The sequence below is a fragment of the Channa argus genome, chromosome 16 (genome assembly GCF_033026475.1).
Source record: "Channa argus isolate prfri chromosome 16, Channa argus male v1.0, whole genome shotgun sequence".
In the NCBI taxonomy this organism is placed as follows: Eukaryota; Metazoa; Chordata; class Actinopteri; order Anabantiformes; family Channidae; genus Channa; species Channa argus.
The window spans coordinates 6,294,444-6,438,622 of record NC_090212.1 but is presented as its reverse complement, the minus strand read 5'-3'; the positions used below and the strand labels follow the sequence as shown (position 1 = coordinate 6,438,622).

The following is a 144,179-nucleotide window of genomic DNA, read 5'->3' as shown; positions in this document are numbered from 1 at the left end:
ATAGTAAAGAAACAATTCAAGGGGGCTTCCTGAAAGGGGGTGGGGTGGGGGTGGGGGTCTTGTTTCAAATGAGAAACAAACATAATGCGTTACGGACTGATGTAAGATTTTTCTATGATATAACCGGGAGTAAAAGGGGCAAGCGTATGAGCAGTGCTGGCACAATTTAACAGGTTTTTCCATTAAAATGTTGAGGCACAGTCAAAGATGTTGACTAGCTATCTCAGATTGAAGAGTCTCTGGGTACTTTGCATTCACATGAAGGAGAAAATTTGTTTTGTCACATTGGAAATGGCTGTCTGAAAATTGCCTTTGTGTGGACATATTCTTATAGTGAGCCAAGTATTTTAAGAAATCTTGGTACCTGTCACTGATGTGTCACTTCAGGCCACCTCCTACACACACTATTTCCCTCATGAACACCCTTAAACTGATCAAACTGCCTCTCACAGCTTCACCCAACTGTGAAGCTATCACATTCCACATTTTATGCTGCCACCACAACACTGCCAGCCTAAAGAAAAGGAAAATATTCTTAAATGAAACCCTCAGCCTTGTATCCCTTTAACCACCAGGGCCTCACCTCCCTGACCACTCCACACTCCAGAGTCAAGAGTGAGCGCTGGAGCTCCAAAGCAGAAAATCACAATAAACCTCCTCACTCCAAACTTTGGTCCCTGGCCAAGCCTCAGATATTTCATTTTTGTCGACAAGAGACTTTTCATTCCAGCACTTCGCTTTTTTAACTCACCCCTCGCTTTCTGTCTCCTCACTTACAAACTATCCATCCCCATGTGTACAGAACTGTGTGCATAATGAAGACCTGGATTAAGAATCATCACAGATGTTTTGTTGGACATCCAGGCTTTAGAGAATTGTGGTTATGCTTATAAGGTCCACTCCTTAACATACTTTACACACATATGGAAGTGTTTGCATTCAGCCAAAAAACTGTTTTTGGCTTCTGAGCCACTCAAGGCCACAGGCTCAAATGTGGGATAGTGGAAAAAGCTGAATTTTTTTTCACACTTGCACCAAAAATGATGGGATGCCGCATTCCTTGACTTGAACGTGTTCTTCATTTACGACCCCCCTTAATTCTGTCTTCCCCTGTTTTCACTTGCACGGCTCGCCACCTGGTTTGTGCTCATCCATGACGACAAACCTAAGAAATGTATCAACAACTGCCTTTTCCATCAGTTTTTCCACATCAACCTTTCCATTCTTTGTCTCTCCAACAGTCACCTCCTGCACAGTTTGCAGGGTAAAAAGGTGGAGGAAGCAGGCTTATCTTCATGTGGGTCCTGGTCTTTGTCCCTGAATAAAAAGCTCTGTCATCATTGTGATCTTTTTGGTGTGGGGAGAGATTCTGGTCTTATCTGGGATTCCCACCAGCACATCTAAGACTATTAAGCTGGCTGAAAAGAGTCCTGCTTGCATCAGCTGCAGTTACATTAGCCATGTTCACATGTATTGTTGAACCTGGGCTTCCCCTTTATTATGGCTGTCTCATCTCAGCCTTGACTGATCTTGACATCGTTCACTGGAAGCCTTCATGAGTTTGTTACTAAACTAAGGTCGCTTGAATGGTTCAACTGGTTAGCTTTGAGAGACCTTCTGTTAGGGGAACTTGAACAAAACTATCTCATACTGTTTAGGATACTGTACTCTCCAAAGCCCCACCACACCCCTGTCTTTTTTTGACTTGTGGGCAGATGAATGCAGCTGAGATGAGTGGGTGGAACAGTCTATTGAGATAGCAGAAGGTAATTTGGAAGGCTTTAAAAACTGTAACAAATAGGTTCTCCCCAATGTGCACAGCAAGAATCCCTCATACCAACTCCAACCCCGTGTCGCCAACTCCCCAAGTTCTTGATCTCTCAAAACTGGCTCATCACCAATTATTTCCCAAAACCTCAGAAGATCTAATTTCAGCAGTGAAGCACTCAAGTAGCCCAACACCCATTTTCTATCTATCTATCTATCTATCTATCTATCTATTAGATATCTCTCCTTCCATTCACAGCTGCCTTGGACCTAGCAATCTTTAGGGAGTGGGGAAGCAATTACACGATCCAATGAAAAACAAATAACCTTGGTTATAGCCATCCATTGGGTTGGATTATACTGATTGGCTGGTGGGTGTGCTTTGAGGGCCAACTCTTTTAGACTTTCTTATTAGTTTTCTGGCCCTTTCAGTCTCCCAGGGGAAAAGAAATACCATCTGCATCCTCTGCAAAGCTCCCTCTGTGATCTGGCTCTGATATAGGGCACAAGCTGCAAATCATTGTCTAAGTGGGAAACAATGGACTCACATGAGCCGTGTTATGTTTTTTAAGCCCTAAACAGCTGCAAGGTGGTTGTTCAGAGCTGCCCCGTTTTTGTTCTGCAATCAAATTACACAATCTGGAGCCGTTTGGGCCTGAATGGATTGTAAAATGTTGGCATCCTTTGAGCATGGCCTCAATGGAGCGATCGAGAGACAGCTGAATACCCCTAGGAACTGCATCCATACTGGACGTTTCCACCTCAGGATTTACAATTTTCAGAAGGAGCAGGGAGAAAGTATGTGCCAAAAGAAGCAAGGTTGTCTTTGCAGGAAACACAGAAAATTCTTTGACTTTCATATGTAGAATTAATGTGTAGTTCATTAGTTGAGCTCATGGTGGGAATTTAGTCCTATATTTTTGATGCCATCATATTTTTGTTGCAGGCTGTTTTTGGTCACGGATGCTAGAAATAAATAAATAAATACGACCAAAAACATACATTTACTAAAGATGTTATCCACATCTAAAGAAGACTGGCAAACTACGAGCACTGCCAGACACATTATAACTGAGAATGTTGGTGTAATATAACCTCCATGACCTTCAGAAGAATGATTGATAAGCCTAAAGTCAGGCCTCTTATTGGTTACTCCTGTCTTACTCCTGTTTACAGACACCTCTGGTTTCACTCAGCCTGAGGATAAAATTGTTCAGATGACGTTCTGTAGGTCATGTTACCTCTAGGGTGCGCTACTTGAGTTTTGTCATGTCTCCTCCTGGACATGTAACCAAAAACTGTCAGACATGCACTCCATTTTTGTTTGGCATGTAAATGATTGGCCATACTTCCTTTCAACAACATTAAAATCATCGAGGATGATCAATCAGCCTGACATGACAGACACTGCAACCTCATTTGTTGTTTGCAGTCCGGCTCTAATTGTATTTCATGATGAACAGAAGCTGAGCAAATGTCCAAGAATAAAACAAATATATGATACTAATTCAGAACACATTTCCTCAGTGGAGTATTCACAATTTTGCACAGGATGTAACAAGTTGCACATTTAATGATCTTTAAATGTCCAGTATTTTTTACCACATTTTGTGCCTGGAGCATGTACTGTATTTGATTACAACACATGCAGTATTGTGTGTGTTCGTGCAAAAACAGCTGTTGGTATGTTATGTTCAGGTTTAGCCCTGTTTTGTGGTGGTATGATGGGGAAAGTGTAATAAGGCGACACATTTTTCACTGGCTTTAGTTTGACAGAAGCCGGTTTAATCCTTTAGTGCATAGAATTAATTTGGTTTTCCTTGACTCGATGGCTCAGAGTGTAGGGCCATATGGCATGGTTTGCCTCTGTGGCCAAATGGAAATCATAGCTTCAATCCAGAGGTGAAACAGAATGGAGAAAACAATTACTATCTTAACGCCTGGGATCAGTTTAGTGGTCCTGCTATACTGAATGGTTTGAAAATATGAGCTATAAAAGCAGGAGTGACACTTTATATGTTTCTGAGGAAGGTCAAGTCACCTTCACCTGACACAATGTGACATTTTTGATTGATGCTTATCAATGCTTCCACTTCTTTTGTGTCAATGTCATTGTGATTGTCACCACTTTTATATTGCCGATTGCTTGACTATCCAGAGATTTAAGGCTTTACATAGCTGCAGTTGTTTGCGTGGGTGTTCTGTCATAACAGTAAGGCCTCTCTTTAACACAATATACCTCACATGTAGTGATTAGGCATTGACAGCTGACCCCAGGACTAAAGGAAATGGTGGTGACATGCTGGTTTCTTTTCCTGCACCCAGGATTCAATACTGTATGTGAAAGCACTTTGAATGGCACTGTTAGACTTTTCTTAGCAGCAATGTGAGTTCTGTTTTTGGATTCTATCAATACATTTTTTTATTACTATAAGGATTCACTGACTTGTTGCTGATGTTATCACCCCTCTCAAATACAAGAGAGCTGACTGAAGAGTACTCCTGCCAGAGTGTGTATCACAACCACAGACGGGTTTCATTCTGGGGCAACAACTCGAGATGCTACAGAGACAAGTCAGAGGATCTTTATGACACAACCCTCCCTCCATCCTCCTGTGGTTGCTCCTAGCAACAGAATTTTCCTGAATGTCAGGCGAGTGAGAGATGGTGCCGGGTTTCTGATTGTAACAGAGTGATCAGGCTGCATGCCTAGAAACAATGCAATTATTGTCTGCGTCATCTCACCCCACAAGATCGAGCAAGGTGGGGAAGTGGAGTGTGTTAGTTGTATGTTATGCATCAGTCAGTTTGATAATGGTGGCTTCTTTGAGGGCTGTCAGATTTACATGTGAATGAACAGTTGAAATAAGATACGTCAAGCCATCTAATTTATCAATCTCTCCACTTCCTTTACTCTGTGCAGTATATTTCCTTTAGACCATTTAATAATTTGGTGCAGTTTTACCCTACCTTGAAGATCAATAAATCATCTCATCAAGACATCTTTTGTTGCAAACAGCATCTCCTCTCTCTATTGAACCTCATTTTCTCAATTTCTTTCCACTTATCCCATTCTCCTGAGCAAGCAATCTAAAGCGCTCCTCTGGGACACTAGCTTTGCTGTAATTCAGGAGTAGATAGAGAAGATACAGTATCTAAAGGCAGCAGGCCTGAGAGAGAGAGAAAGGAAGAGGATAATAGAGAAAAGGAGAGAAACAGAGACAGGGAGAGATTGATGGCTGCAGAACTCCTGGTTTGCTAAGCAAAAGTGGATCAGATAAAGAACAAAGAGACAGACACCAACATCAATAGATTTAGACAGACAGTGTTTGTTATTGGCCCACAGGGACAAAGTTAGACCAGAGCCACTCAGTTATTCTCAGTCTCAAAGACTCTGTTAATCAGACATCATAGGACTTCTCCTGCAGGGGATTCCAGATGCTCGTTCCAAAGCACACGCATCACAAGTTACCTTATTGTCACAGGATTTACGAGCATAAAAACCACCAAACATTATATGATACTAATAAAGGATATCACAACAACTATTAACACATTCTACAATAATTTAATATTCAATTTTCCTCATTTAAGGGTTTACTTCCAGGGCCACTTCGCTGTGCTCAATTTTATACAAATGTTTTTAAATTGCAGTCCCAAAAGCAATATGAAATAATTTTGACACTACAGCTCCCATGAGCTTTACCTGCAAACAGTGTGTGTTCACTGTAAACAAGTGTCAGAGTTTTGTATAAGGACCCATAAGCAATGCAGCAAGAGGGATGTGACACGCAAGTATTTTTATTGGTAAAGAAACAAGGGATGAATAACAAATCTAAACAGACGCTAGGCCGAATAACAGTGAAAGCAAAAACACAAATTCAGCACATAAACCAGGGAATTTAACGAGAAATTAAAATACCAAAAAATCTGAACATATGAACTTGAACAAAACATATACCAGGGAACCAGGGCTAATGAAACTGAGACAGATCACCTGTACCTATACAGAAACTTAGATGGGGTAGACAAGGGGAACAAACCAAAGGAAAAGGGGGCATGAGAAATAAACTACATTAGAAAAATCACTCCAAAAACATGGAGGGCAAATGCAGACTTGGGCTAAGAACAAAATACAAATTGTTACAGAAACATAAACCAGGGGGGAACTGAGTACCAGACGGGGAAAGGATAACTGGGGCGAGTAAGAGAAAACAGGACAGGGACAACTACGTAATTTACTAGAAAATGAATGTGTGCACAACAAAGCAGGGTGGGAATAGCTATGAGAAACAAAACGGTGACACTTAGGAACAAGAACAAGGCTACCATAAGAAAGAAAAAAAAAACACAACCAAACCTCAGACCAAAATACAGATAACAGAAGTCCATACAAACAAGAATCAGGAGTCCAAAAACCATGAGACAGGGAAAACTTAAACACAGAGTGTGGCATCTCTGTGGAGAACATGGTGGAGCTGAGAACTGAAGAAATATATGGTGGCATATAAGGTGTAACAAAACCTGGAGCTAGGCCTGTCACAATAATGAGACCTGTAGACCTATTGTACAAAATATGGACATGGTGTGACATGCTTTTTGCTAACATTGATATGGTTTTTGGAAAGCGCTTAAAGCTAAATATTCTGTCTCATGCTAATGAAACAACTCACTGAATATTTACCTGTATGTTAAAATCAGGATGGTCATTAGAGTAGACACTTCCTTTCTTTTTGTTGTAACTGGATCATTTCCATTTGTTTGTGAAGATACATTAAAGAGACACCAATGTAGCATCTGCTTCTGTCAAAGGCTCGTCGCTATAATATCATACTGCGATGATTGTAGGTAGTAAACAAATGAAGGGGGACTTCTTTCTTATTGTTCTATTTAACCCAGTAATCTCTATCCAATTTCAAAGTATCTCATAATTGTGGTTTGCACAAATGCTGAGTGGCCATTAACTATAGAGTACTACTAGTCACAGTGGCCGGTGGGCAAAACAATGGCCTGGTTTCTTCCATTTCATATTTGCACATCCTGTTGGTGTGTCCTGAAAGATGTGCTTGAATACTTGAAAAGTTTAAAATAGTTAGAGGTCTGGACCTGGATCTATCAAAGCAAGATGGAATTACAATGGCAGCCAACAACTCTTTTACTGCGAATCAAATCCTAGAAGCAAGAAGAGCTCGTTTGTTTGCTGTATTTGGCTGAAAAACATATAAAATTAACCAGTTTATCCACAGTATGGACACAGTCAACACAGGGTCCCAGGAGACCCTTGCAGACTTGGGCAGATGATGACATTCATCTCCCGCAGACTTTTATGGACATGAGGTGGAAAACAGTGAACAGTGACGTCATTATGCTTTTTCAAAGCTAGAAAAATGGGGACAAAAATGGAGGGCATTGATAAAGCCTTACATGTACCTACAACATGAAATATTCTTCTTATATCCTCAGTTGTCACATGCTACTGATGGTTACCACAACACAAAACAGGGCTAAACCTGAACATAATGTCAGTTGAACACAAGAAATTTAGTCTCATGTTCAGGCCACAGTTATAAATGACATTATGGTTAAAGCAGCATGGTGTACTCATTAGGTTCGTTCAGGTGCATTATTTTTTCCAGCAGGCTCCCACCATTCCACCTGCAACCTGCACAGCTTGTAGCAGCTCTCCTCCTGTTGGCCCCTCACTCTTTTGTGTGTTTCTGATAGCTTGGATATATGAACAGTTCATTTGACAACAGGCCATTTGGTGACTTCAAGTGCAGGGAACACAAGCACATCCACCTATTTGGATGATATCTGTATATTAATAATCTGTTAATCTTTAGATGGTATTATTTACCTTTAATAAAATGCAGTAAATTGGTCCCGTATTGATATGGACTATACAACTAGACAGTACCTGAACTGGATCAATACTGCATGTATATATTCTCCAATAATATTTTCTAATATATTTAACCAAGATGCACTTGCACTGTGAAAGCATAGAAGTATAAATAAGTCCTGTATGGCTCATTTGCCCTTTTGCTGTCCAAACATAATCATAACATGATAACACAGTCTGCCCCAACAGGCGGCACCCTCTCTCCTCCACTCTCTCTTTCACGCTGTCCCTGTTTTCATGGAGGGGGGCTACACACACCCCAGTAACAGGTTTGATTGGAAAGCATCTAGCCCCCAGCAACCAATCCCCCAGCAGCACACACACACACGCCCGCACACACACAAACACACACACACACACACACACACACACACACACCCCAGGGTTTCCGTGGCAACTGTAGTGCTGGGGGTAGACAGAATGATTTGGTCGGCAGAGCGAGCCAGACTATGGTGATGAGGGGATGAGGCCTCCATCAAAGAGCGACAGGGGTGGGTGTTTAAGGGGGGCATCACTGGTCAGTGGTGGAGGGAAAACAGACAAGCAGAGACATAGGGAAGACAGTTGTTGGTGTAAGAATACTTTTTGTTTTTTGCCCTGACTTTACAAACATGACAAAGGAGTAAATAAATCCACAGAGCAACTCACTTGATGAACATTATTCTTTAGCATCTACTGAATTTGTTCGAGATTCTGCTAGTTTGACAGAGCTTTGTCTGTCCTAAACCATGTTGCTGTATGTTTAAAACACTGATCTCAGTTTGTATTTTGAGCAGGCGATTTAAAAATAAGGCTGTGTTTGCCAAAGAGCTGGCTGTGTGGCTTGTTCTACTTGGAGCTGGATGTCACACAACGTCCAAAAACTGGGCTTTTTGCAGATTACTGACTCTGAACCAGTTCTCTCTGGTTACTGGAATGGGATTAGCTGTGCATGTGTGTGTGTGTGTGTGTATGTGTGTATGTGTGTGTGTGTGTGTGTGTCTGAGACAAAGTCAGAGAATGACTTAAAGTGAGAGAGAAATCATGTGTGTGTTTGTGACTGTGTGCATTTGTGCTTTCCCAGCATCCTTTGTTGTCTGGCCTGATAAATGTGGCTTAGCCCAGAATCGTCTGTTTAATCTTGCCGCCATTTTGTTGTCTGGTGGTGTCTATGGATCTTCTCTATCTTTCTCATGGCAGTCATAGAGGCAGACGTAACTTCCCAGAATGGTTACCATAGCAACACTGACAGAGGTTTATCAGTAGCCATGGCGACGGCTGATGCGGTGGGATGTGGCTTGTACTGGTTTTGGGATGCAGAGGACGAAGTTGGGGGGTGTGGAGGTGGGGGGCAGTTAGGGGAGATGGCTGCCACACCTCAATGAGGACAATTATTCGGACAGTGATTCAGGATTCAAGTATTACATTTCAAACCATTTTCTCAGTTTACCACAAATTCACCAGCATGTCAGTCTATGTCTGGTTTATTTCCAACAGCAGTGGCCATATGCATGCTTGAGTGGAGGTGAATGTTTGTCTTTTTCTGGCTGGGGCTCAGACAGTGTGTGTGTGTTTGTGTGTGTTTGTGGGTGAGACACAGCCTGACTGTGGACCAATAACTGCTGTCTGGTCTTAAGAGACTCAAACCTTGCCTCTCCACAGAGGTGAGAATTCTCAAATCAATCTCTCTGCCATTGGATTTTTTTTCCCTCTCTCCTCCGCTGCAGCTGAATTGTAATTTAAAAAGCATTTGGTGTAAATACTGCTATTGTTGTAGGTGTAATCAAACATTCATGAGGGAAAGGGATCTAGGGAGAAGCAGAGAATCTAGGTCACGGATGTGCTGGCAAGTCTATGAGACGGCTGCTTTGCTGAGTACGCCAGTCTCTCTTTCTAAACCTCTCTTTCACTAGATATTCTCCTGTTTGTCTTCTCAACTCTCTCATCTTTTCCTCCACGCCCTCAAAACTCACTTCTCCCCTCTATTTCTGTCATCTCGTCCTTGCTGTATACCTCTCTCATCTCTCCATAGCTCGTCTCACTTTGCTTCATACACTTACTTCTATAACTTCCCTTTGTTATACCTGCTATTATATATATATATATATATATATTTTTTATAACATTTTATTTATTTATTTATTTTTGCCTTTTGCAACCTTTATAATTTGGGTTTTTGAAAAGATATTCGACAACATACTTGCATCCACATATAACCACAGAATACACCTGCAGACAGCTGAGCCAGTAGCTCATAGTAATAGCATGCTCGACCATCATCAGTCAAAGAGAAGGTCAGCTGTCAGCGCTTTTACAACCATCTCCAAGCCAACTGTGGAGCTCTGAGCAATACATTCCGGTAGGCTGACCTTGGTGGTGTGTCCACAGTGTCAGTGAGGACGAGGGAGAAACATGTCAGTATTTATTCCAACTTGGGTCCTGTTTTCACAAAGGTTGCTATCATTGCTTTTTGCTGCAATACTGTACTTGCCAAAGTAGTTGTTGAAAGGAGAAAAAAAGAGCACCATCACTCCAATGTAACACAAACAAGCTGAAGTGAAAGAACTGATGCTGACAAAGGCCAACTGCTGAATTAGCTCACATCAGCTTTGTCTGGGCAGTCAAGTGGCACTAGGTCACACCACACCACACCACTCTCACAAACCACAGCCAGTCTTTAACTGCTTCTAATCGAAGAAGTTACAACAACAGTACATGTTGTTTTGGCATTGTTAATGCTATGGTCTCTTCTCGTGCAATGATTTGCTAACTGAAAAGCTAATTACAGTGCTCTCACTTACTGATGAGCCAAAGCTCATTCAAAATGGTGAATCCGCCGAAAGCCAGAATGAAGGTCTGACTGGCGAAGACCTGGCCAGCCTTATACTGGTTAATGACCAAAGGTTAGCTTGGAGTGTCCCAATTCGAATACAGAATAGGCTAACATAACCTTGCTCAAGAGTGAGCCATGGCACTTAATTAAATTTGTTAATTTGTTAATTAAAACTTTAGTTAGTTCAGTCAGTTGTTTTTCTAAAATAAAATGTGTTTTTTTAATAACTTACATACAAACTATTACTACTATACTATGAATTGTGTCTACTTATGGTTGGTACTTATGGTCTGTCAGTGTGCAACCTGGATTACATTGTTTATCTGTGCTCCATTCCCTCCATTATTTTCCAAAAACTATGAGCCAGACACCACTCCACTGGGTCACAAAACAAAATGGAAAAAGAAAAAAAAAAAAGCCTCTAAATGCTTTTAGTTGCCATTTGGAGCACAGCTAATCCAGGCTCCAGAATAAAAGATATCAACCTTGAGCAGAGGCAATTTATTGTTGGCTTTAGTGTCTGAATGGGTGTTGTTGAAAATATTAATTTTAAAAAATGCCTGAAGTTATCCTTTGAGAGAGGGCTGGTATATTATAAACAAATCATCAAGTCTGATGAGCGCTGCAGTGCTGGTTAGATTCATTGCAAGATGTTTTTGAAATGATAACACAATTGTACTTTGAAAAGCTACAGAATGTTTATCTTCTAATAATAGGATAGTCTTTTTTTAATGAACTGCATTCATTCTTGTAAAGATGGTCACAAATGTGAAACAATCAAAATTAACAAGGTTACTTCAAGGTTATGAAAGTAGTGCATGGTTTTGGCCTCTGTCTGTTTCTCTTTGATTTGTGTTTTTGTGTTAACTTTCATGGTGCCACTAGCAGTATATTTCATATACTGAATGCAGTACCAGAGAAGTATATGTATGTGTGTGTGTATCGTTTCCCTCTGTGTGTTAGCATGTTTCCCTCTGAATGCAAGTTGATTTTAATTCTGGTCTTGCCATGTCCTAGCTGATCAAGAACCTAAATCCCTGAATCTGTTCATCATCCATCCTCCTCCCCTACCTCTCTCTCTCTCTCTTCCTACCCAGTATTACAGGGTCTGAATCCACTGGCCTCTGCAATCCTGACAGACTCACTGGCATTGAACCCTCTCCAGCTAATCCATTTGTATGTTTTCAATTACATATCAGGGGCTGGGGAGCAAGTGGACAGTAAGCCCTCGGCCTTTCCTCCTGGAAAACGCCATCCCCGCGTGACCTAAATATCAAGCTGAAGATGAGGGAGAGAAGGGGGTATATGTATGCGTGTGAGTGTGTTTGTGTGTGTGTGTAGAGGGGTGTAAAACAAAACACACGCACACATAAAAAATAGGTCACATATTTCCCAGTTCCACGCCACAAAATTGGATTGCGCTCAGGAGAAATAATCACGGTCATGTTTGAATCTGACAGGCAGATTGCCGGGCTGCTGTTCCTCTTGGTCATCTAGGATGAGCCAACTGGCTGAAGGGATGACTCAGTTTTTTGTGGTGAGCGTTAGTGCAGTCACACACACCGTCTTGGCTTAAACAGAACCTCACACAGCAAAAAATCAGAAGGATGTAGCCCACGTTTTTCATGTGGAGTTCATGTGGAAATCCATTACACACTGCGTTTACATGGTCGGGATATCCAGGGCATTAAAACTGGCTGCACCACATTAAAGAATATGACCAGTAGCTGCCACATCACTTTTCATCTTAGTTATTTTCAAAAATAACTGAGCTTTTCAGCTCCATTATTATATTCTCATTTTAATCTTTGTCCTCATCCTCTTCTTCCATCTTTTAGTCTGGTTTTCTGTCTGGCTTCCACTCCTCTTTCCCTTTTCCTCTTCTCTTCTGTCTCGGCTCATTATTCACCACTGTCAGGGAAAGCACTTTTAGGCTCAGCAGACCTCGAGCTGAACTAGTCCTCTCACCGCAACCCTCCCCCCTTTTTTCTTTTTCACAAATCTTTATCGAATTTTAACAACCCACGATGCCTCCCTTTTTCGGTTTCCCTCCTTTTCTCAATCTCTCCTTTCTCTAGCTACCACAACCTGATGAAGAGTGGCTTTGACAGGCTCATCAATAACACAAGGAAGCTTAAACACACCTCCAGCTCCAGCCCTTTTCATATTTAAGAATTAAATGCTGGTGTCCTGCTCTCCAACATTAAATCTTTCTGATGATCTTTTAGCTTTCACTCCTCTTTTTATTTCCATATCTGACATATCTTTATCATCCATATCTGACATCAGGCTTTTCCTTTTTTTTTTTTTTTGCTTTCCTCTTTCCTACTCTTTCTGCAAGAAACACTAAAGGGATGACCACCTTCCTACTTTATGCTCTGTCTCCTCCTCTGCTTCTTCTTATCGTGTTTCCTTCCATCATCCAGTCCTGAAGGCTGGACTTTAATAAATGTCACATCACATCAACTAGAGCGGCATCTATGGAGCCCACAGACGCAAAGGAAAGGGAGAGCAGAGGGGGCAGACAGAGTGTCACCTGCCTCCCCTAGCCTTCATATGAAGGAACATCAGAGGGATGGAAAGCAGTGCAGTGTGACAGTGAAATTAAGTTCCCTTCTTCTTTAGCTTTTCCCATGTCTAATTCATTCTGTCTGTAGTATCCCTGTTTGGCACCGGTGACCTTTCAACCTCTGTCTACTTTTAAAATGCTCTGTTCATGTGTAAACCCCAAACAACCTGACATGTTTCTTTGTGTCTGCCTCCTCTTATTTGAAGAGGCGAGTGATGATGCAAAGCAAAGGACTGTGGAGGAGGTGAGACCTATAGCGTCTAGTTTTTTTCTTTCAAAATTATAGAAGGGTGCTGAATGAAGGCGTAACAAAACAAGAGCATCAGACAATATATGCAGAGAGTTTATGCACATTAGGTTCACACATGAACGCTTCATGTGCACCAGGATAATAAGTATGTTTTCATGTTTGCATTCCTTTTTGAGGCAGGAATGTATTTGTTGACTGCTGGCATGTAAGCGCATGTCGCAGTGTTTACACAGAGCTGACAGAGTCAGCTCCCACTTCCTGTGTCTCATCCAGCCAGCCCCAAATAACAGAGATGAGTTTACCTCCACATGCATCAGCGCTTCTGTATCGAGTGCGCTTCACTAGGCACGGTAAAGTTTTTCATGTTTGGCATTATTTCAAAGTGCTCCTTTAGAAGTGACTCATGCATCAGTAATTGGCTGTCCTCTGAGTGCGGCTCTATGGCAGCAGTTAGTTTGACCGTCCGTGCCCCATATAATGAAGTGTCTGCCGACAGGGAATCAAAGTTTGATGCTGTGCAGGCTTTGAAAAAACAACGTGGTGATGGTAAACAGAGGTAGACACTGCTTCGCTGGTGTGTCTCACTGGAGAGTTCGTGTTCAGACAGGGACTTTATTTATTACAGAGGTTAAACATATATGCCCTCATGTCCATTTCCAAATTAACATTTTACACCAAACTTCAGTATGTATTTTAGAGATGCTGCTTTCTAATAAGATATGCCCTATAAATGAACAAGTTGTACCTGTTTGCAGTACTGAACAGTGATTGTATTCCACTACTGAAGCACCAGCATGACATAATGCAGACATTAACTTCAGATCTGATTTATTATTTCAGTGTCAATATTGATTATTTATGATTTACCAACACTTAAACTAATGGTTCCTGAAATAACACCACAGCCTTTAATTAATACAATTCTCCTTTTATATAACATTAATGATTAATTTCTGCAGTTACAAATAGCAGTTAGTAAGAGTCTTGGCTTTCACTTTTCTTAAAGGCTCTAAACAGGCCATTAAGATGGCAACTTGAAATTATTACTATTTAATCTATAAAACAACAAAGCTAATGTATTAACATTAATAAAGTGAATATAACGTATAAGGGCTAAGAAATTAAGTATCTTTTATTAAGAGCAGGTTCAAAATATGTCAGTACTGCATCAGTAAGAACCCGCCAACCTGACAATACTGGCCGACTGTGAGAGACAGATGTTCTAAATAAGGACTGTTACATCTCAGTGAGGCTTCCACAGGCTACAGGTGAGTCTGGGTTCTGCCTCTCAGGTTGTGTCAGTGGGGTCAGGTGCTGGAAGGCAGGTACTCACATTCATACAAATTTGTGTGTGTGGTTTTACAACGCCAATTACAAAAAAGTTGCAAAGATGTGAAAACGTAAATGAAAATAATGATTTGCACATCTCATTAAACCATATTTTATTCACAATAGAACATAAACAACATATCATATGTTGAAACATTTCATGAAAAATATTAGGTCACTTGGAATTTTAAGGCAGCAATCTCAAAAAAGTTGAAGCAAAAAAAGTGCAGTCCACAAATGTAAGTTAAAGCCGTGTCATGCAAAGAAGTCATATGTGAACACAATCCAGAAATGCTGCCGTGTTCTCTGGGCCAAAGCTAATTTAAAATGGTCTGAGGCAAAATGGAAAACTGTTCTGTTGTCAGATGAATCAAAATTTTAAATTCTAGGAAAGAGAAGAGGGACTATCCAGCTTTTTATCAGCAGACAGTTCAAAAGCCCACGTCTCTGATGGTATGGGGGTATATTAGTGCCTATGGTGTGGGCAGCTTACACATCTAGAAAGACACTATCAATGTTGAAAAATACATAAAGGTTTTAGAGCAATATATGCAGACAATGTCTCTTTCAGGGAAGACCTTGCGTATTTCAGCAAGACAATGCAAAACCACATACTGCATCCATCACAACAGCATGGCTTCACAGGAGAAGAATCTGGGTACTGAACTAGCCTGCCTGCAGTCCAGACCTTTCACTAATAGGAACATTTAGCTCATCATAAAACAACAAATCCAGCAACAAAGGCCCATGAATGTTGAGCAGCTAGAATCCTGCATCAGACAAGAGGGGATTCTGCACAATGGTACACATCACCCTCTTCCAACTTTTTTGAGATGTTTTACTGCCCTCAAATTCAAAATGAGCTCATATTTTCCATGAAATGTTAATATTTCTCAGTTTCAACATCTGATATGTTGTTTATGTTCTGTTGTGAATAAAATACGGGTTTATGAAATTTACAAGTAATTGCATTTTGTTTTTATTTATAGCTACACATCTTCTTTGGAATTCAGGTTTTATGTGTGAATTCACCCTGATGGAGGCCAAGCCCTCGCCACCTGCTCTGGAAACCTTTTTAGGGCAGCATGTGTCAAATGATGACATTAGCACTTCTGCTAGAGCACTGGCACTCTATGGCAGATACACAGCCATAGCCTTAGTCCTGCTATTGGAGTGAGTGAGCCAGCTTTGTCAGCTAAATCGAATTAGTCACGCTCCATGGATTTTCTATTACAACAGGCTATTTCAATAAAACCTGAACGCCTCCCACTTTAACCATTTTGAAAATGTCAGTCTTTAAGTTTATTGCACATAAATCACAAATATACATGGGTTTGCTTGTGGGTTGGAGTCCAGGGACCCCATACACATTTGCACATACGCGTGCACACACAAATGCATCCCTCGGCAGCTAAGTACCTAAGCAGGGTGCTTAGCAGAACCAACAGCAGTGAAAGGAAAAACAAACACAGGGGCCACCAATAAAGCACCTCCATCCGCAGCAGCTCAGTAGGGATTGGATGGCACCGGGAGGCCCTGTGTGAGACAGCAACCAGGCAGGAGGACTCGCTCTACCAAAAAGGTGGCCGAGGGGGATCCACAGTCTGAGCACTCAAGCCAAGGGAAACTTGATTGATGCTGCTGGGAGATCAAGATGAAGCAGAAGGTAGAAAGAGGATACTCACAAAACCCATAAGCTCGCCCTGGCTAATATTTCCAAGCAGGAGCAAAGAAAATGTGAAGACCAGGATGGGTGGAGAAGAGGGCTGGTCACAGCTGCAACAAATCTACCAATGTCCGCCCCTTTCAAACTCCTGCAATCCCATCGGCCCAAGTGGCAGGAAGTGGGGCATTTGGCCCTTTGACCTGTCAGGAATGTTCCCCTCCTTTGTCCCAACAGCACAACCAGAGCTCCCTGCCCCTGATGGTCAGGCCTGTCATGAGCTGACAGAGTGGATCCTGTGAAACAACACATCCACATGCACAGAAGGCCTCGTTTTCATCCTCACTGTTGTCCATCTATGAGATAATGACACAAATCACACTGTTTGCCATTCCACAAGGTGTGAATAAATGTCAGAAGGATGATGCTTCTGATGTGATGAGTTAGTCTGGCAGCCTCAGAGAGGAGCCTATCTGTCCCTGTGGCATGCTGCCAGCCAGTGAGTGAGGTATTGCAGCATGGTCTTGGGCAAGCTGCATTTAGTAACGCCAGCGAAAGGGCTCTATCTATGGGCCATTGCTCTGTGGACTCAGCTGAGGCAGCAGGGTAATGCTGACTAATGGAGATGAAATTTTCAACTGATAAATAGTTTTCCCCACTGATGAGGCTGTGCAATGGCCACTGTCCCCATTTCCTCATGCTTATTTGTTCATTTCCAAAGCCATGACCATTAAAAAAGGAGAATTACTTGGCAGAGTTGTAGATAACTTGTTGTTGAATAGAAGAGGAACGTGTTTATTCTAGCGAGCTATTAGACTGTGAATCTATTACACTGTATAAACCAGACAGCAAATTAATTTGAGGATATTTTAACTCTGTTCTAGCAGCGATATTGTTTTTCCTGCTGTAAGCTCTTTGTTAATTTAAGGAGTGGAGAACAATATTGCACATTCAAACAGAAGTCTTCCAGAAGCTGGCAATGCACTTGATTGCCTATCATTTACACATTCTAATAATAAAAAATCATTCCCTTTTGAATATCTCAAACAGTAATAGTCAGATACAAAAGTGACCCCTCATTTTCCCCCTGCCTTCCTTTATTGACCATCTCTGGGATGAGCCCTTCAGGCTTTTTTCAAGATGGCTCAGTTTTCTCTTATCGACCATTAGATCCAGATGAGGCCTTAGCCCCCTCCTCCTCCTCCTGGCCACAGCCATGTCTCAAATTTTCACAATTCAAAGCAGATGGTGGCTAACACAAGCTGCTGCGGTGTGCATCTGCCAGGACAAGACAGGGCCGAGTTATAGCTAGCTCACAAATTCTCTTCCATTAAAGGTAGTGTGATAGAATGTAATCAGCTGTTAAGCTGAGCTGAAGCTCATATACTGGAATAATAGTTTGATTTAAAAACACGGGCCTTAATGCTGTTTTCCTTTTGCGCAACAAAAACTGTCAGTCATGACTTCAGAAAGGTCTAAGGGTAATATGAAACAGAAGATTGAGGAGACCCCTCCAAAACACACACATCATTGCACACACACAGACAAGCCAGAGATATAAAGCACATCAATATGTTGCAGCTGGTAGTGTGTAATGTTTACTCTGAAGCTGCCCTTAAGCCTTTCTCTTATATCCTGAATTGTATCTGACACTCTTATACTGTCAAACAATGACAATATACACACACTTAGGCATTTATTCTACACACAGTGGAGAAACCCCAGTGTTAAGGGCCACTGTGGGACACTATCCAGTGGAAATTGCACTATAAAATGATTATGTTTGGTTAAGAGCTTCTTCAGGCAGGGTGGCGTGCATCAGGGTTTGACAGAATGAAAACTAAAAACCCTAAAGATGTTGAGTGAAATTTTCCAGCATCTTAATTCTATTGGCGTGGGATACTGTTAATCTTGGTGCATGCTTGACAATTAGTCAAGGGGTTTCTTTCCATTGTTCTTTCCAGTTTGTCCTTCAGCAATTTTACAGTCTAAGAATTGAGGATGCCATATGTTGTTCATATTGTGAAGCCCCATGAGGCAAATTTGTTATTTGTGATATTGGGCTGTGTAAATAAAAGCAGATTAGACTGATTAATTTGAGTATTGGTAGTTTCAGCCAACAAAAAAGAAGAAATGTATTCTCCCATGTGTTGCACATTCCTACATTTCTTGCTTCTGAGCAGTCTGAAGTTGTCCTGATTTTCAATGTCTTTCAGTTTATTTTTTGGTGTCGTATCACAGCTTTATTGTTTTCATTCACCAGTGTCTTAGTTATTGTAGTTAAAAAACTATAGTGCTGCTTACCTGACCAGCACATATGATTCAAACTAAGATAATAGTGGGTTTAATAGCTAACCAGCCAGATGTTATGCCTCAAGATGCCAACTTCGGTGAAGTAACCAAAACATTAGTTATTATGGTTCAGACACTTGACAGTTATTCTGCACTAACTTACTATTACAAACCTACCACTGAAGAAAACTGCTGGAAGGGATGGTCACAAAAATGTTAACATTAAGTTACCTTCAGTGATGGTGAAATTGTAAATGAATGCATGAATTTCCAGACCTGGTAACATGAGCTAACTTTACTAATGAAATGCATGATGCTTCTACTGAGTGCAACAGGTTAGGCAACTAAAATAAGTTTTAAAGAAGATTATTTTGAGTGGTGGTGGACGCTGTTTTAGGAGTAAGGAGTGTTCACTTAGATTTCACACAATTTAACTTAAATCAGCAATGCAGATTAACATACTGCTCATATTTTGTTCAGGAAATGAGGCCGTCAATAAATACTTTACCAGTTTCCATTGGTGAATGCAACTGAAGACAGAAGATATGAGCAGACATTCGGCTGACTTCAATAAAAAAGGATTATTACAATATCAACCAAAACCAAACCCTAATGTCCATCCTGTTTTTTCTGTTGCTTGGTCTGGATGCTGACATGCTGGGGGTCTCTCTCCCCTCACTTATCTCTGTTTGTGTTGCTGTCTGTCCTAAGCATTCAGTACCTAATCAGATTTGTCCTGGTTCCAACCCTGATCATATCATAAAGGGGTCTCCTACTCTGACCTTTGACCTTGCCCTTGCATAAACAATGTATGTAATCACACAAATACTGCCAGCCCTCCATTTAAAGAATGTCTTACGCAGTCCAGGATGCAGCTGCACTCGTGCTTGTTTGATATGTTACATTGTCATCCCTCGGTCTCACTATTTCTTTTCTTTCACTCTATCCTTTTCGAACATTTTATTTCTCTCATACCCCAATCTCCCCCGCAGCCGTTACCAATTAAGATTAGGCCCCAAAATGGAGGGCAGCCAAAGATTTAATTTGGTAGGGAGGGACATGTTATTTGATAAATGGTGCAACATTAATAGGATATAAAAAATAAATATTAATGAGGCCAGTAAAAGCCTGTCACATGTTTTTATAGAGAGCTGCTGAATTCCTCTATTAGAACCCACAAGTCCCTTCTTGATTAAATGCAGTTTTTCTCCATTTAACCAATAATCTTTATATAAGGCAATTAATATAAACTGATAATGACTTTTGTATAACTCAGTTTGGAAGTCTGTGTCTCTTTTTTAAATATTATGTAATATAATGTAATAATGTATGTATATAATGTATGTATATTTTTGCACCAATTTCTAGGCAATTTTCTATAAACTTACTTTTGGAGTTTTTTGTTATGCCTAGTGAGCTGCCAATTGAGTCACACTTTCAAACCTTCTAGATAAGATTTTAGAGTCTCTAATTTATATTGCCACATGTTGAAGGGTGGAGGGTTGTGTAATCATTTGCTGTCTGGATGTTCCACATTTTATTTTCTGTTGAGTTTTGTCTTTTATAATTAGACCCTTAAAAAGGAACATGAATTTTGTTGTTTTTTTTCTTTCTTTAAGTGCTATTAATCTCAGTCTATTCTGATGCTACCAAATTTCAGCTTTAATATACGTTTGTGCTTTTACCTCCAGACAGTTTTCCGGGCAGTGGATAGAGTTAGTTAGCATTTTCTACTGCTGCTGCTTATTCTATTTAAGTGAAACCCCACTTACAGGGAATGACAACAAATATTCAAGTTTAAAACCGTAAAACTACACTCAAATATTAGCCACATGTTTTCTATATTCCATACATTTGTTTCCCAGTTAATTGTGTCATACCTGAAAAAAAAAAATCCAATTTTTATTAGCCTATAATTTGCCAGAGGTAGAAAAACGATTCACATCATAATTAGTAGAGAAACGAATCCCTGTGTGTTTACAGCCTTAGATGCTTAAGTAACAAATACGGTTCTCATTATGCTGCCCCAGGCTAGAGGAAAAACACCTGCCCATTGTGAGGTATACATTGTGTATCCCTTTAATACTTGCCACACCACAGCTTCACTGTTGCGAAGGAATCCTGGCATAGACCTTTATTCATCACACCAGACTCCCTCAGTCTCTCTGCAAGGGGACAGCACTATTTATTGGAGCACTGACAGACCTATTCATTCCATTACACACAGACAGATTCTAGTCAATCTCTTCTGTACGATGACCAGAAGCTTTAAGTGGCATTGCCAGCAGGAGGTCAGATGGATCTTTCCTACTTATTTGTATGTATGAATGGTTTGATGCATTTTTGTGTTTTATTAGGTTTCGAGGTTTTTAGTTTCTGTGTGCATGTGTGAACAGTGACATAACAGGCGATGCTGCTGAGCATCTGAACCCTCTGACCTCTGTTGGCTTCATTAACAGAGGGAGCAAAGGAGACACAGAATCAGTGTGCAGATAGAGAGTGTCAGAGACATACCACACATCGCAAAGACAGCAAACAGCATCGCAGAGCTTTAATGGTATATTCCTTTTACCTTGGAAGTTGGAAATTGGGCTCGAAATGATGTCACAAAATTCAGGATGGAGACGATAGGATGGAGACGATAAAATGTGACTGAATGAGAGGGTGGTTTGATTTTTTTTTTTGTGGGTCAAAATTTGTCACGGCTTGATGGATCTTTCATTTATGGATTTCAATCAGTTTACCTCCAAAGCAAAGCTATGCAATAAAATATTATTTTTCATAACACAGAGTGTCAGTAGTGTGGAAATCCTGTCAAAGTGATGATCATTGTTAGTTCACATTAGAAGCTGGTGGCAGAACATCCAGCCCTGAAGATGAGTTAATAGAGCCAGCTCAAGCTTCCCTGTGTTTCTTTGTTGTTCTGACTGACCACAGACACAGGCCATTGCTGCAATCATCACCATCATTTCGCAGAAGAACATAATGAAGGGTGGGGTTGCACAGAGGGGTCTTGATCACAGAATTTAGTATAATTCCTTCCCCTCATCCAAAATGAGAAATTTCCCACATCACTGATATCTCTAAGAGTGTCCCACGTGCCAGCTGTACAGCTGGCGCTGAACAAGATTTACATGTGGAGCCTGGTTCAATCACAATGCTCATGTGGTTTCAATGATTTACAGTTGCACAGCAGACACGATGGCTGTGCAACGAACTCAGCTATCTCCACATCTTACAAGGATGACTTCCCACAGTGCAGCTAGAACAGCCCTTTTAACAGAGCTGCACATCGCGTGAGCTTTATGGTATGTGAAATGTGTCGGGTATAAATCCAAAGTGAAGGAAACATTCAACATGGTGAAAACAAAATTTATACTGTAGATCTGCTGTGAATCAAAAAATTCTTTGAGTAGTTGTAGTAGTAGTTGTTGTTGAGCAGTACAAACATTTTTGTGCTGCATAAATAGTTTCCTCCCTCTGGGGACTATAACAATTCAGTTTTCAAATTAAATGGTAAATGGTCTGCACTTATATAGCTCTTTTCAATCTATTGGTACTCAAAGCGCTTTACACTGTTTCTTATTCACCCATTCACACTCACAATCACACACACTCATACACCGATGGGCGAGCTGCTATGCAGCTGGCCAACACTCACTGGGAGCAACTAAGCTGGGGTTCAGTGTCTTGCTCAAGGACACTTCGACATGTGACCGGAGGAGCCGGGGATTGAACCAACAACTGTGAGATTGCCAAATTACCAATGTGAACACTCTGTATTTCAGTTTCATTCCACAGGTGGAGCAATCTTGAAGGACATGAAAGCACCACATTAAGATTTTGCTGAGCTCCAAATTTTCTTAAATGTCTAAAGAAAGCAAAATCTGAAGAAAAAGGGGGAAGTGACAGTGAACTTGCTCCAGAGTAGACTTTCTTTACTTGAGTCAGCTCCTGCAGTGTCAAGTGAGTGTTGTTCATTCAGCTTGTCCGCAATTGGCTGAGGTTGCTTCTGGTGACTGGTGAGGGAGTCTGGACAGTCAGACTTATCCTCTATTGATGTACAGATGTCTATCATGTAGGATTGCTCAATCCAGCACAGTAAGGCCATGTTTTTAAAGCTTCAAATTCTGTTGTGAAATTGCAGCATTTCTCTTCCGGTGAGTGATATATAGACAACTTCCAGAAAATTACTACATAGTTAAATAGAAACTTAAAGTCTCTTTTCTTGAAAAAGGACATTTAACAAACATTTTCCAAGGAAGATAAAGACTATTTTTGTCAAAAGCTGGACTCTTCAGTATTCAGTTAAGGTAGATGCAGAAATTTAAAAAGTCTCAATGTGTGATTAAGAATACGTTATTTCCATATGTCAGATATATATTTATTCATATTGTGTGAATAAATATATGTATCAATCATACATATTGATCGATCATTTATCATTTACTGTAAGTAACTGGTTCAGTATTGAAAGATACAAAACATTAAAGGACTTGGATCAGCATTGGGGCCACACAAACTTGATTTGGGCATCCTTAGTTACTGTAAGCGTTCACTCAGAAAGTGGTTCACTAGCAAGTTAGGTCAAGTGACGGTCTCTTCAGAAGACAATGAAAACTTATTCTATTCCATATTTATAATTTTATTCTTTTAATTTGTAACCAAATAAATTTACAGCTCAAAATAAACACCAGTATATATACACTCCTTTAATAGCAACAGAGATATTTTATTTTAGTTAGACTTGCGTGACACTGTGGTTAAATAGATAAACAGATTAAAATCTAATACCCTACAATAACCACACTCTTTGGAAATGTCTGCATTATTGTTTATTTTTGTTATTGAAGTCATTAAAAATAACTATGGGAAGCACAGAGCTGGACACTGGTCTGGTAACACTTGCCAGCAATATCATTTAAACTATTTCCTGCAGTTTATTTACACGCAGCAACAAAGGTTAGAATATGGTCAGGACTGTGATGCAGGCCTCCTAAAATGGTTTTGTAATCCCTCCATAATTTTCTGTATAATTACTAATCCGCATTCAGTGGATTACTGTCTGTGATTAAAAGACTAATTATAGAATGATAGAAGCTCAAGAAATGACAAAACAATAACTTCTGTTTGCATTTACAGTAGCTATAGATAAATTGTTTTCAGTCCGGTTTTAACTGAGGGGGATGTGTTAGTATGTAATGCACAGAGCAGCACACAGAGTGTGACACGGCACAGTCACCTCTGTGTTTACAGCTGCAGAAAAGTACAAAGGCAGCAGAGGTGTCACTGGCTGCCACTGAGATCAAAACACATGCACAAATAACCACTTGCTTACACACGCAGACAGACAAGCAGCCGGAATACATGACCTGGAATGTTTAAGAGTAGGAATTTGGTTATGCTCACATACAAATGCCAGACAGTTAGAGAAATGCACACACCCACGCACACAAACTCATACCCCCCCCCCCCCACACACACACACACACATACACACACACACACGCACGCACACACCCACATGGGCGGCTATAGCTCAATTGGTAAGGCAGTCATCACATAATTGTGATGTGCAGGTTAAAACACACACCTGTGTGTGACTCTCAGTTTTGTGTGTGTTCTAATAATAACTGTGAGGGAAGCATATTTACATGAGCAACTCTGCAACATTGTTTCATTAGATATGGGTTTTCAGTCACAAACAAACAGAGAATCCTTATGCAGGTTGACATTTTTTATATTATATTTTCAGGCTAAATTCAAGTTAACTTGATTAAACAAAAGGTGAGTTCATTATATAATTACACACTTGAGCTTGTGCAACATGTATCAAAAAATGTATTGTCATACATTTTTAGTCATAGCAGTGGTACAGACCAGCTCAGTGAATGCAAATGTCTGTCTGTCAATCATTACACCACCTAAACACCTAAACTGACCATGTTGACAAAATGTTTCATAAGAATGTTTGTGCTTTGCAGAAGATGAATTAGATGATGATGCCCTGACTTTCTCTCCTGCATCAATATGAGTTTGACATTTGCAGTTTTGACTGAAATGTAAATTAGTTATTATATTTTTTTTTTATATTAGATTTGGAACATGCCTGGTATCCAGAGGACATCTTTTATTTTAAACTTAACAAACTCTCATTTGCCTCAGCTTAAATTTTTTTTAGCATGCTGACATATTGAATTGAGATGATGGACATGGTCTAAACATCATTTAGTAAACAGCAGCATGGTAGTATTTTAAGCATGATGCCGTTAGCATTTAGCTCAAAGCAGCACTAAGTGCAGCACCAGTACAGTATGTTACAGTACGTCTTTGCAGAACAAACTACACTGCATTTTTACACTCAACAGTGGTTTATTGACAGTGGTTAGGGAACTTTAGGCACTTAAAATATTATTTTTCTTAACATTTTATTTTTCAATTGACCTACGTACATATCGGCTAAACACAGAAAGAGGAATTCAAAATAAAGTGAAACTGAATTCTTCATGTTTCCATCCACACCAACTCAGCGTTAAACATATGCATATGTCTTGGACCGGGCTGGAGGTGCCAACTTGAATAAAATACTTAAGTCAAAGTCCCTGGAGTGTGTGCATGGATAACGTTCTATGAAAGGGTCACTGATGAGCAACCACCATGCTTTTTGCACAGTCATGTTTTATCTAAATCCCCTTTCATCACCAGCTTTACAGTACACAACTATTGAGACTATATTTGTATCAGGTTTATCACTTGTACTGCATGCTCCTGAAACAGACATTTGGACAAGAGTGCAAACAGTGTGCCACCCAGCTCATTCCCTGGTTGAACTTTGGCCTAACAATAAAATAGATGATCATAAAGCATTTTACGTAAGAAGGTTATTGTACGGGATTATGACAAATGCACAAAGCCTTGCACATAAATACAGTGTTAGCTATTGAAGAACAACAATGCAACAAGACCACACTAACAGATGTGATTTGGGTCAACCAGCAGTGTACAAAGTTGTAATTCTGCTAATGACTAAAATATGTCTCTATCTTGTGTTGCCTCTTCTGTGACTCAATTTTGCCAAAGGTCAAACTCAAAGGACATAGTTATCAGTAGGCCGCTAGTTTCTGCTGCTGCTTTGGCTCTGAGGAAAACAAAGATGAAAGGGAGGAGGCAAGGAGAGAGGGGGTGTCTTATTTCTTCTCTGCCAGCAGAGGAAACACTGTTTGAACAGGGGTGTGGGAACACCAAAGCCAGCAGCTAGGAGCTCAGCGGCGCGCCGAAGGCCTCCTTGGCAGGTTGCAAGGAAAGGGGATTGTGGGAAATTACACGGGATTAGAACAGGCATCTAATGCCCTCATCCAGCGGGACATTTTCATCAAGAAACAGGGCTGTCGGACAGGCACAAAGAGAGCGAGGAACCAAAAGAGAGAGAGAAACCTCAGCCGACCGTTTTTTTTCCAACTCCCCAGGATCAGACTTTACACAAACCTTCTTTCTTTTCCTTTGTGTTGCTTTTGCAAGCTGGCACCTCTGTGAGCAATTGTGTGTGCCCGTGGAAACAGAAGGCGGGAAAATTAAAAAAAGAGTAATGAAGATCCTGACGAGTGGAAGTCCTGCTGTTCAAGTTGTGGCTGGGCTTGTGGGCCTCTACTAAAATTATAATTTCCTTTTTTTTTTCTTTTCTTTTCTTTATCAGTCCAGAAGAGGTTTGTAACATGTAGTTTCTGAGACTTTGAACATTTCTAATCACTGCAGGGCCTCTGAACTTAGGAGGCACCTGTAGATTGGTGTTTTCTTCCTAAGAATACGCTCGTTGGCTTTAAAACAGGATAGATAAAGAAGACAAAATCTACCCAAACAAACAGTTAATATGTGAATGTGAAACAGAAACACTTAAGTTTACCATATGGAAAAGACTCATTCTTGGTTACAGAATAACACAGGCAAACATTTTGTTGCTACAAGTAGACAGTAGACCAGATGTGACTTACAAATCCTTAACCTTCACTATAACCTTACAAGCCAGAGTAAGAGGAGTTCATCAACACACACATTCTGCCAAAGTTAAGCACTGACAAAACATTATTTAACATAGGAGACATTTGTATTTGTCTTATCACACTGGTTTGGGGGTACATTACATACAGTGTATAACATAAGATTGAATCAGAGTCTGATGACATTTGTTGGTAGGGTCATGGTTCATGTGCGGAGACATATGTTGGAAATCTTGATGGCTGTTTTTTCTTTGAACCGTATAAGTGTCCATTATACAGTATACAAGAGTCTGACAATCAAAATGCACCACTGGTCAATGCTTTCTCCTCATTTGAACTGCCTTGTCCATGGGGTAAGGGAGTCCATAAAACGCACTGAAACAGCTCAATCCCTGTTGCTTTTAAAGACACGCTGTAAAAGCAGATGAGTTTATAGACACTTTACTCATCCTAATGATTCAGGACCGTTTAACACACAGAGGAGTGGAAAGGAAAGGAATCCTCAGCACACATTTCTCATGGTTGGCAAGACTGGTAAAACAGGAAGCCAGTGTCTTTATAGGGCAAAATAAAACCTTAATAGCATTTTAATATTTGGGTTGCCAGGTGCAGGCTTCTCTGGCATGCATTTTTTCCTTGATTCGCCCGGGTCCCTTCTTTGTGGGCTGAAAACTGTGAGAGAAGCCCTTCACAAACCTTGTACTGGTTAACATGCCCATAACATCAGGCTTAAACAGTATCTGTACTATCAGTTGTTTAGGGATAATTGAATGGACACTGATTGGTATCTTTCATTTCTAACCTACCACTAACCAAAAGGTCAGTAGACCCTAAAAAATAATGCATTAACAAGGCGTGGCAGATATTACCTTTCACACAGTTTTTTGTCAATTTTAAGGTGTTTTATTTCCACAAGTTTAAGAATTTAACCTGTTTTTAAAATTTGATTTACATCAGAAAATCAGATTATGTTCTTTGATAGTGAGTTTCTATGTTCGATTTCTATGAATGTTGTATTTCATAAACATACAGAGGATGTATCTGAGATCCACAGCAGAACAAATCGGTAAATCCAACTGTGAAAGACTTCAAAGGCCCATTGATATCTAAAACTCATGGGGATTTTTATTTTTAACTGATGCATTCCAATTATGCCTTTGATTCCCTCTGTTTTTTCCCTCGTTGGTTAAAAAATATACCTTAAAATTACATTTTCAGTCATAAAATTGTAATTTATGTCCTTTTTACACCCTTGCCCTTCTATTTTGCAAGCATCCAAAATTGCACTAGTTAACCAAATACATATGCTACTGTTATTTCACATACTTAAGTATGTGAAGACTATATTACTGCGCATACCTTGAAACTCTGTGGACTGTGCGAATAAATTAATTTGTATGTTAATAATGTTTGTAGTTAAACACAGGATTTTTATTGAAAACATGTTATATTGTTAATGCCCATGCATGAAGTGTTAAATAGTTTCAAATTTTATTCACTGTCTTGCCATTTACAATCTTCTAAGATGCTTTGCCAGTCTAAAAAATAGTTTTAATGAGGTGTAGTGTTAAAATGGTGAACTCCATAATCATAGGTCATCACACTGGTCCAGTTTTGTCCTCAGAAATGACTTTAATTAAAACTGAAACTAAAATAATCTTGCACATATCACAAATATAGCAGGCATATCACACATACCATGTGACAGTGATGGCTTTCTCAGTTATGGTTGTGGAACATTAACTTAAAAGTGATCCATGTCTAAATTACAAAAAACTGTCACTTCAATTGTTTAAGACAGCAATGATACATATCTCAAATCTGAAAAGGGGTTTTGTCTTCCATTGCTCCTTCACAACTATCCTACCAGTTTATACATTTAAAAAATATAGCCTAACCTTTCCGTATAAATGAAAATTGATAATTACAACTCATGTACCCTGTAAATACATTTGTCATGCTAAGGCTGATTTCTCCACAAAAATAAAATTTAATTTCACTTGGACTTAAAATAAATTCTAGTATAGTATATTAAAGCTGTAATGATAGTACTGTTTATTGTACAGGAATTTGGTGAAGTACAGCACAGCCTATACAACTGTACTTTCAACACCACAGATAGCATTCTGCTATTGCCAACTAACACAAACTCAAGGTCATAAGACTCTGGTTTACTAATCATTCCAAGAATAAAAAAAAAACTGCAGGCACTAGGACTTGCCAAAGTGGAACACTATGGAATAGCTAGCAAGAACAGTGACGGTGTCCAAACCCAAAGACTGTGGTTCTCCTCTGTCTCCTTAGAGCTCACAGTGCCAACATCCTGGAGGAACAACTGCTGCTAGTCCTTCATATGTAGGAGGGCCCAAATGCTCTCCACAGTTAGAGTGGTGTACAAACAGTGGTGCTTTGCATGTATTTTATGATGCATAACAAGAGTGACTAGTAAGAAAGTGTGGGGAGAGTTCACAGGCTTCGTCAGGAAGCATTTATCATTCACTCGTTGATGTTGACCTCAAGCAACCAGTGTGTAATATATTGCAGTAGTTCTGTGTGTAGAGTTTTCTATTTGTCACAACTAGCACATTAGGGATTTCCCTGAGACCTCTGCAATGTTCTGGTTACATCTGTACAGGGTTTACACCTCAAAACCAGTTTAGTGACAAGCCACACAAGACATCAATAGTAGAGAAGCCATAAACTAAGTAGTGTAACTTGGGGAGTAATTTGTCCTACCAAGTTCACAGTCTCAGTAACAAACATATTAACACTTTTAATGTTGAAGATATTCCAGCTCTAACACCTCTCAGCTATGCTGTTGTCGGAGTTTCACATATTCAACTCCAAACTATGTAATTACACGCAGCAATGCATGACTGCTGTGCAAGTGAGTCATGTGTGTGTCAGGAAGTGGCACACTCAGCAGTGAGGAGAGGAGAGGTTCTTTGGTATTGTTAGTATGGAAATGTATTTTTATCAGCTGTCGTTGGTTCAACTGTTGAAGTCAAAAGTAAAAATGGCAATATTAAAAAAGGTTGAGGTCAAATTCAAGACAGGACATCTTGAAAAGTTTGCAGTTGGTAGTAACCATAAAAAACATTGCCATAGTAACTTTGCGCACAGCCTCCAGTGAATGCACTATATATACAGCTTGTCCAGTGAAAAATCAACAGTGTCACAGCTGGCAGGCTGTTTGTTCTGCCCCAACACCAGGCAAGTTCTGTAAACAGTCCTGCAGTATAGCTGCCACCCCCAAACTCACACAAACACACGCCCCACCAGTCCACTTGTTTGCATTGCCTGCTGCATGACATCAGTGCCACAGGTCAAAACCCTGTGAGGTGATTGGGTAGCTGCTGATAAGGTTCAAAGATCACAAAGTCCTGCCAAGAGGTGACATCAGTGCGTGGAGCTTTTACCCAATGGCTGAGAGATGGCTGGATGGCTCTAAAGCAACATCCTATTTACACACGTTGACACACTTGCGCACACTCACACAAAACAAAGCAGCTTTCAGCAAATGTACTGTGGCCCCATCACTCCATCCAGCTGATATGCTGAAGAGGATGTGCAGCAGCTGTGTCTTAGTCTTGTGTTGTAAATAAAAAATGTGCTGCAGTCAAGCTTTAAGCTTCTGTTTCTTATTGAGTCCCACTTCAGATAATTTATGATGACTTGACAGTATAGTCAGCATTGTGTGTACGTGCCAGCACACATGCACTGTGTTGTAGGACTGAGTTTTGTACATGTAAACCTGACTACTGTTGATGGCTAAAAGTTAAAAGTTAAAAGTAGAAATTATGCAGTAGATAAGGTAAAGAGGCTCTCATGTGTTGATAAATTCAAATTTGAATTTGAAATCAGAATCAGCTTTTCAGTCTGCTTAGCATTTTTCTCCTTGTTAAGCACAACCAGGTAATAATCTTTATGAAAATGAATGGAAAGTTCAATGTTTTCTTTGTTTAAATCACTTAAACCACCAACAATTAATACTAACAGTTAGCCAAAATCTAAAATATTAAATTGTGGTTTTGTCCAAAACTGTTGGCTGGGCAAAAGCTAGCCACCCCCCCCCCTCTTTACAGGCTTTATCCTAAGCTAGGCTGACTAGCAGTGGCAGAATTCTTCTGACACAAAATTGATATCAATCCTTTCATCTAATTCTCAGCAATGACACAAATCTCTGTATTTTCCAAAAGGTCAAAGTATAACCTTAACACACTTTTTTAATGCATATTCATGGGCAGGTTGTCAGTCTTTTCAAGCCGTAATCTACATAAGTAGAGGGTGGGGGGAGCACAATGAATTTGTGTGTGTGGTTGTGTGTGTGCGTCCCCTGTTGTGGTTCTGCTGATTGAATGAAGTCTAAACCACCAAGAGAGACATCATAAATGAGCCAGCTCTTGAAGGGCAACCCTGCCTTTAAGTTTGCTCCTCACAAAGCTGTTTTTAGAAGAAAACCTTTTATCAGCTCAATGTTGGCCTCTTTTCCATTCAGTGCTGTTTGATTTTTCATTAGGAAAAAAAAAAACTCAACCCACTCCTCAACACGACATTGATGAATCGTTTGTCTTTCAAATGGTGGTTAACAAACTTTGACTAACAAGACAACTGGAGAGCTTCCCACAAAAACTCCCAGGGAGCACAACAGGAGGCCACGTTTACAGCTTTAGTGATGTAGATAAAATCCTGTCCCAGCGGCCCCAGTAAGACTCAACAAAAACTCCCATGGCTAAGCCTTCACTAGACTTGACTGTTTAGCCTAGATGCTACTAGGCCTTACTATGTTACTGACTCTTGGGAGCACATTTCCTTTAAAGTCCTAATCTACTGTCTGCTATAGGAAGCTCAGACCTAAATATAATATGAGGATCAATGTGTTTCCATTGCTGAGAATCTTTCCAATTTAAAATCATGACATCACTGACCTGAAAGTGGTGAAATCCATAGGTCCTTCTAACACTGGGACGTTTTGCTCTTGAAGCACGTATTTAAAAATTGGCATTTGGGATTTGGGGATTTTGGTAAGCCACTGTGTGCTTTCTGTCCCTGTCTGTCTCCTCCTCTGATACAACAAGGAATGATTAAATGGTCTGTAAACCCCTGTTAAACTAGGGACTTTTTACTCTTAGTGGTAGCTGGATATTTACCCATCTTTGTCATAATGATAGCTGGGAAGGTAGGGGATTTTTTTAGCACTTACCACATAAACCTGAAATGCCACCATACTGATGGACAAGAAAAGCACTTCCCCCTTTTGCTTTCGGTTTTCGGTTGCTTTATTTTTAGTGGGGACGTTAAAAGAGTACACAAGTGCAAAAGAAACTGTAAAAGAGAAGGAGACTTTACTCATTTGTTGGTGACTGACATTTCGCCTGTATTTCACAAGAACGCTCATTGTTGAGGGCTGAGGGAAGCACAGTGTGTGGTAAGTCAGAGACGGCTGAGTGACAGAGCTTAAGAGTAGGTTTCTGTTAGTCATTATAGCTACATTACCGTTAACACATCTGACTGCCTGGCACTCATTCCACTGTACAAGAAGCAGCATGAAATTCCATCAGACTGTACAATTGTGTGTCACAAACACTCATACATAAACACAGTCATGTCATAGATACACTTAGCCCGCCCACCCTCTGTCTTTGCACACAGGTTTGCCTGGTGATAGATTGTCTGATTGGCAAGCGCTAGAGGAGGAGTCTGTGTGACCTCTCGCCTGCTAGGCGAATAGGGTTTGACTCAGCTTTTTGGTACTGCACCTGATGGTGGCTGCAGGGAGGAGTGAAGCTCTTCTGACAGCTTAAAGGCAGCTATCATCTATCAGTTTCAATGAGATGGTTGACAGCTCTGAAACAGGGAATGGTGGTTATGTGCTGGTTTACCCGAGGTCTTTGTGGCTTACCCTTGCACATATAATCTAAATCAGGAGTAGGCAACCACCGTCCACCGTCCTGCTTGTTTTCCAACAATGTCTGCCCCAAACAGTGCTGATTCCCTCTATCAAATGTGTTCAATTAATCACAGTGAAGTGAAGCAGTTTCACAATGTACTAAAAAGGTACGGTTTCGATTCTTTTTTTGTGTTGTCACATAGTAATCCGTTCTAAGATGTAATTGTGGCAGAGATAGAAGAAGGGCATGCAAACATGCACACACACACACACACACACACACACATACACACACACACAGACACATTCATGTTCTATTACAGACAGCTTGTAACACTATGAGTGGCAATATGACATGAATGTTTTTTCCATAGTTGCCATATTCAGAGATTCAAACTTTCTCTTCTTTTGCAACTTGAACTCACACTGAGGAAATGACAGGCCCCAGTTTTTAAAAAAATCAATTACAACAGCTTGCAGAGACATACTGCTGCATTGATTAACGTAATCCATCACTGTAAATGAGATAACTCAATTTGTCCACCACATTTTCCCCTAACATGACATTATAAGACAGCATTTATTGTAGTTATAATCCTGTCAACAGCAGTTGTATTCTGACAGAAAATAATAACTAGAGGTCTTTACATATCTGTTTTATCTGCCTCATGTGTTGTCTCTTCTAGTCACCAAAAGTATACAACCACTCTGTTTTGTGTGGTGATTAGCAGCTTTTTAAGGTTCTGTTTAGAGAAATTACTACTTGTCTGATTTATTGTGCTGGATAGCATTTGTAAGTAAAGCACTGTGTCCCTGTCCGCCGTTTTAAATGGTTATTTGTAGAAAATAATCCTGACTTTTTAGATGCCAAATAAGCCAGCAGACAGTATTTGGTTTAGGGGTTTACAAAACCCTCCTTTTTGAAAAACCTACATTTGTGCAAGCTTATTTCTTACTGAACGTCTGATTTCTGTGTAAATCTTTCTTTAAACTTTTATGGGGAAGTAAGGTTTATGAAAACTTGTTTGTGCACATGACGTTTTTTGCACTATATGCAATATTTTTATCCCTTTGGTGATCTTTGCCTTAAAATTATGTTAGCTCCCATGATTAACTGTGTGTTTAAGCTGCACTATTTATTAAAATAGACTTTGGTCATCGCTCACCTAAAATGTTCCTAAAGTCATGACAGTGATAAACATTTTCCAGCAAGCTGTTTTTTTACTCAGTACTAAGAGAGAAAAGGCCTGCAGTTCTGCGGTCAGCTGTGGCAACTGATTGGCCCCATGGATTGTAATGGGTTGCAGGAATCCTATTGGCATGAATTTTTACATGAGTGGACAGATAAGTTCCTTGTCAAGTATCTCAGTGTCCTTTCAATAAATACTTTCCAACTCTGAAGCTACTTTTGGGGGCCATAACACACTAAGACTAATGTCAAAGAACTAGGTCTAAAGTTGTCCACTGGCTGGATGACACTGGCACATCAGTCTTGTGGCTAAAAACAAAACAAAATATGAATAATTAAAAAAGGAATAGATTTAAACAAAAAGGAAGATATGTAGCCCTATAACATGGACACATGCTGAGAATTTTTGTGGTTTTCTTCTATTTTTGAAATACATACCGAAATTGACCTCAGCAGTTCCTCAACAGTTTTGTTTTCCTACTCTGTCTCATTTCAAAAACTCCAGGCAATATTGCAGCAGATAATGGGTACTTTAGTGCCTGTGTGCCAGGAAGCTGTGAAAAACCGTGGTGTTTCCATCAGCCTTTACCTGACACAACAAGCTGCCAGGTTTCTTCTGTCTGTCTCAGTGACTTTACTCTTCTGTTTTTTTTTTTTTTTTTACTTTTGGAGAGATCCTGTTCTACTGTAGTTAATATGATGAAACCATAAAAGAACATCCATGTTGTGCTAGAGTGAAAGTGTTTATTGTGAATATAGTGAATTTAGTGAATTTAGTGAATATTTTATTTTAACGCTAGTTGGCAGAGTCAAAACACGACGGCATGTTTCTGCATCACGCTGCAGTTCAGTGCAAGTCGCTCTACACAGGCCTCGTGTTTTTCAGGAGGCTTTGATATTGAGAATGCAGCGCAGTGTTTTGACAGCTTTTGGACTATGATGGAGAGAAAAAAAAGAGGGGAGGGGGAGGGGATGGGTGTGGTAGAGAAAGAATTGTGGGCCGTTCAGTGTCACACTAGGGAGGACTGCAGGGAAAATAAAAGAATGGGGGAAGGTTAGAAGGACATGCTTATCAGTGTGTTTGTGGAGATAGAGGAGAGCGGGCTGGCTGCCTGAACCACAACAGGATGGAGAAGTAATCCAAAAAGCAGAGATACACTATGGCTCATGGAAACACACACACACACAATATGTACTGTACCTCATGCACTACATGCTTACATTATGTCGAGTAACACTGCAGAAAGGCAGAGGGTGCATAGATATTTAATGAAACACCCCCACTCTCATCCTCTACCAAATCTGCTCACTAGCATGGGAGTCCAATGGAGGAGGAAAAGGAAAACTAGGGCACGTCTGCAGATTTAATGAGGCAAAAAAGCACTGTATGACAAGCTTATGTTTTCTCCTCCAGCAGAGCTGCTCTCTTCAAAAGACAGACTTGATTCTGTTTTGACATGCAGCCAAAGAATTCAGCGTTATTGAAGCCATCCTATACAACTTCTTTCAATTGTGAAACATGGACTTTTGTGAATACTTAACGGGATGGAGGCCAGAGAAATAAGTCCCATCTACTGCATGTCACCGCAATCACTTTTGATTGTTTTTAGAATGTAATCCCATTGAGTCGGATTACAGTGCATTAAATCTAAAACCCCTTTTCATTTCCGATGTGTATTAGGCCTAGTCACAATGCAAAGTTGGGGGACAATTACTAAGACATCATTAGGTCATGAATTCTCCTCATATTTGGGATGTCGCAAGAAACAAATACCTAAAAGCTTGGATTGGGAATAATACAGGAAGTTTTCAGATGATCTTTTAGCCTGAATTCAAACCTGCCTAAAGTTGGACTTAAAATTCTGCTCTCGCCCAGCATAAGGGCTCAGCACAGGTCCAGTGTTAGTCATGAGTTAGTCATTCATTTTTTGAAACTTCATCTCGCTCTAGCGGGCACCTCGTTGTAGATGATTGACCTATTGGTCAAAGGGACCACAGATGTAAAAATAATAAATAAAAGCTGGAGGATCAGCACACGCATTGTACAATGTTAATGTACGGTAAACTGTAATGTTAATAGCTGTAGAGAACTAAAGCATTTGCTTTCTTCTTCTACAGCAGTAAATTTGTCCAAAGCACTAAGTACAGTGTCGCAGCGCAACAACAACAACAACGAAAACAGGACTTTCACACAGTATGAACGCACTGATTTTTGCCGACAGCACACCCCCCCTCTCAGGGAAGCTCACGCAGCATCCGCTGCAGCAATCATGTTTAGGCCCTTAGGATCCGCAGTCCTAGTCCCTACATGGCTTTCTCTGATCCAACCACAGAGCACTGACAGGCTATTTTAGTCAAGATGTGCTCAAGCTGATTTTACCTGCGGGGATTCTGGTTGCTAAAACAGGGACACACACTCATACCACTGCTTTGGTATGACCAAAAAACACACCCATGTAGCGATAGGCACAAATGAAAATACTTCATAATAAGTGCTCAAGCTGGCTACGGTGAGGAATCAAGACACCACAGGCAGCCATGTATCCTGAAACTGCTGAATATGTGGCTAATTACATCTTGAGGTAAGCCATATATGGAATCTTGTTTACCATTTGCAGTAGTGATTACACCAACTCTTTGTATATGGAACTGAGCACATGAGGTTGTTTTCAACAAGGTCGATGTGCTTTACTGACCAAGTGTGTGGTGAGTGGTGACACGACTCAGATGTTTGTTCAGTAGGTGTCAGTGAGGCAGATCTTTCAGCAGTGGCTGTCAATATGTTGGTCTACTTTCTCACTACAGAATCCTACTGCAACACTTTACATTTGTGGCCAGGGTGGTTAAAACCATTTAAAAAAAAACAAACATTTGCAGACATTTACAGACAAAATGCTGCTACAAGATTTATGGTTGTTTTAGTTCTTCCATGCCTCAACCACCCTGCTTGAAATGGAGTGACAGCCACAAAACTAGTGTGTGTGTGTGTGTGTATATATATATATATATATATATATATATATATATATATACACACTAGTTTTTTTGTTTGTTTGTTTATTTGTTTTTGTCTCCACCTGAAGTGAAACATGCATCTCATCATGTCAGCTGTAAGAATGCCTGTCATTTTCACCCTGGGTGAGCTGAAAGAATAGAATAGGATGCAGGTAGAGCAACAGGAGGAAGGAATGAAAGATGGATGCGGTTCAGAGTGCATTTGATTGCTGTCTGATTACTGTTACTCCTGGTGGGATTGGTAGAGATTTTCACAAAAACACATCAGTGAGTTCATTAGAGGCCTGCTGAAATCAGATACCCTGGATATATCATCACAACATGGTCACACACACACGTACACATCCACACTCACTCATGCAGAGTATGTGTCCATGCATCCACAAATGTGCTCAGAAACAACGCAGGAAACGCTGCCGTGTGTGTATTTCTGCACTTTTCAAGCAATAATTCTGGAATCTAGTCAGTGCCTTCTGAGACTGTGGCCGTTAAAACACACAAAACACAGTTCACGCCAAAACTGCCATGCCGTTTTTATTTATTTTTTGACCATGGTTTTATTATTGCTTTCTGCTTTGCCTCAGGTGGAAATAGATGGACTGAGCCTACCTCAACAGGAGGAGATGGAGGGAAGGAAGGATGTGTGTGCATGTGTGTGCGTGTGTTTGTGCGCGTGTATCTGAAAAGAAAGAGAGTGTGTCTCTTTCAATACGTCGTATCACTAGTTATCCCTTTAATGTTACCTAGTCCTTGGTCACAGTACTACATTCATAAAAAGTCGAATATAAATAAATAGCCTTAACCAGACTTTTTTGATTGTTGGTAGTAGTCACTCACATATATCCCCTTTCTCTTCACATGTCCTCTTTTCTTGTCCTTCAGCTCCTGTTTCTACCTCTAATCCTCTTTGCTACCAATATAACACAGGCCAGTTTATTGCAGGTCCTATGTGGTTAATGAGAGACGTGAGGTGAGGTAAATCACTAGCTTGAGTTGGCACTGTGGCAACACTGCTAATGCTTGTTTGCATATGTACTGGGTTAATTCCTGGAAGTGAAAATTCACTAGAAAAGACAGTAGAAAATAGGGAGCTGGCATATGAGTCATACTGGAAAGACATACTGTCTCCTGTAGTTAAAACTGTATTCATAAACATAAGCATCAACCTACAATTTCTTAAACTAGACTAAAACATTTAAGTAATTGTGCTTTTATGTCTATGATTAAATAGGGTGACACCACTATAGGAAGTAAGTACACTGAGTCTGCATAGCTTGCATTGATTTTCTACCTCTGCTTCCTTCTTTTTGTCCTGTGCTCCGCCGTCACCCTCATTAAGGAAGCCTTGCCTGAGCGTGTACGAGCCCCTGTATGTGAGGCGCTACTGGAGACAAGAGCTGCCCAAATTCTCCACCCCACACCAGGGGAAGGGTGGATACTGGTGGAGCCCCCAGAGGTATCAGGAGGTGGGGACTACATGGAGAGACATGCGCCATCGCTGTGTGGTCTTCCCTGGAAACACTGGCTTCTCCGATGTACCTTCAAGTCTAAGTGCAGGCTATTGTCGCCTCCACCCAACCCTGGTGTAAGTGACCCTTACAGATGGGCTGTTTAGGAATTACAAGCATATCTCCCAGCATGTGTGTTTGTTAGGATTGTGCTTGTTGAGAGGTCTCCTCAATTAGAAGTTGGTTGTCAGCACTCTGGGAGAAGCAGATGACAGACTGTTAATACTCAATCAGCAATCTGCTGGCTTATCAGAACCCTGGCATGGAGCCACAGTCAGGAGCTCTCCTCACACTGTCACCCTGCTTGCATGTCACCAAGGCCACATCTTAACAGAGAGGCCATTAGACTTGTCAGAAAGCACGTGCACCAACAGGGTCACCTCCTCAGATGAGAGCATTCTGCCCCGTCCTGTCAATGCTTAGGTCATCCTTGACCTATCATGGCTGCAAAACAGTGAACGCCCAGTAATGTAGAAGAAAACTATGAAGGGATATTTTTACCTCATACATTTAGCCATCATCAGCACTAGTGGTACCACGAAAAATAAAAAAGTGAATCTTGAATTATCATCACAGTAACTTTCTATGTCAAGGATTCTCCAGTTAATAACAGCATAACTTGGCTACACTTGGGGGCGGTTGTACTTTGAGTTAAACATCAGCATGCTAACCAGACTTTAAAGCACAGGCTCCTGCTAGTGTTTCAGACAAGGATATTTTTGCACCTACATGCTAAATATCCAAAAAGTCTTTGTTTGATCACTTTAAAAACAACAACAGCTGCCCCAGACCTCTGTGATCACTATGAATGTAATGTTAGTGAGCATCTCCAAAATTTCACGTCCAAAGAGAAAGTCCATCGCTTCACCGTGTCTGCAGCAGTGAGCCACAACACTAATACCACCATAATCAACAGGTGTATTACAGCTTGCAACATATGGGGTCAGAGTGCCCATGGTGACCCCTGTCCACGGGGTGGTTTTAAGGTTGTGGCTCATCAGTGTATACCTCTACTCTACATCACACCCACACAGCGCTGACCTAAATGGATGGGCAGATTAGTGGCCTACAACACAATGCCCCAGAGCATTGTGTTGTCATGACAGCAGAATAGTTATGGTTGTCTAGTATTCTCTAGTGCTGAATAGATATTTGCACTTAGATATTTTTGGTTCCCGTCAAGTTAAAGAGTTGATCAAATGAGAGAAAAGCGATGACGAGGATGATGTGATGCACTTGTGGGTTCAAGAAGGGGAAAGAAACAGTGAAAAAGAAAAGTATAAGAAGAGCACAAAAAGAGATGTTCAGATGTGGTATGATGTGGAGGTCCAGGACAGTTCAGGAAGGAAAGATGACTGATAAAGGGAGGCACTTAGAATAGAAAGAGATGGTTTTGAGTGAAAGGGAGAACGATTGATGGGCAGGCAGAAGATAGAGAGAGTGAAAAAAAGAAGTGGAAAGAGAGAAAAAGCCAGGGGGCTAATGGGCTCGTGGCTAATCAATTCTGAGTGATGGCCACTTTAGAGTGGGCCAAGCTGACAGATGGAGAACATCCCTGTGCTTTAGCTTTCCTCAGCTGCTAAATTGCCACACCAGAGCACATCAGCACCCACCCCACCAATCTCCTCCCTAGAGGGCATGTGACGTCACACACACGAGCGCACATACAAACACACTTGGCCTAGGCAGTGTCTGCCAAATCAACCAATCCATTCATCATGTCAGAAAAGGCCATATCAGGACGTCTTACTGTTATTCCTGACATGGCTGAGTTTGAATGAGCTAAGCATCAGCTGTACATTAATTCCCCATATGGATTGACTGGACTAAATGAGCAGGGAGAATGATCGCTGAAGACACTAGGGGTAGAGGCTGAATGAGTTACTCTAAGGCAATGCATAACACTTTTTTACATTTGTTCTCAGTGAGTAGAATAAAGAGGAAAGCGCTCCATTTATACACTATTACTGTATAAATCAGTGATGTGTCACCACAGCAAGAAAGGCACACATTTTTCCCATTGCTCTGCAAACCCACAGCATGTGGAGAGAAATGGACAGGGGATAATGAATGGAAAAAGAGAAAATAGATGCTATTGAAAACGTCTCAAAATCTTGTGGTTTTTCTTTTTTTTTAAATACACAGGGAATTTGAGGTCAGTAATACTTTTCAATGCTATTCTACCAACTTATGCACAACCATTATAACAGCAATCACTTTGGAGAAACAATGCAAAGTAATATTTCTATTTTATCCACAACAACACGACTATGGTAACGACATTAAATGTTGATTACAGTCTCACATTGAAACCCAGCCAGAGTCTAAAATGGGGTCCAACAAGTAAACAGTGTCATAAATTGCACTCTGCTGGCCCTGTTAAAAAAAGATTAAAGGGAAGAAAGTGCAATGCAGCGACAGGCTGCTTGCCTAGAGGGTAGGTGGAGGGCTACTATAAGGCTCCTAAAAGACAGCAGGAGGGAGGGGAGAAGGAGGGCGACAGTGCTGAGGTCTCTGCTGATAGATATTCAGCAGTCTCTTTCTGCCCACGTTGTCGGGAGGGATTGCTGCCACTGGGTCATTCTCACAGTCAGACAAGCCTCTTATGCAGTGTCAACAGCTGCAAGAGTCCAGTTGCTACTGTGTGCTTAGTTATTTCTGCATGTGCCCATCTGTGCACACATGTATATGTCACTCACATGTTTCCTTTGTGTATGCTAAATGAGCGCTTCATACAGACCAGCGTGTTGTCTGTTTGTCTTTTGCCAATCCCTACACTACAGAAAAGGTCTCTTCTCCTCATCCAGCTGCCCTGTCGACAGTCTGTCACTCAGTAAGACATTTTGTAAGGCGGCAATGCAATTCTTCTCCTAGACCCTGCTAGGATTTAGATCCTTCACTTCCTTAGCCATAGCAAAGGGTCAAAGCAAAAGCCACAGATGGCAGAACCCAGGCTGAGCTTTGGAGAAATCCAACTCTGCTCAGGGGTGGAGAGCTAGAAGGTCAAAAAGGCAAAGAGAAGGGAAAAAGAAATAGATCTGGTTGGAAATGAGGGAGAAAACTGAGCAGAGACAGGCTGTTTGTTTCCACAAGCCCCACACACACACTGGAGCACATCCATTAGGATTAGTCGAGAATCTCTACTGCTTCACAGATCTTGAGATATTCTTTCAAAGTGTATTCATTTTCATACCCATTCATAATGTCCCAGGTTACATATTCGCTTTACTTTGTAGTGATGTGAGCTGGTAAGATCACAAACACTACTACATGTCTGTAACACTGAATATCACCTGTGAGAATAGAAGCTAGTAATCCTTTGTCTGGCCTCTTGGTGCAATGAGAAATTCACCTGCTGAGCTTGGTAATTGAATGGAACCGTTCTGCTATTATTATCCCAGTTCACCTCTGAGAGGCTGACATGCTCAATAATGAAGTCCTTAGTAATTAATTTATGTGATTAGGGACCTGATATATAATTAAATGTAAGGGGAACAGTTGGGAAGATTGTCTCAGTTTCTTTGTTAGACCATTTTAGTCTTGGATGAGATGAAAAATTTAGATTTATGAAAATTGTACAAGTAGGAAGTTGCTGAACAAAAATGGACAAAACCTGGTAATTTGTGTAGATTTGTAAATAGTTAGCAGAGAAGTTAAGGTGGAGGCATAGTTTACCTAAGCAGCATGGCAGCATCACCGACATTATTGTTTAAATATCTCCTTGTGTAGTTTGTGTGTGTCTGGGGGACTTAAAATGTTTGCCACACAGGGCAGACTTAGGACTAATTATCCTCACCCGACACATTTCTTCCTCATGGACGTCTGCTCTTTTACAACATAAACAAAGGCATGGCAACACTCTAAGAGGTTAATGTTGAGATAATGGCAGAGAAAACAGCTCCAACAACATAAATGATGGGAATGTTGATGTGGGTAGTTCTGGATAGGCTTAAAACTTTTCAATATATCATTGTGATCTGAACCTGCTGCCAAGATCGTTTGTTACTGCCCGACCTACAATATGCAGGATTGCATCTTGCAAAAGCATAGCATTCATTTTTGACAATGTGCACAACCAACGCTCCAAATCTACGTGAGCATGTATATGAGGACTCTAAAGGCAAAATTGTGCTTCTCAATCGATACACAACCTACAGGAACATCAAGCTTATATAAAAAAATTAAATTGTATTTCCTATATAATATTGAACATAAACATATTTTAATGTGTTTTTGCCCTTATATACATACTTTAGTACTAGCACAGAGCTTTAGAGCTTTAGAGCTTTAGATTTAAGAGATTTTTCTCTTAAATCTAAAGTCTAAGCTTTGGCATTTTAACACTTTTTCTCACGGTAGAGAACAGATACAACTTTATACAGTATAAACAATACTGCCTGGATTCTCCAAGACACGAGTTAGTCATTAAGGACAGAAAATCAGATAAGTGAAGTGCTAATGCTTGACAAACACCCTTTTTGTCACACCCTCTCTGATGATGTGTGGAGCGTCCAGTGAAAGACGATGCCGGCGGCAGAAGGCGGCATGCTGAACAGGTGACAAAACGGCCCCATCCCTCCCTGAGACGGCCAGCTAGGCTCAGTTTACTGTAGAAAGTCACACACCAGATGGTGTCCAAGGAAGTGAATTAGCTCAGAGAGGCCATGTCCACACGCAGCAGATGGGGGTAGAAGAACAGACAAAGAAACTGGGGGAGAAAAACAATGGCATGAAGGCAGAACAGCCAAGGTGGAGGGAGCGTGCCATTGTATGAGCTGTTTGTTTGTGTTTGTGTTTTTGTCTTTGTTGGGCCAATGCAAGCCTTGGCCAAGGTCATGGGCCTAACGACCAGGATTATTCATATTCACCGACTCATTAATAGTCCACACGTCATGCGTAATTCCCCATTTTGATGGTAATTTTATATGTGTTGTGCAAAGCAAAGCTGTTCAAACATGCTAAATTGTGTTTTGTTTTCTGGTTTAAAAGGTGGAGGTATCGCTGGCAAAAGTTGAGGGAAAGAGTGCCTCAAGTACTAAAAGGAAGAGAGTAAGAAACTAAAGCCATGTTATCCCAAAACTAAAAATTGCAGGGGTGTACAGTGCACCTCAGGCTGTTTCTAATGATGTTTTTTTTTTTGGTCCTTTTTCTTTTCTAGCAACTTTCTTGTCCTGTGAGGATTCCTTAGACTCCCAGAGTGAATGTGGAGCCCTGACACTTGATATGTACATATTATTATACGGATGACAAATTACTCTTTCAGAAACAGAAATTATTCCTGCAATTTGTCTTGGAGCTGGAGGGAAACAGACATGTTCTGGTCAAGGTAATCTCACTGTGTCAGTGGTTCAGGAATGGGCTCTGGAATCTTAATAGGGGGAAAAAAGTGGAAACACAATTTAAATGCCACACAGATGGGTTCTGTGAGTGATGTAAGGGAAATGACTTGTAGTATTTCAAAGCCACGATATTGTATTAGAAACCTTATGTATTGACTGTGCACAAGGCTGTGAATTGAAATGTAACAATAAAGTTATTCTGTAACCTAACTCTGAAAATGTCCTAGGCTATCTTGTGTTTCAATCTCCCTCTATGTCCACGCCCCTCCACAGCCCATCTGGCTGTGATTATTGGCCGTGTCCCTTTTGACACAATGGGGAGGGCCAACACTCTGTTGTCTCACACATCCTTCTTCTTCTCATTTGTTTTCTCTGTGTGCCTTTCCCTCATTCTCCCTGTTACTCTTTCTCACTTTTTTCCAGTCTCTCTCTGTTTTTTAACTCCTGCTCCTTTTCTCCTCTTTGCCTGACTGCCGCTGCATCTGTCACTAGCTTAGCAGCAAGTGCCCATGTGGCACTCTGCCAATGCCGACAGCTGGCAGAGAGAAAGAGAGAGAAAAATAAACGGCGGCAGAGAGAGGGCAAAGAGAAAAGGGAGGGTGAGGGTGGTTGTGCGGTCGATAAATATCAACACAAATCAAAAATTCCAATATCACCTTTCTGACTGCACACAACACTGCAGTGGTATCTAAAGCAATTGATGATAGCGTGACAGATACACAACACGAGGACGCAGGTGGAAAGATTACTCTACTACTTATTTCTCTTTCCTTTGGTCATATTGGCAGTGTTTTGAAGACGTAGTAGACCTGCTCTTCTGTTTCTGTTGGCCAACAGCCATCTTTGATGACGATCCGCCCACTCAGGAAGAGAGCTTCAAGTCCGCTGCTCTGTTTTATTGACCTTTGTTTATTTACAGGAGGAACTAAATAAGCAGCAAATGGATTATATGTCCAGCTGAGAGACTGCAGAATGAGTCTAAAATTTAGATCATCAAAACCCCAAGACTTGCAAGTTGAAAGTCAAAACTCATCATTCACTGCACTCCAGTATAACTCTGACCTGAAACCGATCTGCTGGACAACACAGGACATAATGCTATTATAATTATATGTTATTTGTATGGGACCATGTACAATATTAAACATAAATGTTATAATGTAATTTGATGCATTGTAACAGAGTTGGCTAAAAAAGTAATTTCTTCTAAGGTCCCCCCTGGCAGGTCACATTAAAAAACATATTCACAACGACAGAACAAAAGCAGACAAACTGGTACAAAAAATAACCAATAAATAAGACAAAGATATATATATATATATATATATATATATATATATATATATATATATATATATATATATATATATATATATATATATATATATATATATATTCAAAAATCTTCAAAAATATTCTTCAAAAATATTTAAAGAACTGCAATTCATTGAAGACACAGTGCAGTTGCTTGATTACAGTCAGAGATTTTGCTGCTATAGATTTACATCATCTAGTAGAGTAATAATTAAAAAATAATAATAAAAAGTTACAGGCTGTCTGTAAATTTATATTAGGTTGTTTATAAAATCCTCCACATTTTAAAATGAAGAAATATGTCATTCAGTGGAGCTGTGTGTCTGCATGAGTTTTTAATGTGTTTGGATAACAACAGGTCTGCGGCATAGACAAAGAAGCTAACTGAATGGAGTGTCCGTATGGAGATTGTTAAAAGTAGCCAAAGTTAATACTCGTGATTTATTTTGAAAACAAAACTGTCTTGATTAGAATCATAGTTTATATACGAGCAACTATTTGGTTAAGGTTAGTGTAACTCAAGGGTGTGGGTTAAATAACACCAGAATATTGGGAGATATTGTTGTTAAGCATAACTGGCTACAAGGTTGGGGCACAATCATGGTTGTGGTTGAAGGAAGCAAATGCTGACTGTCAGTAGGAGACAGGAAATGAACGGGGGTCTCACATGTTGACCTATCCATCCTGTTTGCCTCCAAGTCGCTATTGCTTTAGGGCTGAGATGAAGACTGTAAAAGCCAATTTCATCATAAACAAAAACTTTCACATAAACGGAAGTGCAACTTGCAGAAGCATTTACAGAAAAAAATGGCTTCTTTTGTCCCCTAGACAACCTGTCAACTTAGTGTAAACACACACATTCATATACGTATGTGCAGTAAAAATTAAATTTAGGACAGAAAATGTTCTGTGGTGATAAAGGGGCCAAAGTCCCACAATGCAATGATTCACTCATCATCCTGCTGGTTGACTGACAGACCGCAGCAGGTCAGTGAGGGCTCCCATGTGACAGAGCTATAATATGTTTACATGAGCTAATGTTGCAAAGAGAAAGTTGGTATTAATTCTTAACAAGTTGCATATGCTTCGGTACAAAATTGCAGTACTGTAAAATAGAAATCCAACGTGCCATGCTATCAAAAGCAATAGATACATAAATTGTCTTCTCTTCTAATGCAGCATCTTTCTTATGTTAGTGTTTGATCCTGCCTGCAATGTCAAGTAAAAACACTAAGTGACTCATCTTACAAATATCTGCAGCGCTTTTATTTGACAGCAAAACACCATTCTTTCACTCCATCGCTTGAATTGCAAAAACATCACTGAGATGTTTATAATATATACATACTAATAAATTAAAGCTTTAGTGGACAAATATTTCTTTATATCACTGCCTGGAATCTCAGGAATCACAAAGGTTCTTACGCTGTCATCATTGAAGGGGACTGCAGAGGGGTTTAGGGGGGAGCAATAAAACAAAAAAATCTGTATTCCTGCAATCAAGAAGGCTTGTTGGTGCACTTTTTCGATTGTGCAATGACTTCATCTGTTACAGTGAAAATGCTGAGGAAACTAAAAGACATATATAAAAAAGATGAGCAACAAGATCATGAGAGGTATTGAAAGGAAAAAGTGAAAAGCACAGAGTTGACTTTAGTGAAATGAAGCTTTTCCTGTGCAGAATACAGAATGTTTAACATGGACTCAGAAATGAACTAGTCAATGGGGGAGGTGGACAGAGAGAACAGGAGAGAGAAAGAGAAAAGGAGTAAATCTCCTTTTTTCCATCTGGAGAATGTATGTCAATGGGCTACTCTATCTGTCTGGCCAATATCTCCCTCCCGCCCTCCCCCCTCCACTATGGCTCTCTTTTTGCCTGTGTCTCTCTTTCATTTTCTCAACATTTGTGAGTAGAAGTGATTCTGTGCAGTAAAGTACACGAGTCTGTCCCTAATGCACACAATTCATATTCAGAGGGTGTGCTCTGTACTCTCGCACAGCACACATTGCACACTGCAATTGACTGACTGAAAGACGAATTAAAGAGGTCCATCTGAGGAGGACACAGTTCATTAAAGTCACAGTCACTCTACTGTAACATTGTTGTCATGTACAAGAAAATGTACACTACTTGTTCAAGAATATGTGGACGCCAGATCTATCTAGAGTCTATCATGAATTTTTATTTACTTAGCCTTTATTCCACCAGGTAAAGATCCCATTGAAGTTAGAAACCAACATTCAATCTCCAGTTTTCTTGTCTGACAAATGTTATTTCTATGTAAATGTTCAGGCAGTTGCTTGAAAATATGACAACCATTTGCTTGGACATTTGTTAAGGACAAAGGGTTGTTGTCTTCTAAACTTAGCTTAGCTTTGCATAAGGACTGCTCTGTTGTTGCTCTCGTCAAGGGTAAAAACAATCCACTATCAGCAGCTGTAAAGCTCACAAATTTAAAACTTGATGCATCAGTAAAAAACACCAAATTTCTTTCAGTTGAATTATTATAGGTTTTAGCGGAGTTATTCTATAATTATCAGAGTTTTATCTGTAAAATCTACAAGTTAACAAACATGTCTTACAGGAAGTTATATGCTGGACTATTTCTTGGTGGGGAGCAGTAACTTCCTGAACAACAAGGGTTTCTGCTTTGCACTGCCACTGGGATCAGAGGGGACGTTCAGCTTCATCCAGTGATAGCATGGATTCAGAGGAACAATGAGCCCGACAAGGTGGGAGGATGCTCCTTGTTAGCCCAAATTATGTGACCGTCAACATAATCAAGACTCTGGAATGTATTTCCTAAATAGATAATAGAATTAAAACTTTTTAGATTATCAACAGCACTTGGGGGACTATCCGAATGGCACAAACACAATTAAATGCACACTCTCTCCTCCCTGCAGCCCCACATGCCCAAATTAAATTAGAGTTTTAATGAAGAAGTCATTTAGCTCAGACTGTATAACCCTGAGCAGGAGAAAAGACAACATTGGTGAAGCTGAAATAAACATTCCGGTTCCCTGTCTTCAGCCTACATACACCAGTTAATATGTAAGATAGTTTGTGTTTGTGCTCAAGTTGAACAGTCATCTTGATAAGCAAAGACGAGTCGTGCTTTTGTGTCTGAAAACTTTGCTCACACTCTGTTTCCTGTGTTGTGGTTACAGTGCCAACAGCTGTAGGGGAAGTCAGGGGGTGTTTGTGGGTTAGGTTTCTGAGCATGTATGTGTATGTGTTGGTGTAAAACAGCCTGTTCTTCCACCTCCCTGTAGGGGCTGTTCTATTTCCTCGCTACAGGTGTTGCAGTGAGATCACTTCCCGCCGGCTCCTTCCCGATTGGTGTATCCATCGGCTCCAGCCATTTCCTGTCCATGGGGAAGAGGAAACTATAGGAAACAGGATGAGCATCCCGGGTGGAAGGGGTCAAAGGGAGCTAGCCGAGGTCGAAGGAGAGGCTGCTGACCCTGGAAATAGGGGAGCAGGCAGTGGACACAGAGACACACCATATCTGGGCATGTTTAAGTTGCTGAGAGTAGATAGGGTGGCCTTTTTAACAGTGGAAACACAAAAAGAGTCATTATGTTCTCTTTCTATTATCAGAGGGGGGTTGGTCACAAAACAGCATGACAATAACACATTTACTCAATAAGAATTGTATTAGTATTTCTATAGCACTTACAAAGTCATCAAACCAACGAATTTCAGATAAAAGTGCAATGCATTAGATAATACTGCAATACATTTGGTTAAAAGGTAATAACATTGGTATTGGGGTTGACTGGCAGTCAAGACACATCCTGCTTAACCACAACATCACTGGCTCAGGTCCTTGCCTGTCATACCCTCATTTCTTGTCATACCCTTCTTTCTAACCTGATTTCCTGTCTCTCTACACTAACATTAATTGAAGGCGCAAAAGCCATCTACAATAATAAAATAAATAGTAATATTGTATACTAATTCGTTTAGGCAGGGACATAATTAGGGAGGAAACAGAGGTGTCCGGTTTGATCTCAGGGGGCCCTGTCTGCATAGGCTGGGCCTTATCTGGTTTGTAGCATTGTTTAATATTTAATAAACAATCCTTAATACATAAATTGATGTTAGGTACATTGTTTTGTGTGATCTTGGCAAACATCTTGCTGTGGATTTCTGAGCCGGGTGAAGCTTGAATAAGTTATATTCTGATTTTATCTAATAAGGATGTGAGACAGACATGACAGAGGAAGCAAGTTTGGACAATAGATGTTCTATGGTGACCAGAATTAAGTGTGTAATGAAATTTATTTTGGAATTGATGATAACAGTGTTTACTTAAGTTTACCTGAAGATTTTGTTTTTAAATGAAAAATCAATTATTAAGTCATCTCCATAGAACCTGTACATTCTGGCCAAGATAGATTCCAATATCCCTTGTGTGAATATGTAAAAAAGTTGCATAAAACTCTTTTGGCCCTCGAGGGAGCCAGTAAAGTCTGACAAAATTCCCTTAAGTAACACAGGAGTCTGTTTTGGTTCAGGAATAAGACTTTGAATAAACAAAATTAAATTTGGCGGTTTGGAAACAGAAACAAGTGAGCTCCTCATTTTCACCTGAAGCAATATTAACCGCAACTAGCATAAAACCCCCCACATCAAATTGTAGGTAAATTGTTTATCAAGTTCAAACATTCTGTGTACTGTAGGTGCCTGGTTTTTACCAGAAAGAAAAATCCATGGATTTAGAAAATACATGTCTCTGGTTCTACTCATCTATTGTGATATTTTTTTATTAATTTTTTTTTGAGGGTGTACTTTTTTAGTAGGCATAAAGAGAGGAATGCTTTTTTGCTAATACACACAGTGAGTGTATAATCCTGCCAGGATAAGTCATGATAATGATGTAGTGAGCCCTTCTCTTTGTTTCCCATCTTTAGCCCTGTCATACTTCCTGTAATTGACAAGAAACTCCTTTCCTCCATTTAAACTTGTAACTCACTGAAACAGGCAGTACAAGTATGTAGTCACACATACTGTACACTCATAGAGACATAAAGACTCATTCATTACCTAAGACTGAAGGCCATGTGAAGCGCAAGCCCAGTCAGGCACGTCTCTCATCGGATGTTTGCGCTACACTTCATACTGTCTGTCTTAATAGCCTTTCTTTCCACAAAATCAGGCTCATGTGGAAAATATGTTTTGTATCACATTTTAAAAAGGTTCTGTATGTATGTCATTAAGAATGTACGTAGTTCCACAAGATTTGGAAAGACGTTTTTTTGTCACTACTGGAGGTTATTTTTTAATATGTGTCCTTCATGGTCTGCTTTCATTGTTGGTCTGACTCTAATCAAAATAAAATGGTGAATAGTTCCCAAATGTGCTCTAACTTTTAAAGGGCTCTTAGAATACGAATCTTTTTATTATGATGATCAACTGTCCTGTCTTTCATCCTAGGGGTCACCTTAAACATTTACTTGCTCTTTGTGTAAGAGAGAATCAGAGAAAGGAACCTGAAACATTCGGCTTCATTCAGCCTTTGAGACATCTGATCTGCATCTTTCCAGGAAATTCCTCTACACTTTATGGCTTATATCAGCTCCAACGTAGGATGAGGAGGACACATGCAAAGTTCAAGGATGATCCTATTCCTATTTTTGTGTGAACCCCTAAAACCACCCCCACAGATCCCAAAGTAAACCCAGCTCTCATTTGACCTATGACCTTTTCATATCCTCTCCGAAGTTACCGCATGTCTGATTGACACTCAGTAGTTCATCTGCTTGGTGCACTGGTTATGCTCTGTGCATGTGTGTGTTTGTGTGTCAAGATTTATGAATGAATAGGCAAGCCAAGCCTGGCAGAGCTTCCTGACTTGGTGGTGTGTGTGTCAATGGAACTTCCTGTCAAATGATGTGTGATTTCCCGTGCTCCCACAGCTGGACTGTTGAGGGCCCTGGGAAAACATCATTTGCTATGGGGAATACTTGCAGAAAACAAACTAAGCTATGTTTGGAAACAGTTTTTAGAGAATTGAAAAGAAATAGAGCAAAGCCAGGCAGACACTGTCCAACTCTTATTAATTGTGTACAGTGTGTCTGCTCACACTGTACAGCTGTCAATCGACCGTGATGAGGAGCTCACACTGACCATCAGCTTGGAGCTCCTGCTATTGTTTGTGCAGTGACATTTCATTTTATTCAAACAATATGGGTGTACAATGCAAGTAGAACAAGATGGGGGAAAAGGTAATAAAATAAAGACACATTTAAGTGGAAGATGCATTATTGTATACTTTATTGCATGTCTGGTCTCCAGTAAAATTCAGTTTAATATCATAGCAGTCTCTTTAACACAGCTTTGGACATAACATGTAAAATAACATATATTTTAACCAAATCAGAGCCAACATTCATCTGATTCCATAAAATGTCAGGTCAGCTTAAAACTTGGAGTTACATGTTTTTTTCCCAAAAGTGACGTGCATGGGACTCTTCAAACTCAGCCAGCTCAGCCAGTATTCTTATTGGCATGTGTGATTAATCTGCTCAAGCAGGAATGTAAAGAGCGAGAGAAAAAGAGAGAAAATAGATAGAGATTGCTTAGTCTTGAAAGTAGCTCACTTCAAAGCTTACAACCACAAAAGCATTGGTTTGCCACTGTTGTTCCGACATCATCTCTTCAGCAATTCAGCTGGACTGTTGCTGGATGAAAACTGTTATTTTCTGGCAACTGGCAAAAGTTAGTGGGGCATTAGATTGGGAAATGGTGTAACTCCCTGTAACTAACCCTGTAACTAAAACATATCTCTACATCTTTCTCAGATGAGTTTGTTGTATTCATGTGTTAGTGTGTTGTAATAATTGGTGAAGGAGTATTCATATAATTGTCATTGCAAAAAAAAGTGGAGCAGATTGTACCTGAAACACCTGGACAAAAAGCACCTGGATCAGATTCAATATTTTATCAATTACAAAATTATCACTGTATATATCTTGTTTGTAGCCCAGTTTAACACAACAGTCTGGATTTTTTTATCTGGTCTAATCACAGTAAGATAACCCTTTAACAACCTACTACCCAACTCCCCTCATTTTAGACTTACTTACATCTTCTCTTTATTTATGAGGTCTTATTTGGTGGAGGGCTAGGCTAGGATGGGGCCACATTCAAGATACTTACTCCTATGATCTCTCCTAGGGGTTGGCTAATGGGGCAAATGGGGCAAAAACTGGAAGCTCATTTTGTGAAGCTCTTGGTTGTGAAATTATTTCCTCTTTCCTCTCAGGAGCCACAGTTGGAAACGTAACATCCAACCTTAACTGCACATCCTCAAATTTCATATCTGTTACTTCACTGACTCCACGTATCTGGGTGCTTCATTCTTTTAGTCACTGAAAATAAATGGCCCATTATCAGTGTTTTAGTTTGTGACTCAACTTGAACACAGCCACTATTGCCCAACATCCTCGAGGTCCTGGCTCATGCAGATGTTGTAAATTCTTCAGCTGTAAAACTCTGATGTTTTAAATTTCTCTTTGTCTTTTTCTCTTCACACATGTGTCATCCCTTCATATCTCTGGGGAAAGGCATGTAAGGGCACTTCCCATCCCTGTGGTATGAGTGGCTTGACATCCTGGGCATGCTCTGCTGCCCAGCGGGGCAAAATTGCTTCCTGTGTGACCTGGGGGCAAACGGTTGATTGGTGGTTGGGAGAGTGCATGAATGAGGAACTAAAATGCCCAGGAGGTAAAACCATCATATGATTCAACCGGTGAGCAGCATCCCAGGTGTTGTGCTCATCTGAATATAGATCTTCACGATGACACTATGAGGGGATCATTTAGAAAGCCCCAGAGAGGCCGAGACTGAAATTAATGAGAGTGCACTGGCTTCACATTCACATACACTCAAGTCATTAGTGAGTTAATTTTCATTCAGCTTAACTTCCAAAGCTATTGTCCCACTTTGTAGGTACCATGGAACAATTTGGTTCAGTTTGCAATTTCAAAATGGTTCCAGCTGAAGAATATACACAGCCAGCAGCAACTAATATTCAACTGAGTACTTAATTATGTAATAAGCAGTCTAAATGAAATATATTGTTACTATAAATGGGTGAAATTATTTAATAAAAAGGCACATCCTGGGATCCACCATATGTTGCATCCACAGTTGTGTGTTAGAAATGTCTCCTACTTCATATTTCAGCTACTATTAGAAACAAAAGGTTGTTTTGTGTGGAGTGGAGAGGATTGCAGCAAACTGTTAGTTCTTTTATAGTTATAGATACTTTAACATGTTGTACATTCACTTCCAAAGTTGTTAAGTCATTTTAACTGTGCCAGTAGAATTGTGCTGTATATGGAATCTAATAGTTTCACTTGGTCCCCTGGTATTTTAGATGTCTAAATAAAGTAATTACATTACTAGTACATTCCATTATGGTTCGATAAAATTACAGCGGAATAATGTGGTGATGTAACAATGCATTCGTGAATAATCCAATAACTCATAATAAAGGTGATTTGCAAAATGACTACTGACAACATGATGCCACATCTGTGCAGAGCAACAGACTTCACACAGTTTACTAGCTGTGAATGGTGTCTCTGTTGCTTCAATGTTGCCAGTCAACTGCAGGAATGTACTTACAAAAGTACAGTATAATTAGTACATTGAGTCAACAAGTATCCTCTCTTCTTTAACTGTGTGAAAAAATTGAATCTCCACCAAGTGAGTCCAGATTACACATTTCCATTATCAGCGAAGTAGCGCCACAAAAATTACACTTACTCCGAGACAAATATGAAAAAGAATGAAGTCAGGCACACACATGCCCCAAAAGTGGCAGATTGTTTGCACTACATTGTTATGTGTGTGTGTGTGTATGTGGTGTGGAGTGGAGGGTTTATATACAGTTGCATGCGTGTGTAAACAATTCCTAATCTAAAACTCCCATAGCTCACATTCCTCTGGCTGTCCATGTTTACAAATAGCAGGGATTCTCCAATGCTTGTCTTCCTCCATCTCGAGATGAAGCTAAAAGAATGCAGGGGTTTTAGATAGTAAAGAGTCTAAACCAGAAGCTGACGCCAATGGCTTTTTGTTTTCAGATACCTAACTGACCAGCATTTTTGCCTGGTGTTTTAAATCCCCGCAGTTGCTTTCTTGCTTGTCATCTTTCATCTCTCGTTATATTTCTTTGTCTTTCAGTCCGTTTCCCCATGTAGCTTATTGTTTCTCAGTTCTCAAGAGAGGATGATTGTACAAAACAAATAAGAATTTAACAGAAAGTCATGTGCATGTCTGTGCACAGTCCAGCAGCAATGGAAATGAACTGAAAAGTGTTTATTTAAAACAAAAAAAAAAACCTTAATAATTATTTACAGTTTTTAGTCTTTAGGAATGTGGTCTCTACTGGATCTGTTGCACTGATATGTGGTTTGACGTTACAACAACACACAAGTAGGTCTGGAATGGGCTGAAAGGACAATCTGATGGAAACATGAGATCACATTTCTAGCCTCAGTGCCGAGTTTACCCCTTGTCAGCAGCTGCAACTTCATTTATTTGAGTCGGGGCTAATAGCTTATCTGCTCACATTAATTCAAAACAAGCTGCTCAGCTGTTTTCAGGCTCCCACATGTCAAAGGACATTTGCATAAATCTGAACCTTTCTCAAACCTCTCTGAAACTTTTGCTTTTCAAAACTGTAACCTGAGTACTACGGTATATCTATTGCTTAACAATAACCTTCACCACAAATATTTGTCATAAACACATCCTTACACATCCCTATGAGTAAGGATCTTATAGCAGTTTTTTGGTCTACTAAGAAGTATGTTTATATAATTATAATTTATAATAAACATTTAGGAAAACTGCCTGCATGATGTTTTATACCAATTTATTCAGGAAATGTTTTTTATGATCTGATCAGCAAAGTTGCAAAAGGTCAGTACTTATTTTATTTACTTTGTTTTTAGTTTCACTACCACTTTTGGTCAAACACTTTTTGATGGATTTCAAACAAATTCAGAGATTGTTCATAAACCAATTTGAACTGGTTTATGAACATATGCAAACTAAAGTGATCAGCCTTCATCAATACTAAAAGGCAGAGGGTGTGAAACCTGAGAAACCATTAATGGGGAAATCTGAGCTTTATAGATACACTTTTAAATGAGCCACTGTTGTCATTGCACACCCAGATGAAGAAATCCAATTTGTCGCTTTCAGCTGTGCTTTGTGCTTAGTCTTAATTTGAAAATGTTAATAAGATTTAGGGACATTTTAGGACCCCTGCATTGTTAGTTAAAGATCAAAAGTCAACAGTGACTATAAGCACAAAACAGGACACTCTTTCCTTGACCTTTAGGAAAGTGGTTATGTTGCCTAAACCTAACCACATGCAGGATGTGAAACCATTAGTCTTCTCAAGGCCATTAGTCCTCCACAAGATAAGAACTTCTGATCTAACAGTAACCAATAATACAACATTGACTCTTGGCATTATGCATCACACTTTTTAAAAGCCTTGAAACTGAGGCCTGAAGGGACTTTTAAAGAGAATGTTGGTAGTGGAAGACAGTGTCAGGGCTTATTATAAAGATCACATTCGCGTCTGAAGTCCCAGGGGTGGTTACTTCCTGTGACCATGTAGAAAGGACCAAAACTTGTAAAGAAGAGATTAAACAGATGTACCAGTCAGAGTCCAGGGAATTCAGAATTTCTTCTTCTTTCTGTCAAGATTCCTATCTCTAGTTTCACTTCATTATTCTTAAACACATTTCGGTATAGCTCATTTATTTCTTTTATCACTCATATGCATCCACCGCCTCTGTCTTTTTCTTCTTGTCCTCCTGTCCAACTCAGCTATATTTTTCTTTAAAGCTCACACCTCATTTGCTTTGAACCCAATCCAAGTTCATTCCAGACGTCTGCTTGTGCTTTGTTGAGATACAGCATTCCCTAAAGCTCTGACAACACATAGCCTCGGGCCGTGGTGCTCCCCAAGATGAGACAGTTATGGGACAGAGGTGTCAGATCTCTGACTATGAACATCTGGAGAATCTTAATGTAATCAATGCAAATCTGATTCCTTTAACAGTAACTGGCCAGAGTTCAGCGCTTGGGACGGAGATATGGGCTCAAGAGAAATGGAGCAAAAGAAAAGGGAGGGAGTGCCAGCAAGCCAAAAAGGAGGAAAAGGTTGATGGTTCATGGTGTAGAGATCTAAACAGATGTGCTGTTGAAGTGGTGGCACATTTTCTATTTACTTTAGTGAAGTTTTGCTCATGCACAGAGCCTGAGAGATTAGAGAGGAAACACTTAAATGGTGAGAAAATGGGGCCGACTGCATAGCTGCAAATGACACCCCAATCTGTGAGATGTGTGATCATGTAACACAGAACAAGAGAGGGATTAAAGGTCACTGTGTATGTCTGTGTGTGAGTGTGATTAGTACCCCTGTTGCATGTCTAAATGTGAGACTGAGCCATTTGTAATGGTGACCTTTGACCTTTCAGTGCAGACCTGTCATATTTATATTTCCTCTCCCCTAGGTAAGTGTGTGTTTGTGTTTGTGTGTGTGTGTGTGTGTGTGTGTGTGTGTGTGTGTGTGTGTGTGTGTGTGGGTGGGTGTGTATATACACGTGTTCTCACATGGGGAATCATACATGTTTCTTGGTGCATAGTCTCCCTTAGTTCCAGGATAGTTACTGACTGGGAAAATAATGATAATGCAGGAGCAATGAGGTCAGCCACTCTCTCTCTCTATTGCTTTCTCTCAGCCCTGGCTGACCCAGATTGCTATAACGGCTAAAGCAGATTCTGATACACCCCACCCCCCACATACCCCACAATCATGGACAAAGTGCAGCCCCCAGGCCTGTATGTGAGCCACACGCTCCTCACTCCATACTTGTGCCCTGCGGGTTTATCACTGTAAAACTGCCATTAAACACTACTCCATTGTCCACAAGAATCATAACCACTGATGACATCCCCACATGCTGCTCTAGTGTGCAGTTAGGTACATTTACATTTAGTCATTTAGCAGACGCTTTTATCCAATGCGACTTACAAGTGAAGTACAAGGCAGCAAATGTTAGGTAGTGCAGACCATTGTTGCCCTATGCTATCTGAAACACAAGAATATATAGAATATATGTGTGTGTGGTATGTGTCTGTGTGTGTGTGTGTGTATACATATATATATGTATATATACAGAGAGAGAGAGAGCATGTTTATTATCCTTTGTGTAACCTCCTACATGTTTTTCTCAATAAAGAAAAAACACTCTTGAAAGGAAGGAAGGCAGACGAAAGAAGAATCAAGCTGAGGGAAGGATATGAAGGACAGGATGAAGTAAAGAAAGATACTGGAGGGAAGCCTGTAAAAAAGTATTTATACCCTCCTATTGAGCCAACTACAGGGCTGAGAGGGAGGCAGACTAACAAGCATGCAGCCAATACAGAGGCAGAGGAGTAAAGCCAGGTGACTGAACCAGACAATATGCAATCAAAAGTAAAGATGGAAAATTCAAGGGTGAAATTTTTAGATAGCTGTAGAAGACTTTATGATCTGAAGCAATGCCAGACATCATGTCACAATTGTTAGCAGTGAAGGGCAGTCTGATACAGACTGAAGAAAAAAGACAAACAAGGTGATAGGGAGTTGTTATTTTGAGTTAGTGGCAATAAAGAGTCTTGGGACACTAACTACTCTTTGTTTAAGGACTATACTGCAATATTACTTACGTAATTAGTGTGTTACAGTTCAGATACATACTGAATCTATGTTCGGCTTTAATGACTTTTATCTGTGGGTCATTTTAAACATATTTCATCCAACAACTTTGAAAAGCTGTTTGTGGTGGTGGCGAGTATATATGGATAGAAGCTAAACTGAGTGAAAAAGATTCTGTTTCAAATGTTTCTCCACACAGCCTGGACACAGTCTAATCAGAACCCAAAGGGTTGGGAGGGTCAAAATATTACCTTTCTGCCCCTGAGCTGTCCCACAGCTGCCACCTAAATCCCAAACAATTACTGTCAAAAAGCACTTGTTATATACTGAACACACTTTCGCCTAGTCACACAAAACACATCAAACACACACATATACCATTGACAAACCAAATTTTTTTTCTCAGTAGTCTGGGAGAGTTTTCGTTGCTCTCTTAGAATTCACTACGGGACACTTGTGTGTGGTCAGATTAATGCATGGATGCTGTGTGGCACTATGTGTTGGCACAAAGCACTTAACCTACTTCTATAAAAGTATTAAGTCATGTTAAAGACAAAGGGGCCAGGAAAACATTGCATTTGAGGCAATGGCCTTGTTTGATGAAGTTTAGCCCACAGAGTTTTAAGAAATAGAGGTGATAACAGTTCACTAAAAAGCAGAGGCCAATTGTCACGTCCCTTAAACTTATCACATGGTTATAAGCTTACAAGTTCACATCCGCTCATGAGAGTTAAGCCCCTTTCAGACATTCAGGGGAATTGTGACATTATTCTGACTTTTTGAGGAGTGGGTGTATGTGCGAATTAAAAATGTTATAACAGGTTGTGCCTCTTGTGCACGCTGGTCGCATATGGAAATCAAGCGGATTTTCACACCTGAGGGCACTTCTCACTCGGGTGATCTCCCACTGTGAGTTACATGTCTGAAAGGCCACTCAGGATAATGTCCGATGCTGAATTCTTCTAATATTGTCCTGAGTTCACGTCTGAAACAGCCTTGAGTTGCAGGAAGTGCAGTAAAACCCCAATGCAGTATGAAATAATGAGATCAAGGCAGCTCCTAACACAGTAATGTTACTTAGTTATCCCATAACAGGCTCAGCCAAATCCTGCAGCTGCACTTTGCTTAATATACAACAGCTGGTGGCAACTGGGACCTGTGGCAGCAATGATGGATGTGATGTCATTTGGCACCTCCCGCCCACCCCAACCTCCCATGATTCTTCATGGAGAGTGGTCAGTGTGGTCGAATAAGTGGTGAGTGCTGATCGTATGCAGATTATCCCGAACCTGTTCCTTTAAACCCTGCTTCATTTTACCACAGACGATAGTCAGACACTATAGCCATCATTCGCAGTGTCCATTTCTTAAACAAAACCTGTAATAAGTATTAAAATCTAAAAAGTCCAGTGTTGTGGATGTTACTATCAAAAGAAATACACGCATCTTCTAATACGAAATCAAAATCCATGCTACAACTGACTCTGACCATATGAAGACTAATGTCTTTAGCTACAACAAATCATATCTGTTGCTAGGGATATTTAAGGACTGTGGACTGTTTCCATCTGTTTTAAACACCACCCTGTGCTTTGCATCTCACCAATTCTTTCCTAATTCATTGAAGCCAGCTTACCAGACCTCTATGATTATCTCTTCACCTTTGCTCAAGGCCTCATTAGAAGGCCGATTTATGGTTTCTTATTTTGTCTTGCACTTTCTTGACTTTTTAATATTGCTCAGCCAAATACAGTAAGCAAAGGAGCTCTTTTTGCTGTCAGGTGGCTAATATTATGTTGGCTGCTATATTATGAAAGTGTGTATAATGTGTCAGGACATTATACATTTAGCTGCAAACAGGACCACATCCACATGCATGTTGGCAGCTGTATATATTTGTCCTGGAGAATGATACAAGCTCAGCCCCCACTAGACTTTTGAGTTGATTAGTAAACAGGAAAAAATATCTCTGCTTCTTCTGCATTTTGCTAGTTTATCAGAAGTGTTTAGTGCAAGTCCCACAATGTTAAAGTAAATGCAATGCTAAATCAAAGCAGTTAGCTAACCTTCACGGGCCTACACACAACCTCCAGATGTAATATTCAGATCTTCCATTCACAACATCCCCATTGCCAAATGAATTCAATCAGTGTTGATTGTTTTGGCAATTACTTTGATAAACAACAAATGATAAGCGAGGGTTAATATTTAATTTAATTTAAATAAAAAAAGCCACAAGCAGTGGCTTAAGTGAATGTTGGCATGAAATTTATCTGTGTAGTTCTGTGTAAGAGACACATCGACTGTGACTGTCCCCTTCTCTTTCTCCTGCAGTGATACTGGAAAGATCTGGGATGCACAGCAGGTACATGTTTTATTAATGGTTAGGACTCTATTTTGGGTCTCCATGTGAACCATTCCCTAAGAGGGTAAAAAAGTATAGTGCAAACATATTTTGCATTGCTGATGACATATAAAGTTGAATTCTCTGTTTCATCTGTGTCATGACACAGACTCCACAAATATGCAGAAAAGATGCAAATTTCACCACCACCTAACCACATGGCGAGTTTCATGTAGCACTCTTTCCCCCACCCCCTGACTCTGACAATCAAACATTGTGTGCTTCTTCCCCCACCCGTTTTCCTCTTTCTGTCTCGTTTTCGTGTTTCACTCTCTTATAACCACACTCACAAAAGTTAATATATACACACACACAGACATGCATATTTCACTGTGCCCTGACGTAAGCACACCAACCTACCACTGTGCCCTGACGTAAGCACACCAACCTACCTTCCCTTCACAGTGTGAGCTACACGATTAATCCATTTGCACAGCTGCAGTGGGGAGAGTGGAGTGAGCAGGAGGACCAACATGGAGAGGAAGAGAAGGGGATTGGCGCTGAGGAAGAGTCATGAACATTGTATTTTAAATTGACAGAGACTCTACTGTATCTTACATTTAGACAGTTACATTCAGACAACAAAGAAGTCAGAGACCTTCAGGTGTCACTGTATATCTTACTCACCCCAACTGTGATATATATAAACAGTTAATTGTTAAAACACTCTACCTGGTTAGGACAGAGGAACAATATGTTGGGACTATGTGTGTAAAGCTGCATCACCCGTGCTCTTTGATGTATCAGTGGATGATGCTGTATGTGACATGTAATGACGCAACTGATGAAAAAGTGAAAAGGGGCTCAGCAAGGGAATGTGCTTCATGTCTGTAGGGAGCGTGTCAAGGCTGACAAGAGCTGTCTCAATCTATATGAGGGTGTATCTTAGCCAATGGGAGGTGGGAAACAATTGGATTCCACTTTGAAAGCTGTAACTGAGCTCCTACCCCTGACGGAGGATTGTTTGTACGTGGAAACATGTAAAACCGCTGTGTCTGTTTATACAGACACAGACGGTCAAACTTGTAGTCAGTTTGAAATCTGAAGTCTCCCAGACTGGATTTTATCACTGCTGTGTCGTTACTGTCGTCCCAGAGAGGCACAGGCCAAAGCAAAGATGAGTATCTTTCCATTACATTGCTCCCCCTTCACATCCATTATCTCCTTCTGAAAGGTACGTTTTCGTATTGATTTCTACCACCTGCCAAAATGCTTGGTGAACAGCTGCTTGGTCAGACAGTCACATTAGTCATCCTGGACACTTAACAGATATCAATAATCTGCCGTTTCCCTCTTCTCTATTTGGAATAACAAGGCCATACATCAGGACCCACAGTCACTAGCTTGCTGCCAAGCTGCTTGAGGCGTCAAACTCTTTTAGCCCTTATAAGGTGATTAAGTCTGTGGTTGGGCAAGTGAGGAAGGAGATAAGTGTAGAGGTTAGGACAGCTAGTCAGTCAGAGTTGGAGCTTCTGTTTGCTGTTTCCATGCCCAGGTCTGAATACCGAGACAGTCCCCTCATTAAGCTTTGTTTCTGCCTATAATCGGGCCATTATTGTCCTGAAACAGCCTCTTTTTCCTCTGTGACGCAGCACTTTGGGAACACAAGCACATGACGTGCTCATCGATCATGCTAAACACTGTGTCCTTGAGCCACCTTGAGTGAGTCTGTGTGAGCGACGTACACACAGGTGTGTAATGGGTTGCTGTGTTAACTCAGAGCACATAATGACGGCTTCAGGTGTTTGATGATTGCACAGGAGCCAAGATAAAGCCAGTCAAAGTGCCTAAGTGCTGGTCATTAATTACTTTGAATCACCCTGACCTTGAAGAGGCCCGGGTCACTCTGCCCATTAGGAGGGACAACATGCCTCAACCTAGGCAACTTTCCCATGACAGCCCATAAATCTTTTGAAAAGAATCCTCTGAATGCTTTGTAGAGAGCAAAAAACCAGACAGCACAGTTGAATATGACACAACATTCACAACATTTCTTACCTGCTCATCTCCTAAATCCTACTCAGGAGTGTCAACTTGGGATGAAAGATTTGGGAAATTCTAAGAATTCTTCCTTTTCCTGTCCACTTTCAGACAAATAGCATGTTAGAATATGATGATTTCGGGATTTAATTTCTTCTTTGCAAGCTCAGGGAGAAAACCTGACCCCCAGGAATGTTTCAGGAATAAGCCCCTTTTGCGGCAAATTCTTAAGCAAATGAAAAGGATCTGCTCTATAACTAGTTACATCCACATCCATCATACACTGCAGGGACAAATCATGACACTGAATAGCCTTGATAGTTGAACAGTCTTTGCTTACCAGAATGAATCTGCCACTATCCCTGAGGGCACTGTGCAGCAGCAAAAGATCAAGCCTCAATGGTCTGATCAATCTGCTAATGGTGTCCATCAGTCTGGACATCTCCCTGTGACACAAGTTATATGCTTATGTTGCACTTTTATAAGTGAAAATCCCTGATTGTTACTACAAAAGAAAAATAACACATAGTAAGATTCTTTATCACTACCTTTATGTGTTGGAAACCCTGGAGAGAATTAATCAAAACCATGCAGGAATGGCTATACTTCAATGAGTTGAGAGAATTTCCAAAGCAGCACCTGATCAGGAAGTAAACACACCCTTTTATTAGCTCTTATCATACCAATAATTATATTTCGATAGGCAATCTACCTCCTAGTAGCTTAAGTAAGTTGTTATTATGCATTTTCATGAACTCAAGGGTTGCTGTCACAGTTACAAAATAAATGCTGAGCTACAGTTGTTTTAGGTTTAGGCACAAAAATATTAGAGACAGGTTTAGGAAAAGATTACGAAATACTGCAGGATACACAATCAAAGTGGTACTTTGCTTTCATGCCCATCCTTCCACCCTATTCTTTTCCCTCAGCAGACTTTCAGGGTTTTGAATTTCCAACAGTAACGTTTTACAGTAATTTCTGTAATACATCTCTATCACTTGTCTGGAAGGTAGAATGCTACCTACTGAACTATAAATAGTGGGTGATAAGTATTTGATACAGCGCCAGTGAAAGGTGTAACTACAGTCAAATCAGTTAGAATTAGCTGTGTGAAGTAATGTGTCTTTCAAAAAAGGACAAAATGGGTCAAAAGGGTTTAACATTGCTAATAGAAAAAAAATGTTGTTTGTTTTATGTTAACTTTCTGTGTTGTGGATTTGGTTTTATGAAAATAAAAGCCAACAAAAATTGTCAGTCTCATCAAATATACTAGTATATTAGTGCATTCAGCTAATTAGCTCCCACAAAGTCCTGAATGGTGCCTTATCAGCTTACATGTTAAGTATTTTAGGATGGTCCACAAAAAGCACTTATCACAATGCCCTGAGATCAATTTTGCCCTTTGTCACAAACATCTGTCCCTCCCGACAAGGAGAACTCCACTGTGGACAGACACTGAGGGTCTTTTCACTGCTTTAAAATTGATCTTCAGTCCCAGCACATGACAGATCCATGATAACTTTGTTAGTAAGCCCCAAGAGAGGGACACAAAATGAAAGTCTCCTCCTTTTGGCAAATGGCTTTTTCCTCAGCCATTTTTGGAGCAGGTGCTTCTCTTATTGTACCTGTCAACATGGGTTTTTGTAATTTATCTTTCTGTACAGGCAGTATCTTAGGCAAAATGGGCAGTAACTGTAAGTCTATGTCCAATCTGACATTTCCTAATGAGTCATAAATATAAATAACTGCCCATAGAATCCACTTCCTCACTTTGCTCCACCTCTCTCCCTATCCCTTGTTTCGACCAATCAATTCCTAATCAGTCACTTGCAATCACTATCAGGTGGTAGCCAGTGTTCTGAGCTAACAATACCTTGGCTTGAGAAGTGTACTATTTAGGAGAGGCTAACAGGCAAATGTCTGGGCCCCCTAAAAACATTTGTGAAACGTGGGGCCTTAACGACAATGATATTAGCACATTTTGCTAAAACCCTTAATTTTCCTATTATTGCACTATACAGTGGACCAGCACGACTCCAAAAATACTCTAAGTGGGGCATCTTTTACCTGCCAGATGGGCTTCAATGGCCTTCCGTGGCAGAGCCTAATATTGGTCACAGGATGTTAACGCAGACTTAACTGGGCAGGTTAGTCAATCTAGAATAGATCAATGTGAGCTGTCTCAGCAGACCGGTGGCATTGAGCAAACACAGCTGGTCAGTTCTACATCAATTAAAACATTTATAAGAAGGTGGACTGGCAGAAGTCTCAATGAGGGCCATACTGGTGACAGTGTGATGATGAAGTGGTGAAGTGCAGGAGGTCAAAGCAAATGTTTCTCACTTCTCTGCCTGTTGGAGGTGTAGGCTTCATTTGTGTTTATTTAGCTACAACAGAATGACATATATCTTTCCTGTGGTCTTTGTGACATTACAAACACCTTCACACGATAAACAGCAAATGATAAGACAGGGTTAATATTTCATTTGATTTAAATTTCAAAACATTAAATAATATAGAGAAGCCACAAGCAGTGGCTTAAGTGAATGTTGGCATGAACTTTACACAGATCTGTGTAAAGTTCTGTGTAAGAGACACATCGACTGTGACTGTCCCCTTCTCTTTCTACTGCAGTGATACTGGAAAAGAGCTGGGATGCACAGCAGGTACATGTTTTATTAATGGATAGGACTCCATTTTGTGTCTCCATGTGAACCATTCTCTAGGAGGGCAAAAAAGTACAGTGCAAACATATTTTGCATAGCTGATGACATATAAAGTTGAATTCTCTGTTTCATCTGTGTCATGACTCAGAACCACAAATATGCAGAAAAGATGAAAGTTTCACCATCACCTAACCACATGGCGAGTTTCATGTAGCACTCTTTCCCCCACTTGTTTCGGGATTATTCCTAATCAGTTTCTTCCAATCACTGTCAGGTGGTAGCCAGTGTTCTGAGCTAACAATACCTTGGCTTGAGAAGTGTACTATTTAGGAGAGGCTAACAGGCAAATGTCTGGGCCCCCTAAAAACATTTGTGAAACGTGGGGCCTTAACGACAATGATATTTGCACATTTTGCTATAACATCTAACCACCTTAATTTTCCTATGATTGCACTATACAGTGGACCACCACCACTCCAAAAATACTCTAAGTGGGGCATCTTTTACCTACCAGATGGGCTTCAATGGCCTTCCGTGGCAGAGCCTAATATTGGTCACAGGATGTTAACGCAGACTTAACTGGGCAGGTTAGTCATTCTTGAATAGATTAATGTGACCTGTCTCAGCAGACCAGTGGCATTGAGCAAACACAGTTGGTCAGTTCTACATCAGTTAAAACATTTATAAGAAGGTGGACTGGCAGAAGTCTCAATGAGGGCCATACTGGTGACAGTGTGATGATAAAGTGATGAAGTGCAGGAGGTCAAAGCAAATGTTTCTCACTTCTTTGCCTGTTGGAGGTGTAGGCTTCATTTGTGTTTATTTACATCCACTTTAGCTACAACAGAATGACATATATCTTTCCTGGAGTCTTTGTGACATTACAAACACCTTCACACTACTCATCACAATATACTGACAGACTAAACATCATAATTCCAAACATCTGACAAAATCAAAACCAATATAGACACAGACAAACTCCAACTGAATCTACTGGGATTTACCATAGCTATAGAACACTTCCACATAAATGCATAGACGTTTACTGTCCAAACCTTTTTTATAACATTGTACTCTGTGCTTTTTAAAATCCATATTATGTGGTTTAATATAATATAGGAGTAAATGCCATTTTGTGTCGGACAGTGTCCCATGTAATTCTCTGCAAATATTTTCTCTTCCATATTTTCCAAAATTTCTTTCTTTAACTGCTTTATATTATGGTAAGATTAAACTTTGATTCCAACTAAGTTCCAAGTTGTTTTAGACACATTCACAGTAAGTTTATTACTATTATTGTAGTTTGCAGCAAATTTTGTGTCAACTGATATCCTGTTCAAGGTTGCAGGGGGCTGGAGTCTATCCCAGCTGTCATTGAGCGAAAGGCAGGCTACAACCCTGACAGGTCACCAGTCGATCTCAGGGCCAACACAGCGAGACAGAGAGAGCCACCAATTGACCTTACATGTATGTCTTTTGACTGTGGGAGGAAACCAGAGTAACCAGAGGAAACCCACAAAAGCATGGGGAGAACATGCAAACTTCCTACATAAAGGCCACAGTCAGCCAGGGATTCAAACTGGCGACCTTTTAGCTATGAGGCACCAACGCTTACCACTACACCAACATGATGGCCTGCAAATTTTTATTTAGTTAATTAATATATTGAGGAATCATCAGAGTACATTGAAACATTTGCATTTCAAAATACTAACAGTAACTATATGTGCCTTGTATTACTGAAATGTCTATTTATGTATAATAATGCAAACTAAGAAATATAATATTCCGTTTCTCAAAGTAGAGTGACTAGCTAACTCAGCTCATCAGAGAAACATCATAGCAAGAAGCGTGTCCTCCCAGAGAGTTCCTCCTCTTGATCTGCTGCTATATTGACTCATTCGATGTCTCACCAGAGAAAAAGCTGAAATTTACCACTTTGTCCTTGTAATACAGATTTATACTGGGTAGCTTCTGTAAAAAAAATCTATTTTATTGGTGCAAACATTTGGATGCTGTTTTATTGTTAACTGCCAGTGAAGGCTTTGCTGGCAGTCTGTCACAGTTTTTTTCACGTCACTGATCATATCTGATACTGTATACCAGTTGGAGATCAGCAGTTTTAAGCACAAGCTCATACACATGGTTTAAAGAGACAATCGTGTTGATTTCACACGTGTGTCATGGTTAAATACCAGGACACGAGTTAGCAAACCTTTGGTTTACTTTGTATTTCCAATAAGCACATGCCACTCAAGGTACATCTCTCTTGCCACTTTTGAGCTAAGAATAGTGTGAATTTAAGTAACCCAGACTCAACACCTCACCCTGTCTCCTGAATTATTGAATAATTCACACACATTTTTCTGCCACAGTGACAGCCCAGTGCTGGTTCAAAGGAAGCTGTTTTTATGTAACCATGTTTTGATAAACTGGAGGAGGACAAGAGATGGAATTAGGGGCAAGAGATAGAGGGGATGGGTTATAAATAGGTCACTTGCAAACAAGCGCAACACACTGCAATGATGTTCTATGACAACCCAGCTGGAATGGCAAATGGATAAAATGGAAAAGTGGAGCGCAATGACAACCAAACAATAAATCACTCTAAAGCAGAGTGAACCAGACAAAACTCTGATTTGTGTTTTGCTGCCCGGTGAGTGGGAAAAGAAAGCTTTAACCACGTGATTATTTGCCATTGAGCAAGTCACAGAACCACTACTTGCTCTGTAACTGAAGCTGCACTCAGATCCCTGTGGAGGAGGAGGATATTAGAATAACATGTTATCACATAATTATTGTTATTACAAATGTCTGTGTAATCCTAACTGAACCAGGCATGTGAATGTGCACCACTTTGTTCTTGTACATTTAGAGAGCAATTCAGGGTAATCAAACAGGGAATGAGGAGTCAACAGCAGAAGTGAGCTGGCTGGCGTTTTTTTTTTTTTTTTTGAGTGCAGTAAGAGGTGCGGAGTCAATGAATCCAGCCCACACACGGCTCATTAAAACACAATGACCGAGCATCAGCTCTAGACATTTATTTATTTTCGCTGCAGGCCTTTTTCTGCTGTCTACCATAGCTGCCCTCCATTTCTGGTGTGTGTGTGTGTGCATGTGTGTGTGTGTGACATAAGAACTAGACAAACTCTAAAAGCACACACAGAGTGATTTACCCATGCATATTATGACACACTTTCAGAAAAAAAAACATAATACAATAGCTCATACTGCACAATAGCTGAATAATCCGTGAGGGAAAATTAGTGAGATTTCAGTAATGGCTTTACTGCTACAACCCAGATGAATACACAGATTAATTCACTGTCTTTTACAAATTATGATTACTATTCATTTTCCAGTTACTTTGACATGGTATTACCCTGTGGCTGAGAGAACAACAAAATGACCTCAGTGACATTAAGCTCATTATGTCTAGACAGAACAAAACGGCATTGAACATCTTATTCTTCTCCTGGATGAGATTACAGCTGAATGAAAATACGAGGGGCGTGCCTGCCATCTTTTATTTCAAGATGAGGTTGGGATGTTGATATCTGATGTCTGATTCATGAATGCAGGCTGGGGGAGAACGCTCAAGGCCCCCCACCCCACCCCCCCGCGCCAATGGCGGACTGCCTGCTGAGGCACTGCAGGGCTGCCAGGTCATACCAAACACCAGCAACAGCAGCTTCACCACAAACTTACTCTTCTCCCTCTCACCCCTCCCCCAACACCCCTGCTCCCTTCCCCCACTTGATCCTTAAATCTGCATTACAATGAAGATGTAGAGGTGGGGGTTGAGGTGCCGGAGAGGAGGCAAAATTGAGAGTGGCTTAGAGAGAGTGATCTCACAGATTGGCCGAAAACAAAAAAGCCCCAGATACATAACAATCCAGAAATGAGCTAATGTGTGTGTCTGTGCTTGTGTGTTTGTGTGTGCATTGTCTACGGGGGTAAATTAATTTGCATGTGGTTTCACGCAAGTCCTTGTTGTCATTTAAATACAGTGTAAACCAAACACATGACATTTGTGCTGCAGTTCTTTCAGATGGGAGAAGGCCTCTGTGGTCTTATTACATTTAATCTCTTTTATAATTAAAAAAAAAAAATTAAAAAGACTTAAAATACAAAACACTGTGGATGGCGTTAAGCAAACTGTGGTTCTATTTCCAGACCAATAAACTAATTCCACTGGGGATCATTGATTTCTTTCTGTCGCTGAACATCCAACAACAACACTGAGCATCTTTTGATTTTGTACAGAAAAAGGCATTAGCTTGATAAATGCTAATGAGTATGACTTACTTCCCTTTTTCTTTTTGACGCATCTTTCACAACTTTTTTATCACGCTACCAAGCTGTTTGGTTACACGTGAACTTGGGGTCAAAATACACAGACCTATTTTGCCTCAGTCTGTTTGGGTTTGTTCTTTTTCCTGGTGCTTATGTGTTTGTGCGTGTGTTTGTGTTAATAAAGAAGAGAACAAATGCAAGAAAGCGTGGGAGGGATGAAGAGGGAGAGCAGAGGAGGGAGAGCAGGCAGTTATAATGATGAATGAGATGATGACACACTGACCTAGTAAAGCCACAGCACTGTTGCCAGTGGGGATGAGCTTCCCTACTACACACCTGTCTGACACATATACACACATCAACTCAGCCTCCATCCCCTCCCTCTGCTTCTCTCATTAACACTTCCTTAACCCGTCATCCTTTCCTTTTACTTGTCTCGCCATCTGTTTTATCTCTCTCTGCCTTCTTACCTGCTCTGCATATTATCACGTCAGATGGAAGCAGTTACAATTACAGCTGGTTGAATACAGCAAGCCTTAAGTGTGAATCTAGTCTTCATAGTAGGGCAAAACACTGGGAGAGAGGCAGGAGAAGATGTACAGTCATGGATGAATAAGATAAAGAATTCATGATGAAAGAAAAAAAAATAACACCTGACAAGGTGCTAGGAGGTGAGGGTTAAGGTTAAAAGGAAACTAAACTTCATATCCCTGTCGTTGCAGGAACCTCAGCTGTATAAATTGTGGGACTCAGAGTTATCTCATACAAACAAGCCAGAGATAATAAGGCAAACAAAAACAAGGCCAAAGCCATATCCTCCTCCATTCTCCTCCTTTGAGTGGCTTCCCATCGAACCATGTCCCTGTGTAACATCAGCCGGAGATGTTAAAAAAGATGTAGTTGCCATGGCAACCACCACTGTAGCATGTCTGCACACAAGCACAAATGAAGGGAGGGGTATGTCGCGTCATGTCTGCCACCTTAGCCACAGAAACAGTGTGTGTATGCGTGCGTGTGTGATCTCAATGACTCTTGCATCAATGAGAGGAGTCAAACATGCGAGCCTCGCCGAGCACTGGACATCCAGCTAGCAGGCCCTTTCTCTTTTATTTCCTCCTCCAATAGCCACTGCCAGAACCCGATAGAGAGGTAGGTCTGCATGAGCCCCAGGCCAAGATGGCTGCCATGTGCAGCTCTGTTGGTTGCCTGCTGGTTAGGACCTTTTTGCAGTCAATAAGCCAGTTGATCGAATTAATTAGCATTACAAAGGGCTTTCTTTAAAGTCTACGCACCCTTATTCATGGCAGTGAAGAGGCCTGTGCACTTGATTCCCCCTATAATTAGGTGCTTGGCAATGCAAATGTTCTGTTTATACCAGACGAAATCAGACGTATAAAATCAAATTTACATCTCAGCATACACACAAAGCAGCCTAGCAATCACTTTCCAGCAAACTTCAATGCTGCATTTGCATTTATGGTGCATTTAAATGAAACATTTTTATTTGAAACAGGGTAGCTGCAGTTTATATAAGACTTTTTTCCCTACAGTATATGATAACATTTTTACTCACACCATTTCCTTTTATAGTTTTTTTATAGGCCTCATAGGATGGCAGTGCATTAGATATTGATGTGTTATTAGACCATTACACCAAAGAAATCTGCTACAAACTTAAAGCCATAAGTGTGTCTCAAAACCACAAAAAAGCACACAGGGAGCTGCCTGCACTTGTGCTCTTGTGACTATTTGTACAAGAAAATGCTGATGAATTGAAGAACCTTGGGAAATTACATATTCATTACACTGATAAGCCCAACTAATCTGTCCAAGGTGACTGTCAAAAAGAACTTTTTCTTCCCTGAAGCAAAAGCAACCTCAGAGACATATTTCTGATACCTCCAGTCCTGCTCTTTCTTTCCTTCTCTTTTGCACTTTCATACTCTTTCTACTTGTGATGCACATCAGTTTGAGGGAGAGACAATGGAGGCTTTTAGCGGGATTTGAGAGCTCATCCTGTGTCAGGGAATGAAAAATGGGCAACCACACAAACAGGGGTATTGACTTGCTCAGAGGGGAGACAAGTATGTGAAGAGGAGAAGAAGCACAGTGTTAAACATGACAGAAATAAGTAGGCTGGTTGAGGCCAGAGAAAGTCTTCAGCCTCTTTTTTCTAGGAAATCTGTCATCGTCACAATGTGTGTACAACAAGTGTGTGTATTGCAAATACCTTCATAGTTACTATTCATACTATCAGCGTTTATCTGGCATGACTTGAACAGTGACCTAATGAGAATGTGTCCATGCAATTGTGAAACATGTACGTAACAGTGATGATTCACCAATTATATCACTGACATGTCTGCATGAATTTTTAAAGCTCTGATGATTAATAGAATTTATCATTAAACAGGATCATTTTATCTGATTAAAACAGGAAATGATAAAACTACAGAAATAAAACTATTCAATTATTTCAATTGAATACTTTGAAAATTTGCTGCAATAAGGATAACACAAATCGCTTTTTTTAGGTAGTACACTGTACATACAGCATATATCCCATATCCAGTAAGCTTAGTCAGCATAAAGATTTGAAATTAGGAGACCCTGTTCGTCTTGATCTAATAGTAATAAAACCTAGGAGAAACTCACTAATTGACATGTTATATTTAATTTGATGCCATAAAAAAGTAAAAGCTCACCCCTGTCTATGTGCTAGGCTAAGTATCTTACTGTAAAGGAGGGTGGAAATAATCTCCACAACTTACTCAGGCCAAGAAAGCAAACGTGCATCATTTCCAAAGTGTCTCTTTCTGTTCCACATCCATGGATATATGACCAAAGACTGTAGGTTATGTGTGTGAGGTCTACATGGTCAGAAGTGTCTCTGCAGAGGTTTGGATGCCCTGCTGTGAAAACATCTCTTTTCTGTGGAGATCAAACCAGCAACAGCCCTTTGAAATTTGAAAACCCTCATGTATAGACATCACCAGAACAAGGACCCAACTCAGGCATCCCACATCAGAGTTGAATGAGAAATTCCAAAACCATGATGGAGCTGCAGTGCATGGTGAGATGAGGGTAATGAAACATCTTTTCAACATGTTGCTCTTTTTTGACTCAGTTCGGGGGGAATGTATGGAGTGGTTAGTTAGTAGGGGTGGGGGTGCAGATTTTGAACCCCTAAGGGTTTCATGCACTCTGGGAAGCTCAGCCCACTCAATGGACAGAGAACATTCTCTGGGTGGTGTATGCATGCCTCACATACCACGGCTGTGACATGCTTGTGTGTGTGTGTGTGTGCGGGGGTGTGTGTGTGGGGAGGGGGGTGCTCTTAGTGTCATCAGATTAGTGGTGGAAACAACAAAAAAGACAGGGCAGAGGGGGACACATATGGCCCTATAAAGGGATGGCTCACAAGAATAGTAGGAAAACATAAATTCCACTTAATGAAGTCTTGTGAAGATGACATTTTTTTTACATGGGTTCATCTTGAGGATAAATGAGGGGCTTGTTGATGAGAAAGAAAGGTCATCTTGGTCAAGGCTGCCTGAATTAAGAGTAACTGCTCATAAATGAGGCAGCTGGCATATTTAAATGCATGTCTCTCTCCAAAGACTGCTCAGACTATGGAAGATGTCCACTGGCTCTCGTAACTTAAATTTTAAACACATGACCCCTGACCCTCATGGATCTCAAGAGCTTCAGGCTCCCAGTAAAATGCAGCGTCATCACTGCGATCGTGGGATTCACTAGTCTAGTCAAGAGACCTCATTAATGGCTGGCAGCCTGATTCACTGTCCCCCCTGGCTGTGGCTGTGACAAAGCAGCACCAGTGCCATCGCAAGGTCTCCACCGAGTGCTAAAGCTGGCTGCACTTTATGTAACAAGTTTACTCTTGGAAAGATGGCCCTGTCACTCAAAATTCAGAGCAGGCCATTAAAATTCCTCATCCGGTTTTGAACATCAAAGGACTAATTTAACCTAAAAGAGCACTTATAAAAGGTGGCATTATTTTGACAAAGTGTAGTTTTTCACTCTCAGATCGATTTTAATAGAACATAATCAACTCTCTTTTTTAAAAAAAAATGTACTGAATTTTGCGTAGAAGAAATCATTTCTTCATTTGGTAACCAAACTAACCATTTGGTAGGATTTTGCTTTGATGTTTTTTCTTTGACTTCGATTCTTGCTTGCATTGTACCTCACTTGTAAGCCCCTTTGGATAAAAGCGTCTGCTAAATAAATGTAACCATCTTGCAACCCCTCAGATTAATTTAACAACCTTTATGGTGTGTCACATGTAAACACGTTCATCCCTTTCTTGCTGATGTACATGCAACACGTGCTGAGTAAGTTAATGAACAAAGTTTTTAAAAGTCCAAAATCTTCCAGACATCTCAAACAGTGGGAAAGGTTTTGCAGCAGCAGCAGACTGTTGCAGCAGCAGGGGGGGGAGGTCCGCCCATCCCCCGGCGTCAGATTGGACAAAGATCGTATGTCCCCGCCCATGGGAGGAGCAAGTGGTGGGCGCTCAGCCGCGGTTGAAATACTCACAGTCGTATCCCTGACATTCTTTAATTTGAGCTCAGCCACCGTGGGGTCTGCATTCACAGAAGGGGATCTTCTCGTCACCAAAACTAGTTAGGGAGAAGGAGATCCCATCGGATTTTTCATCCTCTTGGGCAAGATCTTACTCATCATTCACCTGGATTTTTAAATCTCAAAAGCTGCTCCAGATTTTTCTTTTTCGATTTTGTTTTTTTTTTGTTCAGAACACCTAAAGGAAAAAAAATGGGAGCCCAGTTGTCCAAGGGTGGGGTAGCTGTTGAGGGGAAAGCCGCCGCCGACTCTGCTGCTGCTAAAGCCAACGGCCAGGTGAGTACATTAGGCCTGATATGGCGAGAGCCAGCGGGGAGCCACATGGCTCCAAATTCCCGCTGGCAGCATGGGTGCCCCGGTGGGGCACCTGGCTGCGATGGGAGCTGAGCTTGTTGATCTTTCATCCTCTGACTTAAAACAGACATGAGTCTCTGTCAAAACCGCGGCTGTAGAATTAAGCTGGATGATGTTAAATAAAAACGCACTGAGTGAATGGAGGGGACCTCCAGCAGAGCAGCCGTCGAGTGGTGGTGCTCGTCCCCGCTCAGCGCGCACCAGACCTACCTTTGTTAATTCCGTCTGCTGCAAACAGCAGCAATTCGCCCCCAATTTTTTTTTCAAGAGTGACAAATTCGGGTTGAAATGTGTGCTTGGGTGACGTTTTCTCTCAGGAGTTGGGCTGTGGTTGGGGAGAAGGTCGGCGTCGAACAAAAGATGCGAGGCGAACGGTGCAAAGGATGCAAATGCGCCCTGCTGGAGGCGCATTTTGCAGAGTTGCAAACAAAGCGCGGACGGGCGCCAGTTCACACCCACTTCACCACAGCAGCAAACATATTTTACACTTAGGACTTTGTTTACGGCTCACTCTCAGTAATGTAATTGCGAATCGCTGGTTGTTGGGGGGAGTTAAGTCTGAGCCCCGATCAGACGCTGAATTAACGTTAGATCTTGGCGTGTCGCTCTGAGCCTCTGCTTGTAAGTACAACAGGTTCATGAAGGAGCTAAAACCAATTTAAGCGACTTTAGCTCAGTCTGTGCTCTGACTGACTGATGAAGCTCGGTGAGTCCATACAGAGCAGCAGCTCTTGGCTGAGAGCTGAAACCAGCTTTCACGGGGATTCCTTTGTTCCCCAACTCATCGAGCTGTGCTGACGTTTAGCCGCAGCACTACTGCCCCCACGTGGCTGCTCAGAGTCATGCAAACAGCTGTTGAATCAGCCCCCTCCCAACCTCTGTCAGCAGCTTTCCTCAAGTGGAACATGGATTAAATCTTACACTAAATGGGCTAATGCTAATCTGTCATATGCTAGATCTATGTATACAATTGTAGCACTGTGATGCACTGCTGTCATTATTGTCCAATGTGTCCAATTTTGACCCCATTTGATTATTTAAATCCAAGACTAACGAGTCCTCTTTCCTCTGCAGGAGAATGGCCACGTAAAGACCAACGGCGATGTGTCAGCCAAGCCCGACGGGGAAGCGGCTGCTGCAGACGGAAACGGAACCGCCGAACCAGCCAAGGATGGCGAGGGCAGCGCCGGGGACGCCATCGAGCCCGCTCCCGCAGCCGAGGGCGAGGCCTCCAAAGCGGAGGGCGAGGCCGCCAAGGATGGCAAGAAGAAGAAGAAGTTCTCCCTGAAGAACTCCTTTAAGTTCAAGGGTATTTCGCTGAAGAAGAACAAGAAGGGCAGCGAGGAGGGCAAAGAAGAGGCCACCTCCCCCACGACCGAGGACAAGCCTGAGGAGAACGGCCACGCGGCCAAGGAAACCAAAGAGGAGACGCCGGCGGCCGAGGCCAAAGAGGGCGAAGACGCCGCCGCCGCTGCACCCGAGGAAGAGACCGAGGCGGCAGAGGAGGCTCCACCCACAGAGGCTGCCCCCTCCGAGGAGGCTGCCCCGGCCCCCGCCGAGGACACGACACCTGCAGCATCTGAGGGCGAGGCCAAGGCAGAGTGACTGGACCCCGCCACGGCACCTGAACTGATTTTCCAAGATTAAAGTATATAAATATATATATGAGAGACTCGCGCCACGTTCTTAAAGTTCGAAACAAAACTACAAAAGAAGACAAAGGATATATCACGTTTGCTGATTCAACCACCAGTTCACTGCCTTTTATTAGTTCTTCGACAGACGGAATCTCACCGGGCCCTCTCATGACGAAAGTGTCGGCTTGTGTCGCCCCCTCTTGGTGCACACAGGGACTGGCGTGTGGCGAAGGTAATGGATTGGATGTGGAGGGAATCAGGAATACTGACTTAGTTTCCCAATTCATGGAGAAGCATCCTTTTTTAACAGCGTGGCAGCCCTATAACATTTTATTTTTCTTTCTCATCTTTTTGGGATCTAAAAATTGTCACCGTTGTGGAGCGGGGCAAGACCCTCTCCTTCACTCGAGATGACTGTTACATGGACACATAAACCTTTCAAATGATCTTATTAATTTTTAGAATTCTACATTCCTATGTTTTACCCCCAAATTTCAAAGTATTTTGTCATGTATAGAAAAGTAAAAATCAAGGAGGGGAGGTTGAAAAAGAACTGTCTCTGTTCGTGCATTTTGATTTTTCTGGCTAAGACCACATTCAAGCTTCTTGAGTATTGCAGTGTTCACATTTGACAGTTTATGACACAGGGTTTGGGATTGTGTACAAAATGTGAGCTTTTTATCTGCAAACTGTCTCTGTAAATATGTTTTGGCCAATATTTTTGGTTTTCTTTATTTTGCTATGGTTTTGAAGATGTTAATGGTTTTATTGTAACTTTTAATAAGGGTAAATAAATGTTCGATCCCCTCGGTCCGTGTCCTGCCTTGTGATTCAAAACAAAAAGGTTGCAACTTTACGCTGAAAAGGTCACATCTCAGTGTCGTTCATACACAAGAACAATTATAAATCTGAAAATGGATTCAACAACTCATACACAGTTATCATAGGGGTTAGTCATCTAATTATGAAAGATGGCACAAGAAATTAAAACATTTGATGTTTCATCAAAGTCTAGATATCCAACCTTGTTCTGCATTTGATAGCTCAAGGTCACATCTACAGATATTTTTGTAAGAAACATTCATACTCTACACTTAAATAATTATATCTTTTCTTTAATCATGTCCTACTTGTCTTTTAGTGCATTAAAAGTATGACGTTTTTTATTTTACTATGCATATTATATGCAGTTTATTTCCAAGAAAATGGTCAATAGTTTTATCATAGCAAAGCATGGTTGAGTAATAGGTAGACGGTGTATATGTGCCTATACACCAATCAGGCACAACATTATGACCACCTGTGCAATATTATACAATGCAATCCAATTTCTCATTCATTTTAAATAGGGTGCTCAAAACAACCTCTTTCTTATAAAGCACTACAGTATTACTCCCCTACCCACTTTGAACTCAATATAAACACAGTAAAATAATCAACTTACTGAACGATTTGACCTAAAACTCAGACCATGTCAAAGTATTCATGGCAAAGCCACATTTAATACACCAAAGTGTATTAAATGCACAGGTGATCAATATGATTGATTGGTGTGCAATAACGTAAGTGTACTTACCTATTGAGGTAAGTGTACTTGACTTAGATTTCTGCCTGCTTTGTACCTCACTTGTAAGGTGCTTTGGATAAAAGCATCTGCTAAATGACTAAATGTAAATGTAAGTGTAAGACATAATAGACATTCGTGTAATAGACACAACAAACAAGTGCAGCCTTGCAGTCATTATAAAATACAAAGACTGAGTAACACAAATGTCTGTGTACTCTTACTACAAAAATATACATCACACGTTCTGACCCACTTCGCAAGATTTAAACAGACCCCATTTTCACCATTGGGTATCTGGCCCCCTCTGGTGGACAGAAACGTGTATTGACAACGATACACGACGACTTTTAAGTTTATAGTGTGCAAGTAGTGAGCAACTAGTTTACACGTTTGTCGTGCTAGTGATGAGCCACGTTTATTAGTTCTTATTAAATATGAGAACGATTCTAGGCACACACTCTAAAACGACGCAAACAAACGAAAATAATTTTTTTTGATAACATAGCTGTCGTCATCGTGGGACGAGGTGGCCGAGTGGTTAAGGCGATGGACTGCTAATCCATTGTGCTCTGCACGCGTGGGTTCGAATCCCATCCTCGTCGTAGCCCAAGTTTTCTGTTTGAATATTATAATATGTGTTTGCCAATCATTTTAATTTTCATTCGTGGTGATATTGGTGCATTTCTAAGAAGACATTTGTGTTTCGAAAGCGAAACAATCCACTTTAAGTTAGCAACCACTGGCAAATTGTTTACACGAACCACGTGAAGGTAGCACGCAACGCGGAAGAGGTCTGTCTCGTATTTCCGGTTGGCGCAACCGCATCATTACTACTAGCAGCTGTGCTAAGTAAGCCGGTAATTGCATCCCGGTGGCACGTGTCTGTATGGCCGATAGGTAAGCTCGGACCAGCCCACAGCGACTGAGAGCACGGGCCGCCATGACAGACACTTCTCACAGCCTTCAGAGTTTCTCCAGGTAGCAGCACACTTAATATGATCATTACGAAAGGATTTATTTCTTCAAAGTTCATATTTTATTTTTATTTACAAAACATTTTAAATGGCCTAGAGTTTTCATGTCATCCACCGCTGTTTTTCTGCTCTACATTAAACATACAGCCCAGACTTATTTAAAGGATAAAGAAATAGTTTTTACTGTTATAATCTCAGATTTAACTTAACAAAATGCTGCAATTTAGTGGTAAATTAGTCAGTGTTGTGTACATTTTATAAAATAAAATCTGTAGCAGGTTTTTATTTATGCTTTGGATATTTGGATACGAAAGATTTATTTTAATTAGCTACGCCAGGTCCCATTTATCACGCATGCTGATTACTCTTATATTCTCATCATTTATTATATTAGTAACGCCGGTTCTTACCAAGACAAGTCAAAGTATCTGCAATGAAAAAAACGTATCTATAAATATATGCGGTAACACATGCTTTGGTAGGAAAGAAATGAGACTGCTTACAATATTAAATACAGTCAAAAAAAACTTTTTTTGGGTTTTAGGCAGCACACAATAATGTATATGGCAACCTTGTATGTATTGGGAGATATAATACAATAGATTTTTTAAATATAAATACATAGTATAATCTGTCCATCTTGAACAGCAAGACATTTTCAAGTTTCTTCTCTCAACTCATATTATAAACAACAAATATGCAAAATCTTCACTGCAAAGTAAATTATAAATCCTGAAGGTCCTTATCATCAGCTGGTTTTCAGATATAACAGATTAAAGAATCAGTGATCCACTCATTTTGGCTTTATGGGACAAAGTAATTACCTTATAGACAATAATTTGCTGATAATTTGCTGCTGCATTTTGGTCCCTGTAGTACAGGAAATGTGAAGGCAACAGAACACTGTTTTTTCTTTTTTGTGAATCAGGTTAAAAATAAAGCTATTAACCTTGCTAAAGATACAGAGTGCTAAAATTAACAATCTTAACAGTGATTGTAGAGGCAATCTTACTTGAATCTGATAGTCCAGCAAGTACTTCACTCCGGAGATCCTTGTATGACGAACATTGATCAATTAATAATAATTATTATTATCCGTTCAGTAGCTGAGCTGAACTCTGTTCTTGTAACAAACCTTTGCTATGCATTGTTCCCTTGATCACTGAACAACAAACTTACAGGTAAAGTACAAAGGCACCAATCAAAGTGAAACTATCAAAGCCATATGATGTCACCAATGACTTCAGCACACATAAACATAACACAATACACAACATAAATTGAAACAGACGAAACCCTGGTTGGCTCATATAGTGATGTTGAATCCCACAAATGCAGTATCAGAGTCCAAAGGAATGAGGGACCGTGATCTCCAAACATAGTAATACTAGTAGCCTTTAACAGTGTCCAACAACAAGTACCCACAGTCATTGTTGGTGAAGTGTTCAGTGGAGAGTCATGAAAGTTCAATGTTCCACTGGAACACAGGTTCAGCCTTTTTTTTTAATAGTAGAACCAAACCCATGGCTCAGTGACTCCTGGGTGCTATAATAATGTTGTAGTCACACGAGCTGGTCTGGCCTTTTCTCGTCGGTTCAAACTCAGCTGGCTCTCTGCTAGTGTTGGATCATTCCTACGATACTGGGAACTTGATTGGTCTAAGTTCCTGAGCTCCTGGCCCTCAGCAAATCCAACCCTCTCATTTTGGGCCCTTACCGATTTGGCAATGCGCTTTCCAATGAGATAAATCATTTCACAGATACACATGAAAATGCACAGTGCGCTGGACACGACCATGAACAACATGAAGATTTTTTTCTCTGTTGGACGACTTATGAAGCAGTCAACGGTGTTGGGGCACGGTTCCAGGGAACACTTGGATAATCTGGAAAAGATGAAGAAATTAGGGCACAGACACAGCAACACCACTTTTTAATTTGGAAATTATTAAGTTGCCAGACTTACCTGGGCAGGTCATATCCGTGGTATATGTGATACAGAATAAAAAGAAATGACGTGTCAAATCCAGCTTTGAAGACCAAACTAAGCAGGTAGGTCCACCACAGCCCACCTCTCTTCTTTCCAGGCTCAGTGTACAGGTGAGAGCCGTGGTGTAGCTCTGCATATTTCTTGTCCTTCCCTTCACGATATTTAACGTGAGCAATCACCATCAAAGAAGGGCAGGTGACAAAGATCAGCTGCAGGGCCCATAGACGGATGTGGGAGATGGGGAACATGTGGTCATAGCAGACATTGGTACAGCCAGGCTACAAACAGATAAACAATCAATGTTACATACTTTGATTAATTTGTCTATAATGACTATATGGTTAGGACAGACATTAGCCAGAGAAAACAGGAGGTAGTAATTTAGTAGTTTCTTACCTCAGCCAAAATATTTTGCATTAAAATGATAAATACACACAAAAGAAATTCGTTATCTAGTCAGGGATGTGAGAAATGGTTTTTAATAGTTATATAGTACGAAAAAGTAATCTGCATCTAAACCTGTAGGCACTTTTACAGGATAAAACACTAATTAAATCCATTTGTTGATGTGTATCCATCAACAAAACCATCAACAAAACCTACAGGCAAAGCAGAAAAATTTTTTCCAGAATGCTGAAGTATTTTACAGTATTATTTCAGTATGACGTTTTTTATGAGTTTAATTGTTGATTAGACTTGTGTTCTATCAGTCTTAATCTCTTCCTCAAAGGTACCTTAAATGGTACAAGCCAGTTGTCAAACCCCATTAGTCCTGTAACAGTTCTCATCTGTAAATGATGAAATGTGCCCCCCAGTGGGAAACTCCTCTATCAAACAAAACCAAATGGCAGCATCGGCCTTACCTGTCTGGTATTACATACAAAGTCTTTGCTCTCATCGCCCCAAACCCTCTGTGCTGCCACCACAAACACCAGCACTCGGAAAATAAACACCATGGACAGCCAAATCCTCCCGAATGCAGTGGAGTACTTATTGACTCCACTCAACAGACTCTCCAACCCCGACCAGTTCATCTCTGCAGCTGCAAAGGTGTGTGTAATAGATACAAGCTCAGCCTGTAAAAAGGAGGAAGAAATAAAAAAGGTTTTGTTCCAACACAACAGGATAAAAATAAAGAATAAATTGTAGTGTTGTTTTTTTTAGACGTTGATTTTATAAAGACTTTGCATTTCATGAAAATAACTTGCTTTGAATAAGATTTGGTGGGACCTTGACCAATCCAAAGCATGTCAGTATGCAACATACAGACTTAAGTAACACACTCGCTGCATCCTAAACTGATCTGTCCAACACAGAGTTGTCACTCACTTGTACGAAATCGTTCATAAAAATAGAATTGCAGATCCTCAGAAGAAGTAGTTGCCACGTAGAAAAGCATCTTTTCACGGCAGCTGCTTCTGGCCAGTATTGTTCCAAACAGCAAATAGCATTGAATTGAATTTGACGGATAAGAGTGTTAGATTAATGTCTTTGTCAGCCGGCTGCAGCAGCGGATTGACACATTGAAATGCTAACTTGTTATGCAGTCTAATAACTCTGCTTGTTGGATTTCACTTTGCAGTAAGTACTTGTCACTATACAATATATGCCGTAAAAATGATATCAGATTGCAATAGCCATAGTTAGTTGTCCAATAATTATAAACATTTTTAGTCTGTGTATATGTCTATCAGAGTTCAGCATGTTCTAAAACCTCTGAATAAGCTCATAAATCTGTTTAAAGCAATTCTAATTCCATGTCATTTAAAATGCAGTTCGTTATAATCACCCGGGTTATACCAATGGCTACGCTGACTCATAAAGCTGAGCCTAGTTACTTGTGTGATCACTTGTGTGATCTCTTTTTTTTTTTTATCTGACACATAGCTCCTGTGTGTGTCATCAGTAAACATTGCTGCTGCTGTTTGTTCCTTCCTGTGCTCATCTGCTGCTGCCGCCAAATGACCATGGTGGAAAAATACAATGTGTGCAAAGGTAAAGAGTTTGATGAATGAAACAGCCTAATGTCATCAATCCTATGTAAATATAACTTCGGTCATACATTAAACCTCCTGGCACGTGTACGCTTTCACAGTGGATGTTGCCTAGATACTTTCTGTGTGTTTAACAGATATGTCTTTTTTGCACACAGAATCCAGTGTACACAGTGCAGAGTTTACTCCTGAACTCTTGTATTTTTAGCCCTGATATTGTACAGGTAGGAGTCTTGTATGTTCCTGATGTTCTGTTGTACATTAGACAGATTTATCCATTCAGTTGGTGTAAAACATAGTGACTGATATTAATTAATCTGCACAACAAATTGCATACACTGTTTCACAGTATGCATGTTCCTGTGCTGCAGTCACAGTGAAACCTGTAGAGTGCGTGTAGTGCATGCAGCTTGTTAACCACTGTTTTATAACTTTGTCATGTTACGTTTCTTTCCAGGGCGACACAAATTGTGAATACTTACATTTATAGAGCAGAAGCTTCTGTGAACATTTTTAAACTGAATCTGAAAGTTACATTATCTGAGGAATGGGTTTCAAAGGAAGGGAGGAGGTTGGAAAATACTGTATAAAGAAGTCATAACTGTCCTAGGTCCACTGTGCAACTGGAAAAAAGGAAAATTAATTCCATGTGGGATCTGTAACACCATTCCCAGGCCTGTATGATTTCTGGCACAGGGGTGGAGCACTCCGTGTTTAGAAACAAGTAAAATATTTAGATTTCAGAAAACACGGGGACCAGCACTACTGACTTTTTTGTGTTAAATTTTAAATGTCATTGCCACTACTTATAGGCAATAATAAAATTGTTTTTAGCCAACGGGGCTTTTGATGATCGGAGCTGGTCCTCTGACTTTTTAATAAACATTGGCTCCGCTCCAGGAAGCATTTGGTTTGGCAGTAAGAAGTCATTCTCAACATTAATTCATTTGATGTTGTCGTAGTTGTTTGAAATTCATAAACTACAGTGTTTTTAAAATGTCAAATGTTTAGAATATATATTATGTAGAAAACAAATGCATGGACAACGGCTCCCTGTTGTGGAATTACTATTTACTACAAAATGGAAAACTCAATGTATGCTCAAAGTTAACATTTAAACAGGCTACAATCTACCATACCCCTGTCTCCATGTTTTATCTACACTTAATAATAACCTTAATAATACGCTGCAGTGTGGATTGTACTTGCACACTTTGTGTCTTACTCATAGCTAATGGAAAGTTTCTCCCATCTCTTTCTTGTTTAGAGTGCCAATAACTTAGTGCTTCCCCCCTTTGTCGGCATAATTACCAACTTGCAGGCGTCTGGTTTTAAGGGTACCTAAGGGGAAAAACATCTGTGTAACATTTCACTGCACCACTGTCGACAGTCTTTTGTTTACCCTTCAGTTCTGTCTATATTCATGGAATGAAGTAAAATGACGTAAAATAAGACTACAAAAACCTTACCTTGTGCTGAAACCTTGATCAAACACCAAAACCAAGTCCAATTGCGGGAGAAGATTAAACAACACTAGTGAATTCCAGGGTGTTAAAGTGAAATCTATTTTAAGGTATTCCGCTTCTTTCACTTTCTGCGTGTCGGTCTGTGCTTTCTCGCCCTTTCCTCAGAAACCCTGCCAAACCAGACTGAGCAGCTACTACGTCATCACACACATACACACACACACACACTGTCTCATCAGCTTGAGGGATACCCTCCACCATACAAGCCATGTAACTCTACACCTTTTACATAGATAAAAGATACAGACGCATGTACTTTATTGAGTATGGAGACAAGACATCCATCGTTGCCAACCAGCATTCCAGTGGGTTTTTGTGTGTGTAGGAGAAAAAGATAGAAAGAAAGGCCACACCCTTTATGTAGTTAGTATTTTTACAGTGGGCTATGAGTTCATACAGTATAGCAGAATGAAAGTTTTCAGTACCTAATTGCAACAGTAAAATAAGTCTTAATTTATGGGTAATGTGCAAAGTCACAATGTGCAGTAGTGACTTTTAAACTTCAAGCAATCAGAAACAAGTTGGTGTGATATTATACAGTTTATTCTGGACATGCCTAGTTTGACAATGCTTGTGTGGGGAAAACGTTTTGACTCTAGTGTCTTCTAATTTGATCACAAAACATACTTTTTAAGGTAAGGAAGAACATACAGAGACAGCTGAAAAATAAAAATAAAGAGAAACTGATTTTATGGCTCTGATCACCCTTAAGCATATCATCTGTTTTCACACTAGAGGTCACATATAATTTCTGACTCCTAGAATAAAGATGTACCTTTTATACAAAATATGAGGACTTTTATTTTATATTATATACTTTCACACATTTTAGATTCAAATATGACTAATATAGATACTTTGGTATTAGTGAAAATTGTAGAGGAGTACAAAGTATTTGACCCCACTCTCTACTACATGACCATGTAAAATGAACACAACAGAACATACTACAAAATGAAGTGACATATTCCCCATAATAATGAATAATATAATAAATACACCTCATATGAATACACCTGGTCTAAGATTAGTATTTTATTGACCTTTACCAACAACAATTGTGTAGCAAGACACAGCTCCAGCAACACCATTGTGTTTGTAGACAAAACCCCTAATATAGGCCGGATTACTGGAAATGATGATTCAACCTACAGGAGGGGGAGGTAGAAGCCCTGACATCATCGTGTCAGGACAACAAACAACATATTTTCTGCAAGACCAAGGATATCCTGTCTACATCCATCAGACACCTGTAGAGAGACTTGCCACCTTAAAGATTCTTTTAAAAAAGAGCTTGAAGTGGACAACCCACATTGAACTGGTGATTAATACTGCAAACCCGCGCCTTTTCTTCATGATACATGCATTTGTTGTATTGAGCGGTTTCAGCACCTCATTGCAACGGTAAAATAACTAATTACAAAGAAAGTAAATGTTAAGTCACAGACTCTTTATCATGTTGCCATAAGAGAACGATAACAAAACATCAAAGCCAGATCCAGCAGCCTCAGAGACAGTTTCTGTGCATGCGACAATGAATTTCTTAATTCTGTGATGTCAGCAGGCTAAATGTAAGCGGTCACACAAAAAGCTTTACTAGAAGACACATTTAAAAATGTTTCTGAATTTTTTTAAGTTGAGAAAAAATAAAGATCTCTTAATTTGTTAAGAGACATTTAACACTTAAACGTGGATAGTTTTCAGGCTTTAATTGTGAAAGTTTTCCGCCGGAAATTGTTGTGGCTGACTTGACACTTCAGTTCAACATGTCTCCCTCGCAGACTCTTCTCTGTCATTAGAAGCGTCTGGGTTTTTCCTGAAACCACTGTGTATTGTAAGTAGCTCTGTCTCTCCTGTTTTCCGTCGATGTAGTAAATGTGGAGGTGATGATACGTGGCCTAACGAGGTTCCTCGCTCTTATTTTAGCTTAGACGTCTTAGCTTGCTCTTTATTCTAGTAATATGCTTGTTGACCTGGTTTCAGTTACATGACCTGGCTGATGACAGAAGGTGTTGATTAACGTTAGGCTCTTGGGATCACGTTAGTTTCCAAATGTTTTTCTATAATTTTGTCTTTAATCCGTGTGTAATAACACATGTAACTGGTGCTAGCTGGCCGCGGGTTAGTTTACCGTTAGAGCATCGTCCTGGTTAACGGCCAAGCGGCTTGTTTCTGAACAGAGCCTCGGCTGTACAGACATAAAATCACTGGCTAACCTAGAAAACCTTTGGCTAGTAACAGTCTCATGCTCTATGTCGTGCTGTACCGTTAGCTTCAGTGTAACTAATAAAGCTCAGCAAGTTTCAGGTACAAAATCAGATCCCTGACCGCTTTAGCTAAGTGACCGTAGCGGTGGATTGATATTCGCGTGGACAGAATGTCACACTGAACCTGTGTCAAATCAGGTCAAATCCCTTCTGTTTTTGCGTTTTTCATTGGTATTTCAAATAGTGCTTGGTGTTTTTATGAGTCCGTTACCTGGTTTGCACACCTATATACACATATACATTAAATAGCTAATCACAATTAGGGTAATTTCTCAGAAGTAGGTTGCTAGTCATAATGCAGGAGGCGGAGTAAAATTATTCTGTTTTCCTTTACGCAGCAAGTTATCAGCAAGCTTCCGGGCCGTTGTCAGCCAGGACCCAGAAAATCAGCAGCAGCATCCTCAATGGTGTGTCTACATCCCGGAGCCGTCACATTTTCCTGTGTCCGCTCAATGACCTATCTCCTCAGCTCTCATCACAGTGAGTATTCCACCACACACCCTCCTTTTCTTATTCCGATTTTAATTAGGTAGCAGTTACACGTTGCAGCTGCAACGCATTACCCTGTCTCTCTCTCCCAGGCTGCACATGTATGGCGTTTGCGAGGCTTGGAGGGGAGTTTTGCCAAGCCCAGCACCTGCTGCTTATTGTGGACAAGTGAACAGGAGAAACCAGCCGGGAGCGAACACTGCCATTCAAACATACACAGGTGTTTATCGCAAAGGACGGGGTGTCTTGTCTCTGAAACATCCTAAAATAGATTTGTGGTTTTACCTTGTTACAGTCTGCAGTCAGCATAGGGTAGAGATTTTTAAAATCCACTGTGATATTTGATTTTTGCCCCCCAGTGTTGGTCGGTTAACGAGACAAGCAAATGCATGAAGATAAATATATCTTGAACTGGTTTTTAGATGAAATATATTACTCAGTAGACAATTATTGGTAAACATTGTATTCAAGTAAACATAAATATCACATTCACATTAAAATAACTAGCAACTAAGAGAAATCCAGTATGAAAAGACACTTAAAGCATGTGTCTGTATCACAGGTCCCTACTGCCATCCTGTTCAAACCATATGAAGACAAGCCAACCTTCAGTCTGTCACCAATCCTGTGGAGGAGAGGCTGTGGTTTTAGCCTGGGAGTGTCCTCTCAGCTCCTCTCCATTTCTGACTTTCCTTTCTTCTTCTGCACTGATTTGTCCAAGTCTTCTTTAAGTGGGCTAACAGATTGGGCAGAAAGAGAAGGCCAAATATTTTTTCTGTTTTTGTCATCTGGACTTTTGGTGCCTTCGCACCCCAATCTGCTAGATTTAACTTTTTTTTAACCAGGCCAACTTTAGTTTTCTTATTTTTTTTTTTTTTTGCAAAGAACAATTTTGAATTACGACCCTCCTTAATTATTTTCCCACAAGAGTTTTGTTGTGTGTCCTGTTTTTTGTTCAGGTTTTCTTTGTGACCAAAGGAGAAGAATATTTATATTATTTGCTCATAAAGTATGCTGTGAAATTTATTGTAATTTTTTTGATACAGTGACATTTTTTCACCTTTTTTGTTCAACAGTCAGAGGACCTTAACCTTGAATCTCCTGTCTGTTATTCCATTCTTTGAAGCGCAGTTCTTTCTTGAGTCATTTTTTTCCTCAATTACCAAACCTCTGTGGGTGTAAAAATGAACCGACCGGCTCCAGTGGAAATCTCCTATGACTGTTTAAGATTTCTCATAACACACAACCCCACTAATGCACAACTGGGAAAGTTTATTGAGGTAACACAATTTTAACAGTTTTTTTTTACCTCAATTTATTTACTTTGATTTTATATTTATAAGAAACAACAGGAACATGATTTGTTAAAATGTGTGTGGTTTGGTGTGTAGGAGCTGAAGGCATTTGGAGTTAACACACTGGTGAGAGTGTGCGCTGCTACATATGACAAAGCACCAGTAGAACAAGAAGGCATTCAGGTTCTGGTAAGTGACATGCACACATAAAGTACATGTATGTAATGAAAACCCCAATCTGTGAATGGGCCACATAGCTAAAAGTATCTCCGTAGAGGATAAAAATCACAACACAAATACCTACAGAAATGCAGAAGCTTAATCCAAGTCTACAGGTCAATCATGTGTGACTAACCTAGAGGTCTGTTGGGTGGAAAAAATTCCATTCGTCCTTGCATTTCCAATAAAAGCTAGCAGCAGTAGACTCAGTAGGCCATGAGCTTATTCTTCAAGGTTATTACAGTACAGGTATTTTTAGACCTGAACTGAAAATTGAACAAGTGTAAATATTACAGGTCCTTCTTTAGTCCTTTTACAGCTTATTGCTGTACAAAAAATATCTTAAAGGTGTTCTCTGGACTCAGGATCTCAAACAGAATACCTTGACTTTTTTCCGACTAGGATTGGCCATTTGATGACGGTTCAGCTCCTCCAGAACAGGTGGTTGATGATTGGCTGAGCCTGCTTCAGACAAAGTTCAGAGATGAGCCTGGCTGCTGCGTGGCTGTGCACTGTGTTGCTGGACTGGGACGGTCAGTATGCACAAGAAACAGGATTTGTCACAATGCCAATTCGACAGTGAATTTCTGTTTTTCCTGTAGAATTTGTTTCAAACCTTCATACACATAATCTGTTGGTAAAAGGTGCAGTGTGGAAGATATAGTGGCATCCACCCCTTTGCCCGCCCAAATGTACAGTGAACGACAGGGTCATGATATCTACCGCAGCAAATTATGTGACAAGATATTACATTATCCGTTCAGCTGCTTCACTGTAAGAGCCCTTTGGTGTTTTGAAAATTGAGTGCTTTTATTCTGAAGGAGCGCCTACAGGAAATAATTGGTTACAATGCAGCTTGCAGCACAAATCACACAAAATCTTTTACCTGGTAATGTTTGAGAGTAAACCTTCTAACAAGTGAGCCCAGAGTGCATAGTCAGCCCAGAGTGCTTGGTGTCAGCAGCACCCACACCTCCTGAAACTGTCCGAAGACACCCTGAAGTATGTCTGAAAGTGATTAGTGGAACTGCCACCCCTACACCAAGCAGTAAAAATCTCCACATTGTCCCATTTTTCTCTTTAGCAGAATCAGCACCAGGTCACTTTATGTAAAATCCATTTATGCAGTGCGACTTTTTAGAATCTTGCTGTGTTTGATGTGAATATTTGTGGTGCATTTAATTTGCTTCCAAAAGTTTTACTTTTTCTTCCTTTATTCATGTTATGTGTAGACCTTTAGAGTGTCACCAAATTCAAACTGTAAATGATCTATAGTAATGCAGAATTCCCTCTAGAGCTAGTGTTTTGTTTGTCGTCCGAGCTAAGAAAGTGCAATTATTAATGTTTTAAAGTGATTACACACTAATTAAAATGTAATGATAAATACTGTGTTCGATTTCTGCTAAGAAATCTCTATCAAGGATAGTGGACAGTAAAAAAACACCTGCACCTTTAAAGCTGCCATTTTAGTATAAAAGAACACATCAATATGTATAATGTTGTACAGGTTTAAACTCTGTGGCACTAGATATTTTACAATAGTAAAATACTAGTCACTACCATGTCACTTTGAATGTACACAGTAAAAGAAGTAAAATCTGTTGAACTTGATTCAGAAAACCAGCCAGCTGGTGCTTTAGAACTGATGTTTCTGTGTGCTCAAACAGATGGTTGTGTGTTTTCAAATCTTTATTTGTTCACAGAGCTCCTGTGTTGGTGGCCCTGGCTCTTATTGAGTGTGGGATGGAGTATGAAGATGCAGTGCATTTCATAAGACTGTGAGTACAACTCTACTGTTCTCCATTTGTACTTGATTCTTCTAACACCTGCTCTGTCTTTCCATATGTCACGAACAGTATCATCACCAACTCACATTCAGGTTGTTTGTTTAATGACTTTCACTTCTTGTTCTGAGCATGTTCCCTCTTTCGTCTTGTCAGGAAGCGTCGTGGAGCTTTCAACTCCAAGCAGCTGCTTTACCTGGAAAACTACAAGCCTAAATTGTGTCTGCGCTCCAAAGATGCCAACGGACAGAGCTGCTGTGTACAGTAGTAATCCACACAGCACATCATAGGAGACTTAATGTTTTGATGTTAAATGGAAAGTTGACCGTTACCTGGTTTGATAAAACTAAATCTCATTAAAGTACTTCATTATATTTTAGTAATTCAAGAATAATACAATATCTATTAATTAAAAACAGACAACTTCTAATTTAACATCCAAAATAACCAGATGTGTAGGTTGTAACTTTTTATTTCTGCTCCTTGATCTGTGACACCACCTTTTAATATGTAGCAAAAATGCACAAATAGTCAGCCTGTTTAACAGAAACTCCGCAGTCAATTTACCATCAGCATCATTTTGAACTTAAGCTTGTTTGGCTTTTAAAATTTAAACGGTCACTCTTGTGAATATAATCAATGCTGCTGATGCTGACAGACTTTTTCTGATATAAAACTTTGGTTCTAGGATCAGACATTATAAACATTTCTGTGTCAGTAGCTGACTATATTTGACAGTTGATTAATTCTTGTGATGTGTGGTCTGCAGCTAGATATTTATTCTTACAGTAGCTACAGCAACTAAAAATGCTGAATAAATAGTAGGCAGTGTGTGCTTTTGGAGGATCGCTGGGTTATTCCACACACATTTACTCGATCCTCACTGACCAACTCAGTGCTCTGTTGCCATAGTGCAGTGCAGCTGATGAAGATTTCTGACGATTTACAAAATGCATCAAGAAATTGCTTGAAATGATTTAAAAAATGGCTTAAAAAACCATAAACATGTGTCTGCAGTTTCATGCAAACGTGAGATAGGCTGTAATACACAAGACTACAATCTACCCAATGTCTGTATGTCCCACATCCGAGTCATAGGCGCCACAGTCTGTTTCTGTGGAACAATGGCTGTAAATGTTTGACACAGTCTTTCATAATGTTGCAAAGGCAACAGGGCCACCATATTGAAGGTCAGTTGGTGAATGTATTCATTAAGAAACACTTAAAGGGTTTGGTAGGTTGTCCTGATAGCTGTTTATTCAGTGGCCCCAGTGATCAATTCTTCCACTCCATCATCCACTTTGTTCAGCAACAAAGTGTATGAATGAGTGATGCAGTATGAGACATTAATGCTACCCTATTAATATGTGTATGACCAGAGTGCAGGATGCACTGGTGAATTAAAGTAGGCTCCATGAATATACAGGAGCATTTACTGATAAAAATACTAGTGTAACTGTGAGCTTGCACAAGAACCAACGTGTTTTGTCCTTCTGAACAGTTAACTATTAGGACAATCTCCTAAAGACTTTGTGTTTTCTTTTTAAAACAACTCTGAGCAGGACTGTGGAGCCACCACTGTCTTATCTCCAGCTCTTTACCTAGCTGTTTGCTCAGCTACTGTGTTTGTGAGGTCCTGTTGGTCTTTGTGATATTATCTTTCTATAGGATTTATTTTAATTCCCTTGTATCTAATATGTATTTGCATATTATTTATTGATTCCAATGTGTTTCTTTGTTAAACGTATGTCTGCTGGGAAAAAAAAAACAATCTATTAGGCTTCTTGTAAAATTAAAGTGTTTAGTAATGTAACTGTTGCTTGTTTTCATTACCACAAAAGAAATAATTTTGAGCATCATGTGGAGCATCACTTCAGTGTTAACCATCTTGCACATAATGTAAATACTTGTAATTTACTTTTAAAAACTGGTAGCCACTACAACTGTTGCAGGATGGGACTGTATGTAGGACTGTAGCTGGAACATGGCAGCTGGCCAATGTGAGGCTGAGCGTGACTTGAACTCTGTGAACTCTGTGTGTGACAGTGAGAGATTGCCTCTGGATGGACTGATGCTCTGTAAATGTGGCTGCCGGGATGGAATCACGTGGAGCTGATGGATGATTAGAGGTTGACTGATTTTATTGACTGACCCCTGCAGAGTACGAACTAACCTTGAAGAAAAGTCACAGTAGATAGATACATAAAATAGTCATGAATAACCCAGTTTCTAAGAATAAACTTGAGGACAGGTTCTAGACCTTAAACTATTTGACTAATTGATTTGTGGATCACTAGAAAAATTCTGAACTTAGTAACTGACAAATTGTTGTGGTCTTTGTTATGGTGCAAAATGAAATCTCCCAATGTCTCTAACAAAAAACGATATTCCTTGAGTGTTTAGCCCCTTCATTTTAACAAAAAACTAAAAAATTTAAACCCAAAAGAAGAACATGATGGGATAGTAAAGTAGTAAACATAGATTACTGTAACAAACGTGTCTGTGTTGCGTATGGCAAACACTCACCAAAATTATGACACATGTACAGTTACATTAGTTTGGGTTGTTATGACGTCAATAACTGTAATATCACAGTAAATAAGAAACATTTTTTTCAGTCAGTGTGCTATTTACTCTTGTGGACAATAGAGGGCGATAACATCCTGTCAGACTCTACATTTAATTATCAAATCATTTGCACTTAAATTACCATCATCATAATTACTGTTTACTTGGGGAAAACGTCTTGGTTTATAAGGTGGAACACATAAATGGGATATCTATTCCCCGTCAGAGTCCTCCAGTACACAGTAGCAGAAGAACCTGAAACAAATGTCAGCAAAGTCATGTCTCACACAGTATGTTTATAGATTGAACAGTGTGATTTTAAAATGAGCAACCAGAATATTGAAGACACACACGCAGAGAGAGAGAGAGAGACTTATAGTGTCCTTGGCTGCAGAGGACAGCTCAGTGATAATCTGCTGAATTTATGACAGCTGAACATCTCTAAGCTACATGACCCAGTGTGTGTTTGTGTGTTTCCTAGTGTGTGTAAAATCTCCTATGGAGTCAGAATCCCTTTTATCTTTATTGGTCCTTCTATTTTTAAGTAAAGATGAAAGGATATAATGAAAGGAAATATTGATCTGTTAGAAATGCACACAAGGATGTAACCTAATAACTTCAGACACTAAATATACTACACATCTCTTATCATGTCAGAAACTTCTGCTGTTGTGAAAAAGCATTTTTTAAGAAATCCATAAAACAATTTACATGATAATGTAAACAATAAACTTCCTGCTACAATGTTGCACTGTCTATGCTTGTCTAAACAGGAAACGAGATTTGAGAAAACTGTTAAGTCTCAGTGGGATTGCATCATGAATAGTCTACATTAAAAAACAAATGTTTGACTAAAATAAGCTATTTTATTTTACCATAGATACACAGAAAATAAAATGATTAAAAATATAAAACTATTAGTGGCAACAATATAAACACTGTAGTAAAACCGACAGAGGGCGCTCTTACACAGAATCACATCAATGTAACGTGTTCGAAAAATTGTAAAATAGATTTTTTTTCAGGTGATTATTCCACAACATATTTTTTACACATATTTTACTGAACCTGCCGGATAATTACCTTGAGGAAGAGGAGGAGGAGGAGGAGGAGACCCAGGGAAGATGGATGGGATGATCTGGACGGTGACCCAGAATCACACACACCAAATAGGAGGACCGCCCGCTGATGAGCGAAGTCACTGCTTCTAATGAATTTACAACTGGTGTGTCGGCGTTTCCCAATATCCAGCTGCATTTCCTCTGTAGCTGGAAATTACCAGGAAAAATCGGTGTGTGTTTGTGTGTGTGTGTGAAAGAGGGAGAGAGAAGAAGGAGGGAAGGAAGGAAGAGGGAGGGACTGAAAAAGTAAAGTGTATAGGAGCTGGAGTTTTAGGTTTTTGCGCATCTGGACATCTGGCAGGAGCTGCACAAAGTGAAGAAGAAGAGTTTGGATGTATGGAAAAGAACCTGAAACCTGAGGGGGGGAAACGAGAAACACATTAAAAACAGAAGAGCGGAGGAGGGAGAAGAAGAAGAAAGGAGAAGGAAAGTTAGTCAAGTCGTTTATCTAACGGGACTGGAGGATAATTGTCAGATCAGCAGGAATGTTGCCGGTGAGTTTCCACTGAAGACATGAATCAAAGTGGATGTGTGTGTAGCATAGCTGCAAACTAATGGACGTGTGTGAGCCAAAAGCGAGCATGTGAATGTAATGAGAGTGCGGACATGAGCTGCTGTCGTCCATTAACAGCAGGGACACTTAGTTACCCAGAGTCGTTTTGGAGGGTTTGATGGAAACAACACCTAAAGGCAACTTTTTACAGCTTTTCATAACACACACACAGACACACACAGACACACACACACACACACGCAGACGGACAAGGCTCAAATATACCTTATACCACATTTAACGTACATTTCAACTACCTGTTTATGTAGTGATAAAAAAATATATAGTTATGTTAAAAATCTGTGCTTTGAGCTCCAGTTAGTTGCCAAAACAAATAAGAAAATTAAACCGGAAGTTAGTCATATTTCTTTCAAACTGGAAAGTTAAATGTAGCCAACTGTAGGGGACCATGAGGATTAGGTGGGCGAGAAAGATGTTGTCATCTGGTCTGACGTTGGTCTGTTTATCATGTATAAGTTAACATATAGTAATTTGTTTACACTGGTTTTAAGACCCATATCTCATTCTGTGGAAACATGACGTTAAACAAAAAATATGTAACATACATACGTAATAAGGATTGTTGACAAATACTGTAGGTTTACAGAGATTTAAAATATGTTATACAATTACATTATGATCCGCTGTGGCGACCATGCACTTACAGGATAAGAAAAAAAACATTATAGTCTGTGAAACGTTTTATTACATGCTGATAAATGCTAAACAAAGTATTATAATCAATATGCAAGAAATGTTTTACAGCTTGTAGTTTTTAAAGAGACAAGAGGAGTGAGAAATTAGAAGTATTTTTAAGAGGTAAAATACCTTGCATGTCTGAAGATGTTTGTTAAATAAAGATCTAAGGTGTAACCACAGGAAAATAGTTTTAAGTGTTCTAAATGTTTAGATCACTGGACAGCGTTTCATTTGGTACCTGGCTTTTATTTTGAAGGGCAAGTCAGAAGTCCTGTTATTCCTCTTTGTGTCTTATAAGTAAGTTTGTGTGGGGAGGAGGAGACAAACCCACAACCCTCCACTTGCGCACATAACACACATGCTTTTTTTGCATGTGTGTTGTGCATGTATTTTTTCATCCTCCATAAGTAGCTGGAACATTTTCATACATCCTGGACATTTGCAGTGCACTCAAGCATTACTGTTCAGCTGAATCTGAATCTTCACAAACTGTTTTTCCCAGTGTAGTGTGAAGTTTGCAGGTGTGAGAGAAGAGAGATTACAACACTGTTTACATATTAGACAAACATTCATGAAATGATCTCTCACAATCAGAATAAAGGTAGTAAACCAAGTCTAAAATCAGCAAACCCTTAGTATTCTGTTCCTGACCTTTCTGTTCTCTCTGAATCTGTTTCTTTAAAACACACGCGTGCGCACACACACACACACACACACACACACACGCACACACAAACACACACACAAACACAGTCATTCTGAAAACACTACATGTCTTTGTGACTGGGTTGGGGTGCTGTCAGTTCTAGACAATACACTGAAGATATAGAGATGTGTTTACTGCAGGCACACACACACACACTCACACACACAAAGACAAACACAGGGGTTACATCTACCTCGACTTTTCACCCTGCACCCTGTAAGTCCTGCCTTGTTTCTGCGTTTATTTTGTCCAAAGCACAGAGAAATTCATCTGGTGCCATTGTCCACTTATATTTGTGATTCATATTTGTGGATGTATGTCTCGATTTTCCTTGTTACAATGTTTGCCTAAAGCTGTCATCCACAAACCCATTGAATTATTCAGACTTCTTGGGAAATTGAATAACTCTTAAAATACTTTCCATGCAGCACTACTCACAGCTTTGACCTCACACCATAAAACGGAAAGCAGCTTGCATGATTAATAGAGCAAATGCAAGACAACTTCATGTGAAATGTCAACTCATATTTTCTTGTGTAGAGAGCTGCCACTACTTCCACTCCTCATGGACACACCAATGAGTCTACCTTAAATCATATTATGGGGTTTGTAGCCAGGCTCTAGTCTTTTGTGTTTTTTTGCAGGACACAGCTCCAGTTGAACAAACCTTTTAATTTTTAACCTTTTCTTTTCATTGTCCAATCACATCAAACTTGTGATTACTTCTCATCCTGAGTTTCTCACGTACCCAGATGGATCTGTTTTATGTGTCCAACTTATTTAGGAACAGCATCTGGCCCTCAGTCAAAGTCAGAGCAAACATGTCCATTTTTTATTACCGACAAATTTTATATAAAAGTTTAAAGATGTTGATAATAAGCTGCACAAATCCTTTTAGTTTAACAACCTAGTATTTAAAAGTTTGTATTTCACATTGTTCACGATGTTAAATTATCCTTTCACGTCATTATATGTTTGCTGTGAGTGTGAAAAGGATGTACAAGTGGATGTACTGATGATCTTGGGGCCTACTATATATTTCTAAAGGATAACATTAGTATAAATGAACCAACACTTCTGTTTAATGGATTTTTCTTAAGCATAATTCATTCTGGTGTTGTTGCTCATTGAACTTGCTGTGGACATATATTTGCTTATAGAAAACAATGAAGAAAGTACAAAAAACTATTGATTAAGAGACACACAGTACAGTGCGCTGCTTAAAAATGCGTTAGGGTTGTTTCTTTCTTAACAGCTGAAGCTCATGTTTCAGTGGTCACGTGCAGTTCCTATAGAGACGGTACTGACTGACTGTGCGTGTGTGTTGTGTGTGTGTGTGTGTGTGTGTGTGGGTGGGTTTGTGTTTGGGTGTGGGCAGTGAGAGCTGGGGTGTCTGGAACACAAATCACTTCAGCTGTCACTGTGTTGCACTGTACTCAGACACAGACACATAAAACCATTCACAAAGCTTAAAAACTGCATCAAGACTTTCGCATTAGTTTCTTGTCACTTTCTGCTTCCTGCTTTCATTCATACACTTTAGTTTTGTGCTTAGTGAACAACATTCTGTGTCTTTTCATTACACAAATTTACTTTGCCAGATTTAACTTTAGTGTTCTTCAGCAAAAATCCACAGTCTAAAGTTGGAGAATATTGCTTGTTGTTTTGGTGATTTACTTGTCTCACTGAATATTTCATTTACATGTTCCTAAAGTGAACATGTGATATGGACACAGGCATACGTCGGTCTGTCGTCAACGAGTGCTACTATCTGTCTGACTTCCAGTGGTGATCCTAGAGTTTTTTGGGGGCTACTTGCACTGGTGTAAGGAGCTCTGCAACCAGTAGTGTCATTGCAACCTTTTCACACAGCCAGTGCTGTACATAGTTGCCTGCCTTGCCTGCTGGCAAAGAGCGTCTCTGCTGACTCCACATTTAAACTTGTAAATCTCTCCCATTTGTTAGCAGGTGTTACTTGAAGCTGCCTTACTAGAAGGCCAGGATGGCAATGCTATTTTCTCCTCTGTGTAATACCTTCTAATTTTGCTCGGTGGACTAACTAAAAATGAATGTGTTCATGTATGCTGTTTGAATGCCAGCAATTTCCTTTACTCCCACTATCGCTGATCTACTTTCCCATGATTCTTCATTAAGTAGATCGCAGACCATTGTTTGAAATGTCACAGAAATTAAATTTAGATTACGTGGGACTTCACAAACTGCTCTTGAATCATCTTGCAGATTTCAATAACGCCTCAAGGCCTGTGTGAGTGTAGATGTAGTCCAAAAAGATGAAATCAGGAATTCACTTTAGGAACTACAAGAGAACACAAAGGAAGAGTCAGGACAATGGTTTGGATTCAGGAAAAAAAAAAAACACACTGGGAATACAACACTAGTGTGACAGATGAAACCGACTGATACCATTTTACACTCAGGAAGACAGATGGCAACATAGTCCCTCATCGGCCAAAACAGCATTGATTAATTTGTTACATAATTCACATTTACAAAACTGATACCCCTACTGCCACTTGAAAGATATCAGCCAGAGTTATCAGAGCGAAGACACAAACTGTAGATGTGACCCGGTAATGGAAAAACACGAACCATACACACATACTGTGTGCTCAGCATTTAGATTTAAAGGAATAGTCGAGTCAAATTATATTCACAGTTAGGTTAAAAAGTTAGCAATTTTCAAATCACAAATAAGTAAAACAAAGTATTTTCTTAATATGTCATGTATATTTAACATAATATTTAATGTGCATTCATCTAGTAACTAACTGTTATTTAATCATCAGAGTTAAAAAAATGGTCAAATAGTGTAGAAGAATAATGTTGTAGAAAAATAATGACATTAACTACAGTAATTTCTGATAAAAGAACATTTGTACCATCTTATAGTGCATTAAATATTATGCTGATGAAAAAATGTGTTACATTTTTTGCTATTTTAAATTAGAGGATGGAAAATTTTGCACAAACCTGTAAATAGCCCTTTACCACAAATCACGACTTAGCTTCAAGGGACTTTACAATCTAAAGTACTCTGTGGTTCTCCTTCTTTTAATTTTCTCATAATGTATGATGATTTGTCACTTTTGAAAGATAATTACTGCAACTAACAACATTTTATTTTAATTTCTGACTTTTTTATCAGAATTTTCACTTTTTTCTCAGAACTCTAATTCTTTTCTTGGAATTGGGATTTTAATCAGGTTCCAGAATTTAGGCAGAACAATTTTGTTTTATACTAATCCTCTTTCATACTCTAGAGACTAGCCAGTTTACACACACACGCACGCACGCACACACCCTCTGGATCATTTATGATTATTTTCTAAAAAATATAAAAAAATGTCCTTTCAGTGGACAGCTGATAACAAGTGTCATGCCTGTGACTTTTTCACTACTCTGGCTACAAACTGCTGTCAGCCTGTTTTGTCTTACTATTCAAAACCAGAAAACTGGATTTTGTTTTTCTTGAATAATTTCTGCACTGACGTCACTGTTTTGTTATATCTCTGTGTTGTCACTAGTGGGTGGAAGTACTGTCCCTTTGAAGAACTTGGAAGAACATTTTGTTTATAGGAACTCCAGGTTGTGCAGAGACACACAGTCTCACATACACAAACATTAATTTCTGCTGAGTGTTGATAATAAATATAAAAATGCTTCTCTCATTAATAAAAATGTTGCTGTAAAAATGTTTTCCAATGGGTCTTAAAACAAAACTCATGCAGTTGCCCATTGTAAGTAGAAACACTTTTTGTTTGTTGTAACCTTTACGTTCGGTGGAAAGGACGGAGTACAAAATGTTTATCTGTGCGTGTGAGAATCAAACGAAATTACTAATTTAATATAAACAATAATTGTAATCCTGCCTTGCAATGTCTGGTGATTCGATAAATTCTCCATGTGAAAAGTACTTGTGGTTAATTATGTGCCACATGTAAAGGGTCCCTAGACAGCAGCTGCAAAGGACTGTGGGACATAAATATCAGTAAGATCCACACAGCCACTAATGTGTGACTCAAGATTTATTGTTTTGTGTGTGTGTGTGTGTGTGTGTGTGTGTGTGTGTGTGTGTGTGTGTGTGTGTGTGTGTGTGTGTGTGTGTGTGTGTGTGTGTGTGTGACAGAGAGAGGGAGAGAGAGAGCAGGAGCAACAAGGTAACGCACAGGGTAAAACTGAAAATATTGTATGTATACTGTATTATTTTTAATGGTAATGTGTCGATCTATAGCAGTTATATAACATATCTGCTGTTTTTCCTCTCATCCAGCTCTTCTTCTTCCTCTGCATAGTCAACTGATTTTCTGTCAATTGTAACATGAAATGGAGCAGTGCATGCATGTGTGTGTGTGTGTGTGGGTGGGTGTGTGAGATAGAGAGAGTGTGTGTGTGTGTGAGCACATGCATCCAACATGTGACCATATGTTAGTGTGACAGCCATAGAGGAGAACACAAGCTCCACTGCCTGTGTGTTTGTGTGTGTGTGGGTGTTGTGGTGTTTCTGTGTGCATATAACAGTGCGGTCATGCTGCGGTGTATCAGTGTAGCCTCTCTAATCTCTGCACTCCAGCATTACCACTGCTGCTTCTGGATAGCTTCACTCCACACCACTAGTCCACCAGTACACATGGATTTATATTTGTACTGATATTAATACTTTTGCCCTATGTGAAGAAATAATACAAGTGTTATTTTAGATACATTGTCTAGACTCACATATCTGACACTCAGAGAAGTGCTAAGGCCTCTTCAGGTTCCTGTAAACTTCATTGCGTTAGTTTGGAAGCTGCAGTGAATCTGTAGTAGAACAAACTACCATAATGTGTTTTAGTACCTCTTGACCCTAAGTGACCTGGCCGGCTCCAGTTCTTCTTGGCACAAGGCTAAAAACAATTTCTCCACAAGAGCATCTGAGACTTTTTTAAAGGCTTGACAATTCAGTTCAGTCAGCTGATGGTGGAACTAATCAAGCCACTAGTGAAGTGAAGACTTTAAGATACAGTAAGTTATACATCTTTTATTGGGTTGAAAATGAACCTGAAATATAAAAAGTGTAGACTAATGTATAAAATACTGATATTTAAATGAGATCTGTCTTGAGTAATAGGTGTCTTTGCAGCAGCAACTAAATAGAGTATAACTGAGTGTACAATGTTTCTAAGTGTAATTAAAGAAGTTATTCGAATTATAACTGATATGGCAGAGTGACAGCAGCCAAAAGCTGATGAGTCACTTACTAAGCAAATACACCCATCACAGGTGTATGATAATGACTGGACCATATCAGATAGGTAAAAAAAAAAAAAAATATCAGAAACTATATCAGCACAGTCTCACAAATTTCTCGTACGAACAGGCTTTCTTATCTCCTTTTATCCTCTCCTCGTCACCCTCTCCCCCTCTCCTCATATTTACCGAAAGCTGACTCCCTCCCCACCGCCCTGAGTGACACACACACTTATATTTGTATTTCCTGTCCAGGCACATACTGACATTCGCAACACACTCCTGCATAGACACCACATTCTTGAACTATCTATCTACTGTATATTTGCTTCGTGTCAAACACATACATGCTGCTGTGTGTGTTTTTTCACTTGATGGTTTTCCAATGCGGCGGTTCTTCGGGCGGGTATTGGAGCAACTGGTGTTTTTGACTAAATGCCTCAACTTGACCAAATGCAGGAAACTAAAGAAGAAGTTCAAAACCAGAAAAACCCAGCCAATGGTGAGTGAGAGGCAGAGAGGCTTTACTTGATTCTCACTTATATTTGTTTTACGTATCCTTTGCAGTCTGTGTTATGCAGTCAAAAGGAAGAGAAGTCAATATAACTCAAAATGTGTGTCTTCACTAAAAGATTTGTATTTGGCTAAGTGTAGGTTTCCATTCAGAACATGTGGACACTGCCACCCTGTTGCCCCCTCTCCAACTATCACATTATGTTAAAATGGTTAACTTGTAACCGATCATTGATGTGGTCTCTGCCAAAGACAGACAATCACTGTTTGTCTCTTTGGCCTGCATGCAATCTCACCCTGTCCCTCTTTGACCATCACTTTCTCTAATGCTTAAAATAGCTACAGCACCAGAGGCATTTTAGGAGCCACAGCTCAATCTGCTTCTCGTGTGTGTGTGTGTGTTATAATTTGTTCTGTTTTCAGATTAAAAGAGCCAGTCCTTGCTGTGAGTCTTATTATCCTTTAATAGGTTTTCACATTACTGTTCTATAAGATACACTTAAACTATCACTGGTTTTATGTATGATATTTAACAATGATTATGCCAATGAAAGATTACTGGACATACGGTACATGTTAAATTAACATGTTATTGACAGAAAATTTGACAATATTTAAATCAGATTATCTTATTTATGTGTGTTAGGCCATAGCAGGGGTGTACAGTAGAAGACATCTGTCATCTTCTTAGTGTTGGGACATGTTATCTGTGATTATCTCATTATTCATGATTGCCAGTATTTGCATCACCACCAAGTGTTACAGTAACAGTACAGATAGAAAACTGCAGGGGTGGAACCTATGCATGGTGGTGTTGCAGTGAGATAGAATGTGTCCACTTTAGTTATCCAAGATCTGTGCTTTTGCTGTTTGCTAACATTAGGAGTTTTTCATTCTACAAATGGGTAATTTCTTGTGTTTTTTTAAAGAATTAAAAAAATCTGACACATCAGTTCCTAAAGTACTGCAATGGCAAAAATTGCATATGTCTTTAGTTGGAAACAAAAAGGTTTTTTTGTGTGTGACTATGTTGGACTATGAAGTTGTGCTTATTTTCCAAGAAGTCCACCGTTTAATGTAGGATGCTGCCAAATATAAGGAGGCCACTGCTTGTTGTGCTGTCAGTCAGTTTTGCCCAAGCCCATGTGATTTACACAGCTGGTAGAAGAGCAAGCAGGGCTAAACAATTTGAAGGAATATCTGCCAGCAGCTGTAGCACCAGCTGTTTGCCACTTATAATGTGTTGCTCCTCACCTTTCAATACTAGAAGACCGGTACCAAGTACTGTCGAGTGTAGTGGTGTAAATATTCATGTTTATTTGGAGACCCCTACAGAATTTTATATAGAAATCTTGAGGTTGTTGTTGGTGTAAAATAAGACATTTAGGACCTCTATGACCTTTTGTATTTTTGAAACTGTGTGTCAGACATTAGACCATTTGCAACATGAATCATAGCGTTTGCAAGTCCTCAACTGCTCCATTTTAGAGTGTGTATGTGCTCCATTTATTTATATTTTGGATAACATTTTTAGGGACTTATGAGTGTTTTCTTGATATCTACATCCAACCAGAAAACCACTTAGAATGATTGGATTACATAAAACAAATTTTTATTTCTTTAATGAAACAAATTATGAGGATTTTGACCATGTGAAACAGAAACATCAAAGCCCTTGTGAGACCATAATTAGCCTACTTTAAATGATTTGTGGACTAGTAAAACCCTGTTTTTTATGCAGGATTTTAGGGGTTCGTATGTGTGTGTGTGTTTAATCCAAGCATTTAGAGAATGTGTCCCTGCTCAGTCTATCTGCATGCAAGCAGAGATTACTTCACATGATCTGGGACAGGTGTATAGAATACTGTGGATTAGTGTACAGTATTTGAGTGTGTGTGTGTGTTTGTGTGTGTGTGTGTGTGTGTGTGTGTGGGCGAGAGAGAGAGAGAGAGAGGGAGCGAGAGAGCGAGAAAGACGCATTGAGATTAAAAGTGTATCTGTATCTGTGTGTGCTCCTATCCCAGATTACCCTAAATTCTTCTTTCAACTGTGACATGACATGACATCACCAGTGACATTGCCAATGACATCACTGCTGATAAAACAGGATGTCCTTGTTCTGATTGCCATTTTAAAAGAAAATGATTTCTGGGGGTTATTACTCCCCAGCTGATCTTTTATATTCCTTTGCCAAAGGACAATAATGGGAGTGATTTTTTTTAAACTCACAATTAGTCTAACCTAACTATACACTTGGAAGTTTTCAGGGGCGTTTTAGCTAAATACTAGATACAACAAGAAACTGTGCCTAGATAAACCATTTATCCTGTTTTCTGGCTGTGTTATTGTATGTTCATAAAAGCTGTAATCAGTGAATAAACAACAGTGAATATGGATGTCTATAGATGCTAAAGTTCATGTCTGCCTCTTACTCTTCCCACAGTCTTTAGTGGCCTGCTTTGTCACAATAAAGTATGTTGTATGATGGTGTCTCAAAATGTCATTATATCAAATTTACATTTGTATCGACTATGGAATTTTAGCCCAGGTTGTTACATTCAATAAGCAATATATCAGGAATGCCATAAAGGAATATTTCAGAATTTGCACTTGTCCACTAAAACTTAAGGATGAACTGATTAGATCATGGTCGTCAAAAGTCAAGAGCACCGTGACCTCCCATCTGTTCTTTTTTCAATACTGCAACATCTCAGTAACATCTGAGGCAAATTTAATTAAATCTAACTCCAAAGTCCAGTTGGACTCATGGGTGAACTGTTTAGAATATGAGTCTGGACACACATGCATGTAAACATCAGCTTGAGTTGTTGGTTTTAAGGTTGGTAATAATGTGGTTTAAAGGATCCAAACTTGACTGTGTCTTTGGACGTTACACGTCAGTTTGAATTTGGTCTCTCCTTAATGAAAAGACAGAAAATGTCTGAGTACCTTGTCTGTTGATAAGTCACAGTAAACAATTACTTAAAGATAGGTTATCTCATTCCTATCAGTGACCCAGTTCAAAGTGGGATATTTGTAATCCTAAAAGTGTAAAATCAGATATTTTATTAAAGCTAACCTCCTTGTTTGTATGGTTATAGGTGATCTTGACAGTTTACCTCAGTGACACCCAACAGATGCTGACTGAGGTGCCAGTAACTCCTGCAACCAGAGTGATTGACGTGGTTGAATACTGCAAAGAGGCCGGTGAAGGGGACTGTCACCTAGCTGAAGTATGGAACGGGCATGGTGAGTCCAAATTTTTATTCGGGTCATCTTGAATAAAACTGTAATATCTGCTGCAGATGCTTTCAGTTGAAATGGTGTTTCTGGCCACCCAATGAATCCAATGCCCAAAACTGACTCTTCCCGTAGTTGGTCCTTTTATGATGAAAGTGAGGAGATGGAACCAAAATAGTAACTTTGCACATTGTGATATCAAGATGCTTAAATACTCAAAAAATCTGAGGGGGAATGCAGGGTCATATCACTATAAAAACATTGATTGTTGCAGATTTATTAACCATGTCCTTTTTGACTGAGAGCCTTTACAAATTTTGACAAGAAGCCAATACAAAAAGTATCAGCTTATCCAGACTGAATATGTCCCTGCATTTTCCATCAGAATCATCAGCGTTTTGCAGCACTGAAGCTCATCTGAAGCATTAAAAAATCAGTCGGTCTGTACATCTAATAACCAACAGACTGGAATTATTAGAGTCAATTGACAGATTAACCATTATCCTGGCAAACAAAGTCAGACCTACATCCAGGGAACAGTCTGAGAGATCAATAAAGTGCTAAGTGCTTCCTGTATACTATATGCCACAGTGAAGCTGAATAGACCAGTCCATCACATGCAGTCACTGATAGCTACTGTGTCCATTAAAGCATGGCCTACATTCATTCATTCATCGGTGATCTACATACTGTAACACCACAGTGTGTTTGTGCAGCCCTGTGGTGTGACTGAGCGGTCAGACAGGCTATAAATGGCTCTGATACTATACTGTTTGCTACAGGATGACACTCTAAAGCAGCACATAATAAATGGTGTGTCAAAGTGTTGCTGTGTGATGAGAGGCCTCGCCTCAAGGCCACAACTGGCCTCATGGCAGGAGTGTGTGTTTGTTGTGTGAGCCATTGTCTCTGTGTGTAGTATTAGCTTTAATGAAAGGATGGAATTTGCTGTGCAGATATTTTTGTTGCGGGTTCTCTTTTTATTTTGCTGTAGACAAATAAATATTCACTCACTCAACTATAGTAATATAGTAAAACTATAGTAACTATAGTAAAACATAACAGGCATTTTAAAAGTAGATTAATTTATTGCTTTGTGTTCATCTTAAATTAAAATAGATAATATCAGTCATTTGAGAATAATAGCAGGTTTGCAATCTTGTTTTTGGTGTTTTTGGAAAGAGTGATATTTTGCACTAAGCCTTATATAATTTTGCAGTCATTAACAAACCTTAATATTTTATCTGATAACACCCAAACAATTAAACTCTTTCACGAGTTTATTGAAACATTTAAAGTGCTGCTGTAAAATGTAAGTTGACCCTAGACTACTGATTTCAGTAAAGGCTAATTGGAGTCAGGAATGAGCAAACCTGGAGTCCAATCAATAAAACAAGACTTTGAGTTGTGGATTGGAGCTTCTTGACTTGTAAAAGCGAATCATGTGCCTCCATCTAACCCTGTCCCCTGCATCCTCTTCTCTCACAACAACTAACTTCATGCCTCTCTGACATTATCTCCAACACATCTAACATGAGCTGTCCCTCTGATGTCCTCATTCCTGATCCTGTCCATCCTTGTCACTCCCAAAGACAAACTCAACATCTTAAGCTCTGATACCTCCAGCTCTCCACTTGTTCCAACCTGCTTGCACACACCTCTTCACCTCTTTTCCACACTCTCCATTGCTCTGAACCGTCGACCCTAAGTCCTGCACCTTCTTCACCTCTGCTCCCTGTAACCTCATCGTTCCACCCTCTCATTGACACACATGTATTTTGTCTTGCTGTGGCTAACCTTCATTCCTCTGCTTTCCAGAGCAGACCTCCATCTCTCTAGATTTTTCTCCACCTGCTCCCTGCTCTCACTACAAATCAAAATGTCTACAAGAAACAAGCCCATCCTAATGAGTTTATAAAAGTGTTCATCTATTTGGTGACAGATCATTGTATTTCAGAGAAGCGGTGTTATTGGCAGTGAATGTGAAATAATCTTAAACATAACATTGTCTGCAGTAAAGATTGAATTGTATTTATACAACCAATTAACTTATAAATCATCTCGTCCAGGCCTACTTGACTAAGACTTTCTCTCCTTCTGTCTCCTCTCAGAGCGAGTCCTCCCTCAGGACTTGTTGTTGTTGGACCTCCTTCAGCAGTGGGGGGCCAGGAGACCAGAAGTCAGCTTCTACCTCCGACACTGCCCCCCATGGTCACAAGGTACAGTATAAGAAAACAAACTCACACACACATGTTGATTTCATCCTACACATTCCTCTTTGCTGACTATAAACAGCTTTCAAGTAAATTTCCCTTTAGATTTCACTGAGCAACAGTCATTTACATGTAGAGAAGATACAAACACAGAGCAAATGGTGTGTGAGGTTTAGAGGTGAGGTCAGAGGCTCAGTCAGTAATTAGCCAGATAAGATGATTAGAGTTACATAATATGAAGGGGCGGGGGGGGGGGGGAAGGACAGGAAATGCCCAACAGAATCTCTGAAATCAGTTTGTCAGTAGATGTAATTTGGTATTTATTTTTAATGCTAAAAATCCTACTAGGCGACTTCCCTTTCTCTGTTAAACTAGTTCAATGAAAAAAAAATTGAATGATAGTGTGATATTTGTAAATGCAGAATGGGGTCTGGTCCTGTAGTACTGTTACTGTACTGTAGCTCTGCTGTGTTTTAGTGTGTGTCTCTTCAATACCTAGTGGTGTATTCTGTTTTTAACCCCGGCTCATTTATTAGAATTCCATTAATATCATATACTTGTAAAGTATGAAGCATTTTCTCATTAATGAGGAAATTAAACATTATTAGTGAGAGTAATTTACGGTTGTTCTATGAATGTATTTGGATTTTGCTGAGCCTCACCTGGCAGATAGATGCCCTGACATTATCCTTTAAGATTACTTAATTTTCCCCTCTAGCAAACATGGTTCCTATCATGATGCTCCCATCGTACATTATTGTCAGCATGATGTTTTCATGTTGGTATCTGTAACCACAATTCAAAAAAAGTCAGGAAGATGTGTAAAATGTCAATAAAAAACGGATTGCAATAATTTGTAAATTTCATCAAATCATATTTTATTCATAATAGAACAAAAACAACATATCAGATGTTGGAACTGAGAAATTTTAATATTCCATGAAAAATATTAGCTCATTTTGAATTTTTTCATTTATTTTTGTAAAATCACAGGGATTAGGTTTCATACACTAGAATGCAAAGTAACCTCTTCTTCTCCAAATTTCTATTCTCATTGTTCTAATAGCCCTCTACTTGAGTAAATATTAGATTAGCAGCATCATTGGAAAGTATCCCAGTTGTTTAGAGATCTTAAAAACTTCTACTTCTTCTTCAATTCTAGTGTAAGTGATTAGATTCTTGAGTCCTGAGTTCCAGGGGTCTTGCTATTGTATTACCCCATCTCAGCCAATTTAACATCCTCTTCCTTCTATGGCATATTGTGTTGTTTTTGCATCTCCCTCAGAAAGACACTACTGTCCTTTTAGAAGTAAACGCTGCATCGCTTCATCACCAAATTATCAGCACTGTAATCTTGTTGGGGTGGAACAGGTGATTAACTGGCCATGAGTGAATCTTACCCCACCACATTTAATGTTGATGTATTTCTCTGTTTTCCATCAATTTTTCTTTATATACTGTAATACTGTATTTTCCTAAAGCCAAATAAATGTATTGTTCTAAGTAGCCTAGATATTGTACAATACAGTTGTATCTGCTTCAGTGAATCAGTCTGCTCTATTGACTGGAGGTAATACTGGGATTAGCCCAGATTGAACCTGTCATGTCTTAATGGAATAAAAACAAATGATGCCATTTATAGATTATAAACAAAGATGTATACAGCCTGTGTTGATGAAACATTTCGGGATCACAGTGCTGAGACATGCAAACAACATTCTGTACATTCTCATAGAAATACAAATAAAAAAGAAAGAAACCTATGCAAGAAATAAGGACAGTGCTAACAGGGACACAATACCCACGTTCATTTAAATGTGTTATTTGAACAACTCTGCTAAGATTTCTTTTCATTGTTCATTTATATGCAGGGAGTCAGCAGCCTTTGGAGGAGAGCTGGACCTTAGAAACGTCAGAGAGTGGTAATGACAGGGTAGGTGGACACACAGACACACGCACATGCTGAAGCTGAGCTGGAGGTGCAGGGCAGGCCATGTTATGAATTTCCAGTTAGCTCAAACTTAACATGCTGGAGCAAACCTTTGGTGTCTAACACCTACTGGATATTTGTATGGGTAAATGAGTCAAGTAAATTAGGGTATATGCGTAAAGCCCTTTGTCTGAATTAACCTAGAGAAAGCATCTTTTTTCATCCAGGATTATAATGAAACTCTTTGTTTTACCTGTGATGTTAACTTGATGAGCCAATAGCCTTCTCAGGCCACCTGAAAGCTCCGGCAATGCTGAAAACAGCAGTGTTTCAATCTTTGAATGTTTTAACACTTCAATCGGGCCCTTTAATAACATTTAATTTAGGTAAACATCAGACAGTTTATATATGTGTCTGTGTGTGTCTGTGTGTGTGTAGTCTAGTGGATCAGTGCATAGATTAGTGACAGTGATTATAGATCTCTATAAGAACCATGTAATGACACACACAGACACACACACACACACACAGTTATTGTACATACCACATAATTAGGTTATTGACAAACAGAGAATAAAAGGAGATGAAATGGGAATTAGCCCTTTGTGACTAATTACTGTTAACTCACAGTTCTGTTTTGCCAGCTTGCTATAGCCTGTTATCTTCCCTAGAAAATAATGCGTCACACATTGAAAACTGCAGCTGACTTCATACTAGCAGCTCTTTATTCTTCACAGTCTATTTTCAACCACATTAGCCATTGTATTTAACTCCAGACTAAACAGTTGCTGTGTATATGTCGGTTAGGCCTTGGTTAGCCAGTCACCAACCATGTTTGTATGTCTGCAATTGTGTTGGTCAGTCTGCCAGTTAGTCAGTCAGTGAAGGTAGGCTTAGCTTGGTGGCATGACATAACCAGGCTAAGAGGATTGTTAGCTGGCCAAACAACTCCTCCTCCTCCTCCTCCTTCTTCTTCTCTCACCTCACACTCCTTCACTGTTGCCTTGAGGTCCCCGTCTTTCTTCACCCTATACTTTTTACATTTGCTTTGAAGCAAAACCAAAGAGTCTGAGGCAAGAAAGGAGCGCGGGGGTGAGTGCTGGATATGTGTTACTTTTTCTTTTGTGTCAGTTTGTGTGTGTATGTGTGTTTGTATGATGGTGTTATGTGTCAAGCAATAAAAAGTGTGTGTTTGCTTTACACTTACTACCCACCCCACACTTCTTTGCTGTCTTCTCACATCAGCTTATCATACATAATGAAACAAATGGAAATGTGGAAAAAGGAGAAAATGCAGAAGTGACTTTGACATGTGACTGTGTGTGTTGCTCTTGCGTCTCCTGGAACTTAAGAAGGATGTGCTTTGGCTCTGCTTGTGAACCAAACAGCACTTTACTTGCACACAGGCAACACACACTTTGGCCGTTTGCTCCACCAGCAGTTTGTCTGTGTGTCAGGGTGGGACTCTCCAAATCAGAGCAGTCAGTCAGTCAGTGAGTGTTTGTGCCAGCGTAGTGAAAACTAGCTAAGAGGATTTTTGTGGGTGGGGTGGGTGGTCTTTGGGTCATGTGTTTGGGGTTGAGTTGACAGTGTTAAAATTAGTTTTTGTTTCTTTGTGTCAGGATGTGAATGCAGGACATCAAGTCAGGGTGTGACTCTTGGCTCTATAATATAATCAAATCCAAAAGCTCTCACTCACTTACTCACACACTCACACACACACACAGACAGACACACACACAATAATATTTACTGTGCAGCCTTTTTGGGAGTGATAGTCAACAATAATGACATTAATTATTACAGTAATATATCTCTTTCTTACTGACTGTCAGTCATTTGGTTAGTACATCGACATTTTTGGTAAAGCATGACATATTTTGACAAATATTTACTAGATTCCTACAATAGTTTTCATTGGTAACTAAGAAAAGTACAGTTCTAAAGCTTGTCATCAAGAGATGCTTATAAGTAAACTCCGTGCCTGGGGGCTTCTGGTGAGATCAACATGAAGCGTTATTCACAGAAAATGTTTATTTTCCCAGCAACCTCCCCGTTTGCTTAGACTGCAGAATTTACTCTTATCATCTGTGATCTGGTGCTGGACACTGAAGTTTAAGACTGCTCTTGATGTTTAGCCCGTAAACCTCTAGGGCCTATGGGAAATTATGTTTTTTAAAGGCTACTACACAGGCCCTTTTACAGGACTCGTTAAAATCATAATTACAATGACAGAACAATAGCAGAGAAACATATACAACCACAAACAAAAAACAAATCAAAAAAACAAGACATAATATCTGATGAATAATCTACACCATTTGTTCAGTGTTGTTAATATGAGCATGTTAGCATTTAGCTCAAAATATGGTTATAACTAAGCACTCTAATGTAAACTTTACAAAGTGGAAAAATACAACTTTTGAGGAAACATAAGTTCAGGAAGTAGTTTGGGATATTGAAAATGTTCACTTTTACATATGAACACATGATCTGGAAATTGAACTGTACCAGCTGCAAAAGAAAAAGGAATAGCAACGTTAGTGCCCAAGGCTGGTGTTAAGCAGAATACCTCCTACAAACCTCGCCTCTGAACTCAACCACAGACAATATCACACACACACTCAAACACACTCACACAGGCTGTTGATCCAATAGTGTGTAACTCTACCCCATCCAGCTGTGTGTGAGAGCACTGCTGAGGGACATAGTAAGAAATCAGGTGTGTCTGTATGTGTGTTTGTGTGCTCTTGACAAAACATACATGTCAGGGGTTCTGTTGATGTAGATTAAGATTAATATTTTCACTGTATGTCATCGGTACAAATGCCTCTGGAGGTTAAGTGATATTTTGGGTTTAAGGACTCCAACAGACTTGAATCACTAGATGTGACCTGGAGATGATTTGATAAAGGTTTGGCTACTATAAATAACACTAGCCATAAACTGATAGTATTGAAGACATGGTTTACATTTTGCTCAAAGCCTGAGTGATATTGGTTAAGTGAGTTTTCTCTAAATCCAGCAGTATGTTCTGGTTTTGGTGTTGGTTTAATTGTTCCTTGCTTCACCCAAGAAGGATACAGGCTATTGATGGACAAGCTGTTGAAGTGGTTTTGATAACAGAGTTTCCCCCTTTTGCTTCAGTTGGGCCCGCAGGAATGTCTGAAGGCTGTTATTGTAGATTAGGAGGAATATTTTTACTGGGGGAGCACCACAGATGGGAAAGGGATGGGCTTTATTACTGGAGGGACCTGTAATCAGAACAATGTGTGCATATGTGTGTGGGTGCCTAGTTTGTGCATAACTTTGAGAACATACACACTGTTTGGAAATATAATACAGAGTAATACTCAAATATATAAAAAAGGCAAATATTCCCATGTGTTTTTGATTATACCCAAGCAAGGCAAAGACTAGAACATCAGCAGCAATCTAAGATAGCTGCAGAGAACAGTGCAAGCACGTTTTATTCAGTGATTGATCAACAGCATCATAGTTTACTGTACAAAGTTAACTGGCTTGAAATAAAATTTATTGAGGGCAATACAGTAGATTTGTGCAGTCTTCCTTGGAAATACATTTTAGATCATAAAAATCACCAAGAGCTTCATTCTGAGTTCACCTTTGCAATAAACGTTTTCATATAGTGACTGCATAAAAACTGAGATTCAGATGAAAATGTGTTTTCTGCCGGCAGCATTGAAAATATGCACCTAAAAAAATATACTAGTGTTATCAGATTTGACTGACTTGAAATTTCCCACTGTAAGCATTTAACCCACCCCAGCTGTCATAAAGTTGAGTTTTTTTATGACAATATTTGAAATAATAAAATAATCAGTTTCTATGCCACCATCCCAGTGACAGCCGTGATAAGAGGCATTATGTTCTCAGCTTGTCTGTCTGTTTGTCCCATTCTCATGAGTGCAATATCTCAGAAACACCTGAAGGGAATTTCTTTACATTTGGCAAGAATGGAGTGATTAGATTTGGGTAACCTAAGGTCAAGGTGAGTGCCTCATGCCTGTCCAATTCTTTTCAATTCCTGTGGGAAATTTCATTACATCTGCACAAAGATCACAAACAATCAGAACTTCCTTATGTTTCATAAGGTGTCTCGCAGTTGGTGGTTCAATCCCTGGCTCCTCCGGTCACATGTCGAAGTGTCCTTGAGCAAGACACTGAACCCCAACTTAGTTCCTCCCGGTGAGCGTTGGCGAGCTTCATAGCAGCTCAAACATTGGTGTCTGAGTGTGTGTGTGGTTGTGAGTGCGAGTGGGTGAATAAGTAACAGTATAAAGAGCTTTGAGTGCAAATAGGTAGAAAGGGGCTATATATAAACCAGATAAAAAATGTTTTTTCAGGCTTTACTGAAGGCTCATCCAGTTCAGTGCCCTGCCAGTCTTTTATTCTTAACGTTGTGACGGACTGTGTCCTCTTTCTCGACCCTCAGGTCTTTGTGGATCCTTTATTTCAGAACTAGTCAACTTACCCATTTTTTCTATAGTATCTCTACACAGTAAAGTTCTGATTGGTTTGTGAAGGTTTTTGACTAAGTGTTTTCACGTAAAGAATTGTGTGGTAATTGTGGTGCAGACATGAAAGGATTTGTGTGTTGAGCTATTTACTAAAAGTTCAACAATTCTGAATCATGTAAGAACAGAGGAGACTAGTCTTTAGAATTCAGGTAAATGTGTCTGTCTTTTGACAGAGCGCATCATAGTTTGGGATGTTAAGTTACACGCCTAGTAATAGTATGTATGAGATCGAGAAAAACTGTAAAGGCGTTAAAAGAGTCCAATTCTTAAGGCAACTTCAGTAGTTCAAACAACTGCAGAATGTTCGCGATAACGTCATCCAACTTCAGTTTTTAAGGGGAAAGTTTCTTTCATCGTTAACATACTGATATTTTTACTAGTTTTGAATTTTGTCCAACACACACAAAGCCCCTCACGCCTACAGATGGCTGCACCCAGAACAGCAGCACTTGCAAAAATTCCTTTCATTTCTGGATGTGTATGAGAGAGAGAGAGTGTGTGTGTGTGTGTGTGTGTGTGTGTGTGTGTGTGTGTGTGTGATTTACTGAGTGAGACACATGTGTGTTTGTTTCAGAATGAAAGCGAAAATGTGTGACGCAGCACTTTAGTCACATGGCACTGTGTATGTGTGTTTGTGTGTGTTGTGTTGCAGAGGAGTTGGACAGAAAAAGAAAAAAGAGGAAAATATGACGCAGCAGGAGTCAGCTGTTTCTCTAGTGTTTGCCTGTGTGTCTGTGTGTGTCCACAGACAGGAATATCGTGTCTGCATTGCATCTCATAGCATCTCGTAGCGTGACATCGCTGCACATGCTTTTGTATACGTTAATCTGCTAGCGTCATCATCTTCTCCTATACACACATCTGGAGCTTGAGACCGGACTTAAGTGAGAGCAGCTAGTGCCCCATCAGGCTGTGGTGCAGTGATTTTCCTTTTGAGAGAAAGTGGGAGAAAGAAAAAGGGAGGTGTGATAGGGCAAGAGAGAGTGACAGAAAAGGATGTTGCTGCAGCAGAAAGCCAGCTGCAGAGGGATGACAAGAACTGAAAGAAAAAAGAGATGATGGAATGCAGATATTGAGAAAGATGAGAATTGGGAGGTGGAAAAAGGTGTACAGTGGAAATGAAGAAGAGGAGGGAGATAAAGGGATAAACAAAAAGATGGAGCTGATGACTTTCCCTTTTTCTTTCTGTACCAGTTTATAGCTTTACATGTTTATAGTAATCCATGCAGCGTCACATTATTGGGCTTCACACTCCATTCACACGTCATATGAGGACACACCAATAACTGAGGGACAGTTTATACGAGAGGGAGAGAGAAACAAGAGAGGGAGGGAGCGTGGGCTGAGCTGAGTAAGAGAGAGAAGGAGAAGAAAAGAGAGAGAGTCGTAAATCACAGCACATCATCGGGCGGACGAGAGGGAAAGTTGTGATAAGGATCGCTCTTGTCCCCCCCGCCCTAAAAGCTTTTCTCTGTGAAGCCTTTGGCAACATTTTCCTACCTGAAACCATAACTGTGCTGAGAGGCTGTGAGGATGGAGTGGAATGAGGTGGATTTGGTGCAGGAATTTACTGTTGAAGGACAATGCAGCAAAATTAAAGTCCGCTCCTGCAGGATCACATGGGACAGCCTGCAGGTAAATACAGCACAGCGGGAACCTGATAGAAACTGTATTTTCATGTCAGCTGGGGGATGAGAGCGAAGCATGTCCTCGGGATGTTGGACAGCGCGTTAACAGCATGAGCTGCAGAATACATGACACCACCATTAAGTGTCAGGTGAACTGTTAACTTTTCAGTAGCTGTAGGATGCATGTTAGCGGTACAAGATATAAACAGACAATCCCAGGACAATATCAACTCCAATGTTTTGACTAGCAAGAGATCTTTTTTCCGTCTTACATTGCACAGCACATTGACAGTGCAAGTACTGTTACCATGTGTCAGCTTTTTAGGTTTTTGTTATAGGATGATGACCAAGCTTTTTCTGATGTACTGGAAAATACACTTTTGAAAGCTACAAGAGTCAATGATTTGAAATGTGAGTTATAAATTCATGTGTAGTGGAGGGTTTGAGAAAATCCTATTTACTCACCTTGTCATAATAAATCTTCACATGATGCACATAACAGTATTTACATGCCATTCAGTTATAAGTGGCATCATTTGTGTTTCAGTTAGGCATGAATATCGATCATTTCATAGTGAATATTCTTGTATGATACATTTTCATATTATAAACTTTTAATTCTAAAGTACTACGCAGTTGTTTCTCTAATAATGTGATGGAACTGCTGCATAAAATGCAAGTGCAGAAAGTGGGGAGATCCAGAGATACACAATATTCTGCTGAACTGAAAATTTTTTGTGTTAATTAACTACACATATGTAGAGGGCCTGGTGACTCAGTGGTAAAGCACTGGGTTGGGTTGCAGAAGGCCGTGGGTTCGAATCCCACTCCACCAGGTGCAGCCCCACCCAGCCACCAAGAGCCACCTTGGTGCTGGTCCTGAGCCCGGATAAAAAAAAAATGGGAGGGTTGTGGCAGGAAGGTTGTGGCATAAAGGGTATCTGGCTTAAAAACAAAACTCATGCCAAATCAATGTGCGGAACATGTTGTGCTGTGGCGACCCCTGAAGGGACAAGCCGTTGAATTAACTACACATATGTAGTTTAATCCACCAAAAAATGAGACGTGTACAGGGCTCATGTGTAAAAGCAAGTTACACAAACAGAGACTGTAGGAAGCTGTATCTTTAGTGATACATCAGCCATTCTCAGACGTGCTACGTGCCAGCAGGCAAATGCTTTAACTTTAGTCTAAAGTTAAGCTATGTACAGAACTGACTGTGTGCAAAGTTTGCAATGACACTACCAGACGCAGACCTCCTTAAGAGGACCCCGTCTCTGCAAGTAGCGCATGATTCAGTGTACACAGGTCTAATGAGCAATGATAACCAGCGGGTTAAAATGGGGGGGAAAAAGAGGAACAGGAGCAAAAAAAGAGGAACAGGAGAAAGAAAAAGCAAGATAGTGGTAAGTTAAGTAGTGGGAATAATTAAATATATAAATAAATAGTGTTAGCTAAATGCTGCTAGTGTAGCTGTAATTGTGGTGAAGAGACAGTGTAATAACAGAACTTCCGTTGGTATCACATTGTTTCTTTGGTTTGCTTTGACATTTAGCATGAGTTAATTTAGCTAACTCCGTTAGCAGAGCAGCCTTCTGTGTCCAGCTTTGTTGGAGTCACCAGAAAGTCAACTTGTTAGCTTAGCTAGCAGGCTGCAAATGATCAGCTAAATTGGACAATACTTTTTCTGTGGTAAACTGATGAAAGCTGTGTCTGAGCTAACTGTAAAGCTATGAATGCAAAGAAATTTAGACAGATCTACTATAAATCACTATGGTGTATTACTGTAAGTTATTGTGCTATGTGCAGGGTGGTATATATTTTATTGTATTTTCCATATCTTAAGCATAACGGTTTTATGATGCATACATTTTTGCCTAGGGGCCCAACGTATTCTAGGATCACCACAGGTCATTCTGCTTATATCAGCTCCAATTAAAGCTTCAAACTGGATTTGAAGTTTTTTCTCTGAATACTTTTTTCGAGGGCTCAGATTCTTCTTCTGGTTGCTGGCCAGTTAACTTTACTAACATTGGTGACCGAGAGTAGAACCAGAGGAGTTTAATTTCCCACTAGTGTTGGTTCCTGTGACACTGTGAAGGAGATGAAGCAACAAAGAATCGTAAGCTGAATCTGCAGCTGTGTTCATCTTTACAGCAAATTCAGCTCATTGCTTAACTGTCTCGATTGAAGCTTGTGTGTTTCACTCTGTTCACTCAGTCGTTTTCAGTTGAGGCAGGGAGCCCTGATTTGCCAAATAGCTTAAAAAAAAAAAACTACCTCCTCTGTGCAATAAGGTAGGCAGATCCAGTTAGTGACTACTGTGTGAACACTGCAAATTGCAAAATTGATAGGTTGGGAAAGACAAAGAGCTAACACAACACCTCTAACAGGGGGCTGCATGATGTGAGCAACGTCAACTCATTGCACTAAAGGTTGCCTGTCTGAAAGCATCCAACAATGGTGGGTTACACTGGTTTTATTGTAACTCTTACTTGGGCTTTAGCTGTATGTAGCCCGACCCTAGTGCCAGCTACGGTCCCCTCGAAATGACAAGGCCAGTTCAGGTGTTTTTGCTGTCTACTGAAGACATTTGGGTTTAAGATCAGTATTGAAGTAGACCACTTTATACTAAGAGGTGTTCCTACATAAAACAATGCATTACTGTTACTGTTCATTCAATAACATCTCTAAAAAAACCTGTTCTACTATACTGTGACAGCTGTGGACCTTAGTACATTAGCAGGACATCTTCATAACGCGCATCAAAGTGAGCATATACAGATTCGCACTGGTAGGCAGTCAGATAATGATGTTAATGATGTGTCATCACTGAATGGAAATCCATCATCAAAACATGATGTAGACTGCATTTTGCTGAAATACTGTGTCTACATAATGTCACTGAGAATTACTGAGAAGTTATGCTGAATGCTGTCTATAGCACAGTGTGCCTATCAGTGTCATTAATCACTGATACTGACGCTTAGCATGACATTATTGCTGCCTTCAATTCCTGTTTAACTGATTTCATATCTAGAAATTGCCATAACCAGGGCTCTGTTCAGGGTAATGGAGTTTTTCATCAGCTCCTCTCTGTGTCTTGGCACAAAGGCTCCATGAAAATACATAATATGTGAGTCTTCTTTTGAACATTTAACCGAAATGGCTGAGGCCTCAGTCCCCAAGCAATTTTTGAAACAATAATTTTCTCATATCTGGTGAATTGTGAATTGTTATTTGTGTTTTTATACTTAAGTCTTAGATTACTTAAGTAACTGCACTTGTGTAGTGTGTATCAGCATATAATTAGCTTCCAGGTTTAACTAATGTTTTAGAGCACTGTTTAGTAAACACAGTAGAAGTTATTAATCAAGTTCAAGATTAACAGGTTGTTACCTGCAGAAAAGCAACATCTGTAGATCTGTGGATTATTTAGAGATTACTTGGAGGGTTTATGGACTTCATTTTTAGATACACAAACTGGTTTGGGTGTTTTTGTGTATTTATATAAATATTTTTTGTTTTTGCTATTTTGTAATGCTCAAACACAATTCCATTATCTGTATGAACTGACCCATTATCATCTGCCTTTTCAAGTAACCATCCGATTTCTAACAATTGCCAATTTCTAATAATCTTACAAGCTACAATGGTGATTGTTCTTCATTGTGTCATTGTGTAATTTTTGCTGATACTAAACCCTGAATTACAATCAATAAAAGCAGTATATATCCTGGTATTGTATTGTATTAAATCTTACAATATGCTTTAGCTGTATTATGATGCATTGCAGAGCTGCATGGTGTTGAAGCAGTGCTACAGTATCAATAATGCTATTGCAATGCTCTCACAGCTTGAGTAAGTAGCCCAAATATATTTCCCACTAGACAATAACTTTTGTATTGTCTAGCCTTACGCTGCATATTGGAAATAGATGTAACAATCCAGATGCATTGTTTGTTTGTGTCCGTGAATGAACACACACAATAGCAGGATATGACTGGGCTGAAGCCTTCCGCTGTCTGCTAAAGACATTTTTCGCCTTTCCCCACCCTCAACCCCCACCAAATACATGCACACACAAACACACACGCACACATACACACACACAGAGACACACACACATATTTTCTTATACAGATGTTTGTTCTACACACAGGTGCAAAACAGTGTCCCAACGTGTGCCCAGTTTGATAAAACACTCTGCTAGTAAAATGCAGGACAAGTGATCAGTGTGATTAGATTTTTCCAGCTGATGTTGATGTCACAACACATTAATGTGCAGAGCAGATGGGATTCCAGCCATTTTCCCTGAACCAATACTATAATTCTGTCACTCAGCCAAGGCCACCAGCTGCTGGCCTAATAATATTTCTGTAGCACACTGAAGGTGCTCAGTGACCCTAGAGTGTGTAGCTGTGTGTGTTCAGCTGTGCACTGTACCCCTATGTTTATCTTGTTTGACTGTCTGAGTTTTATTTCATCAATAACCGCCTTGTACACAGTTATGCATAATGGAAAAAATGGAAAGTACTGGATTTTCTATATGAACATACTGCATTAATACAGCATATGCAATTTTTGTGCGTGTCTTGTGTATGTAGGTTCCCCGTGTAGAGCTGACCCTCTCTGAGCTCCAGGAAATGGCCACAAGACAACAGCAACAAATAGAGGCTCAGCAACAGATGTTGATCGCCAAGGTCAGTTAGTGTAAAATATCATCTACATCATCATCTACATGCCCTTGGAGCTAAGGCCTAAGGTGTGTGTGTTTAAGGATGCTTTTACATCTTGCTTGGAAGCAGGACATGTGATCAGGTCCGGGTTTAAGGACCAGCAGGAAAGAACAACCCAAGTCAAGTCACTAGATCAGCATTCAGCTCTTGGCTCTGAGTGTGAGAGTTAAATCATTGTCAGTTGTCATTGCATTAGGAAATGACCTTTGAGTAGAAAGGAAATGAGGTTATCAAACCAGCCATAGCTGCTGGGAAGTTAAAGTAGAATTGTACTCCAGGAAAGGGGCACAAGACAAGCAAACCATTTCTTGTCTAAGCATTCCTTTGATGGTGTCTTCAGAAGCTTTCTGCAGTAAACTGGAATATATTCAACACCAACTTTGATTTAGCCAATTTAGTATTTTCAAGGACAACTGTGGCAGGTTTATGCTGATATTAAGCAACAATTTCCCTGCTGAAGCAACAACTACTAAGTGTTTCCTTCCAGTGTGTACAATGAGTGTAAGTACCTCTATCTCAGGGTGGAAAAGTCTCCCAGCATTAATATAGTACAACAAGTATAATGGAGGGTGTGTCAAAAACACAGCTACTAGCACCTTCTGCATGTAATGAAACAAAATTCTTGTATGCAATTTATGTTTAGCGTGTGTGTGAATGTGTGTATTTTCAGTGAATGATGGGAGGGTTCTTGCCGACATTCCATTCTCATCCTTTGTGCGTGTGTGTGTGTTTGAGATTGACACAAAGGTCATCTGCATGTGCCAGCATGATAAGAGATGGAGGGAGAGAGAGAGAAACTGGAGTAAACTGCTTCTGTAAGCATCACACACGCAGGCCTCTTTCTGTCTCCGTCTTTTCCTTCTCTTCTAGCTCTGTGTTTTGGTTAAATACCTGAATGGATGCTAAATAAAAATAAATAGCAATGCCCATTCATCCAGTGAATATTTTAAACGCTCATCCTGTTCAGGGTCACAGGGGCATACACAGACAGACAACCATTCACACTGACATTTACACCTACGGGCATTTTAGAGTCACCAATAAACCTAACTCGCATGTCTTTGGATGCAAGCAGGAGGAGAACATGCAAACCCCACAGACAAAAAGGCCACAATTAGAAGGTAGATTTGAACCAGGGACCTCCTAACTGTGATGCAGCAGCCCTAACCACTGCACTACATTGATGCCTCATCAATGGATATGTGATTTTCAAAAATATATGATGTGTTGAAGGGGTGTAAAGTGAAATATTCTGTAGAGGCATAAAGGGTTAATTATTCTGTTGGCTTAAAATAATCAATATTTTCAATGTCACTATTATGTTTTGTAAAACTGTATTCATTCTTGAAAAGACAGTTGTTCATTTTGTGTTGCATTTAAACTCCTAATAACAAGATATATGTTTAGATTTTCTGCTGCTGTAATTGTATAAAAACTAGCTTTCGTTTCCTTCAACTTAGCACTATGGTTATAGTGGTATCTTCTTTATACAATGACAGTTTCCCCAAAATTAGGTATTAAAAAAAAGGCGTTGCCGTATATTGAATTGTAACCCCGTATACAGCAATGTATTGTATCACCAGATTGTTGCAAATACACAGCACTAGTCATCATATAAATCTAAATCAAGGTTTGAGGCATAATGCATATTAATATTTATATACCACACAGGGGGTTTCAGTTGTTGGCTTGGACCTCCAGTCATTTTGCAGGTGGGTGGATTTACGATGGGAAGTAGGAGTATGAGTGGCAGTACGAGGTCTCTGGAGAACAAGGTAGACGAGTTGACTGCACTGGTAAGGAAGGAAAATATCTCTTGAGAGTGTAGTCTAAGGTGTTTGATGGAGGCTGCAGGGCAGTATGCCACACAACAGTATTGACGGCTTCAGCACAGTGCCGGCAGATCGGAGGAGAAAGGAAAGTGGAAAGAGGAAGAGAGGGGGCCTGGTCATGTACATCAACAACAGGTGGTGTCATACTGGTCTTGTTACTGTGAAAGAAAGTGTCTGTTGCCCTGACATCAAACTATTGGCGAAGGGCCTCCGTCCATACTATATGCCCAGAGAGCTCTCACATGCCATAATGATCGCCATCTCCTCAGCAGACAGCGCATATGACATCATATACTCAGTCACAGCCAGACTCCAGACCCGACATCCTAATCCCCTTTTTATGATCTCGGGTGACTTCAATCATGCAACCCTTACCAAGACCCTTCCCACCTTGACACAGTATGTGAATTGTCACACCAGGGGGGAGGAGACAATGGACCCGATGTATTCAAATGTTCAAGAGGCCTAAAGCTCTTATGCCCTCCCCCCATGGGCAGGTCAGACCATAACCTGATCCATTTTCACCCTGTGTACAAGCCCCTGGGTCAAAGGCACCCTCCCACCACCAAAACATTGAAAAGATGACCCATTGCAGGATCTGTACAGCTGAAAACATGTCTGAAAATAAATTAAAATCTCAAAATCGATAATTTCATTGCCTTTTTTTGCCTTGCAGGAGCAGAGATTGCGGTATCTTCAGCAGGGAGGCAGACAAAACCAGGGACAGACACAGGTGGGATCCATATGTCTTCTGTCAGTTTTAAAGAACTGAATCTGAATTTTAATGTGTCTTAATACAACACTCACAAGAGTTTCTGTATTTATTCCTGCTCTACTGGCAGCTAAATTCCCATCTAATGAGACAATCCAAGCTGTGGCAAACCTGTAATTTATTATTGATGATATTTCAAAAGCTAAAAGTTAGATGAAAATGCAAATGGGAATTTAGCTTGTGTTGTTCATGTTCCCTCTTGTTTAGTCTGAAGCTGAGAAGCTGCAACGCCTGAAAGAGCGAGTTGAGACTCAGGAAGCGAAGCTGAAAAAGATCCGAGCCATGAGAGGACAAGTTGACTACAGTAAACTGATCAACGGAAACCTCTGTAAGACCAACCTCAACGCAGAGATTATGGATTATGTACCATGGATTTAATCTGTTGAAATACCATGACTATCCTATACTATACATATCTTTGTATGTTCACTTAAAATACTTAAAATACAGACACTTAAAATCAGGGGTTAATTTATTACAACATGTGGTATAGATTAAATATTTTATGTACATGCACTTATCTTAAAGACCCACCTAAATTTATATAATTCAATTAGACAATATCAGCGACTTCATTTTAATATGAATACATTGGTCTCTGTCCCGGTTTCTATCTGCAGCTGCAGAGATTGACCATGTCAGCAGCCTGTTTCAGGAGAAACAGGCAGAGCTGCAGTCTGCAGTGATTAGAGTTGACCAGGTAATGTCAAGGGGTAGTTGAGGGCTGTGTTGGAGGTTATTACAATGTATTTCCTACCGAAAATGTGTTGATTTAAAGGCATTTTAAGTCATTTGAGTATCTGCATTTTAAATTGTTTTACCAGCTGACTCAACAGTTGGAGGATTTGAGGAGAGGGCGCCTTCAGTTGCACTCTGTTGCACCGGCTCAGGGGGCTCCCTCTGGGTCCCATGCTGCTACCACTGGCCAAAAAGGATCACCCCTGTCTGGCCCTGCTGCACTGGAATTGAGGAAACTCTACCAGGAGCTGCAGGTATACAATGCTTCAGAAAACATGCAAATCACAACTTTCGTTTATTTGCTTAGAAATAATTTCCACCAAATGTAGCATCTTAGACCTGCAATGCCATGTTTTAGGCTCGTAATCGTCATAACCTGGAACAAAGCAGCAAGTTGGCCCAGAACAAGGAGCTGCTAAACAAGAGGAATGCCCAGGTGACTGTGATGGACCAACGCATTGGGGACCTGAGAGAAAGACTTCATAAGAAGAGAGCAGAAGTACAAAATGTCACACATGGGTTTTAATGCCATTGAATGCCATTTCAATGTCATTGAAATTGAATTGAAACAGTCACTGGAGATCTTATTGTTTCTTCCTACTCTTATAGTTGAGTCGTATGAATGGAGGAGGCCTGTCCTCACCTCAAACATCTTCCCACCCTGGTGGCGTTTCGGGTCGAGTGGCAGCTGTTTGTCCCTACATCCAGGTTCCAGCTGAGGGGAGACAGGAAACTGGGTTTCCCCTGCCATCTGACCCACCCCCCAAACCCACCCCACTCAGCCACATCCGCTCCCTTTCTGGTGGGTACAAAACAGCACACCATCTTTTCCTTTACTTTTTCTTGCTGCAGTCATCTCTGTCTGAGCTCTAACTTGCTGTCCTTTTATTTCCTTTTCCTGTCTGTTGGCTGTTTTTTTCCTTTCCCTTTATCTGTTTTTGTTGGTGTTATCTTAAATGTTGACACGGTAATGTTATGGGTGATTTTGTGATTATTGTTTTGTCCCCTGTGGATGTTGTGGTGGTGGTTGCTGTTGTGACTGTTCCTGTTTTCTGACATCATTATGATGCCATAATGATGATGGCGTTGTTGTTGTGTCGGTTGTTGTTGCTGTCTTTCGTGGTGGGTGTGACCGATGCAGAGGAGGACAGGAGTGGCATCAGGAAGCCCCCCAGCCCATGGAAAGTGTCAGATTTAGACATCGTCCTGTCAGGGCCCACTGAGCTGTGTGAGGGACCTCGGTCCCCACAGGGGGGCGACAGTAACTACAGGGAGTCCCAAGGAGGTGCTTTAGCAAATTTCTTACCACTAGTTTCACTGGTGACACAGGAAACAGCAGCAGCTTGTTCTTCACTCCTTTATCTGTACCTTTTAGTGTAGTTTGTCTTATCCATAATACTTTCTACCTGATTCCATTACATGTTTTAATGAGCCTGAAACTTAAGTTATCTCAGTCCTAGGCCAGACAATTTAATGTTGCACTCAAACTATGCATGTTGTGCAGTGTTCATGTATAACTACACAAGAACAGATGGCTAGGCAAGACGACATAATTGAATCATCTCCAGTAAATGACCTAAAATGTAAGATTCATGTGTATAAGGACACAAACAAGACATGTGATAGTGAGCAGCTGTTTGGGTTCAGAAGGCCAGCGTGAGAAAATAAGCCGAGGGCAACCGACACTGGGGTCTTGAGAATTATTTCTTCCTATCTTCCTACCTGGTTTTAGCTTAACTTTATTTAAATCTAATACTAAAGATCACTGGCATTCAGCTTGTCCCTTCAGGGGTCACTACAGCGAAACGTGTTCTACACACTGATTTGGCATTTGGGGTTTTTTACACCGGATGCCCTTCCTGCCGCAACCCTCCCATTTTATCTGGGCTTGGGACCAGCACCAGGGTGGCCCTTCGTGGCTGGGTTATTTAAATGTAATATTAACCCTGATCCTTTTTTTTAGCTTTCTGTCCAATGATGGCCACGTACAGTAATAATTATGAAATATTTGGAAATTCTAAGACATACAGTTTTGAACTTTTGGCAGGAGTTATATGAGAAGACTCATGTATTAAGTACAGAAAATATTTTTATTTATAATTTTATGTATCTGGTCATTCTCATTTTGCTCATTGAAGTACATAATATATAAATAGTCTATTTATACATTGCATAGTTTAACTTGTGTACAGTGTATGCAAAGTGTGTTGAACAGGCTCTGTTAGAAATCCCATTGTGTACTTGAAGGCAAAGCAAATGTCACAGCTCTATTTATTATCCCTGCTTATGTAATGTGGTAAATACACTGTTGTAAGTCATGTCGACAGTCTGCTGGGCAGGCTGGCTCAACAAATGAATGAGAGGAAGTGTGATGTATGCGGACTTGAAGCTATATACAGTAGAGCATGTGTAATGAGTGTGTGTCCGAGTGTGTGCCTGTGTGACAAAGATAACGAGAGATTTTAATTGACAGAGTTGTGTGGTTATAGCAGCTGTTGGTGCTGTCATTAGGGGGATTAAAGCTCTCCAACACTGAGTATCTGTTCCACAGCATGAATGCTAATACATGCACGATAGAGGATAAAAACAAAAATCATAACCACAAATACCACATAAATTCAATAGCATTGGAATAGAAGTGAATCAAGTATTTTTCTCTTTGAAAAGGCATATCGACAGGATAGAGAGAAATAGTTACTAGTAATAATAACTTAAATATTTGTTAGAAGATGGCAAAGACTTAAATCATATTTAATGAATTACATTTAATATTTCCAAACATTATTACCTGACATCATCATCAAGACTTACATTAGCAGCTAAGGGGCTTGAGTAGTGATCATAGTTCATAGCTTCATAAATCCTGTGACCTGATCCTGAGCCACGCTTTGTCTTTTTGCACCAGGACGTACTGTGATGGTGCCAGTGCTTTAAACTGTACTGTCTTTCCTCTACAATGCTGGGTGACTTTTTCTTTTTCAGGCTCTCAGGCAGATAGCTAAGTTTCCATCTCACACAGAGTTGACTCTTTTCTTTCCTGTGGGGACTGTTGTCTTCCTGAGGTCAACAGGTTGCACAGTGTAGAATACTGCACTGATGGGTTCAATAGTTAATCATTTGTCTGGTATGTGCAAGAGCTGAGAGCTTGACTGAACCATTAGGTAACAGTTTAAATTTGAGATGAGACAATGGAAGCTGAATTCTAGCCAACTCTGACAGGTGCTTAAATTTAATGTTAGATAAATTAAATAACATTTTACAAGCTTTTAAACACTTTTAGCCAAGCGTTTGGCTCAATGGTTGGCAGTGTTTATCCAGCAGTCAATCTACCAATTTTGAAATTTCTTTTGTAACAGCTTTGGCAACATCTGACTTTTCTAGTACTATTATCAGGTCAAAAGTAAAATGTGTCTATTATTTCGGTCTGTCACCAAATATGTACCATCCTCAGCTGTACTAACATTTTTCATAGGCAAAAATGAGCATGTTAAACACACTTAACAGCAGCATACTGTCGAATGGGATTTATTTAAATTTACCAGCTGGAAGCTGAGATTTATAAAGTTGTCTCCCTTGAGATATGGAAGTGCAACAAAGTGAGGTTGTTGGAAACTCTTAAACTAGCTCACTGACCTCTTGGATCCTCACAAGGAATCTGGCAACAGTGGATGAAGATTTGGCAGTTGACCAGAGGTGTGACTTTGGAGTTTTGTTGAACTTGTTATGTGACACAAACTCTGTGGGGACAGACGCTGGGTCAAACTGTTACTTTACATATCCAGCAAGTACCTCAGAGCTTTGGCTTTAAGCTTAGCCTTTTACCACAGTCACTAAAGTCCATTTTAATCCAGTAGCTTTGTTATTTGGGGGGCTTGGAATCCATTGTTTTAAGTTTTTCCCAACCATTCAGTTTTATTCTTATGATGACAACAACAAAACAGCGAGTTCTCACTTGCAGTTAATTATATCATTGCAACTTTCAGTTACTATAAATGTTTGCTCTTTTTATTAGCAGCTACAGATGTTGCCACAATAACAACTATGATACCCTTTAATTTTGCAGCCACAATCATGAGCAGAGAGACTTGTCCTATTGCTGTACCACTTACAGGATGTTAAACACATGTTTTCAACTGAGAACACACTGAAATCACCAAAATGAACATGCAGAGCAGTGGTTAAGTAATTTAGCACTTATCTTATTACATTGTAGTATTTGCTAATTGAAATTCAGACATGTTGAGCCAATTTAAACACAACTTGATGTCTTAGAGACACTTGTAAATATTGCACAATTGTTATGCTGTGGACTGCGTAATGGAGCATGAAGTTCACTACTGGGTGTCAGCTACACAGCTGTGACCTGCACTGTTTTTCAGGAGCCTCTTGAAGTACATTCATGGATGATAATAATACAGTAGGTTCTTATTTTAGTCACTGGTTTTGCATTTTAGGGCTAGGCCTGTTTATTGTAACAGATGAGTCACATGTTGAATTTAAATGATTCAACGTAAGAGCAACCAGATCCTTTTCAGCCTCCTGGCACCATAACATATTACATTATACATTACTGTCTGGTACGTTGTCATTTGCCTTTGTATCCTCTTTGCCTCTTAATTATCTTTCCTGTTGTAACCTTTGTTCCTTCCTCAACACTTCACCCCCCCCTCTTCATTTAGCTAATGAAGCATCATGGCCTACCATCAGTAAGAGTGTGTCAGATTGGAGGACCAACAGTCCAGAACAGGTACGGTTTTCACACTCGACTTAACTAAATACTGAAATGAGACCAGGCAGTAAAAAGATATTACAATTGTCATCATCATTTAATATAAAGACATAGACATAGACACATAGAAACATTACAATTTTCATCATTTTGCTATAAGCTCCATTGAGACTATTATTTCAGAGTCCTCCTTTGTTTCTGACTTTAAAGGCTGAAGCAGTAAATGACTGTGTGAACTTTACAACTCAAGAAATATCATGAGAGAAAAAATATTCTTCCAAAGCAGTCTTGTAGTCATGCTTTAACAAAAATGTTTTTTAAATTGTCTCTTTCTTTTTCTCTTCATTTCAATGTATCCCCCATCCCACTAGCTGCCCTCTGGTTATGGTACCTACCCCAGTGCTACCCATCAGGGTGCAGGGCATCACTGTGCCACTAGCTCCCTGCCCCGTTCTGCCCCTGGTACACTAGGTTGGTCTCGATCTAGTGCTGCCAATGCCACATCTTCATCCTCCTCCTCCTCATCCCCCACCTCACAACAAATACAACAGCGTATCTCTATCCCTCCAAACTCAAGCCTAGGTAATGTAAGAATAAGGACTGGTTTTCAATTGACAAGTCACTTGGTTTATTTGGACTGGTTTTATTTAAGCAGTACCTTAATAAATTTTTTAAAATGTTTTCATCTGTTGTGGAGATATGTGGAAAAACAAAGTATTCCTTCTCTTTAGGTTCAGCTACCACTACACAGCCCTCTTCGCTGCCCCCACAGACAGAGCGAACAGATCCCCCTCCAGCTGTGGCCGTACGTCCTTACGTCCCAGACCATCCGTCCAGGCCCCAGTCCCCCAGGAAGGGCCCCGCCACTATGAACAGCAGCTCCATTTACAGCATGTACCTCCATCAACCTCAGGCCAAAAACTATGGCTCTCTCAGCAACAGGACGACTGTCAAAGCAGGTAAGAGACTTTTTACGTTTTTACAGATTGTTCCACAAATTTAGATTAAAATGAATCCCGTCGCAGTCTTCACAATGGACCTCAATATCTGTCCTTTTTCTCTCACCAGTCTATGGAAAACCCATCCTCCCCACCTCCTCCTCTTCTCCATCCCCTGTCCCTTTCCTCCATAGTGGAGGCGGAAGTGCAAAAGCAGGTGCAGAGGATGTTATAGATAAAGAAGGGGGGAAAGGAGGAGGAGAAGGCAGTGATGCTCAAACTGTCCCTCCACCCAGTGTGGACAACATCCCTCGTCCCCTCAGTCCCACTAAGCTCACTCCTGTCGGTAGGTATCACAGGATGTAAAAATGTGAATACAAAAATGTGTTGACATGCACAATCACACTTTTGCATCACACTTTTGCCTTTGTACGTTTTGCAAATGTACATTGGCTGAAAAGGAGAAAATTACTTATGTAGCTGACGATGAGGATGAGTTATGGTAATTGATTGTGTGAGGGATTACTACATTACAACTTTATATTTTTCATTATTAATTTTTCATTAAGTTTGCTTGTGATAATATCTCTGGTAAAATTTGTGGTATATTTTGCTAAAATACAGAAAGTTAACAATAAGAATAAATGTGTAGGTTTAAACATTACACGCTTCCACTCTGACATGTTTTTGTTGCAGCTCACTCTCAGCTGCGTTACCAGAGTGATGCTGACCTGGAGGTTCTCCGTCGGCGCCTCAGCAATGCCCCACGACCCCTGAAGAAAAGGAGCTCTATCACTGAACCTGAGGGTCCACAGGGACCAAACATTCAAAAACTGCTGTATCAGAGGTTTGTGTGTTGTGCTGTTTCTCCCCAGTAACATAAAGCAGATGTGTTAGGAACTGATTTCCAAAGAGTAAACACTGAAGCTGCATGGTGATCTCTGTTGCGCAGGTTTAACACGCTGGCGGGAGGCATGGAAGGAGTTTCAGGTAAGACAGAAATATGATGATGTGGTTTGGCCTCAGAACAGGCAAGTGGCATCGCTGGGTCTAAATGATGATGCCAGAATCTCCTGTGTCAATTTTTATTCCAGGCAGTACTTTCTATCAGCCCGACTGCCTGTTGAGTGACATGGACAACATTCATACAGCTAACGGCAATGTCGAACCTGGTGACAAGCATGTCAGCACGGCAGCTGTGGAAGACGAGGGCCAAAACCTGAACTCTGATACTCGACGCTTGTCCCCTCCTTCTGTTGCTGCCGAAACATCCAAAGAGACGACAAAATTAGCAGCAGCAACACCAGAAACTACCAATAATGTGTCTCCAGTGACACAACCAAGCACTTCACCTGCAACCAGTAAACCAGAGGACCAGAACAATAACAACCAGAGAGGTTCTAGTCCCAATCCCAGTGCTGCAGGCCACACTGCTCCCCCTCCATCACCTCCAGCACCAAATTCTTTGCCTAAGGTACTGTAGGCTAACTATAAACCTGTAGACAAATCTCTCTTCCAATGAATCTGATAAACACCACATCTCAGTTGTTTCTGCAGTCAACAAATTTGTTGTGTTTCCTTTTTTTGTTGTTTTTTTACATGATACTGCAAACATAGTCAAAAAATATTGTTCTTTGAAAAAGCTCACGTGCAGATTATGCAGTAATTACTGACCTGGCAGGTCCTGTTTAGAAATGTCAACACTTACCTGCTTCTTTCTGCATCTGTACTGCAGGTTAAACGAACCAATCTGAAGAAGCCATCATCAGAGCGAACAGGCCATGGTCTGCGGGTCAAGTTTAACCCTCTAGCTCTACTGCTGGATGCATCATTAGAGGGAGAGTTTGATCTAGTGCAAAGAATTATATATGAGGTAAAACATAGTATTAAGTTGCAATTGCAGCATTTTGTATTTTAGAATACATCTTCGTAAATGTTATTATATTTGTGCAGAGCTAAAATCAAGACGGCTATTTATTATTTGAACTCATTATGACAGGGCTCCAAACCACAATTATGCTTTTTAAGAACATTAGGAAAACATACCCACAAAACTTCATAAAGACAAAAATCTAAAGAGAGATTTCCCCATTTAGATTCTCGGCACTGGCCTGGGAAGAGCAGCAGCATTTTGAACAAAAATAAAATATTTTCAGGTTCCATCTTTTAAATTTGTTTGATTTTTTTTTTACTTTCCTGCATTGAATAAAAAAATGCTCATGCCCTTATGTAACAGAAGAATCTTTTTACATGCCAACAATTGTGCACCCACGCACAGATTGCCTCGACAGATTTACCATTAACTAGATGAGTTTAAAGTTCAGTACCTTCAGGACAACACAAATTAAGTAAAATATTTTTCATCCTCAGCAATACTGTCATGAGAGAGTGGTCTCAGTTGTCAGGTGTGCAGACTTATGGTTAAGACACACTAATACTCTGTAATGCAGTGTGTTAACAACAGCACAGAGCTGCAGAGAACAAAGCCTTTCATCTTCAGATGTAAATCCCAGTCTACCCCTGACATCTATCACTTGGATACTGGACAAAAGTGCTTACTGACTCTTCAGAACTCTGCTGAGGCTCTGTAAACTCTAGCTGATACTCTCAGGGAAACATCCAGATGCCTCACATCTTGTACAAGTTTGGCATTATCATACCCCGAGGCACCAAAGGCTCAGCAACTCAACAGTTTCCAAGATTTCCAAAAATCCACTATTGCACCATCCACAGTGAAAGCAGGCACTGTCATGTTTTCTACAAGAGTTTCTCAAAGCTGATAGGAATATTGATATTTCTTGCTTTAGATACAATAGACAGTAATTAGTGCAAGCATTTATTGTAAGAATTTATTGAGGCGATTCTAATGATTTGACAGATTTTCTCCTTATCTCTATCTTTAAGGTGGAAAATCCCAGTATGCCTAATGATGAAGGCATAACTCCTCTTCATAATGCTGTCTGTGCTGGCCATCACCATATTGTTAAGTTTCTGCTGGACTTTGGAGTGAACGTAAATGCAGCTGACAGTGACGGGTGGTCAGTACCTTTATTTAATCGCTAACACATTAACTAGTTCATGATAACAGTGTCTGCTGAAGGACTACAGGTAGTAATAAACACACTCTGAGGCTGCGGTGCTGGAGCTATGCTCAGTTGAACAATGACAAAGATAATTGCATTTCTAAATTGGTTTTTGACTCAACTGCCTTAGCAGTATTAAAGGGAGAGATTACCAAGTCTAATGAGGTTCTGTACTCAAAAGTCAATCACTGGTGCAGCCGACTGAATTCATGTTTATTTAGTGTCAGCCTGTTTTATGATGACACCTACTGTGTTTAGCCCAGTGGGTATAAGACAAGTGCATTACTGGCATTTTTTTTTCTATCTTTATCAAAAGGTGTGAATGTATCTAGCAGGGTAACCAAGTCATATTTGAATGTTCTTCCTCCCAGGACTCCTCTGCACTGTGCGGCTTCATGTAACAGCGTCCACCTCTGTAAGATGCTGGTGGAGTCTGGGGCGGCTATTTTTGCCACAACAATTAGCGATGTTGAAACAGCAGCAGACAAATGTGAAGAAATGGAGGAGGGCTACACACAGTGCTCTCAGTTTCTCTATGGTAGGTAAATAGAGAGAAGCAGATGGCGCCGAAACTAAACCCGATAGGTTTAACTAAGCCGACAGGGGAGAAGGAGGAAAATGCTCTTTCAAAATTACACGACAATAAAATAATTATGCCAACTAACACCTACTCTCTCCACTGGTAACTATATATCATGCTGTATCTGTCAGGTGTGCAGGAAAAGATGGGCGTGATGAACAAAGGCTTGGTCTATGCTCTGTGGGACTACACAGCCCAGCAGACTGACGAGCTGTCCTTCAGTGAGGGTGATGCTCTCACCATTTTGCGTCGCCGTGACGACACTGAGACAGAGTGGTGGTGGGCACGACTTAATGACCGGGAGGGATACGTACCTAGAAACCTGTTGGGGGTGAGGAGAACACAAAATACACATCACTGTGAATATGTGCACCTAACAGAAACATATGTAGGCTGCCTGTCTACAGTGTTTATATTCATGTAATTCACTCGTTTGGGCATTTCAACTCATTTTACTTGAAGGCTTGTTGTAAAGGTACAGAAACAGTTTCTTCAGTGCGGCTTGGTCCACTTTACTGTACTCTTATTATCGTGGGTTGCACAGTATAACCCCATAAACTAAGCATGTTACTTCTTAGCCTTAGACGATATTCTCATAGGTCAGCTATTTAGCTAGCTATCCAGCTATGTAGCCTAACGAGCTGATGTAGTTTACAGTACACTACACCAGGAAAACACTCACTTTAAACCATGCTTTACACTTTACTCTCATGTGCTCTCATGTGTGTGGTTTTCTAAGAGGCAAAACTGGGCCCCACTTTGCATACTTTTGAAATGCTAAGCACTGCTAAAACTATACACCACCTCATCATGCAGAAAAAAATACAAGCTTGAAACTCCTGCTGCACCCATTTCTAGGTGCAGCAGGAGTGTAGCAGCTCACACTTTTACACATAAAGGACAACTATGCAGGTTATGTGAATACCAGTAATTTGACAAATGTAATAATACAGTAAGTAAAAGAACAAGGAATAGATTTTCTTAGTGTATTTCAAATTTCCACCTTTAGATGATTATTGTTTTTGAGTTGAACAAAACTTTAATCCTAATTGAATGCTATTTCTTTGCAATTTTGAGTGTGTTTTTATTATTCTTTACTAGACAATTTTTGTGCTTTCGTGCACAGTTCAATTTAGGTCTCAGGCTGCCCCGCAATATATTTTTGTATCAGTAAAACTGAACTATCTAGCTTTAATAAAACTGTCACTGCAGTGCTTTACAGCCCCATCCATGCAGCTGCACCCACAGAGTATAAATTGTAATGCCTCAGTGTAAGAAAATAAATGGATGTAGTGTCTGTACATTTACAGTAGTACATGTAACGGTTCAGTTTACATTAAACAAAGTGTGTCATCAATACTCATTCCAGAAGGTGAATTAAGTAAGATTATTCACTAGAGGATTAAGTAAGTGTATTAAGTAGCACATTTATTCCTATGATCATTATGTTCAAGTGCTTTTTGAACAATGTTAACATGATTTACCGACCTTCTCTCTCTCTCTCTCTCTCTCTCTCTCTCTCTCTCTCTCTGCCCAGCTGTATCCAAGGATCAAACCCAGACAGCGCTCATTGGCATAAAGACCAGATCCAGAGCCCCATGCACATTCACAGAGAGGGTTGCATGCACACATCGAAGATGAACAGCAGAAGCAGCGTGTGGACAGACGAATTGCCCGAAAAGTGAAGAGGATAAATATGGAGGTAGTGAGGAGGCAGAGAGAGGGAAGAAAGAAAGAAAAAGAGATAAAGCTCGGTATTTGTTTAACGTGTTTTTGGTTTTGTCCAAATGAAATGCTGGAAACAAAGAGACACTTAAAATCAAAATATGCTTTCACTGCTTTGCGGCAAAGAAAATTGCTTGAATCAGATTTTGAGCAGCCTTTTTGACAGCTTCAGAAGAGTTCAGAGTTCAAATGCATGAAACAAGTTGAATTTTTTTTAAAAATGCAAATTTTTGTTTAAACACAATAGCACAATACACTGTGCTTTAAATTATAAAACTCTATCTCACTTTTATCCCAGTATTCATCCTCTCTTTGAATGCCACTCGATTTTTTTATGGTGTTAATTAAAAAACAATCTTTATAAAGCTTGTTAACAGCGTTGCAGCAGGGTGTGCTCTTTCTCAATGGCAGCAAACTTAGTATGATACCTACTTCACACTGTGTGGTGCGAAGATTTTAAATGCAGTAAAGTTACAGATTAGTTCAGTTGAACGTATGTGTGAGTTGTGAAATGTGAAAGTGATGCTGGAAACAGGAATGTGAGAAGAGAGAGAACAGATGTGTGTTAAAGCAAGAGGGCTTTTGTCTGTTCTGTTGTTGTTGATGGAGCAGGTATGAGCAAGTGTTAGTCAGGAAACATGATGGATACATCCATGCAAGTGTTCGATAAATGGCGCCTGAGCTAATATCACAACAGTTCTTCTGTATTCTGTATTTATACTGACTCAGCACTGGTGTATGGTGTCATTTTAACTGGTTGCTGGAAGACAAGAATGTAGAAAATGTATTTAAATATGGAGGAGAAGGAAAAGGAATTGGATGACAATGTTTGAGGGAAAACTATTAGTCTTTACACATGTCCACACACAGCTTGACTAGATTGAGTCTGGTTCACGCGTGGCACCAGGATCCTAAACAAAAAAACGTATAACCAGTGTTTCCCATCTGTGGTTACAATGTGTCACTTCGACAAACCAGAAAAGCCTTTTAACATTACAATAATCTTCATTGTAGCATGTGCAAACAAACCTAGGGCTCAGAATATTATATATACAGTACACTTTTAGGATTGTTTATTTTGATGATTATTGTAAGATCCTGTTCTGACTGGTACAAAGTAGCCACAGGAATTTTTTTTACTGGTATAATTATTACATCCAAACATGAAGCTCTAAGCAGATGGGAAATTCTGGTTGATCTTCACTATAATGTGGACCAGTGCAAACGCAGCTAAAATAACCCAGAGTGAATCAAAAATCAAAAAAAGTGACTTGACTTTTTCTCATCTCTGTTTTTTCTCTCACATTTAAACAGTTCAGTTGTTGTATAAAGGTCATAATCCCATCATATTTTTTGTTTTATTCAGACCATAACTTTTTTTATTAGAACTATTATTACGAGGACACACTTCTCTTATTTCCTCTCTTTATGTCCATGCTGAAGCAGCTCACTGTTGTCCCCCAGTGGACAGGAAGGTGTAAAGCGACATTTCTTTTCCTGCACCTGCTGCTTAAAATACAAAGCAATAAGTTGAGTAATGTTTGATGTGAGAACTGTACATTGTTCCGAGGAGTGTGTACCATCACTTTATGTACTGTATATGCAACTTGCTAATGTACAATAATAATAATAATAAAAGTTATAATCCCTACGAAGAAATGTGCCTCGACATGACTATCACTGACTTACTCAGGCTTCTAAAGGAAGTTTATGTAAAATAAAAAAAGATTGAATAAAAGTGATGCAGCTCTACCAGCTGATGCTTTGGAATCAGTCCAATGAGTACATTTGATTAGAAAATACATATAGAATAATAAATGATTAACCAATGCAATAAAAAGGTAATTAACAATGGCTCACTTTCTCTAGCAAACTCTAGCCGCTCTTTGTCTCTCAGGCACACAAACACACACACAAACACACACACACACACACACACACACACACACATTCAAGCCTGTGGGGGGGTTACTGTGGACTTTAGAGGGGAACTAAAGTTCACAGCTCATTCAACACTGACAGCTGGCTCTTCACAGGTATGTTTACCCAGATTGTCTGTTTGTGCACTGGTTTGAAATGAGTTTGTGTAAAGGTTCCTCTTGCTATCAGCTAAATATGTTGAAACAGATACAAAGTAATTTAAAGTACCTGTCAGTATTTGTCAAGTTACCAACTTTAAGACATAATACCAGAAGAATTCTTTGAAAAGCAAAAGACAGAACAGATATGGTTCACCGTTACTGAGTATGCAGGTTTTAAGATTTCTATTTTTTTTTTGGTCCCTTTAGTTCCCTCACTGTCAGAGATGGTCCACAATTAATTAGCATGAGGACAATAAGACAAAGCATAGGTTTGTATTTCAGAGCAGTCAGTTGAATATGTCGGGAAATATATGTGCAATAATATATGTGCATTGCTTAAAAAGTAATTATACAAATAAGTAAAAATAATTAGTATTAATTTTATATGTTATTATTTTGGGGACTTTTTTCTTGTCTGATTGGACAGTCTGGGGATACAGGGTGTCATTGTGGTGCAAATGTGAAGGCCGCTCAGCTGAGTTTACTGATGTTATTAAGAATTCATGTGATTTCAGAACATTGATCCATTTGGGGGTTTTTTTTGTTATATTGAAGCAATTTGGCATTCTATAGAAAATAATTGGCTTGGGTATATTAATCGCAATAGTAGTAGTAGGTGACTTAAGTGAGATCAGAATAGCCTATTTCAAAATAAGGTTCATCATATACTTGAATCAACGTATTCATGCAGGTATGTGTGTGTGAATAATGCAGGCAGTTTACCTTAACATTACTGACACTTTGGTTTTGTCTTGACCTATAATAATTCATGATCACTTATTTGTCTTTATTTGATTTATTAGAATTAATTTAATAATGTTATCTATTAAAATTGTAAATATTTACCAAGTAACATAATTTACTTGGTAAATAGAAAAAGAAAACATTTTCAAATCAGTATTTAACTTCAGTACTCGAGTTAAAACGTATTTAGAATATCTCAGGCATATAATATATAATATATAACATATAATGTGGTGGCTGTAGCTCAGTTGGTAAGGTAGTTGTCCATGGACCAGTGGTTCGTGGTTCACTTTCCTTCACAAGTTTCCTTCATTGTAGTGAAATCACCTTGTAGAGAATCTTTAATAAAGGTCAGCAAATCCTTACCTCAGGATTAGGATTAAGTTTTCACAAAGTTTCATGTGAACATGAGTTTCAAAATATTTGGTTTGTTCCCAGCTGCCTTGAAGGCAGCATTTATAATACCATGCACATAATACTGTAGGTCAAACAGCAGCAACAAGGATTTTGATACCAATTAAGAGTAAAAATATGTGAAATAAGCTTTTTCTGCTTTTATCAGATATCCCTCCTATAATAAGCATCTATGTAATAATATTATACTCGGTAGCTGTCTAACACTTCGTTTGCCATTCAGTGAATGTACTGTAGTTGCACAATGGCAGAGCATTTCCACCTGAACACACCACTGCTGGAGAGTGTCAACATGTCCAAACGGGTGGGAACAACCGTCTATCTAAAGATGGAGAACTCTCAGCCCTCTGGTTCCTTCAAAGTCCGTGGCATCGGACACCTCTGCCAGCAGGTAGATACTGTGTCCCCTCTGCTGATGCTCGTACAAGAGCGGTTTGTCCTTTTATACATATAATAAACAACAACTGTTTGATTAGTAATTTTAATTAAAGGCCAATATGGACAAACTCTGCAGTCTGCATACAGAAGCTGCTGGGAGATAAAGACCTGTCATTACTCACATAATTGCTCTCCTCTGCAGCTGGCCAGACAGTCCAAAGGAGTTGTCTGCGCGTCAGGTGACATCTTTGCTGTTATACCGCATGTTGATATGTACAACAAAAACAGCCGCAATAAAAGAAATAGACTGGTTCTGATGTAATCAATCATGACATGGCTTTTGTCTAGGTGGTAATGCAGGGTTGGCTGCAGCCTATGTAGCCAAAAAAATGGGTGTGTCAGCCACCATTGTAGTTCCATCCTCTTCTCCTCGGCTGGTTGTTCAGAGACTCCAAGATCAGGGAGCTACAGTCAAGATTACAGGAAAGGTAAAGCTGAATGTAAAGTTTATGTCTGAGTTTCATCTTTGTGTTCCACATGCCAGCTCACATGGGATCAACAATGCATTTTGATTTCTTTCACTCTGTGAAAGAAGAAAAAACACTGAAAGGGTTTGAAGAGACAATAAAGTCCAAACTGTCTCTTCTTAGGTTTGGGATGATGCCAACACGGAAGCTCACAGACTGGCAGAAACTGAAGGACTCACCTATGTCCCACCATTTGATCACCCTCTTCTCTGGTAGAAACATTCATTACAGTTAAAGTGGTAACTGTCTGCAATGCAGCATAAATAAATCCACTGCAAAACTTCACTTCCTGTGTATGCGTCTGTCCACACACACACACACACACAGGCAGGGCCATGCCACTATGATCTCAGAGGCTGCAGACTCTCTGGGTCCTGGTGTGAAGCCTGGAGCTGTGCTGGTGTCTGTGGGCGGAGGAGGACTCCTCTGTGGGGTCATACAGGGCCTGAAGGATGTAGGCTGGAAGGATGTACCCATAATTGCCATGGAGACGGTGGGGGCTGACTGTTTTAACGCTGCTGTTAAAGCAGGGAGGATCATCACCTTGGATGACATCACTAGGTTAGACTTAAAAGAATTTACAGATTAAAGAAGTTAATGTTTTATTCCTTTTTTCCCTTTTGGCCTTGCTCTAAAATCCAAAAGTCTGCAGACAAATTGACTCTATTGTCTCCCTTTCTTTTTTTTTTCAACACAGTGAGGCTAAATGTCTCGGTGCAAAGACAGTCTGCAAGAAAGCTTTTGAATACAGCCAGAGCAGCGACCTGACAATTATCTCTGAACTGGTGACTGACCAGCATGCTCTGCATGCCATGGAAACATTCCTCGGTTAGTGTGGGCTTCCAACTGTTTCTTTTTGTGTTCTTAGGAACTTTCCCAGAACTAATTAACATCTTAATCCTAGAAAATCAACACTCATGCAAGGTTTTTTTGACCAGAATCAATTCCATAATCCCTATGAAGGATTTAGTGTCCTCCTTTTTACTTTGATGCACTTGTTAACACTCGATGCTTGTGTTTTGTATCACAGACGAGGAGCGTGTGCTGGTGGAGATGGCGTGTGGAGCAGCACTAGCAGCCATCTACAGTGGACTTATACAAAGATTACAGGATGAAGGTAAATCTTCTCAAACCATTATCTTACTGAAGATTTACTGAAGCACCTAAGTAGGAAAATTAGGTGTAGTACTAATGTCCTCTCACTTCATATTGAAAGGACACCTTCACGGATTTTGAATTTGCTTCTTTTGGTTTTAGTTTTGGTATTACATGTAACCTTACCTTTGACTTTCCTATATTTAAATATGTCTTTTCTAGCTGTAAAACGCTTGGAGAAACCTTTATTTCAGATTATGTCATCTCGTCGCTCATAATTTGTAATTATAGTCAACCAGCTTTTCCAGAGCTCCTCCAGATGACATAATCTGAACTCTTATTGATGAAAAACCCCTCAAGGTGATGTCACCTGGAAGCATTTTTCAGCTAGAGGTAGAGAAATATTTTGATGAAGGGAAGTCAATGGAAAGTAATGGGATTTATGTACATTTACTACCTAAATTAAAACCAAAAGAAGCAAATTCCAAATCATTGAAGGCTTCCTTTAAAAGAATTAATGTACATTTACATCATAAACTAAAACCATAGAAAGCAAGTTGAAAATTGTAGAAGTCGTATTGCAGTTTTTGTTTTTATGCACATGAACATCTGAGGACACTGATGACAGCAGTGTTTAAGATTTTAAACCTTGTGACATAATTTTTAAAAACTGCATCAATTAAAGTAACTTTCCTTAGGTCGTTTGCCCAGTTGCTTGGGCCCCCTGTTGGTGATCGTGTGCGGCGGCAGCAGCATCAACATGGAGCAACTTGCCAACCTCAAACACAAAATAAGGCCCTAACTGCTGCATGTGCAGATATGCTTGCATTAGAGTGAGTGTGTGGATTATTAGCAATAAATGTGTTTCTGCATGATTTAACAATATTTGGCTGGAACTGATAAAAGTTCGTTCCACTAGCTCACTTCATGATGTGAGGACGGATGGAAAAAATGGATTCTGTAAAAAACACAACAATGCATAAAATTGAAAATTTACTGTCAAAATCCAAAATCAAAACTATTATGAACTAGTTCTTCCTATAATATCAAAGTTGCATAAAGAAAATTATTGAATAAATCCCTGCAATTGCAATTACCTAATTCATTTAATGCTTTGGTTTCAATGGTGAATAAATGTTTTTCAGCTCACTTAACGGTCAGTGTGCAATTACACAGTTTCTCCACATGGTGGTGTCAGAGTTTACTGTTCAAAAACAAGGTAGAATCTCAGTCAGACTGCACATTAAACAATGTACAATTTAATGTAATAAAGCTACGTGTTCATCTCATTTTACTGCAGCAGGGATGTTCTACAACATTTGATTTGTCATATTTTCATTTGCGGACACTGCTCCAAATTCTATTGTCCTTGTTGTGGATCCATTTGCAGTCTTGGATTGTTTCCCAAAAGCAAAATGGAAACAACAAACTCTGTATTGTTTGATGCCATGTTCACCAACACATTAAATTTAGTAGTCCAGTCAATTTGTGTTATATGTAGGAAGCTATTGCCATGGAAACTGCTCCTCACCATTGAGCCTGTGTCACTGGAGAGAGTTTAACAACTTGTTGACGGTGTTTGCTTTGTAACTCTTAGAAAATTGCATAAGCCAGTCACAAAGAGTACAAGGAAGAAATATGCTCAGATCATAATCACTTCCATAAATGTCTTTTACAAAGCATCTTGATAGATGTGTAGATAGATTGTAGATTGTATAATTATTTACCATAAATATACAATGTGTCTGCCATGACCTTTATTTGACATTTACATATATAAAAAGCATCACAATAGATGCTTGTTGCTAAGCATCCCTGCAAGCCTGGACTGAAAAAGGTAACATAAATCAGTGTATTACAGTTATGAAACATCTCTGATCCAATTGCAGTGTGTGCTGTGCTAATTTCTCTGCAGCTGCATAGCAGCAACAGGCTCAATGAAATGTATTATTCCCAGAGCGCAGGCTGTGTTAACACTTCAAGGTCAGACAGAGAGTGGTGATGACTTCATATTGTCCATGCAGTCTTCAGAAATTCTGAAATGCAACTCGATGCTCTGTCATCTGATCCACTACTGTTTTTAAACGATAAGCAATTAGTCTAAATCATCTACCTGTTCAGCTCATTCTATTCAACCTGCAGCTGTGCTCCCTCCTCTGGTGATCGGGGGAATGTGACTGGAGCAGCCAGCACACGGCAAAGCTAATGGATGTGGCAGGCTCATTTCTATGACAACAAGAAGGAGCTTACTTTGATGAGCCCAGCAGAGGGCATCTGAGCAGAGCTGCAGCTAAAAATAGCACAAAGTAAACAAGAATGAGTGGAGGAGAGGAAACAAGGCATGTTAATGTTCATGTGTTTGTGTATGGATGCCTAAAAGTACAAGTTATGTGAACTAATTTGTTTTTGTCCTTGTTTGTTAAGCATCCTTAAAATGCGACTCCTGAAAAATATAGCCATACTCCCTGTACATGCAGGCATAATTTAAGTCTTAAAATAACATCTAAAACTAATTGTGTGTCTCACAGGTGTCCAATGATAATTTCTTTACAGTAACACTCTGAACTTACTCCTAACAAAATGCTTTGCAGGCACAACTTATAACAACTGACTGAGACAAATGCAACCTTACAGGTTGAGTATATATAGCTTATTGAGAACAAAGCCCTACTTTGATCTCGATTATCATTTGTACATGTTATTTTGTAAAATGTTTAGATTTTTTGGCACGTTCTTTGTTTGTAATTGACAACATTGGTTATAAGGTTTTTACAGTAACTACTCTTGAATTTGTATATCAAATGTGGCAATATAAAGTAGTGATGTTAAGGTCAGGTACCCATAAGGCAACTTTGGAGAATACAGCCAAAGCGTAATGCACGAGCTTTGTGCAGCTCTGATAAGCCATCACATCCTTCCAAAAGAGTATTTCTTTCAGATATGTAGCTCATGTACATAGTTCTCAGTTTGTTCTTTCATATCCATAGTTCGGCTTATCTTAAACTATAAAATGTCCTGTATAAATCCCACTTTAGCATCATGCCAAACATAAATATTCATGCTCTGTCTCTAAAATCAGAGAGGAAGAGAATAAGGGTACAGACATGGTTTAACAAATATCTTGATCAGGTAACATTTGCTCATGTTTATGACAGGAAATCAGAAGGTAGAGCTCAGCAGCTGCTGTATGTATCCATGGCAACCTGATGACGGGCATAGGGGTATAAACTGAACCTCAAAATGAAACTTTATGTTTTCTTACATAATTCTTTTGAAACAACAGGTTTACCATTAATACAATACAAAATTGTTGCATGTTATTGGAAGCTGAAAAAATACACTTGGATTCTTGATACAATAAATTTTATGTTTAAATTGTAGGCAAGCACGCAGTAGTGTTTTTTCTGACTAACAAAGGCTGCAATAGCGGGATGAGCTTGATTACAATTTCATTAGATAGAAATGAATAATGGTTTAATGAACCACAAGGAAATGGGTTGAGTGCAGCAGCACAGAGGGGAATTTGGACCAGACTAGAATAAATACAGGTTCCTGAAGGTATTAAAGCAATTCTAACATAACACATACAAGTTGTTTTGGTGTAGCATCTTTTATGCTATGAGCAGGTTTGGGCAGAACAAAAGTAAAAACAATTACACAGGTGATGAGGTCACACCAACCTTTGACATTTTTACATACCTAGACCCCATTATTTTGTTAGGCTTAGTCCGGTTTGCTGTTACATTAGATTGTTTGGAGATGTATACATTTTTTATATAGACATCCTACAATTCCTACGATGCCACGATTCCCAGAAAACCTCTACGAACTTGTCGCTGCATTTAGAAAACAATAATGTCACTTTCTGATCTGATAATTGTGACTGTGCTACAGTACATTCTGCTGGATTTAGGCTGCCATCAATGATGAAATGCATACCTGCCACTTGTGGGATAGATTTCTGCTTTAATGACTGATGACCATAAGTGGGCTGAGTGTAGGCAAAGCCTCTTGCTCTTTAGTTCTCAGGTGCACAAAACACTTACTGTTGATTTTCAGAGTAGCAGCCTAAGTGCTGCCGTGTTTTTTCCCAGCCATCAGCAATCAAGGGATGATTAACAACTGAAGTAGTGGGTGAACCAGTAGCACTAAATAATGTGAAGTAGATATTGTATTGCACGAAGCAATAAAGGTGCTGCTTGTTTTTCTGTTTTGCAGATGATTGTGTTTGAAGTAGGACAGTTTTCCTTAATGCTATGTAAGCTGTATTAGCATCTAACCTTAGCCAACCTAAATAGCCTTTCATTTGGTTAAGATATAAGCTGCAGAAGCACTGCACAAGAAAGGAATCATGAGCTGGTTTTGGCTCTTATCAGCCCATAGTTATGCTAATGTAGACAACCTTCTACCTCCCAGTAGCTTCCACTCATGCCCCATGGTGTCACCATTGCTGTCGTGTGTTGAGAAGGTTAGGTTTAGGCACACAAATATCAGGAATACTTTTGCCTCCCTAAGAAGTCTTTCATTCTTTAAAACCAAGTCACTCCTGTTTCTTATAGCCACCCTTTATGACATGCTGGAAGGTGGAAGGCTGCCTTCTGAACCTTAGGTACGGTTTTATACGTACTCTATGTGACAGCTGAAGAACCTAAAGCACCAAAGCAGCATCAGTGCTGTATGCTGTATGCTATAACATATTCTGATACATTTAAATAATTCAGCCACCTAAAATGTACAGCAGGCTAAGTTAGTCAGCATTTGGCTGACTAACATCATTATTGACCTGTAATTGCATTATCATCTAAAACAATAACACCTTAATACTGTTGTTTAAATGATGTTATTAAACTGTTGTACTATCTGTCTTGCAATTGTTTAGCTCAGCATAGTCTACGTTTAAGGATAAGACTATTATGAATTATGATAAAGCATTGGCTTCGCTACAAGATTAAATACTAAGCCCTTATGTGTGTGTGTTATGTTTCATATTTAAGTTCACTTTTAAGTTTTATAAGATGTTCATATTAAATTAAGCTTGACATTTATTATTGTATTTATTAAAACTACAAAGGGGAGCCAGATGGATCAGTGGTAGAGCCCTGGGTTGGGATACAGAAGGCCGTGGGGTTCAAATCCCAACACAACCAGGTGTGACCCCACCCAGTCCCAAAGGGCCACCCTGGTTCCAGTCCTGAGCCCAGATAAAATGAAAGGGTTGTGGCAG

The 144,179-nt window shown here is 39.9% G+C and overlaps 5 protein-coding genes and 1 non-coding gene across 16 annotated transcripts; 5 read left to right on the top strand and 1 right to left on the bottom strand.

Moving 5' to 3' along the window:
• The first annotated feature begins 73,495 nt into the window (after nucleotides 1-73,495).
• Nucleotides 73,496-76,326, top strand: marcksl1a (MARCKS-like 1a). The gene is made up of 2 exons (XM_067479945.1): nucleotides 73,496-73,802; nucleotides 74,955-76,326. Exons 1-2 carry the CDS (start codon nucleotides 73,719-73,721, stop codon nucleotides 75,483-75,485), a joined length of 615 nt encoding a protein of 204 aa, XP_067336046.1. The 5' UTR covers nucleotides 73,496-73,718; the 3' UTR covers nucleotides 75,486-76,326.
• A 1,278-nt stretch (nucleotides 76,327-77,604) lies between these two features.
• On the top strand, nucleotides 77,605-77,686 carry trnas-gcu (transfer RNA serine (anticodon GCU)). Its single transcript has one exon. It is a non-coding gene; the product is annotated as a tRNA-Ser (tRNA).
• A 1,316-nt stretch (nucleotides 77,687-79,002) lies between these two features.
• On the bottom strand, nucleotides 79,003-83,697 carry gjb9a (gap junction protein beta 9a). 2 transcript variants are annotated; one of them, XM_067479944.1, is made up of 4 exons: nucleotides 83,511-83,697; nucleotides 80,911-81,123; nucleotides 80,024-80,325; nucleotides 79,003-79,943 (listed from the first exon to the last, which is right to left on the bottom strand). In XM_067479944.1, the coding sequence occupies exons 2-4, from the start codon at nucleotides 81,079-81,081 to the stop codon at nucleotides 79,604-79,606; spliced, it is 813 nt and encodes a 270-aa protein (XP_067336045.1). In that variant the 5' UTR covers nucleotides 81,082-81,123; nucleotides 83,511-83,697; the 3' UTR covers nucleotides 79,003-79,603. The 2 variants fall into 2 exon arrangements, with proteins under 2 accessions (XP_067336045.1, XP_067336044.1); XM_067479943.1 differs by lacking the exon at nucleotides 83,511-83,697 and adding an exon at nucleotides 81,377-83,496.
• A 1,587-nt stretch (nucleotides 83,698-85,284) lies between these two features.
• Nucleotides 85,285-91,434, top strand: LOC137101225 (protein tyrosine phosphatase type IVA 2-like). The gene is made up of 8 exons (XM_067479354.1): nucleotides 85,285-85,401; nucleotides 86,173-86,314; nucleotides 86,416-86,543; nucleotides 86,886-87,603; nucleotides 87,715-87,807; nucleotides 88,240-88,370; nucleotides 89,541-89,615; nucleotides 89,778-91,434. Exons 4-8 carry the CDS (start codon nucleotides 87,508-87,510, stop codon nucleotides 89,887-89,889), a joined length of 507 nt encoding a protein of 168 aa, XP_067335455.1. The 5' UTR covers nucleotides 85,285-85,401; nucleotides 86,173-86,314; nucleotides 86,416-86,543; nucleotides 86,886-87,507; the 3' UTR covers nucleotides 89,890-91,434.
• Nucleotides 91,435-93,609: 2,175 nt separating this feature from the next.
• On the top strand, nucleotides 93,610-135,375 carry LOC137101223 (apoptosis-stimulating of p53 protein 1-like). Of its 10 annotated transcripts, none has more exons than XM_067479347.1 (24): nucleotides 93,610-93,804; nucleotides 104,130-104,277; nucleotides 106,380-106,487; nucleotides 108,353-108,414; nucleotides 119,188-119,283; nucleotides 121,828-121,884; nucleotides 122,131-122,251; nucleotides 122,544-122,623; nucleotides 122,748-122,915; nucleotides 123,020-123,160; nucleotides 123,271-123,463; nucleotides 123,803-123,946; nucleotides 127,341-127,408; nucleotides 127,762-127,972; nucleotides 128,122-128,349; nucleotides 128,459-128,674; nucleotides 129,025-129,175; nucleotides 129,281-129,318; nucleotides 129,396-129,802; nucleotides 130,064-130,201; nucleotides 131,233-131,366; nucleotides 131,783-131,949; nucleotides 132,123-132,322; nucleotides 133,529-135,375. In XM_067479347.1, exons 1-24 carry the CDS (start codon nucleotides 93,796-93,798, stop codon nucleotides 133,568-133,570), a joined length of 3,327 nt encoding a protein of 1,108 aa, XP_067335448.1. In that variant the 5' UTR covers nucleotides 93,610-93,795; the 3' UTR covers nucleotides 133,571-135,375. The 10 variants fall into 10 exon arrangements, 9 of the variants coding, with proteins under 9 accessions (XP_067335448.1, XP_067335452.1, XP_067335447.1 ...); XM_067479346.1 differs by lacking the exon at nucleotides 93,610-93,804 and adding an exon at nucleotides 100,781-101,017 and having other exon boundaries at nucleotides 129,423-129,802; XM_067479344.1 differs by lacking the exon at nucleotides 93,610-93,804 and adding an exon at nucleotides 100,781-101,017.
• Nucleotides 135,376-135,607: 232 nt separating this feature from the next.
• Nucleotides 135,608-142,335, top strand: sdsl (serine dehydratase-like). The gene is made up of 9 exons (XM_067480898.1): nucleotides 135,608-135,752; nucleotides 137,179-137,346; nucleotides 137,536-137,572; nucleotides 137,682-137,821; nucleotides 137,984-138,072; nucleotides 138,188-138,421; nucleotides 138,558-138,688; nucleotides 138,891-138,977; nucleotides 139,654-142,335. Exons 2-9 carry the CDS (start codon nucleotides 137,182-137,184, stop codon nucleotides 139,755-139,757), a joined length of 987 nt encoding a protein of 328 aa, XP_067336999.1. The 5' UTR covers nucleotides 135,608-135,752; nucleotides 137,179-137,181; the 3' UTR covers nucleotides 139,758-142,335.
• Nucleotides 142,336-144,179: the final 1,844 nt, after the last annotated feature.

What these genes read in the sequence shown, in the direction of transcription:
- gjb9a (XM_067479943.1), bottom strand. An exon ending in TTGTATGTAATACCAGACAG is followed by an intron (nt 80,326 to 80,910) that starts GTAAGGCCGATG and finishes ATCTGTTTGTAG; the next exon opens with CCTGGCTGTACCAATGTCTG. An exon ending in CACGGATATGACCTGCCCAG is followed by an intron (nt 79,944 to 80,023) that starts GTAAGTCTGGCA and finishes CATCTTTTCCAG; the next exon opens with ATTATCCAAGTGTTCCCTGG.
- marcksl1a (XM_067479945.1), top strand. Translation starts at nt 73,719, where the DNA reads ATGGGAGCCCAGTTGTCCAAGGGTGGGGTAGCTGTTGAGGGGAAAGCC. An exon ending in CTGCTAAAGCCAACGGCCAG is followed by an intron (nt 73,803 to 74,954) that starts GTGAGTACATTA and finishes TTTCCTCTGCAG; the next exon opens with GAGAATGGCCACGTAAAGAC.
- sdsl (XM_067480898.1), top strand. Translation starts at nt 137,182, where the DNA reads ATGTACTGTAGTTGCACAATGGCAGAGCATTTCCACCTGAACACACCA. An exon ending in CAGTCAAGATTACAGGAAAG is followed by an intron (nt 137,822 to 137,983) that starts GTAAAGCTGAAT and finishes GTCTCTTCTTAG; the next exon opens with GTTTGGGATGATGCCAACAC. An exon ending in ACCTTGGATGACATCACTAG is followed by an intron (nt 138,422 to 138,557) that starts GTTAGACTTAAA and finishes TTTTCAACACAG; the next exon opens with TGAGGCTAAATGTCTCGGTG.
- LOC137101225 (XM_067479354.1), top strand. Translation starts at nt 87,508, where the DNA reads ATGAACCGACCGGCTCCAGTGGAAATCTCCTATGACTGTTTAAGATTT. An exon ending in AACTGGGAAAGTTTATTGAG is followed by an intron (nt 87,604 to 87,714) that starts GTAACACAATTT and finishes TTTGGTGTGTAG; the next exon opens with GAGCTGAAGGCATTTGGAGT. An exon ending in AAGAAGGCATTCAGGTTCTG is followed by an intron (nt 87,808 to 88,239) that starts GTAAGTGACATG and finishes TTTTCCGACTAG; the next exon opens with GATTGGCCATTTGATGACGG.
- LOC137101223 (XM_067479344.1), top strand. Translation starts at nt 100,901, where the DNA reads ATGCGGCGGTTCTTCGGGCGGGTATTGGAGCAACTGGTGTTTTTGACT. An exon ending in CAGAGAGTGGTAATGACAGG is followed by an intron (nt 108,415 to 119,187) that starts GTAGGTGGACAC and finishes TTGTGTATGTAG; the next exon opens with GTTCCCCGTGTAGAGCTGAC. An exon ending in TTCATAAGAAGAGAGCAGAA is followed by an intron (nt 123,161 to 123,270) that starts GTACAAAATGTC and finishes CTACTCTTATAG; the next exon opens with TTGAGTCGTATGAATGGAGG.